We start from the raw sequence: 144,179 nt of genomic DNA on the forward strand, positions 1-144,179 counted from the left end.
ACCACTTTTCTCTATTTCAGAGGAACAAAATTGCAAACTATCAGCCGTAATTTTTAAAGGCATGACAAAAGATCTGTACATGCTGTAATATCCAATATGCATGTGATCAGAATAGATACCGATGCATGAGCTCTACAATTAATATCATATTCTTTGAGTATATACCATTGCTTGAGCTGTACCAGAAACTTCTGTATGTTTTCAGGTTGACTACTAGAAATGCTTTGATTAGTCTTTGCCAGTGTGTATCCGTAGTACATAATGAGTTTTCATTAATTCGTTGTTGCAGTGCGAGTGCAATAAATGTTCAAGTCTTTTCAGTTAATACCTAAAATCTCATTCAAAGTATATCTAATTACATTACTGTTACAAGGGCACGGGGCACTGAACATATTTTAAAATGGAGCTGAGTGAAAACAAAATTCAGACTGGGCAGTACACCAAAATGTTTGTGAAATGTTCTTCTAATTTTTAGTCCAAAGGGGCTTTGTGCTCGAAGGACTATTGTTTTTGTTTTGCGATTTTGCGTTGAATCACTCTGAATGTCCGTTTCACTTTTCAAGCTGTTGCCACCAAATACTTTCATCCTGTAATGAAACGGGCACAGCCCTTGGTCCCCCTGATCGACGAAGTCGATCATATGACCATATGAGAGGCTGGTCTTTCCAACCAACAAACGATGGGCCAGCGAGCCAGCCGTGTTCAATCCTTGTTATTCAAAACAGTTAATAAAAAGTTTCAGAATTTTAATTCTTTTAATTTTAAATATTAATCTAAGCCCCGTGAAACCAAGCTCGAGCCCCGGGCAACAAACGGTTAGAACAGCTCGGTTAGCTCGAGCCCCGGGCAACAACGGGTTAGAAAAACGAAAACATAACAAACCAAAAAATACAAGAGTAATGGCTGCAAATTTAAAATCCAAACTATACATTCATTTCAAAAAGCCAAGTAAAATAATAAATTCACAATGTTAAATAAATGTAACAACACATAACCTTGCATACCACATAAAAAACAAACAAACACAAACCACAGACACAATAAACCCAAAACCCCAACATAAAAAGTAAAATCAAGAAGAACAAGTCCAAAAAGGCGAAGGGCAAAAGCCAAAAACCACACATAAAGCTCTAACTCTAAGGGTCTAAAAGCCCAAGTGACCCCAACATCTCAGCTACTACCAATTAAGAAAAAAAATCCATCCAGCAGAAGGATCATTATCGATTTAACCACTGGGACCCTAGTTCCCAGTGGTTCTATATTCAACAATTATATCAAATTTTACTATCTTTTAAATATATATAAATAATTTAAAATTAAATAGGATCCTATATAATTCTTTTAAATATAAAGAATAACTTTTAAAGTTTACTAAAAAAACTGTATTTAATTCTTATGTGAAAAAGATATGAATAAGAGCTGAAATTCACTTTTAAGATGTGCTCGATGTGCTATCAAAATTAAATCTACAAATGTTAAACTATTATTAAATTTAACCACGCTACAATTAATTATAATTATGTCTTTAAAATGTGGAGTTACAATAAAAACGACATACACAAGATTTGCATTATAAAATTATACAACAATAAGGACAAACATATAAAATTACATAAACTGGGCCGCAAGCTTCATGATAAAATACAAAGGTAAAAATAAAAACTGTCCATCTCTGGAATTATCCCTCAATTCCTATATTTGTTTTATTTCTATTAATTATGCTCATTAACTCTTTTGCAAAATTAACTTTCATCCTGTATTATATTTGAAGAAATTAACTAATGAAGAAGATACATAAATGTATGTATGTTTCTTGCATTGTGATAAAACAACGGTACCTAGAGCCATCAAATTTTGAATGGCGTAATCCTACTTCGAATATGAGCATCTAGAAGACCAAATTTCTTTATTATCGGTTTCACATTTAGTAAAACTTTAACGAACTTCTGATTAACAAACTCAACGATTTAAAAGCGAGTAATGGCAACACTCTACGGGAGAGAAAAAAACCTTTTTATCCCCAGCTAGCGGAACTGCGTATGGGAAATTCTAAAGATATGCTCATTTTAAAATTATTTTTCGGCATTGCTGTTGAACTGAATTTTATGGTTTAAGTGCAAAGACCATGATAATAAATAAATAAAGGTAACACACAAAACATTAAAAAAACGCCCCTTTGGACGTAATTTAAAATCTGAAACCTTTAAAATTTGTAAGCGATTTGAATTATATACCTGAGCACGCATTCTAATATGATATCTTTTTTCTATTCCAGGGACTGCTCTTCTTCTTGAGGATTCCTTCTAACAATGAGGAAGAAAGAAGATTCAGAGAGCGAATCGCTGCTCATTAGTAAAGATGGGACCACTGGCGGCTCCTACACTGAGGAAGGGGGCCCAGGAGACGGCCCTTCTGTTGATCTTAGGGAGATGGATTATGTCGATGCAGACGTATCAGTGCTGTCGCAGTTCCACGAAGATGCCTTAGCCCAGGCGAGTTGATTTTAACCTCAATCTCCGTAATACTTTTACATTATTCCTGGTACGTAGCTATTCTGCTATGTTTAGCTCTCCAGCCTATATCTAAAACAAAGTGTTCAGAAAAGCGGTTAGAGGTTGTTAATCTTGAAATTTTGATTTAAGGTATATATTTCCAGTTGCAGAAATTAATAAATTAATATCAGAATTTTAAGAAAAAACGGGCTCAATACTGCAGGTGGCGAAAGTTATCAGGTCTGAAGTCCTTCACTTCCGTAAACTGTAATCAAAGTTTTGATAGACATGCAGCGACTTATCGCTAAGTCTAAAAGTAAGTGCATAAACTTGAGAAAAATGTAAAAGGCCCTTTTATTGTAAACTCAAATAGATTAACAGAAAGCCACCATGTGGTCCGGTGCTTGCTAGTGTTCAAACTGACCCTCTTTCCAATAGCATGGTGCTTACATATCCGCCAGCATTTATGGCAAGAACTCAAAGTAGAAATTTAAATGCAAAGCTAACTTCAAATAACTAATAACCAAAGGCTACACAGGGTAATTTATCGCGAAGTCGGCTCGTAATTAACCGGCATGAATTTAACTTTTGGCTAGTAGTAATGCAACGCCGAAAACAGTAACTCTTGTCTAGATTAACAAAACTAGTAACGTTACCTTCAAGAGCCAGTACACTCTGTGTCTTAACAATCTCAAACCCTCATTTAAATAAACATAAGCTTATTTTCATTCTGTCGGGGGTAAATGGAAAGAGTAGTGAAAGTAAAAATTTTTAAAAAAATCTGGTTATTTAAATTAAATAAACCTTGCAAAATCTTAACTATGTTCTCTGTAGAGGAAAATATCCAATTATTAAACTATTCGTTTTACTTAAAACATTAAAAAAAATGTTCTATTTGCTTAAAAATTATCTAAGGTGCTCAAGAAAAATTCGCTGATTGAGTCATTTTTCATTGTTGGCATCATGACTTTTGAAAAGAAATTTAAAGAACTCACAGAAGCAGAGACTTACCTACTTACTGATCGCTTTTGTTATTAACATTTCTCCTTGGGTAGAACAGTATTAAATCATAACTCTGTGGTTTTGATAAAAGTTTTATGTCATCGCATTTTATGCTTAAAGGTATGTAATGTTTTATTTTTAACTAATTAAACTATCTTACTATTTGAAACTTTGGTGCTACTTTGGTAGACGGTTGCACGGATTTTTGGCGATTTACATATTGTTGGCGCGATTTTTACAATCGTCAGCCATCTTGAAAAACGCTGTTTTTACGCATAGTAAAGTATTCGAAAGTTAAAAAAAATAAATATCGTTAAAAGTAATGGATTAATTTTCTGTTGAAAATGTCGTTTTTTAAGATGGCAGGCAAGTGTAAATAAATACATTTACTCTGAGTATAAAGTACTAAAGTAAGGCTATTATTACTTTCATATAGCAAAAAAGAGAATAAAAACATTGAGTGCTACTTTGGTAGACGGTTGCACGGATTTTTGGCGATTTACATTGGCGCAATTGTTGGCGCGGTTTTTACAGTCGTCAGCCATCTTTAAAAATGTTGTTTTTACGTATTTCACGTATAGTAAGTATTCGAAACTTTAAAAAAATAAATATCGCTAAAAATAATGGATTAATTTTTTGTTGAAAACGTTGTTTTCATTAAGATGGCTGACAAATGTAAATAAATACATTTACTAAGAGTATAAAATGCTAAAGTAAGGTTAAATTATTACTTTCATATAATAGAATAAAAACATTGCGCCAACATTTAATTGGAATAAAATATTACTTAAATTGAATATTGAATTGAAAACATCATACCAACGTTTAAAAGAATTAAAATTTTTCAATTACTTAAATTCAAATCCTTTAAAATAAGTTTTATTGGATATAATTATTTAACATTAAAACATGTGGCAATAAATATCTCAGGAAATTTTAAAAAATATGTATTAAATTTTTAATAAAAATTGAAGTATACGATAATAATGTAAAAGAAAAATATATACTTATATTTTTTTAAGCATTTTACTGTACGCATATTGATAAGCACCAGGAAAAAAAAATCTTCGTCTGTTATCCACATTTCTCGCACTTCATTGAAGAAGCAATTAGCGAGGTTTCCTTCAAATATTTTAAATAAATTTCCTCTGACCCTTGTAACAATAAATAAATCTTTGATTAGGAAATCCAGGTTGGCCAAAATAAGGTCTCAAACGGCAAATGTTTTATGCCGATACCAATAATTCTTGGTAATTACCACTAACAACATTCATCTTTGAAACGGAGACATCCATTCGCTTTGAAATCTGAGGAATTCGAAGAGATGAATAATAAAATTTTAAAATGGCGCGGTAATGCACAAATATTCAGTAACCAATCAGGGAGCTGATTACATAACGCCTAGAATTAAAATTATTTAAATAATCATTCATAATAAAATCATTTTTAAAACAAATGCAAAATTAAATTGTATTTTAATATTTAACAGCCATAAATAATGTTTAAAACATTAGACTAAATTTATAGATATTAATAAAACCAATTACTTTTTAAGTAAGGTGACGTCATTGATTACATCATCCACAACATAAAATTCTATAAAATATTATAAACAACAAAATTTTTATTTCAAATAAAAATGTAAAATTAAATTGATTTTTAATATTTAAAAGCCATAAATAATATTTAAAACACGGAAGTTATGCATAATAAAACGCATTATATTTTAATAAAATGACAACAAAGTATCGGTTACCATAAATAACTTATCCAGCAATGGGTTTACCATAAGTTGTATTACTCGCCAAAAGGCAAATCGCCAAAAAGTCGCCAAAATCCTTGCAACCGTCTACCAAAGTAGCACCGAAACTTTTACTTTGACTGTATGAAAGAGCTTGGCTTTATCTAGTAGAAACTTCACAATCCATAACAAGACTGTTTGCTCAGAGTTCTACTAGTTAGCTTTAAAAAAAGTTAGATTTAGACGAACATGCCTAGAATATATGTTTAAGGAGGTAAATCCCGTGGCTGACCTTTCTTAGCACCTTGTAAAGTTCAATTCTTAAAACTTTAAATTGTCATTTGAATCAAAATTTCTTACATTTTTGTTTATAACTTTTTAACAGGATGATAAGCTCGAAGGAAAATAGGATTCATTATCGATTTACTGTGTACTTTAATCTTAGAATAGCAAAGGACCCCCTCAGTTGTCGAGTTGATTTTGCAAGTAAAGGCTAGCTGCTGCCAGGTTTGGTGGTTTAATGTACCTCCATAAAGACAAGCTATTTTCCTTCTGCAGTTCATTCCGAAGAAAGATATTTCATTTGTGCTTTCCGTTACGTAATTACCAGTCATTTAAAAAAAGGGATTCACTGAAGCCATATATGAACAGGTTTATTTATTATTATACTTAATTTACATACACATATACATCCCAACCAGGATAACGGTAAGTGACTCTGACTGTCATATCTAAGGGCCCGGGTTTGAATGTCTGTAAAAGCATGGATGTTTGTAAATGGGTAAGGTCTGTGCGACATGTGGGCACTCAAAATATGCAGCTAGCCAAAAGTCTTCTCGAGAGGTTAGTGGTAGGAGGAGAGGGATTGGAGACCCTCGAACCCGTCGCCTAGAGATTGCTCTTCTTCAACATTGGGGGCGAAACTGAAAAAAGTCGTATTGTAACCTGTATGGTGCCAACGACAAGCGCATTATTGCCTCCTTACCACAATGATATTCGTGGTCTGATATAGGACAAGCGAAATTCCTCACAACAACAACTCTAAATGAATGCACTGAATATAATATGTTGCGGTCTGTGTCAAGGGAATTACGATACATATAGTCTAGTCTGCACAGAAATCCTTTTAGAGAATGTTATATTTACTTACTATTAGTAAATCTTACTTACTATTAGTAGATTTCTATTTACTTACTGTTAGATTTACTTACTGCTACTTAAATACTATTTCCGACATTACTTAGATTTGCATATACATTATTTATATTTGCATTCCGGCAGGAAATTGAAATGAGAAGGGAAAGGAATGTTTCTTAACTCTTTCGCATCGAAGCCGCCCGTAACGCCCGTTCATTCAGGCAACGGCAAACCGCCCCAACGCCTCGTTTATTTTCTACCTAGTTCTTTCCCCTCCATGTTGGTGTATGGCTCATTGGTTTCGCGAGTTGGTAAAAGACATGTCAATCATTCTTTTGAAGCAAATAAAGGAGAAATACGGAAAGGTATTGACGTTCGCAGGTGCAATCCGGATCTAAGGTGAAACTGCACACAATGGATGAAACCGCAGGGGGAAAGAAAAACTATTCCAAGACAAATTCGTAAACATGGGCGTTTTCGATGTTTGTTGAAAATAGATTTGGTCGTCTCTCGATGCGAAAGAGTTAAAATAAAAATTAGTGTTTAGAACAAAATAAAGTCTTTACAATACAATAAATAGCAAAGTGACAAATTAAATAAAAGGCCTATTAAATTTACTGTGTTAAATCGATACAAATGCCTTTTTAAACTAACTATTTGTGTTAGATTACCGCGACTAGTTGTTAAAGTTTAAATATTATTAAATTAAAATTCGTCTTGGAATACCGATGTGTTCATCAAAAATAAAAAAAAATTGTTTCCTTTAAAGGTGCTACTTTGGTAGACGGTTGCACGGATTTTTGGCGATTTACGTTGGCACAATCGTTGGCGCGTTTTTTACAATCGTCAGCCATCTTGAAAAATGCTGTTTTTACGCATAGTAAAGTATTCGAATAGTAAAGTATTTAAAAAAAAAAATAAATATCGTTAAAAGTAATCGATTAGTTTTTTGTTGAAAATGTCGTTTTTTAAGATGGCAGGCAAGTGTAAATAAATACATTTACTATGAGTATAAAATACTAAAGTAAGGTCTTTCATATAGCAAAGAAGAGAATAAAAAAACCGCTATAAAAACATTGTGCCAACGTTTAATTAGATTAAAATATTACTGAAATTGAATATCGAATTAAAACCATCATACCAACATTTAAAAGAATTAGAATATTATTAAATTCAAATACTTTAAAATACGTTATATAGAATATAATTAACATTAAAACATATGTGACAATAATTATCTCAGCAATTTTTTTAAACAAAATTGAAGTATATAATTATAGAATAAAAGAAAAATATGTACTTACATTTTTTTGAAAACCTGTTGTTTATTGATAAGTGCCACAAAAAAATCGAAATCATACTTGAATCGGCTCTTTTAACCATCTTCATCTGTGATCTACATTTCTGGCACTTCATTGAAGAAGCAATTAGCGAGGTTTCCTCCAAAAATTTAAAATAAATTTCCTCTGAATTCTTGGTAATTCCCAATAACAACATTCATCTTTGAAACGTAGATACCCATTCCATTTGAAATCTGAGGAATTGGAAGAGATGAATTATAAAAATTTAAAATGGCGTGGTAATGCACAAATATTCAGTAACCAATCAGGGAGCTGATTGCATCACGCATAGAATTAAAATTATTTAAATAATCATTCATAATAGAATCATTTTTAAAACAAACGCAAAATTAAATTGTATTTTAATATTTAACAGCCAAAAATAATGTTTAAAACATTAGATTAAATTTATAGATATTAATAAAACCAATTACTTTTTAAGTAAGGTGACGTCATTGATTACATTATCCACAACATAAAATTATATAAAATATTATAAACAACAAAGTCTTTATTTCAAATAAAAATGCAAAATTAAATTGATTTTTAATATTTAGAAGCCATAAATAATATTTAAAATACGGAATTTATGCATAATAAAACGCATTATTTTTTTAATAAAATGACAACAAAGTATCGGTTACCATAAATAACTTATCCAGCAGTGGGTTTACCATAAGTTGTATTACTCGCCAAAAGAAAAATCGCCAAAAAATCGCCAAAATCCGTGCAACCGTCTACCAAAGTAGCACCTCTTTAAAATATTTTATCTAAAATTTAAGTAAACTTTTCTAAATAATAATTAAACAGTGTGTAGCGTTTCCCTTAGTTCACTAACCAGTTATTTAAATTTTAGTATCTTTTCTGAATTCGCTATTTCCCTTCGCATTTCCCCGCCAGGATGCAAATTAAGCGAGTGAAAAAGAATAAACTGGTGAAATGAATAGTTTAGACAGAGCGCGAATTCGCTAGTATAGTATAGTGTACGTTCGCTACTATTATCCTCCAGCTGTTAACTTAGTAGTGACTACGCATTATAGCTATTTGGTTAGTTTATCGCCGGTGTAGGTTGCTGAGTCAGCTTTAGGTTAAATTAAATTGCGAAATCTAACAATACTTCTTATCTTTTGAACTTATTGTTAAATTACGTTCTCACCGCAAGTAGTCGATGTATGTGTGAGCAGGAAGTCTGTGCCTTTCTGTTAAAGAGTTGTGATAAATAAAAGGCCTATTAACACCCTTCCTCTGCCGTATTTTTTTTCACGCCTGTGCGAGAAGTCGCCAATCGCATTCAGAGATCTAGACATATTGTAAAGGATAGCAAAAAAGGTTGGATCTTATAAATGTACTTTAAATTACATTATTGACTCATAATACCGTGATATTACTAAATTCATCACAAAAATTCCTTTTAATATACTGTAAGCAAAGGATGCAGCCAGCATTATTAATAATCCAAATTTTATTTTTTACAACAGAACTTTGTTGTTTTTAAATGAAAAATAGCGCCCCCTGTTAAATTTATCCATTAATTCTTAAATCAAAATTTTAATATTTTTAAAATAAAAATCGTATAATTTTATTCGTTTATATTATTACAATATTACCGAAAATAAACACAAAGCTGTTTTTCTAATACTGAATTGAAGATTCATGACGGCTTTCACAATTACCTTCACTTTTGCATGACATTTAACTCTTTGAATTATCGGTAAGAAAAACATATTCCATTCTTTTTGTAGTGCAAACTATACAAGCCTAATAACAAACTGTTTGGCTACTTAAAATTTTCGCTACAGTTTTCTCCTGATTATTGCGTTAACTGCATTAACATATGATTCAATCTGACATTTTTATTAAATTCCATCTGTTTGTCTTATTACTCTGTTACTTACTTCTGCTCCCATTAATTTTCTTTCTTTCTTTTTCAGGCAGGTTTCGGCCTTTTCCAGTACTTCCTCTTCATTGTTTTGGGACTAGGATTAGCTGCTGATGCGATAGAAATCTTCGTAGTTGCCTATGTGTTGCCAAGTGCTGAAAGGGAACTTTGCATGGATGACTACAGAAAAGGATGGCTGGGTCAGTATTTCAATCACTTAAACTAAACTGAACTTGGCGGCACAAACAGCTCTGATATCAGCTTTCTAAACTGCGGTCTCCGGGGTGCCTGTGCACCTTTGCCTGTACAAGTGGTCAATTGTCACAAGCCCCTCCCCCGGTATTTGGGGCCCAAGCGAACTCGGTACTCATATAATCGACCCCTTTAAGGGATGAAAGGCTGAATCAATCTTGCTCAGCCCCTTGTGGTGCTGCTGCTCGACGCGCTAGCTACTGCGCCACCGAGCCTCCATTTCAGTCATTTATGCATCTTTAATTCTCATATTCCACGGCTGTGCTAGTTATACATTAATATGACAGTGTTCAATTTAACTTAAAAATAATGATGTTCTAAATATTTGAATCCTTTTCTGATTGCATTTTTGTTTCCTATATTGTCGACATGTTTTTATATTGTTTCATTTATTTATTTTATCGTTTTGAAGTTGATAAATTTTGGTTTAGTGTTTAATTTAATTTAAGGCAACATGTTGTGTATTTAAGTGTTTAGTCGTTACACAGAATTAAATATATATACCGGGTGGCCATAATTAAACTGACAGTGCTCACAGTGTTCTATAGCGCGATCTATTTGCGAGAATGACGCCACATTTTGTAGGAAGATTAAACAAGACGGAGGACGAAGGATTCCGCAAAAAAACAAATTAGTTCTAAAAGTCACCGCTAGGGGAATATTTGGCGCTGTGTAATAGAAAATAGAGTGTTAACAAATGCAAATCAATACGGAAATTACCTTTTATTTTGCATTCAAATGAGGTTCAATGTGGCTGCCGTTGTTGTGGACTACATATTGCATTCTGTGCACAGTATGCACAATAGCAGAAAGTACTAACATGTCTGCAGGAATCTCCCGTACAATCCGTGATATGTTATCCTTCAACGTAGTTAGGTCATGGACCACTCCTTGATAGACCTTGGACTTAAGGTAACCCCATAGCCAGAAGTCGCAGGGGGTAACATCAGGCGACCGAGGTGGCCATGCAGTTGGAAACTAAATCAGAAAATGTGCATAAACTATATCAGAAAATGTGCATACTAAAAGGTAATTTTATTCCGTATTAATTTACATTTGTTAACACTCTATTTACGATGTAATAGAAAATATTCCCCTAGCGGTGACTTTTGGAACTAATTTGTTTTTTCACGGAATCCTTCATCCCCCGACTTGTTTAGTCTTCCTACAAAATGTGGCGTCATTCTCGCATTGTTTTTTCACGGAATCCTTCATCCCCCGACTTGTTTAGTCTTCCTACAAAATGTGGCGTCATTCTCGCAAATAGATCGCGCTACAGAACACTGTGAGCACTGTCAGTTTAATTATGGCCCCCCGTTATATATGTATATATTTGAATTTAACAAATATTCTCTATTCGTAAAAAGCAAATTTAAAGTTAATTAAATTTTAAATGAATAAGTGATTAATAATTACAAATAAGTGATTAATTATCCCTGCGAACTAATCTACAATATCATTTAAATTTTGAGAGCATATATAAATCAAATGCAAGTATCAAAATCTATGAATAAATATATAATTCCAATAAATTTTTCAATCCTAAAAATGTATAAAAATGCATGAGTGAATAATTGTTGAGCAGGCAGGAGACAGACTTATCAAGGGGAAGTTGCCTCCAAACCTAACTCTTCAATCATTCAATTCGTGTTTCGTCATCCGTGTAGGCAAGGGTAAAAGGAAAATTCAAAACCAAATGTCGTGAACCACCAAAAAGAAATTTAAATAAGTGGAATTTAGAGAAATTAGCAAGTAAAGACTAGAATGAAAAATAAAATCAATTAAGAGTAGAAAACCAAATTTTTTAGAAAACCAAATTTTTTAGAAAACCAAAGTAATTTAGAAACTCTTGCTTACAAAAAACTTACCCGACTCAAATTATGCAAATAAATCAAAAAGAAGCTAGATACTATTTTAAAAAAATACATAAATAATACTAAAAAAGCAAGTAAATAGTAAGTCTTAATTTAACTTAACCAACTATATTTGTATTTGGAGAGTGGAGCATCATGCCAAACTAAGTGATGTTAAGTAGTGTGTTTCTTCTAACTTTATAAATAGAGGGCGCTAATATAAGGTAAATTTGAGTGTTAAGCTGCTATCTGTTAGATCTGTTTTAAAAACCTATTCTGTAAACTTTTAAGTAATGTAAAATGTGTGTACTGTTGCAAAACGTTTTTTGCTAACTGTGAAGTATTGTAAAAATGTGTATAAAATTTTTTAAATGCTAACTGTAACGTAATGTGAAAAATTATTAAGGATTGTAAAACATTAAGAATCGTAAAAAATCAAAAATGTTTTTGAAAAAAGTACGAAAAAAAAATTTTTGAAGAAAATTAATTTAATTTTGAAAAAAAAAATTTAATGGTTTTAATTAAAGTAAGAAATTTATTGTAATAGTCTTAATTAATTGAAACTGAATTTCAACAGGTTTAATCAAAACTTACTAAATACTGGCCAAAAACTAAGGAAACTTAGAATAAAATAAAATCTTCACTCAATTCGGGTTATAATTTAGACTTTATATATATGTAATAATAAAACTCCATAGTCAAGAATACACTTAAAATTCTAACTGTATGTTCTTTTCATTTTTAATGGCTACGTTCTCTTATTTGAAAGTACGTGGAATTAAATCCACAGCCCCGTAGTCAAGTTGTTTTTCCCGCCTTTTGTACACGTACAGTTATAGAATGCTCTGGAAATATTTAAAGCGAACTGGATTGGCTGACGAGGCTGACGTCATTTCTTTGAAGCTCCGCCTTTGCAGAGGCTATAAAAATACTCGCAAAGGACTATCGGGGGCTTTTCTTAAATGTCACGATGCAGTAAACTTTATACAAAAAGTTATTAGTAATTCTTTTTATTTACTCCGGTTATCTGATTTTGTAACTGCTATTTCTCCTGAATAATAATAAATGGATCCTGTTTTTTTTTAAACTTATCGTCTGATAATTTAAGCTACGACTGTTTAATTATGGCCTAAACTAAACTAAAATTGGTACATCACATATATATATATAATATTATATAATAAATATATCATCCTAACTTGAATGTGTATTGGCTCTTTCAGTCTCCTTTTTAATTTGATTAATTCCCTTTTCTATCCTAAAAATAGTAATATGCTTATAATAAATCTCGGTACAGAAGTTGACAACTCTGAATTAACTGCAATTAATTCTTCAATATGATGTATGACACTACTTTTTCTATCCTAAAAATAGTAATATGCTTATAATAAATCTCGGTACAGAAGTTGACAATTCTGAATTAACTGCAATTAATTCTTCAATATGATCTATGACACTGCTTATATTCCGTAAATAACAACTGCATTAATCTAAAGTATATTTTTTTTCTTTTCAGCTGCTATCTCCTTCTTTGGTATGATGATCGGTGGCTTGGTATGGGGAACGTTAGGAGACAAACTCGGACGTAGAAGGACGCTAGTATCTGCATTAACAACCAACGCCTTTTTCGCTGTGGCTACCGCATTTATGCCCTCATATGGACTTTTTATGATGACAAGGCTCTGCAGTGGAATAGGGTAAATAGTTCTTTCGTGTCCTTACTCACTCAGAAAATGATTCTTTTCTTAACTGTAGACTGTCACGCAGATTTCTTTCCATGAAGTCTTTAATTTGCAATAAAACATTTTGCGAAATTCAAAGCGACATCTTGTATCTGTTTATTTCATCATTAAAAATATGATAAAAAGATATTGAAACATAAATTCTTGTGCTTAAAATACTTACTGTTTGATTGCTTTTACTGTTTGATATCAGCTAAACACGCTAAATAGGTCATTCTTGCCATTTAAAATTGACTATCTCATCAAAATGGCTTCATATTATTTTTAAGAACCATGGTTTCATATTATTTTTAGGAAAAGTTTATTCATACGTGAGTTTAGTATATAAACTAAAGTGATTGAAACTAAATTCTGCCTTATAATTAAAACATTTAATTTTTTATGGGGCAGATGTGTAAAATAAATACTAAGTGCAAGATTCCAGTTTCTGTCGCAGTGAAGTTTGCTGAAGCCTTATAAGTATTGCAAAACATGAAGCATACATAGTATTAAATCTCTCATAGAATATATATAATATATTTATTATATAATATTATATATATATATATATATAAAGTCTCAATTATAGCTCGAATTGAGTGAAGGTTTTATCTTTTTCTAATTTTCCTTACTTTTCGGCCAGTATTTAGTAAGTTTTGGTTAAACCTGTTGAAATTCAGTTTCAGTTAATTAAGACTATTACAATAAATTTCTTACTTTATTTAAAACCATTAATTTTTTTTTCAAAATTAAATTAATTTTCTTCAAAAATTTTTTTTGTACTTTTTTCAAAAACATTTTTGATTTTTTACAATTCTTAATGTTTTACAATCCTTAATAATTTTTCACATTACGTTACAGTTAGCACTTAAAAAATTTTATACACATTTTTACATGAAAATCTGTAAATGTTTTGATTCTGTTTGTAAAATAAATCGTATCGGTTTTTTTCAATTTCGTAAAACTAAATATTTTATTACTTACATCGATTTTTTTTAATAGCGAAGGATCTACAAGAACTTTAGTACAGGCATTTACAGAATTTTAAGATTATCAGTAAGTTTTATTTTTGATTCAAACGATACCGTACATTAAGGAGGACTAGTGGCACCTTACAAATATGCAGCAGTATTAATCACTGAATAAATGGTTGCAAAACGAAAACATCAAAGAATCATTCTGCAGCTCCACAGCTATTATGTTAAAGGTATTGGTTAAGGGTTGCTATTTTAGTACAGGCATAGCTAAGGTTGTTCCTGGAAGCAACAGTATCTTTTTCGAGTGTTCAAGAGTGTGTACGAGTCGGTTTCCCTTAGAAAGTCCTCCACGAAGGCATCCCTCCCTTTAGGCAGGTAGCCCTTGTGTGCTTTGCCATAATTAAATAATCCAAATCGAGTGTTCGAGAACTCGTAGAATGAAACTTCCCAAATGTAAAACTTTTTGGTGATAACTTTTAACGCTGTCAGTGACCTAACGCTTGACCTCCTTTTTGCAGTCATAAGTCTTTCCACCCCCTCTGGTTTGTATTATTTTATTGGCTTCCTTATTTTCTTTTATGACCTAAATATTATCTTAATGAATGCAAGTTTATGGAAAGAGAGCGTAAATAATTAATTATACAAACTCAACAAAAGAATGTTATTGAAGTACAGTTCTTTATAAACAGATTCAAAATGCTGTGCCACTTATAAGGTTTTAATAAAGTTTTTTAAGTTATTAATACTAACAAATGAATAATTTCTGTTTTTAGTATTTAAGAGTCTTTGTAAACTAAGGGAAATGTCCATATTAGAATATAATTAATGTTCTACAATTAAAGCAATCGTTACATAAATAACTTTGTTTCTTAACTCCTCTTCCATTTCAACATAACTAGTTTTCCGAAGAGTAAATCCATTTTAAAATAGTTTTTGAAGCAAAATATTGCAGTGCATTGCATATAAGTCTTATGAAGCGATTTCATATAAACCATTTTCAACATTTTTTATACAAATGCAGTCCTTTTTAGGTTGCTATTCTAGTGTATAATTGTAAAATATTCCCATACTTGATCAACAGAACCATCAGCCACTCAATTTTGTCAAATTTTACTTTAGGAATTACAACATCTGTCGTAAACGTAATGAGGCTGATTTCATAAAATGGATTTAGTGCTAGATATTCTTAGATACATCTAAATCTTCTATAATTAACATCATGAAATATGAATAATGTCATTTTCAGGAGTTCTAAGACACGTCGTAGCTCGCCTGAAAATCTTGAAAAAGGGTCTCTTTCACAGTAGCTTGCATCTGTTTAAATGTCCCAAAGCAGTGTTCTTTCAAACTTTATGTCAGCCAGAGAAACAAAAGGATTCCGCCGGAGTTAATCTAAGTTTTAGGGAGTTTTGGGCAGGGTAACCACGTTTTGATTGCCAAAACCTTTTACTCGTGTAGCAATATGGGGTGGAGCGCTATTCTGCATAAAAGTCATACCTTCCAATAAGTGTTCATCAGCCTATATTAGCCTATATTAGAGATGATGCGATTCTGTAACATATCAGCGTACTGGACGCATGCAATGTATTGTCGTAATGATGAAATCAATGTCTTAGCGATCTTCGAATATATATGCGCGACCGTTTGCAAGTAAACTGCAGCATGGACCGTTTGTCCGAGCAGGTATGAACTCTTCATAAACAACAACCTTAGAGCCAAAAAGGACAATAAGCTTGGTTTCATTTTCGATTTGTTCATTCGAGCCTTCGTAAATCGATGAGATTTTGTCGTGTGCCACTCACCTGCTATCATTTTAAAATTCATTTGTCAGTCAAAATCCAAGCCTCCTTTCATTTTGTCCGCACTGTCTGAAGTGTGAGTTGTTGATTTATGTATATTATTTCTTCTCGATGCTCTTGTTTCTTTCTTTAAGCGTTTTGTACAACCAAAAGGTCTTGTAATTTTGATAGAACATTCTTGTCTTACGCTTACTATACTATAGGACGTTTTCCAGATGCTGAGGTTTAATGTTTAAAGGTTTTCCATAGCTCTTCTCTAGATACTTCTGCAGATTAACTGTTATTCAAAGCTCAAACAACTTTCACTTTGAGAGTGATCTGCGCTTTGTGAAAGCTCAGAGCTATCTGCCGAGAAATTCACCGTTTACCTAATATCCTCTAGAAAGTATCACACCCAGAGTCTTGACCAGCTTGCCTTTCTGATTGGCCGAAGAAAATCAGTCTCATAATTTTTTGGATAAGCCGTATAAGCTGATTGGGAATAAACAAGGATCACTAAGTAATAAAAAATTCTTAAGCACAAACATGTATTATAGTTATCAAACAGAAAATCAAACTTCGGTACTAAAATTGAGGTATTTAAGTAAATATTTTAACTGTCGCCGAATATGATGCATGATAGATTATTTGCAGCATTTAATGATGTGAAAATTGTTATTTATTTTATATTTTCCTTTGAATGAATTTCAATATAATAATCTAAAAATAATCCGCAATAACTGATTACTTTTAAGTCATTATATTGAAATCTACGTTTACTGTGTAGGACATTTATATTTATTATTTCTAACTTTAGTTAATATATTTCAAAACCGTGTACTGCATGCATTCATGCTGTTCATTTTCTAATTTCCGTCAGTGTATATCAAAATATATCGAAATGGGAATGATCTTTTTGACAAACGTTGATACAAAAATGAAAATTAGCTTTAAGTCATACATTCGGCAGCTAAAATGAAAATGATTGGCGTTTATACATTTCTTTCTTCACAATTGAAAAGTAAACAAATCTGACGTCAGATGAAAATTACCTATGCTCTTTCTCTAGACTGAATATTGTTGAACAAATGCTCCTTCATAAAACCTTCTGCTAATCCTAAGAAAGAAAATGCAGAGTTTAAGCGACGAAAACAAAAGTAGAACTGTATAATTATTTACAAAACACGCAATTCGTTGCATATTAAAGACATAAAAATGAAGTCTCTTTGCAAAAAAGCAAACAACTTTCTTTCCCAAGTATTTATGCTGTGTTAAGGCACGTGCCTTTCGTTTAATGCTTTAAGGAAATGGCTCTTTTTTTATGGTTATGTGTATTATTTGTCGCTGTTCTTAAATACAGGTCTCTTTTATATTAGGTATGAGAACCTCCTTAAAGAACCCAACTGAATTCCTTACTTTTATTAGCTATTTAATGTAATCTCAAGCAGTCATTAGGGAAAACGACGCCCTTATACGTCTCCATCGATCCGTATGCCCATGAAACAATTGCCGGGTCTTTCCACACGCATGCAAAGCGAGCTAATTTATGGCAACATAACTTTTCCCTCACTTCACGCGATATTTGTTAAGTTTCCGCTTAACAAATCGATAACGCACAACTTCTGGGAATAGAATGTCTGCCGAGGAAATTAAAACAGGTAGAAGAAAAACATTTTTCGCTAAAAATAAGAGAAATCCCAGTAAGAATTTTCTTTTCCAATCTTCGGATTAATTTCTCCAGGGAGTTTAGCTTGGAAACTACTATTCTTTACGTTGCGTGAGTTACAATAATGTAAGAAAAAAGAAAACAATAGAAAAATTTGTAAACAAAAGATAGTCCTCTCAATGTGACAGAAATAAAAGGTTGTTGCTGTAACTCATTGGGAAGGGGTAGAAATAATATACTTGTTTTTTAATTTAATTTTCAAATTAGCAACAAAAATTCCCTTATCAAATCGCCATCTTTTTGGGGGAAAAAGATTCAAAATCTATCTATGATTGCCATTTTTAAATAGGATGCAGTTAAGATCAAACTCTAAGCTTCAATTCTGCGAGCTTACTTTGTAAGGTTTTAGCTGTGTAGATGTAAAAATTCTATTAGACTGAAACGCGAATTACCGCTCCGCCTGAATTAATATGACAAATTCCTGAAAAGGCTGACAAATGTTTTTATTAATTTTTTTTTATTTAACAGAAGGCATCACCTGTGCGAATAGCCTTCACCACTTATGGATTTTTACAATAATATAAGTTGAAATAGTGATTTTTACAATAATATAAGTTGAAATTCAAATTCAAGTAACGTATTTGGAAACTACATAAAATGGTCTACTTAAGTTAAGTATTTTAAGTGGCGCGTTTTTAACGTCGGCTAGCAATCGGTTAAACTGCAGGCGAGGAAGCCAAAAACTGAAACTCTAAAACATTCAAAACCGTTGATTTAAATAATCAGTCAACTAATTTGCATTCTGTTATAGTCAACTAATTTGCATATTTGTTATAAGGGGCTACCAAACTATTAGTTACAATGCTGTTTTCTCTCTTGTCGGATTTCGACCTCTGGATTTGTTTATTCTGACCTTTATTTATTACAAGAATAGTCTTGCAAACTACTCCAGTTCTCATTTTGATCGTTTATTGCCCTTGTCTGTTCTTCCACATCCTTCTGTAAGACAACCAGTACAGATTCTGGATAGTATGGACACTGATGTAAATTCATTCTCATTTGTGTTGTATACGGATGGTAGTAGGATTGATGATAAAGTTGGTTTTGCTTATGTTATTTTTGAAGATGATATTGAAATTGAGTGTCACCAATTTCGCATTAGAAATGAATGTACTGTGTACATTTCTGAGCTTCTGTGTATTAATTTTGCAATCAAGTGGATAATTAGCCAGGATGGACGTGGTTCCAGCTACTTAATCTGTACGGATTCACTTTCTTCCCTGGAATTCCTTAAAAATACCTCTTTATGTAATGATATTATTGTTAATATCCAGCAGTCTCTCGGAGATCTGGAGAAGAAGGGTATTTCAGTGTTTTTTACATTTGTCCGTGGTCATTCGGGTAATTATGGAAACGAGAGAGCTGATTGGCTTGCTAAGAGTGCAACTAAAAATTATATTAATGTTGATGTAAATATTCCAAAATCTTATTTTAAAAAAACATTAAAAGCTAAAATGATTGAACAGTGGAACTGTGATTACATCTCTTCTGATAAGGGATCTGTTACGAAAACATTCTTCCCAACTATTTTTGAAAGACTGAAAAATAAGGATACCTTATAAATTCTTTAATATAAAATAGTTTAAGCTCTAGATTTTGAAAGGCTTGCTACCGTTCTTCATGGATTATAACTTAACCAAAAATATTAAATTTCACAATAAAAAAAAATAACTAAACTTCTTATTGCTGTGTAAGATTCATTTTAATTTCCTAACCCTTTACTTTAATATAAATCACTTTTCTATCAAGCCCCGTTTCGTTTCCCTGCCAGAATATAATTTTCCAGGGCGGGCGATTTTCAAATTAGATAGACGAAGGCAGTATTTAAACGAAGGTTTTGTAGAGTGAAATCAGAGCGTGCGCTGCCTGCTTGAAAGCCACGTTGCTACTTTGATCCTCTAGCGATTAGAATTCTGCGGCGCTGAGTTATTCTTGCCATTAGGCTTGCTTTTGCCGACTTTGATCGCAACTAATTTGTGCACTACTTAAACTGTGAATATGTCAGACTGTACTTCATTAATTTTATGTGTATCCATTATCTTTGATTTTAAGCTAAAAGTTTGGGCTTCTGTAAGCACGAGTTTGTGCCGTCTGTTAAACTTTATTTATATTAATAAAAGAGGCCTTTACATCCTTTCCCTGTCTCTGCGGTATTTAGGGTACTCACTTGCCAAATCTTGGTGGTGACGAATTATCGCCTACCAGCTTTACGTTCAGGGGCCATTGTAGAGTCATTAGGTTATGTCAAAGCAGGATATGTGAAAAATGTGCAATACCTCTGAATATCCGCAATTAGATATCCTGACTTAGAATTGCAGTTGTGAGTAAATTATTGTCAAAATAACTTTCTGTGAATATAAGTTTGACATAGATATATCTATCGCAGGCTTCGGCAGCACTTTATAAGAACATCATGAATATTATTAATTATGCAGATATAAATTAATTATGAATTGCGCAACAATAACATAAAAGTGATGATTGTAATTATTAATTATAAAATACTCTGCTGCTTATCATCCAAATTCTCCAAATTTATGTGTAAGGTTATATAAGGCTCCTTCCCTTCCTCATGTCTTCGTAATTGGAAGCATACTCGACGCGTATTCGAGAGACCGGGGTTCGGCGAGAGTATTGCATATATGTCTCCAGCATCAAAACGCCTAATGACTCTACAGGTTATAATATACTTTAACGTCTACTGCTTGCCAAACTGTCCGAATTTTTCATGACTTTTACGACCTTATGTGGGAAACCAGTCTTTGACAATTCTGCCAGTTTTTGTAAAGGCAGCAAAAATTGCTCCATTTATCGATTTCTGGTTAAATTTACACTTTAAACGCGTATTTATTTAACAATTTATTAACAGATATTTAAGTTATCGATTGAATTGCTTTTCTTTATTATATTAAAAAATAAGTATTTGGTTGTGTGTCACTAAGTTTGGCAACTTATCAATATTTTAGTAAATTTAACATCTGCAATTTCGTGCCAGTTTGTCTTTCTAGTATGCTAATTTTTTTAAAGATTTTTAAAAAATATTGTTACCATATCATTAACCCTTTGCGGCACAGGGTGTCCGGTCTGGACACATCTAAAAATGTTCTTCTGTACGCACAGAAAAATTGAATAAAAAAGGATTTATAAGTTACTATAGGTTACTCTGAACTTTCTTTATTTATAGTAGATGGCAGGTCAATACAAACCAGTCCATTTAAGACCCTCATTTTTCAAAGAAATCTTCCAGAATTTTTTTAGGGTATACAAGGAATTGTTTGAAAAGAAATTTCTATGTTATTTTTTGGCTGTATGCTAATCTCCTTATTCTATATTAGTTTTAAAGTTTTACATTGAAATCTTGCCTAAAATCAAACGGCGAACCCTAGGTGGGCACAGATCGGGCTCACCGATAATCTAGGACTACTTTGTTTCTCCGCATCTCATCGGTCAGTTCATTGACAACAATACTCGTTTCAGCACTCTTTTCGAAGATCTATTCAATCAGTGTGCCTTCTTTGGGCACACCGACAAAATTTTACTTGGTGAGACTAGTAGGCCTAATTAGGCTGCCTAACTTTTTTTTTATCAAAACTCCGACTTTAAAAGGTAGCATGCCGGAAAGGGTTAAAATAATGGAAACATAGTTAGATTACACATTTAGAAAAAAGTTTAAAAATCACTTTTTTGGCTTTATCATATTTTAAAATTTGTTTGCCTTTCATTCTGGATGTGAAAGTGATAGTATATTATATAGAGTGCAGTTTTTGAATTATTTCTTAGCAATGGAAACGACGTTATTGTAATTATTAATTCGAAAGGGCTATTAGACTCTAAGTAAAATGTTGCGTTTATTCACTTGAAATGCCGTAGACACCAAATGCGTTATTTCACTTTTCATTCCAGTCTAATCTATTACCTGCCTGCAAAATGTAATAATAAAATAATCTTTAAATTTCAATTTCGCTATTATGGATTAACAAACTAAGCTACATTTAAAAGCAATAGATGCAGTTTTTATTTTATTTTTCTTACCTTTTTATAGGATTCATTTAAATTAAAATGCATTTTATTCACGATATATCCAAGTAAAAATATTAAATATTTTTGTAGTATAGAAAAAATATACAATATTTTTGTATATTAAATATTATATATTTTTCCCTTTTCAAATATACAGATGAAAGGTAATGTTACCATGTGAGTCTACATGTATATTAATCTAGTATCCTATAAGATATTTTGCTGTTTTATCTGGGCTATTTCTATTGATTATCTGTACTGGCATTAAATTTTGGAATATTTCCATTTTTTATGATAAATGTTTTCTCCCCGAGTATCAAAATATTCAGATACATACCGCTTTTCTTTGTAAAATTAGTTTTAAGTGTTTTTAGTTTTACTGTTACGAAAATCTTTAAGGAATGTAGTTGTGGTTTTATAAATCATACTTTTGTAACAAATAAAATTTATGAAACCGGCAAATCGCTTAAATCTACTAAACACATTATGAAACGTTAAAATTCTTCCGATATCGAAGACATTGTGATAATATTCCCAACTCTAAAAGAAATATCTTAACGAGATGTTTTTAATTATAAGCCTGAAATGTAAATTCCGATAAATTATATTCTGTATCAACGATTTAATTTTTCATTCCAGTATAGGAGGATCTCTGCCAATTGTCTTCACCTACTATAGCGAATTTCTAATCAAAAGACACAGAGGAAGGCACCTGAGCTGGCTTCTCACCTTTTGGGGAATAGGTGGTGTCTACGCGGCTCTTATGGCATGGCTGATGATCACTGAACCAGGTACAGTAAAACAGATGACTAACAACAATAGCTTCATGCAAATCGATTACTTTCAAATAGCAAAATAATACAGATGGATTTTAAGAAACAAGTAATTATATTGCAATTCACGGGGTCTATGTTAGGTAACCAATAATAGCAAACATATATAATAAAAATAATTTCTCATGCAATGAATTGCTCCTGATCTTATTGATTAATCTAATAACATAATGAAACGGTGTACTGCAGGCGTTCATTCAGAATTTTCGCAACCAAATCCTGAAGATGTATAACGCATTATACAGCGAGAACATTTGGTATTGCTTGTTTCAAATGCGCTAAGAAACTCTTGTGGCGCCTCGATATTGCTGAAGGGCCATCCGTAGCAGCTATCAGCTGCTGCTACCGAATATTTTGTCAAAATATTACTAATACGAAGATGTTTTTCTTTGAAAACTTTCGTCATGGTATTAAATATCGATTTTGACTTTAAATCAATTTCTAAATTTTTAGCTAATAATAACTCTTGACACGCTTTTCTCTCTTTTTTTATGAATAGAACCTATGTTAAGAGTAGTGATTCGTTATTTGATAGAGTTGATTTCGTCCAGTTGAATAGGAAATTTTCGAGTCTTTGAGTAATCGCATAATAATATTTCAGTGTCTTTAGCCATTTCATCTATTCTTTTTTTCACCGAATTATTACCCAGAGGAATTTCTCTGATGATATCTAAATGGTGTCTTATGATGAACAGTTTTAACTGCTACACTCTGACTGCCGGAAGGATTAATTCCTCACCAACTCTGTGTGATTTTTCTGCTTCTGACATTTACAACTTAATTTTATATGAGGCTCTTAATTCATCATTTTCTTGTTTAGAAAACGATATAAAAAGTTTTGATATAGCTGACTGCTTTAAATATTACTTTTCCTGTCCTTGAAAGTAGGATAAATCCTTGTCTGTTTTATTATCGCGCATTTTATTCAAATGATTTTCTAGCCTAGAATGTTTATAGCATCATTTGAAAATATGTTTCGACACATTAAACACATAGGTAATGACTGATTTGTAGAAAAGTGCTTAAATCCATACTTTAATTACTCAACACTGTACTGTTGGTATTTCTTTATTAGATTCAGACATGCTGAAATACAATATTTGCCGCGGTTTATAAATTACTTATAGGAGATTTATAAATAGTTATAAAGTAATGACTATAATGACTTCTATCGCTTTCACTCACGAATATGGATTATTGGCGCAGCACACAAAACTAATAAGCCATTTCTAGAGCTATCTCTGCATTTTATAGATTTGATTTTACTTGCGCATCAACTTGCATGCCTTTTGTTGTTTGTGATGCCAGTGCCCAATTGTTCAGTAACTAAGTCATTACAAGCTCCCGTATTTTTGTCAATACGTGTTTGAATGCGTCGAACACATCTTCTCTTATCTATACCAGTATACAAAATAAAGAGAAATTACATGTTAAGTCAAATTTATCAAAAGCTAATGGACAGCGTTTAGTGGAATTTGGTATGAATATACATATATAACGAAGAAAGAATTGTACCATTCAAAAGTCATTTTATGTATGTATGACTATCAGTAAAGCTCGATGCGCAGGGACTTCCAAAATCTAGGTTGTAATATCGGACTGAAAATTAGTCAATATTCGGTATGGTTCCTCTCTCACAACCAGACGGTCACGCCATCTGACGGCATACCAGACTGGGGGCGTTTGAGGAATCTCTGTGGTCATCCATTCCATTTCTGCAGCAAGGCAGTTTTCAACTACAAAATGGTTCTCGGAGGAGTATGTGAGACAAAATTGCCCTCCCAAAAGCGACCCAGACATGTTGTATGTCAAAGGTCAGGAGATGGCCAGTGGCTGACCAATCCATGCAACCAATATCCTCACTTTTCAGGTAATCGCCTACCAGCTGAGCCCCATGCCGACGAGTGTTGCTGACCATTGCGCCTCTGAAAAGTGGAACATAGGGTTCTACGGTCTCCTCTCTATACCTCATAGCAGTTAAGAAGCCTTTATCAAGGACATGAAGGGTGTGCGGCCATCCAACACAAAGCCTGCTCAAACCATTACACGTCCACCGTTATGATTCTTTTCTATGAGGAGAGAGAGTTGGTATCATATTCTGGGCTCTCTCCAGATACAGGTTGTAACGTTGCGCGCCTCCAACTTGCACGCGACCAAGAGGTGACTGTGAAAACTGGACCAAAGACAGAGTCTTGTTAAGGGTTTAAGTCCCTTTTTATTCAACGTAATAAATTACAATTGCGTGCTGCTCTTGACGCTCACAAACTGCGCCAACTCGGCGGTCAAATAAAAATAATAACCTGAAAAGAAACCAAAGACAAGACTCTAACTACGAGGCTCTCTAAAAGTAACTAACCTCACCGCGTTTTACAATACCGCTGCTAATTCAGCAACTTGAAGATCACGTTGAACGATTAACACTTCCTCCAGGCAAGCACACAGGCCGAAACGCGGGGTTCTTCAATTTCTGGCTAACTACCTCCGCGCTCGTGAAGTAAGAACAGCACACCTTGAACTCGCTTCCTTTCTATTTAACTCAGGATACTTCCGCTGATAATTTGAATCCTTGCGCGTTCTACTAAAATTTACATACTCTGGCATTGGCAGTTCCAGGGGAAAATAAGGCTTGACAGGAAAGATAGTTTAAACTTAAAATAAATGTTAGTTAAAATAAACATAAACCCTACAAGGTAAGCCACGAATCTTTGTCTTGGCTGGATCTCGACTCATCAGTAAAGCGTACAGTGCTCCACTGAAGTCTGCTCTAATGAGCATGTTGTCTGAATAAACACGCTCTTTCGCGTACTGTAGTGACGGGGAAGCAAACAGTAGGTCTTCTGGCATACAGCTTTATCTCATGAAGCTTTCGGGCAACTATAAATCATGAAAATCGGATTCCAGTGGCATTACACAGCTCACGTGAATGTAATGCAACTCTAAAAGTCCTGTCCTGCCTTGCTGATTGGGCCAAATAACAATCCTCATTCGTTATTGTGGGTCTTCGTAGACCTTGTTCAGGTCTTCTCGATAAAGATCCAGTGTCCTGAAATTGTTTTCATAAATTGCAGATGATACTAGCCGCTAGATTGACCTCTGTAGCCACTTGCACAAGTGCAGATGGCTACAGACGTCCATTCTACCGACCTGCCTCCTGAGACAGAGATTCATTCGACCTTCCTACCTCCATTCCACCTACGATTCTCCATATCTTCGGAGTTACTCAATTTAATTGATACCTTACAAAATTTACCCATCTCTTGTTAGAAGTACGGTGATTGGTATGAAAGAGTACGGGCACACAAATCGTCTAAACCCCATTGTGCTTACAGATGAAGGACAAAATAATGCGAACACCAGTGAAAACGTATTACGTATTTCACACCTGCAGTACAGCCGCGCCACCTGCAACAGAAGTCTGCCACCTAGTGAGCGTGAAGAAGGTATCAGTCTTTCAACAGCAGTCATCTGCGTTGCATGCTTCGATCGAAGTGCCTGTGAAAAGTTGAAATTTCAGACCTGTCAGGGTTCCAAAGAGGAATGATAGTTGGAGCGCGTTTAAGTGTAGCATCGGTTACGGAAACAGTTAACCTTGAGGAGTGTGCAAGGAATCATAATAGTCATAATACAGGAAAGACCCAATCCTCCTAGTCCCACTGGACCATATGATTATAAAGGGTTCCCCTCAAGATCACAAAAGGAAAGAGAGAAAAAGAAGCATAGATATAATAGAGATTTGAATAGGATACTGTATTTATACTAGAAGTACTGCGTATTATTTTGTTCTAGAAGTACTATATTTATATCGAGAGAATACTATTTTGTGGTTTGAGATAGGCGAAACTAAAATAGCTTAAAATTCGGAGTCTAGGAACACGAATCTTATATCCAAGAAGTAAACAAATCTTCGACAGTTATTATACTTGGGAATGTAATCACACTTTTGACTTTAGGTCAGCGAAATTATTCATGAAGATTTTTCAATTGATGCATTGGATTTCTTTGGAAAACAAAATTTATCGCCTTTCAATAATAACATTAATTCTGATCGAGTCTTTCGTATATAGAATTCTTAATTTTTTGCTATTCATTGCTATTTTTCTCGACAGATAGCGCTATGCTCGTGTTCGCTTTGCTCTGCTAATTTCTTTCAATTTCCTCTTTTGCAGAATTCTTGCTGCTGAAGAAAAGGCACCTGTGTCTGATCGTCCTCGAAATCGATAGAGCTTTGTTCAAAATCTACGCCAAAATAAAGCTTTTTTTTTTTTTTTTTTTTCGTTCCAAATATCCAGATAATCTTTAACTTATCTTTCAAATCGTAAATACATATTATTTAATAGCGCAGCAGAATTACTTTCATACATTTTAGTGGCAACAAAACTGTTTAAAAAAAATCTGTCAGCCGAATAACGGTTTTGTTGTAATTTCTTCCAGCCAAGATTTTCAGATAAAAATTTTAACGACTTTCCAGATAGACAAGATGCCTGGTTCTGAGAAGTTCTCAGATATGATTTAAAATTGGATTCTACCCATTAATATTGTTGCGTTTTTCTTTTCTTCACGTTCGTACGGGGTTCGTAGATTTGGAGTGAATAACGACAACACTTGATGAAGTATCGAAGCACACATTATTTAACCAATATTAATCAGGGCAGCTCCAAAACACTTTTACAGTCGTCGAAGATCTATAATATACACGCTGGAACAATCAGCGACACAGCCTTCACACTTTCGGGCAATAACGGCGAACATTTATGGCAGAGTGGCAATTCGTTAACCCTTGGTGACAGCAACTAATGCTTTCAAGCAACGTCAATAGTGCAGAGATCACAAAGGCTGGTTCCCACCGCTGTGGCAACAGGTAATATGGTCAGATGAATCGTCATTCACGCTATTTCAGACGACCGGACGCGTTTATGTCTGAAGAACACCCAAAGAAGCATTTCATCCTAAATGCCTCTTGCCGACTGTGAAACATGGGTGTGGCGCCATTATGGTATGGGGTGCGATATCTTGGTGCGATCTTGGGCCACTTGTTATTCTGCATGGGAAGATCACATCCAATTACTATCTAAGCATTCTAGGGGATCATGTCCATCCTTTTCTCAAGACTGTATTCCCTGGAGAGCAACCGCTTTTTCAAGATGACAACGCCCCTATCCACATTTCTAGGTGTATTCAAGAATGGTTCGAAGAGCATGACGATGCAACTGAACTATATTTATTTTTTTATAATAAATTTTTACTGAAATGTCAAATAATTAGTAAACTCGAAGAAAATGGAAGGATTATTGAAGCCAGTGCTTTTGATGCCGTCATAGAGGAAAATATACATCCTAAAGACGAATTTGGAATTATGTTTGATTGTGACACTTTGGATACTGGTGTATTGAATATGTTTACTGGCGGTTCTGGTTTTAGGTAGGGAGCATCGGCGGGGCTTTTGTGGCTTATTACTATGGAGTCGAGATCCATAGCCAAAAGAGAAAATTGAAAGCTGATAACTCTTTATATCAAGCAGAACTTTGTGTAATAAGAGAGGCTTTAAAATGGAAGTGGATTGTTGAAAGGTTTAATATAAGTTATAACATAAATACTTATTTTGATACTCTTTCTGCCCTGCAGGCGTTCTCCAAACCAGTACATAATAATTATTTATTGAATAGTATCACGAACTATTACGATCAATTAAAACGAATTCATAGTTTAAAGGTACACTGGACTAAGGCACATGTTGGCACAGTAGGAAATGAGAGGGCCGATGTTCTATCCAAAGAAGATTCTCTTGGTGAAGTAATTGACTCTGCAGACATACAACCTTCAAAAAGAGTTACATTTAATAAAATAAAAGATATAACTGTAGAAAATTGGTCTAACAATTGGAATAGCTCTAAAAGGAGAACAGGATATTTAAAAGATTTGAAGGTTTCAAAAAATATGGAAATCTGTTATGATAATGATTTAAACCAGATTTTATGTAATCACGGTCGCCTTCCTGTTTATCTGAAACGTTTTAACATTCAAGAGACAGAGAACTGTTTGACTTGCAACCAACCTGGTGATTCGAAACATTTTGTGGAGAATTGTTTACTTACTAATGGAGTAAGAAAACGATATGGAATTCCTTCATTCAGTAATCAGAAAAGAAAACGTTTTAGGGCTATTTGTTTTGCAAGAGGAATAATAAAGTAGCCAACAACAGTAAAAACCAAATAGGTATTGCTTAGGTTTTAGCAAGTGTGGATTTTGTGTTCTTCGTTGCATGTGTGGAGTTTGATTGTGATTGTGTTATGTGTCATTTATTTTATATTATTTTGTAAGCCATTTATTTCTTTTAATTTTATTTGCTTTGTTTTATGTGAATGAAAGGTGTGGTATGTTTATACAATACCCGTCGTTTGTTATTATTTCGTTTTGTTTCATTAATAACCTTTTTTAGTTACTAGGCCTCGAACTTGGTTTCTCAGGAGTTTAGTTTAATGTTTGAAGTCTTAATTGTAGTGGTTTTGTAGATAGATTTATTTTTTTCATGTCATTTTTTGTGAGGACATTGCCGGGTCAGTCCCTTCTTGTCATATGGTTAGCTTTGCTAGCAAGGTGGACTTAACGCTGCGTCCTCTTTTGGTTCCGCTCCCGTTGGGAATCTACAATTTAGTCAAAAACATGCGATAATTTTTTAGTAAAATGTGTCTATATTTATCAGAGAAAAGGTCGTCTCTAATGTGCGCAGAGAGGTGGTTTATGAACAAGTACCATATTTCTCTCTTTATTAATGCTATATAGAATAAAAATATTAAAATTAGAAAAGAAAGCAACTTCAGGTGGCTTTGATTTTGAAATCAATCAGACAGAGGTACCTCTATTTCAATCGAAGGAAATAACTTTCAGCACTCTGAAGAGCAGAACGATTTTATATGGAAAGTAATGGGTGGAGTAAAGCAAAAAGATCTTTTGCGGAAATTAGTAATAAAACATAAAAATCCTTAGATAATAGGATTCTGAAAGCATTAGAAAGAGCTGGATTAGAAAAATAATGTCATTAACTAAAGAAATTTTTTTTAAATGTGAGAGGGTTACAAGTATCCAATTCACTAACTGAGAAGACCTGCGGATAATGTCTGTAGATCCAAAGTAAGAATTCAGATTAATTGATCAAGTATGATTAGCTGTCAAAAAAGTTTTATTTCTCCTTTTCGAGTATACAACTCACGTTCCCTGACGAGAAATTTCAGTTCTCTTATAGTGGCCGATACACAGGGTGCTTCAGCAAATCAGTTGCAAGCTTTCAGGAGAGACAAAGTACACCTAGAAGATGGAAAATCACATAGCAGTGCATGGTCGAAAAAGCTTTCATGGCGTGGTAGTGATAACACAAAACATAAGAAAGGAAGAACATGAGCAGGGTGAGGAAATATGTTTATTATGCTTAGCACAGCAGAAGTCAATAAATAAGAAAAAATAGATAACGATCGTCATAAAAGAAGGTGCTAAAATTTACTACTTATTAAACCCTGATGCAGGCCTCACATCTCTGGCACATGGAAGATCTGATGTTCTGGAACATACCGAGCATGTCCCGGACTTTCCCAGAATTTGCCACGATACGTGCAACAAGTTCCTTAACACTTTTAAAGGGGGTTTCTCACATAAATTTCTTGACGTTCCCCAAAGGAAGTAATCAATGCAAGTGAGGTCTAGCGATCTTGCTGGCTAATGCATCGGCCACCCCTGCCGCTCCATGTTGAGGATACGATAATTTCGAATACCTTTTTTGATGACGATCTTCTGTTTTTGTTCTCATTTCTTGGTTTATGCTGTACTAAGCCATAAATATACATATATTTTCACCCTGTTCATTCCCTTCCTTTCTTGTGTTTTGTGTCGTCATTAGCACCGTAGGAAAGAGTTTCCTACCATACATTGTTGTGTGTTTTTCCATCGTCTTTATGTACTCTATCTCTCCTTAAAGTTTGTAACCGATTTTCTGAAACATCCTATATGTCATACCTTATTGGCATAATATGCTAAAATTCCCCAAAAATTAAAATCAGAGAAGGGATTTTTAAAAACGAACAATCGGTTTTTCTGATGGAGAAGAAATTGACTTCAGCTCGAACTTATGGAGATCCCAAATAATTTTGCTGATAGAAAGATTAAATAGTTGTCGGATAAATATTAATTTTACTGAAGGAAGACTGAATTTTACGTTTTACTAAAATATAGTGGCAAGTTTTCGTCTAAATTTACGTGCTGCTGATTAAACGTGTTGTCGGTCCGTCGGCGTTTTCCCTTCGCCATTTCGTCATCACTCTTTCGGCGAAAGAGAGCTGATTCGCCGTCGGTCATTTCACCATCAACTAGAGATGAAGTACGTAATAAAGGTTGCTTATTAAATATATAATTACTTGTTTACAAATATGGCCTATAAGAAAATTACGCAGAGTTAGAAAATTATGTCAATATCAAATAACACATTTATCACATTTCATAATTATGGGATAAATCTCTGAAATTTATGTTATATTATTGTTTATAAAATTATGCAGATACAGTGTTCACACGATTCGTCAGGTATTCTTGAAATTTTTATCACCCAGTTCAGAGACATTCTAGTATGGGTAATTTTAATATTGTGCTTTATTTCATTAGCATATATTATTTTTCTAATTATATTTCATCTTAATTATGAATGCTTTTAGTTATTATCTTGGAGTGGTATGCATGCAAACCACATTCTTGTGGAAACAAGGCGCCTTTGGAGTGTACATGCGATTAAAATAGCAGCACGATCTTTCTCAAATTTAGTTATTAAATCAGCAGCACTTGTGTTACGATTCTGGAAAGGCATCCGTTTTATATATTGATCATCAGATTTCATGATCCTCTCTTCCATCCTGACCTGGCCATTCTCTCATCACCAGTTTCAAGCTCCAATTTAATCGCTCTCGATACTGTCGATTGATTAAAGCAACTTCGTTTAGCTGTCACGAGTGTTGAATATCCTTTTCAAACGTAAGTAACGGCCACACACTTCCCTTGCGTCAATTTTCATCCTTTTATGGCTTACAGAAAACGACGAATGACCGTTTCCTTCTTTTGCCGAACTGTTTATAGAAATCGGATGACACAATATTTCAGAATTGCTGTATGGCGCAATATGAATGTGGAATAATCTCATATCTTGCTTTGTAGCAACTAAGATAATTAAGAAATCCTTGGGACGGGGGCAGTGTTACGAATTTTGTACATAGATACGTAATTTTAGTGCAATTATATGTGAACTTGTTGTATTTTTCTGTGTAATATAACATGAAAAACAGAGAGAGAGAAGATATGACCGAAAAGTAAGAATACGGGGATAAGTCCATTTAACATTGAGTAAATGGGTATCTCGGTAATTTGGCGAGATATCGCCAAGCTGGCGACACCTTTCCCGACTTATTTTTGTTGCCAAATTTGGCGGGAAATCGCAAAAAGTCGCCTGACTTGATGATCATTTGACGACATTTTGATCCGGTCCCTGTATGAGTGTAATAGGTATTGTAATTGAATAAATGTAATTGATCACTATATTAGCTGTAACCGTAATTGGACTGCCATATTGACTTCCAGTAATTTCGAGAAGTACTAGAAATGTCTCGGCGGTGAACAAAATAATGCATTAACATTACAAAATGTTTATTTTTATAGGTTGTAGGGTTCCTCTCCCTTTGACCAAGGTGAACGTCGAGGAACCTAATAAACTATCTAGCGACATATCGCTGAGTTAGACTCAAGAAGGGTTAAAATTCCCTTTTATTCACTCGAATAACAGTCCGCCGAACCTTCTTGGGCTTACAGGGAATTCTCTACTCGGGCTTCAACTCAGAATAAGAAAATAAGAAATTTAAGGTGTCGGACCACGTTCGGAGCACTTTTTTTCAAAAAAGCAGTATATGTATACTATAAACACATTTTATCATTTATTATCTTCAGATATTAATTATGCAACATCAAAATTTAATATATCCTATTATTATCCTGCAAAAAAATGTTAAATTTACGTGAAATTTTAAGCAAATTTTAAAACGACTTGAAACATTCTATATGAAAAAATATTACAGTTATATTAAAAAAAGTCATAGAATAATAAATTACATGCTTTTATCTGGGAATTGACTTAGGATTTTAAGGATATCTTAAATAGTAAAAAAATTTCGGAATTTTGAATTTATGAGATTTTCGATAAATTCACGATGTCATTATTTAAATAACAGGCCTCAATTTCAAAATTATTTAACATATAAATATTCTGGTATGTCATTCCCTAGATAATTATGTATGGATTAAGCATACAAAGTTTTGTAAAAATAAAGTGATAATAATTTGATTTATCTTGCACCAAGGGAGCCAGCTTTTAGAAAAAAATAGATTTTGAGGAAAATGCATTTAAAGTTTAAAATGCTTTATTTTTATTGTTAAAGCTTATCCCAGTTATTACCTAAAACTCCCCATATATATAGGTTATACCTTCTTTTTATTCAACTTTATCTGTTTTTCTGTTTATATTCAGCCTATTTTTTTTATTTATTTTTTTTTTTTTTTTGTGGCAATTTTTACTCTGGGTAGTGAGTGATATTTTGATTTACTTAGTCGCTCCATGTCGAGCTTACTAAATCTCTCGACTGCATATTCACCATGTTGGATACCTATGTAATTTAAAATATCTAGTAAGTCTAAAAGCCCTCTGTTAAAGTCTATAACAGCTATATATGCCTCCAATTTAAGAGCACAATGACAACCATCGGTATAAATTTCCAAAAAATGTCATTAAAAGTTTGTTTGCATTTTGTGTCTTTCTTTATAAGCACTTTTAAAAGATGATCTGCTCACATCGTTTTATATACACTCTGAAGAATGTTAATTACATTCTTTTGCCCAGTCCTTTTGGATTTGTTTATGTACACTCTTCTAACTGATACAGCTCACTGATATTTACAAAAAATGTCTGCTCCATCTGGGCACTGACCATTTTTAGCTAGTTTTGCACTGGAGAAAGTGTGGAAAAATGGAGCAATTACAGCACTTTCCATTCGTTGTTCCTGATTCTAACTCCATTTTGAAGTTTGTCAATAAAGTCATCATTAATGAGCGACGTTGACCCCTCCATCAAGATATTTTTGTTTTCTCTTCAATTTTCTAACTCTGAAACAGGGCTTCTGAATATGACTTACGCGTTCATATTTGGTGACACTGCTTAAATCTTTTACGTCACAAATCACGTTCGAAAATATCTCCTGCCGATGAGAAGCATTTTAGTTTTAGTTCACTCGATGGGAATTGCTTTATTAATATTATTCTCTATTTCCTTCGCAACACATTTCATAAATTTGTTCCTTACGCATTTTCGTTTACAAACACGGCTTCGATTTTTTTATCACCCTGGAATGTTATTAAAAATAATAAAAGACTAAGATAAATCTAATTGCAGTATGCAATGTGTCGAATCAAATCAAACTCATATGCTAGTGAGGAGATAACGCTTTCAACAGGTAATTAATAAATATATTGCATTTAATTGGAAATAATTTCATGTTGCTGCACAGATTACAGATAAGATTCTATTAATTACCTCTCTTTAAAAGTCTTTACATTACATTTCAAAGATAACAAATTATTTTTGTCCATTTCTAGCTCTTTTCAACCCTTTGAAAACGCACTTTCGGTAATTTAAATGCCCATTTCCGGTTTTGTGTCTATGAAATCCTTAATATCTCAGTTTCTAATTAACGTAGAAACAAAAGTAGACCAGTTTTGGAAAGCTAAATAAACAGTTTATCCAATGAATGAATAAAAGAAAATTGCCATTTTTTTTGGCCAAAATTGGCCTTTTCAACGTGTTCGGATACCTTAACTATAATTACCTGAACGAGACTTAGCCGAAGCTAAACACAATTATCTAACGTAGTTGGCCCTTAAATTAATGGTGGTTGTTAATAGTTCTATTCCCGGCTAAATGTGCTGCTGGCTAAGCGTGTTAGCGGATAGCATATTTCACAAGTGCACATCTGTGTAGCCACCGAGGGAGTGGCTTCTAGGATAGACCAATTAACATCCAGTAATATTCCTGTCATATCACATGACCTTAAGCAAGATGGTTGAAAATATTCTACCATGAAGTTTTCTGTACAAAATAATTAAAGCATCGTCGATTGCTTCTGAAACTTTTCATTGCGAAGTTAGATCAAATATAGGAAATTATGAAGATTTCACTACCTGGTTGAAATAAATACAAACACATGTTGGATACTTCGCGAAAATATCGAGGTGAAATATTACTTAAGTGGAAAATGATAAGTAATAAGATGAAGAAAGAAATATGTGATAAACATCTGAGCCCAAATGCAATCTTTACATAAAACTATGCGTATTAGAAAAATATTTACACTAATTATATATGTAAATAGAAGTCAGCACTTTTTATTGCAGTCTGTATGAAAAAGATGTTCTATAATAATAACCAATGCAGAATTTTGTTCAAAGTGAACTTTACTACTTTGCATTCGTATACATTTAGTGCGTTAAATTTCGCATTTAATAAATGCTCACTCTGAAATGTACTGTCTAAACAAGAAAATACTCATCAAACAGAGTGAATTTATCGTATTCACAATGAGTATATTCAATTTATTCATATATAATTTTTAATGTTAACAATGGATATAATCATATCATATATGTTCTGAATCTTACACTTTAAAAATCAAAAGAATGCAAGCACTAAAATAAGAAAACACTAGATTCATTGTAACACTTTCAGTCATTCTCAGCTCAATTAAAAAAAATATACACTTGAATTCTCTTAATCTACATAATATGCCTTGAACATCAATCCTAATATTAATGAGTGATGAAAATCGCGAAAGTGAAATGTCAGCGATTAATCAAACTCAGAAAACGAAAGCACTAGGAGATTTTCTACTATTACGCCGTATGTTTATAACTGCGAAACAAATACATATTAAAACGTAAACAACATACGCTCACATGCACGAAGATTTAGCGTCACAAGAGCAATAGCAGCTCATTGGTCCATTTTTCGAAACCCCTCCCTCAGTGGCTACGCTGATGTGCACTTGTGAAATATGCTAGCGGATAATGTCTTCGGCTTAATGTTCGTTTCGGCTATGTGCGTGTCAGCTAAATGTTCGTATCTACTAAATACTGTGCCGGTCGGTAACAGCTGTGGGCTAAGTATCACGAGCCCGATTAATAAAACAAAATAAGAGCAAAAACTGCGAAATCTTAATTTAGACATAATATGAGGCGAGTGTGCATTACGCTAATACATCAAACTCACTATGGTCGTGATTAGTTTATGAAAAGTATGAGGCTGTTTTTAAGTTAATTTTTCTCAGGTTGAATCCTACAACAAACCACCACGACCCATTCGAATTACAATTTATTTGGATTTTGTCTGAAATACTTCGTTTACATTTAATTATATGCAAAACTGTGCTAGTCGGATCAGTAGATTTTTAAATTTATTGAATTAAAAATTAGTTTTTATAGTTAATCAAATAAAAGTTTCATACTTTTCTAAAAAGAGAAATAAGAATTGTTATCTCGTTTCTTAGGAAGAAATCCTGACTAATATATTCTTTTTCATGGCTTTCAATGTTCTAATTTTTTAGTAAACATCCGCATAGGGTATTTTCAGCTATTTTAAAATCTAATATCTTCGTATTTGCCTAAACTGGAGAGATAATTTGGGAATATCTTTGTATTTGCCTAAACTGGAGAGATAATTTGGACAAAGTTCAAAATACTAACAGAAATCAATACTGTTTCACAATAGATGCAGCGGATTCAATTCACTTATTGTACGGCATTGTTTTCGCTCTTGTCCGAATTGTTGCCAAAAAAAATTAAACTCGTCTTTTCCCATTTGCTTATCTTGATTCTTTTATTCCTAACCAGATTCAAAACTCATTTCGAAGAAAATGTATCTTAATTGTAACAACTGCGTTCAATTTTTATACTAAACTTCCACTGCATTCAACTATATAGATTATTCGTAATTCAATTGTTTGAGAAATTAAAAGGATATCCTTTTGTAATCCGAAAACAAAGTAAACAAATAAATTGATAAGGTAAACAAACGAGGTAAATAATCTTCCTTATTGTGTTGTCGTAAGCCTTTAATTTCCTAAATAACGTTATTTGTATGTCTAGCTATTATGCATCTTTTACTGTGATGCTTCCATTCAAGACATTGATGTCAGTACTTAATTATTGTTTACACTGATGATTTGGCCCTATATTTATTTAACTAATTTATGAATGGTAGCTTCAGTTTAGTAAGGAAATAATGTCTGCTTCAAAACAGAAACCTTTAGCAAACATGAGACATAAACTCTTATCTTTATCCTTCAAACTGTGTCTTCTCAATTTGCCATTTCGTCGATATTCCGCCAAATGGTTAAACGGCGGTTATTGTTACATTAATGAAATTTTGAGTCATTTTATACACAAACTTTGAAAATAATTACAACGTTAGTTTTTTCTTCAGTTAATATTCGTTTTTCAAACATGTTTGTTACTAAACGGCTCAATTAAAAATTACGCTAGTAGCATAAATATTTTAAAGCTACAACGCATCACTCAACAAAGGTAAGACTTTAAAGCATATGTAAAAATAATTTAAACCTTCTTCTATATATTGAAGTATTGGCTGAAGTACCCGACATTGCCTGGTGTTTACGCAGAGCTTATTTAGGCGAATGGAAGTACTTTTTCGAAATTTCATTTTCGAAGTATTCGCAAAAAGCTGATAGGGAACGCATTTAAATTCTGCTCTAAAGTTTTCACACTGTTCTGGAACGTTCTATCCTGTTCTAAAGGGATAACAACGCGGCGCCTTCTAGAAGTTTTAGTAAGAACTGGTACTTGGTTGGTTATCGGTTATTTCTTTTTTCGGAAAATTACCATCCATTTTGGCCGATTTCTTCATCGTTAGCATCATAAGCAGCTTTATATTGTTTCGAATTTTGTACATAAGTAGATGATAGTAATGCAATTATTTGTGAATGCTGTATTTTCCTACGAAATGTAACGCGAAAACTCTTAATAGAGAAGCTAAGCCCATTTAGCATTGAGTAAATGGGCTCTCTGTAATTTGGTAAAATATCGCCAAGCTGGCGCCAATTCCGGCTACTAATTTTTGTCGCAAAAAATCGCCAAGTCTTCAAACTTGGCGACATTTCTATCCGGTCCCTGTATCATTATAATAGGTATTGTAATTGAATAAATGTAATTGATCACTACATTAGGTGCAACCGTAATTCGACCCTCATATATTTCTTTCCAATACTTTCGAGAAGCAGAAAGCATTAAAAATATCTCGACAACCGGATGAAAACTATATAAGGCAGTATAGAGCATCTGTTCTTGTTTAGTTATTGTGAATTGTTAGTTTAGCGTGAACTGAGATATCTCCGCTTTCTGTATATACCTTTCTCTCTCGGTGAGCTTTACAATGCATTGTGTTTAACGTTGTTAATAGTTTGAAACGTAACTTTTAATTGTACTCTATGATACTGTAAATACCTGTACGAGTATTTCTGTGGAAAATTTCAGAACTCTGAAGTGATTTTATCTGATAAAAATAAATTTTATTAACCTGCCATCGAACCTGTGTGCATTCGCATAGCGGAGAACTATTAGAAACCCGTATGCAAGCAGCAATACATACATTCATATAGATTCTTCATGATTTCATTTCTTTAAATATTGTTGCGTGCGTACGTGTTCGTTATAGATTGAGGTCGGATGATAGGTCGATAATTTTTTTTTTTTTTTTATCAAAAGAAACACTTCAGAGTTCTGGAATTTTTCCCAGAAATACTCGTACAGGTGTTCACACTTCAAACTGCTAAGAATGTTAAACGCAATGCAAGCAAACCTCATCTGAAAGGCAAAGCTTTCAATACTCTGAAGTCGCTCTGAACTAACAACATAGAATAGATCCTCTCTCAGGCCTTCTATAGTTTTAATTCGACTGCTGAGATATTTCTAGTACTTCCTGTTTCTCAAAAGGGCCGAATACAGTTACAAATGAAATAAATAACAATTATTCAATTACAATACCTATTACGATTATAGACAAATAAGACTAGAACTACACCCCCATTGTACAAAATAACTTGTATATTAGGGATTTATGGTGCAGTCTAGAAGGTATATACTACTACCGTCGCGAGCGCACAGCAGCAAGGCCAGGAGTTCGAGAGATCCGTGGCCGAATCTATAGCTGTCACCACTGATTCAGTCGACACCGTACTTTTTAGAAAGGAGCAGGCCAGACGAGGGTCCCTGGGGAGTATTCTTAGCGGTAATCCCCTTCATCAATGGCAGATGCAGCTCAGCACTGAAAACAGCGTTTTCCAGAGTGAAGCACTCGCCATTCACGAGGCCATACGCTATCTAACGAATAATAAAATCTCCAAAGCCTTAATACATACAGATAGCCTGTCTTCTATGCAAGCAATTGCCAATTCAGAACATACCTCCCCGCAAATAGCAGGCATTCAAAAAAGTCTACGTGAAAATGTTCACAATCATTACGTCATAAAATGGATTAAAGCGCACACAGGTATTTATGGCAATGAACTTGCAGACGGCCTGGCAAAAGACGCCGCCACTGGGAACAACATTACTACAGTACAGATCCCATGGCCTACCTCATATCTAAAAAAGACCTTACGGCAAATTGTTTGCAATAAATGGCAGCAGGAGTGGACGAACAGCTTAACCGGCAGAAGAACCTTTTACTTCAAGCCAAAAGTAGATTTACAAAGACTTATCGCCAGTCCCCTCTTGGTACGTTACATATCCGGTCATGGCCCCTTCCCACAGTACTATCATCGACACGCTATCACCAGCACTGACGAATGCATCTGTGGCGAAGAGGGCACAGCAGACCATTACATCACTGCATGTCCCCTTACAGAGGACCACCATATTGCCATTCCTATAACGGATAGGCAGGCCTTCTGCAGGTTCCTCGTTAAGCATAAGCCAACAATACGCCAAATCACTGCCGTCATGTCAAAGCTAATGACACTTGGCACAGAATTGTGTCAAACGGCTTAATGTAACTTATGGTGTCAAGCAGCATAGTGACTACCACATAGGAATCACAAATTTATGCATGTACTATGCCTATTTTTCACATCAGACTATTTATATACAGACTGCAACCCAATCTGCAGATTACCTTTCCTTGTGCAATTAGTAATGTTACAATATTTCAACATAGTGACCTTTTTTGCATGTATATTACATGCAAATTAATATAACCTGCATTATATAATAATGTGTGTAGTATGTGAAATGCAGGTTTGTAATATGCACTATGTAAAACATGGCACAGAATTTTAAGAAACTGCTTAATGTATCCTTCAGTAATTGTAAACTGTACTATTTAATGTGTGTAATATGTACCATGCTAATATTATTATATTATGTACCATGCTAATATTATTATATTATGTACCATGCTAATATACTAAGTAATTGTAAACTGTAAATGCGTGTAATATGTACCATGCTAATATTCTAAGTAATTGTAATCTGTAAATGTGTGTAATATGTACCATGTCTCAGTAATTATGTGTAATATGTACCATGTCTCAGTAATTGTGTGTAATATGTACCATGCTAACACTCTCAGCATTTAAACTTAAGCACTATGCAATCTCTCACTAAATGTTTAATGTACTATGAAATGTGTGTTATATGTACCATGCAAGTATCAATTAATATTATTAACTATTAATGAACTTCTTAGTAAATATAATCAGTCCTATGTAATGTATGTACTATCTATCATGCAAGTCTGTAAATAATAATGAATGCATAATGTTAACCTAAGTACCTAATTAAGTATGATTACGTAAATATGAACTCAACGGATGCAACGTACCTTAAACATAAGTTATATTCAATTTCCAGGTAAACGCAATATATAGTATGTAATGTGTAAAATATATACCATGCAATATGAATATTTATGTATCATACAAGCCTGGATTTGCAAGTCTGAACGTATTAAGTACTTTAAAGACAAGTATTCATCAATCACTCAATAAATGTAAAAAGCAAGTAATATGCACCATGCAAGTATTAATTAATATCATAAACTATTAATTAATTTCTTAGTAAATGTAATCAATATTATGTAATGTGTGTACTATGTACCATGCAAGTCTGTAAACAATAATGAATGCATAATTATGTTTAATTAATATTAAAATATTGAACCTTGCGGATGCAACGTACCTTAAACATAAGTAAAAACAATTTCTGAGTAAATGCAATATATAGTATGTAACGTGTGAGAATATGTACCATGCAATATGAATGTACATGCATCAAGCAAGTTTGAATAGGGTATAGAACATATAATAGTCATGCAAGTCAGAATATGGTAATAGTTAAATGCAATTCTGCAAGTCTGAACATAACGAAATTAAGTACTATTAAGTTTCTCAGTAATTGTAATCTGTACTATTTAATGTGTGCAACATGTACCATGTTAATATTATTGTAATATGTAACATGCTAATTTTCTCAGCAATTGTATTTTTTTTTTTTTTACTGTAAATTGTAAATGTGTGTAATATGTACCATGCAAATATACCCCATGTCTCAGTAATTGTGTGTAATATGTACCATGTCAATATTCACAGTACTATTTAATGTGTATAATATGTACCATTCTAATTAATTAGCATGCACTATTTAATGTGTGTAATATGTACCAATGTGTGTAATATGTACTATGCAAACTGTAAATAATAATTAATGCGTAAAGCCAACCTATGTGCTAACCTAAGAACCCAACTATACATACCTATAGTAAGAATTGAATCAAACAGGTGTAAAGTACCTTAAACATAAATATTAAGTACCCTAAACAAAAGTATTAATCAATCTGTCAGTAAATGTAAACTGCACTATGAAATGTGTATGATATGTATGATATGTACCATGCAAGTATTAAATAATATTATTAATAATTAAATTAAATAATTAAATTCTTAGAAATGTAATTTGTATTATGTAATGCGTGAACTATGTACAATGCAAGTCTTCTCAGTAAATATAAGCTGTACTATGTAATGTATATAATATGCACTATGCAAACCTGTAAACAATAATGAATGCGTAGTGTTAAACTATGTGTTAACTTAAATACCTAAGATGTAAAGTACCTTTAACATAAGTATTAATCAATCTCTCTGTGTGTAATATGTACCATGAAAGTCTGTAAATAATAATGAATGCATAGAGTTAACCTAAGTATCTAATCATGTATAATTAACGTAAATATTGAACCTTACGGATGCAAAGAACCTTAAACATAAGTCATATTCAATTTCCCAGTAAATGTAATGTGTAATATGAAATGTGTGAAATATGTACCATGCAATATGAATGTAAATGCACCATGCAAGTATGAATAAGCAAGTCCGAATATGGTACGGCATGTGTAATAGGCGTGCAAGTCAGAGTATGGCAATATGTACCATGCAAGTCTGAATGGGTAGCGATAACCTAAGTACCTAATTATGTCATTCTAGATAAGGGCGGGCGTGGTGCTCATACCAATTAACCGTAACGGTAGAGGGATGGTGCCCACGTCCTCCGTCACTCACTCACTCTTAGCGGTAATCCCCTCGGAATCTACATGTAGTAACCCTCCCAATCGGGAAGTTCTAGCGCGTTTTTATTTATTATATGTCCAAGACCATAAATATCTCTGTCACCATTGGAACTGAACGCTTAGGTGTTCTCAAGGTCGGCTATAGCGTCACTAAAGTGACGAGCCACCAATTGAAACCTTAGTACCATCTGCCTATTAACTAGAGTAACTGCGAGATTCCCCCAGTCAGAGGAGGACGGAGACCTCAATCGGTCAGACGGAGGCCTAACTCCGTAGGTGGATCAGCTACACGAGTGCAGCACGAGCCACCATAGAAACCTGTTGGCTAAAGCGTTTCTAGTGAAACGAGCCACCAAATGAAACCTTTTAATACGAGTGTAAACGACCTCGACCAGAGGAGAGGCAGAGTACCAAGGAGAACATGGCCGCAAAAGCAAAGGGGCTCCTTAAGTCGGGAACCACGCACCAAGCCAAGAACCCCACCATGTCGCCGTAAGCATAGCGGGAGGGATAACCGACAGCAGAGCGGGTCGTCGTGATCCGGGCAGCAAATGCAACCTCTAAGGTTGTCAGACATTGCTCTAGACCGGAAGACGGGGCCAAAGGCCGCGTTTATAATCCGGTTGGCGCCAAGGGCAGAGATATCTGATCGCCCGACACCTCGAGGACCCGGCCAATTCCAGAGGGCAGGCTACGAACCGTTGCATCTAGTTAATGGCAACAATGTTAATCTTACTTTAACATTGGCTATTCAATCATTTGTTTTTTAATTGCTTTTTTTTTACTTTTCGCTTAATACTAGATAGCGTTAGATGCTTTGCTTTCTATCATTTATCTAGAAAATTCTCAAATCTTTCTCCTTTATTTTTACGCAAGTATGTATTTTTTTTATCTTTGTCACTACTGCTACTAGAGGAGAATGTTCTGTTTAATCTTCAAACTTATAGACTTCCGAATACATTCCTGTTTCACTGATTCTTAGTTATTTTAGCATTGTCTTGATGCATTTCCACTGATTGATAGCACTGTGGGTAAAGAGAAGGTATATTCATATTTGAAAATTTGGTATAAAATATGTGGAATTAACCTTAGAGTTTTCCGTACACTCTTTAATTTTTATTTGTTGTTATATCAAAAACCAGCAACAATCATATATTTTTCTGAAAAACGTTCTTTAGATTCTTTAGATTCTTTAATTCTTTAAACCTAAAATTTTCTTACCTTTGATAATAATAATTGGATTTATTTTTATTGCGATCATTTAAATATACCTAAGATTTCCGTACTGTGAGAACACTTTTCAATTTTTGTCCGAATAACTGTTTCGCATATAGTATTCTGCAGCACGTTCTGCTTTCGGCGATATGTCGTAAAGAAAGACAATTCACGTTACTTTTCTTCGCCTTTTTAAGATTCAAATTAATATTTAGCACGTTTTTTACTGTTGACACTGAGTATTTTAATGCAGCTGTCCTTTGACTTCGAAGAGTTTCTTATAACATTAAAGTTCTAACCTTTGTAACATTCGAAATATTTCTTTTTTCCCTTGGATATGTATTTTGAATGATTTTTCTCCTTGAAGTCGAAATTTGGTGTTTTTTCCCTTTCTAACTGACAATATTACCTATCGTTGCTTTAATACGGGGAAATGCTAAATACTAATATATCTTTTCGGAACATAGTCTTCCGTCCATTGCTTCTTTAAAAGCGCCATTTTACATGAGAACAAAATTGTCAAATAGCAAACGATAATTTACACTTTCAAAAATGTAGTTGCTATTAAAAAATTCTTTTCCAAGAAGTCTATTTTTTAAAGCAAAATAAAGTCTCCTAAAAAATGCGTGAGGAGCCTCATAGCTTGCTGTTTAAGCAGTAATGCAGCATAATCAGGATTCTCTCTCTAACATGTTACGTGAACTAACAAGAAAGTGAAATGGGATATTCTTAAAAAAAAGCGTAATACTTCCTTTCTGTGAATTCTCGAGAGGAAGGGATATTTTATTTCTCTGAAAACGAAAATATATCTATATTTCTGTATAGATAAGGTTCTCTGAATATATTGCCTCTAGATATAATGTTTTCGAGTTCTAGTAAAAAGTTTTCGTAACATAAAGAAATATTATTATTCTCATAATAATTTGAATCACGAAAATGGAGAAGTAAATTGTTATATTTAATAAAAAGGAGTGTATTCCGTCTTCTTAAGTAGACTCCAGAAAGTACACTGTGCAAAACAAAATGGGACAGTTCTATATCTCCTGTTCTACTGGGGCGATTGAGGAAATTCAAATTGCGTTTTTCGTGTCTCGAAAGCTCAACTTATGATATGTATTAGATTTATATATAGCATTGTTCTAATGTAGGTATTTTGACACAAAATCGGACTTTTTTCTGAAATGACTTGCCAATTTTCCCCATATTTCGATTCTACGATTCAAATTGTGCCAAACTGCCAAGTTTTGCAAAGATCGCACGAGTAGTTTTTAAAACATTAAGTGTCAAAATTTTAGCTCCTCTATGTTAATCCAATTTGGTATGTAGTTATTAATATCTCTGTTTTTATTACACTTACTTGATTCCTTCTTGATGAAATCTAGGTTTCTTCCAAATAAAATTTATCTATTTTTTGTGATTCATTTTTTAAATTAGTATATTTAAATTATTTTTGTAAATTTTTCGTTTTTTCAAGTTTTGTATTATAACCTATAAAATTTTAACCATCTTCTTAAAGTAGATGTCTTTCTAAGCACACCTGCAAAAACTTCAGAGTTATTTATTCAAAATTTCTTAAGATATAGTGAATTTATATATTGGCGGGTTTTGAAATTTGGCATATTAGTTGAAAACGATAACAATATCAAATGTGGTTTACGCACTTTGTTAAAATTAGTTGAAAGTAGGAACGAAGTGACTTTTTTCCTCTCATGCACAATGTAAAAAGGGAAAGGAGAATAGGTTGCCATAAATTCAGAAGTATGACAAGTGAATTATTTTTGGTGCAAACAGAAAAAAATACGCCAAGATAAATTTTTGGATTTTGTCCTTAAATTTCACACCAGACTTTACAAAATTTAATAATAAGGCATAATGTAAGCCGTAGAATCGAAATATAGAATAAATTGGGATGTTATTTCAAAAAAAGTCCGATTTTGTGTCAAAATTCCTATATTAGAATAAAGCCTTATATAAACCTAATATCTATCCTAAGTCGCGGTTTCGAGATATGAGAATAATTATAATTCTACTAGTTTATAATAACTGAACTTCTACGCGTTCACAGCAAATTCTTTATAAGTTCTTTTACAAATTCGGTGTTTTCAGTCTGCAGAAGAGAAAAAAATTTAAATTTTTAAAAAAATAGAAGATAATTTTAAAGTTGTATAATAGTAATAAACGTGTGTGAGGTCTCCTAATAAGTTCAAATTATTCTTAGTAGGAAAAGTATAATGTAGGAGATATGTTTGTATGTTTGTTTTTTAATTGTGTTTCTTTTTATCTTTCAGAAGGTGAAGGCATCGGAGCACGTCTTAGTAGTTGGCGTGTTTTCTTAGTCGTCTGTGCCACACCTGCCCTTTTGACCGTCTTCGGCCTGTTCTTCCTACCAGAAAGCCCGAGATATCTGCTGGAAGTAAGGAGAAAGATCATTCATTTCTTGACCTCATTATGAAATATAAAAGATGGAATAGTGACTAAACTTTTTCCTTCATGTGCAGAGTCCATGTTTATTTTATAAGGTATTTCTCCCGCCTTCCTAGCGTGCCTTCGTGGTGTAGTGGTTCTGCACGCTAGGCCGGTATCCAGAAATCCGTGGTTCGATTCCCGGTGAAGGCGATTGCTCATTTTTCATCTTGCCTGCTTCCAAAAAATACCTAATGTCTCTACAATTTCTTAAAATAGTTTGGATGATTAAAACTATAATGACATATATTGTGCTTGCTTGATAACATTTCGTATTTTAAAATAAGAAGTAAATATTTACAGAAGAAGATTCATATACAAATTAAAAGGATCCTAAGACGCCTCATTTACATACAGAACTTTCGCAACTGATAAAGTATCCTATAAAAAGGCAGAGTTTTAATTCTTTAGTAATACTACTTTGTTTCCTTTTTAATATTTTTCATTATATATTTAGTGTTATTATAGTAAGCATTATGCAGTGTCTATACAGAATGTTGGAATAAAAAGTATTCGGGCATCTTATTCATTCCAAATTAGCTTATCATATGTTTAGGAAATGTTTATTTAGTACACTCATACCACTTTTCTCCACTCTGCGCTTGCATGTACGTTGATGTTAATATGGTCGTCAATTTTACGCGTTTTTTTACGGCGTGAAGATTGTGAACAAGTGCTTTTATTCTTTTGGGGTCAGCAGTAAGGTATTATTCTTACGAAATTCTAAAGTTATTGAGCGACTACGGAGAAGCGCCATTTTTTTCCGTCATGCTGCGAGTCCTGACAATCATTTCTTTTTTCGACTAAGAATATTTTTGTGTAAACAATAACTGTCATTTTAAGTAAGATATTCTCTTCATTGGGATATAATTCATCAAATGCTGATGCAAGGGGTATTCGCGATGTTGTATGAGGATTGACGCTTGTGTTCTAATTCTTCCATATTACAAATCTGTTTCACATAACTTCACGAACTATCTAAACATTGTAATAATATTGTGCTTGGTCGGCAGCTTTATATCGGCCGTAATGATTATTACAAAGTAGCTACAAGTAAGAACTAAAATGTAGGTGTGAATTTGTTTTGGGGGCACTATGCAGTGTAACGAGTAAGTAAACATTTTTCTATCTTTTATCATTATCTGTTTTTACTACCACAGTATAAAGGAAAATTGACAAAGTAGTTCATTTTTTTCATAATTGTGTCAATGCAATGATAGGATAAAAAGCATTCCGGTTGCTGTATGTTTCATTTCATTATGTTTGGAAGTGATCAGAGAAGAGAAAATGTGAAAACCTAACGGCACCCTCACCGGGAATCTAGCTACACATTTTTCAATGTGAAAACCTAACGGCACCCTCGCCGGGAATCGAGCTACACATTTTTCAATGTAAAAACCTAACGGCACCCTCACCGGGAATCGAGCTACACATTTTTCAATGTGAAAACCTAACGGCACCCTCGCCGGGAATCGAGCTACACATTTTTCAATGTAAAAACCTAACGGCACCCTCGCCGGGAATCGAGCTACACATTTTTCAATGTAAAAACCTAACGGCACCCTCACCGGGAATCGAGCTACACATTTTTCAACGTAAAAACCTAACGGCACCCTCACCGGGATTCGAGCTACACATTTTTCAATGTAAAAACCTAACGGCACCCTCGCCGGGAATCGAGCTACACATTTTTCATCTGACAGTGGATGTGTTTACTATAAGAGTGTGCATAGCGGAGACGCGGTAATTACTTACAAGCATGTTTGGCTTAACTTTAACCATAGCGTCTGTTTGTTTATTCTTTTAGAAGCTAACAATTGCTATCTTGATACGGCAGCCAGTGCTGTTGAGACCGCACGAACCTGACGTGCTGTTGATACGTAAGTGCTGATATCACGTACGAAAATTTAATGGAACAGGTAACTCAGAGGCTATCCAAAGTGTTCATTGCGTTGTAGAATATGACTCACGTAAAACAATTTCCACTGTTCCTCATTTTCACCATGTTTTGGCTTGTTTGATGTTATTTTCCGTTATTATGACATTCTAACAATAGTAGAATATATTTATTTAACTGGTTAATCATGATCAAAATATTCGGATTATGATCCTTATTGGCATCTAGAAATAAATTGTGCCGCCCAACCGGTCAAAAAAACCACGGGCGCAGCCCCCAGCCCCCCCTGGCCGATGAAATCGGCCTTATGACTACAAGGGGACAGACCCGTCCAACACAGAAGCGAGGGAGCCAGTGAGCCGGCCGTGCTCAATTGATTATTTAAAGTTATTATACAGTTAATACAAATGCCAGAATTCATAAACCTCTGTTATTCAATCAAATTCCGAGAAACCAGGCCCTGGATCCGAGTAACATAAGGATTAGAATAATGAAACATAACAAAATAATAAAAACAAATATAAATGGTTACAAGCTTTTAACCCTTTTCCTTCTTAAGCTCACATACACACAAAAGCTAACTAAATAATATTGTAATACACAATGTTAGAACATAAAACAAGGCGCCACATAAAGCATGCATAAAATGAAACACACAATATAAAGTGTCCATCCAATTATTCATCCCTCTATTCCTATTATTTCTTTATTTTTATTAATTATACTAATTACATTTCTTGCAAAATTTTTCAACTTTTCATACTTAATTCCTACATTTTTAACATTTACAATGCCGTATTTAACCCTCACTCAACCGATATGGTGGTTAGCGTAGCTGATTGCTATGCCGAAGGGCCTGGCTTCGAATCCCGGAGTAGGCATCGATGTCCCTCCCCCGGGGTGCTCTTCATCAAAATTGAGGACGCAAGTAAGCGAAATCCTACTGTCACCTGTAAGGCGCTCAAGGCTATTGCCAACGACAGGCGTATCTTTCTCTCCTTGTCTCGAGGAATTTATTGAGCTTGGGCTGATGCTACTGTCAGACAAGTGAGCATAAGTAACAACAGCAACAGAAATAAATTGTAATAACCTGATCAAAAATTTTTTTTTGCCTTTGTTAATTCGCTGGAATAAAAGAAGGTAAGGTGCTTTCTCATCATCGTCAAAGACTAAAAAATGAAAAATTTTGCCGGAGCAGAAAATCAAATGATGGAAAAGATCAGGCCCAAACCCGTTATCTCAGGATCAGCTCTGTTCATCTCTGGGACATAGATCTGCGCTATGGTTCTTCTCTTCAGAAGTGAAAAATAATAAAGTCTTGAATAGTAGCTTCACTTTTAATAAACTGACTTAGCATTTGTGCTGCTCTGAATCTAGCTTTTAAATTCTGTCTGTAGTAGTTTGGCCTTTCTTAATTTTTTATTATGGAGTAGATGATGTTTTCAAGAAATGTCTCGATCTCCTTATCTTGTATCTCTTCGTCAGCTTCATTTAAATTTTAGGAGGTGAGGCAATTTTTCCTTTAATTTCATCGCTGTATGAAGTTTTCTTTTGAATTTTATCAAAATGTTCTTCGTTTGTATGTAGGGCTAGAGAATCTTCTTTTTTGAGATAAAGGGCTGTATTTGAGTCTTTTTCAAAATTTGCTTTGTAGAATCTATATCCTCTGTTGCTGCTAACGTGTTCAACACCAAAAGAAATTAAAAAGCGATTTTCTCTATGTTTTTTTTTTTTTTTAAATGGCAAAGCCCATTTTGATGGTTTACATTGTTTGCAGCAACATTCTAGATTATTATTACAGGCATACTGAGTATTGGATACTAATACTGAGTAGGCATACTGAGTATTGGATACTGAGTATACCCACTGGAGTGGGTAAACACTGTGTCGGTCTTTTCTTGCGGAAATAGTTTTCAATACTCACGTTAACGGTGAACGTATTATTCAGGTTAAATATGGATTTCCGTGCATTGTTTCTTCTCAATTAGAGAAAATAAATAGAGTTTCTTAATTTTTGGACTTTACAATTGAGAATTTCCATCGTTCTAAATCATTAAAAATTGCTTTCCCGCTTACTGGAAAAAGGAGCTTTTTCAGGACCGCTCCAATATTTTTTTTACTATCCTAACGGTGTGTCTGAAAAAGATGCTGAAATGCATACATGGAAAATCGTATGGAAAGAGATTTGTTCGTATTATATCCTGAAATCTGTAAATGTCTTCGCATAAAGGAAGATGTCTTCATCTGAGCCCTGTGTTCGTCTTCAAAAATTTATCTAAACAGTTCATCAATGTTTAACCAGTCGAGTACATCTTGCGCGAATACAATGTAAGGGATATTTTCTTTAGGTTTGGCCCCGGTTTCTGGATATTTTAAGTTCTCAAAGCTACTGAAGTGGTTGCTTTGTGAAGTACCCATGGGTTCTATATTTTCAGAAATTTTTGAAGGCTTGTGTGTAGTTTTCTATTCATCACCTTTTATGGATTTGTTTCTCTTATATTTGGGGTCTTTTTATTTCCTGAAAATTGATCTTGCAGTTCTTTCTTTTCAGCTTCAGATTTTCATGTCTCAAAAACGCCATATTGCGATTTAGAGAATAGGCATCGTAACCTAGTTCACCTACCTTGTATTTTAAGGCTTTAACTTGTCCATCGGGCATTCCCTGCGAGAAGCATTTTGCATGAATGATTGAACTGATTTTCATGTCTTGCAATCTTAGGTTTTCTCTTAATTAAATGTTCCTTTTTCTCTAAATCCGAAAGGGTCTTCCTTGCGTCTTAAACTATTTCAGCATTCAAAGAGTTTTAGAAAATAAGTTTTTTACCAGTAGCAAAAATGGATTTAAGAATTCATCTTGTTATGAAGTCGTAACCGGTTCAAAGATTAGCGATCTTACAGACGCAATGTAATCGCTGGAATCATCATCATCATTATATGGAGTCCCATAAGTAATTTTAAGTTGAATGTAAACCCGAAGACTACATTAATAGAAATAAACGCTAATCAGAATCGGAGAGAACACAGCTGCGTACTACGCTGTTAATGGGTTATTGTATAAAGTACTTTCTCCTTCCTCTCTGCATGCCTTCGTGGTGTAACGGTAGCACACTCGGCGAGTATTTGGCAAGCCCAAGTACCGGCGAGGACATTGGTCATTTTCCGTGTATATAACTTCAAAAGCTCCTAATGACTACAATTGCTCGAATTTAATTAACCACTATTCATGTCTTCTGCTATAATATCTGTTGTGCTGTCATCATTATCACTGAACTTTTCTGGGTACTATTCGGTTTCGAGGGTCGTGAAAAATCGCCAAACTATTGTTGATGCCAATGCTGCCAAACATAATTGCGGCAACCCTAATAATTGCGCCAAGAAAGGAAGTATAATACTAAATAACTATTTAAGATTGATGTTTTAATTTAGATGAAAGGTTAATTTCATATAATACATTTTTATTATTATAATTTATATGAAAAAGGCTAAACATGACTGAATGGAAGCATAATAGTAAATAACTATTTCAGATCATTATTATAATTTACATAAAGATTGCTAAACATAACTGAATGGATGCTTGCATCGCTATTCCGCTACCGACTTATCGCTAAAGGATAATTTCATCTCGTTGGTTGTTCAAACGTAATTTTCTATAATGAATGATGCTTTTTCTTTGAAAGTATTCTCCGTAAAGTGCAGAATCTCTCACTTATTTGTTTGCCGCTTTTTACGAGGGTAAAAACAATTGGATTTTTGTCAATTTTCTTTTACTTTTTAAGTGAAAATAGGTCGATGTGTACATAGGTAAAGGTGTGCGCAGTGCCATTTTTGTGCAATTCTAGGATTTGTTTTAAGTGAAAATAGGTCGATGTGCACATGGATACAGATTATGTGCAATTCTTAAAAACGTGTCAAGCAGTGGGTGATTCTGCACTTTGCCCAAAATTCTATTACCGAGTTTTCGTCAAGGGCAATTCCCAAATTGTTAAATCCATAGGATATCAAAAAAGGATTTAAAAATTAAACTAGTGTTTCAATGGCGTCTTAAGAAATATAGAACTATATAAACTTACGCAACGCTAGTTTTGGCGCGCTGTTAAATGGGCGCGTTTGCTAGATTTGGCGCTTTTGCACGTACATTTTCGCTGAAATTTTTTTACGGCCCTCGAAACCGAATAGTACCCTTTTCTGCATTCATTAGTTACTACGTATGCATGAGTTAATGCTAATCAGTTCGTGCACACACGCGCCATTTGCACGATTCCTTCTGTGTAGGTGGCAGACTAGGAAAACCTATAACAAAAATTGTACAAAATAAATTTCACTATACAATAATTATTTCCAAGATATAATTTAATTTAATTATCTGATGTCTTGTATTATAGTATAATTCAGATACCTTGTATTGAATTACATGTAAATAAAAAAGCTTGCTACTTATTAGCTGAAGATTAATACTGTAGTCAAGGTAGCTTTTAAATTAAAACTGCTGCTTTTCTGCAAAATGAAATCTCTTTCGTTGTAAGATTATGCTTTCATATGTAATACATAGAGAGTTAGTTAACAGGTTTCAAATTTATAGCTGTTTCGATTTACCTAAGATTTCTGATAAAGCTATATTATTTTTCTCAAGTAACAAATATGGAGCGTTTCTCATTTACATATATTAATATAAATTTAGAAAAAAGAGATTGACAACAAAATAATATTTCTTATCTTGTATGTTCTTTTTTTACGTAACTGAACAACAATTTCAGTAGAAATCTGATCAGGAAAATTTTATTTTTTGCAATAAAATTGTATTAAAAATCTCTTATTAAATTTTTGTTTATCGCTTTACATTTAATTTTAATCATTTAAATAAATCATTATTAATTAATTTTATCTAATAAATAATAATTAATTAATAGTAATTATTAATATTGATTAAAGCATTAATTAATGTTATGTAATTAAATAATTAATAAATAGTAGTTATTAATATTGATTAAATAATTATTAATTAACTTGATAATAATTAACTATTTAATTTTAAAATTATTAATAATTTTATTAATATATTTACTTCCTCTTTGCTGACGGCCTTCCATAGGGCTCCGGCACTTCTAATTTTAGAAATTAAGCCCTGGTTCACACATAATTGTGTGAACTTATCTTCACACAATTATGTGAACTTATTCTCATATAAGTATAAACACGATTATTTGAAAATAAGTTCTGCAATTTTCAAAGAATGGAAGTATTTATCAGTCAAAGAAAGAATCAAAACGAGGGATGCATCTTTAATGAAATACCTATAAAATCATCCAGAAGCCTTTCTTACGGACTTTTACCCTTTCGGTTACTTAAAATAATGGCATCCAAGAAAACTAAACGTACTTTAAAAAGGATACAAGAGGAGTGGGATAAATTTCGCATAACAGTGCTAAGTAAAAATTTTCTTTCATAGAAATTTCGAGCTAGAACTATAGCCAGGATCAAGAATATTAGATAGAAGAAAATCCTCGAAGAAATACGCCATTTATGCTTAATTATTAATTATCGAATTCGTTTATGTAAAGTCCTAACGATCTTTTGTATTTAGAATTATTTTATATAGGAGATATTAAAAATGTGCATTGTCCTCGCCGAGGTTCGAATTCCGGACCTTTCGGTTGCTGCCCGGACCTGCTTTACAGTTACACCATAAAAACATGCGGTTAGGAGGGAGAAAGGAATTACCAATTAAATTAATACTGGGGGGTGCTTGGATCCAGTCATCAAACCCTAATGGTTATGAATTGTCGAAATGTTCGGAAGCTCCTTCCACAGTCTATTTAGAATATTTTTAAACATATGAAGCGAAAATGTGTAATGTCCTTTCCGACAGTCAAACTTTAGACGTTCCGATTGCTAGCCGGACGTGTTTCCCAATTACACCTCAAAGGCAGTCAGTATGGAGGGAGAAAAACCTTAAAAACTAGCTAACTAAATAGAAACCTAACAATTCCCCTGACATTCTCAAATTAATTAATCTCCTCTAGTCAGTAACCCGTGAGTGAAAAACTTGATTACAACTGGACAATGTAAGACAGACAACTCCAAATTAATTGTCGTTGCAATTACTGTGTTTTTTGTTTTCTATATAACTTGCATACTGTTCTGGATTGATTGCTCCTGCATATAGGACAGATTAGGACAAACGTAAAAAATAGCTATTAATTTTCCCAATATAAGAATTTTGTAAAGTATGTAAACGTTACCTTGTATATATGAGGTAACCGTAGCATGTATCGAAAATCTAGAACTTTGTGACTTGTTTTAGTTCGGTATTCACTTTATACGGTGAAATGAAATCAAAATCCAGAATAACTGGAGAAATTTTATAGTTTTTAAATTAAAAGACTTGTGCATTATTGACAGACGTTACGGAAATTTATAAAATGAATATATTTCTTACGAACATAGTAACAATCACAATTGCACCATTTAAAATTCACAATGCTTTTGAAACTATGTCTCTGTTTTAAAAATCAGTGCTGAATTGTTGTCAGAAAATATTTTAACGTTAACTGTTATAAATTTATTATAGTTACAACGATATGTTTAAAACCCAGTTAAAGAACGCTTATTTAATTTGTAGAGTTTAACGTGTTCAGGAATTATCCAAAGTGTCTAAACTCTTGGTAGACGTTAAGCGAATTATCGTGAAGTCTAATAAGCAACTGAAATTGAGAAGAGTGTGAAAGACTCTTTATTTTGAACTAAATAAGAACAGAAGGCACACTTTCTGCTTACAATTCAGCCAACCACTTTAGTGTAATAGTAAGTCAAATGTAAAATTTAAATTGAAATAAACTAGTAAATAAAAACTGCACAATTAATTTAACGCGAAGTTGTCTCAAAACTTAACCGGCGTGGAATTCATCTATCGGTATTTATAATGCAAGGCCGAAAACAAGAACGCTTATCTAAGGCAAAGTAGAAATGAGACCACGAGAGGCAGATCACGCTGTGTCTTACAGTCTAAACTCCTCTCTTTAAAAGAATGCGAACGTATTTGCTTTAAAACGGAAGGAGAGATATGGTAGTATATATCCAACACATGAAATAGCTGGTTAATTACGGTTAAGGAACCTCACAAATTAATAATTTAATTCCCTGATAAAAAGCTAACAGTTAGTTACTACTGTCTACAATTAATATCAAGTTTGTTTTTAGTCCCACATAATTTTAAACTTACCCTTTTATGATTCGCATTATTTTTAAACAATTAAATGATTTGTAGATACATTAGGTTAATTTTGGAAGCCGGAGAGATGAAAAATTAGCAACTGCCTTCTCCGGGAATCGAACCACGGACCTCTGGAATACCTGCCCAGCGTGCAGAACCATTACACCACGAAGGCACGCTAGGTAAGCCTTATATGTTTCCCTTTTTAAAGGGCGATTAGGGTTTTAGGGGACCTAGTCGCCAAATCCTGGGTGTGGAGAAATCCGATCCAACACCCTTTTAGTTCGGGCGCCATTGTAGAGACATTAGGAATTTTTTGGAAGCAAGAGAGATGAAAAATTAGCAATCGCCTCCGCCGGGAATCGAACCACGGACCTCTGGAATACCGCCCCAGCGTGCAGAACCACTGCACCACGAAGGCACGCTAGAAACGCGGGAGAATAACACTGCAAATTTAGTCAGAAATTTATTATGTTACAGTAAATGCGGTTGATCACAGTTAGCAGCACTGGCAACTGACACTTATTTTTTTAATCTTGTGCTCATTTAATGGACAATTTATGAAGAAATTTGTGTCCGAAAGTTAGTAACGATTGCGGAAATATAAAAGCTGTAATTTATTTTATTAGTTAAGATGTATTTAGTTTTTAAACTTTATGCTATATATACTTTATTTTCAAGTTTTAATTAAAACAAAAATTATTTTCTTCATGTAGTGTGGACGAGATGTTGAAGCAATGTATGTGTATCAGAAGGTGTTTCGTATCAATCATAAACAGTCTGACGAATATCAGGTAAAGTACAGTTTCCATAATACCACCTGTTTTAAGACAATATGAATTGAATTTGAAAATGTTTGTTAATTATCAGTATACTTATAAATTAAATGAATACATTATTCGGAAGGCATCATTATTTTCATATATAAATATTACACGTGTCTGAAATGTTTTAGATTTATAGCTGATTTAGCTCTTCTTTGTTTAGATTGCTTCACGATAAGGATTGTTATTTTTATTATTTGTGGCATACAAATATCAAAACTTGATTGTATATTTTAGACTTTGTTAGCCCATACGACATATTGCATAGATGTTATAAACTTGATGAAAGATTGAGGGAGGGAAGAAGAATCATATTAAAGAATTTAACTCGCTTTTCGTTTGTAATTTTTGAGTACAAAGTCAACTTTTGATCACTGTTTAATGTTTAATGACATAATTTGACCATTATTTCCCTGTTTTTTCCAAAAAAAAAAAAATAATATGAAAAGTTGATTCATCTCTGTCAACAACATATTACGTTATTATAATGTATTTCATCACTAGCTGGGTGCGTTTAATATTGACACTGCCAGTCTAAGATCTATGTATGTATTTTTTAGATTGCCACATTACCAATATTAGTGATTTTATACCTTCTTTGATAATATGTTAATGCTATTTCATTTCATTTATTCCTTAAAACAATAATATCTTTTTGCATAGCAATACAAAAAGAGTTTATATTAGGATAAAACATATGCGCTGGATAGTTTACTGAAGGATATTTTTATATAATAGGCTTTTGTTTATGCCCTGACACAGATCTGACGATAGTAGCACTATATTTATCTGGCAAACGATAATTTTGAGTGAATGCGCTTACCTATGTTTTTGGGTACTCATTTGCTATTGGCCTTTTCACCCATGCCTATTTCCTTCCATTTTTTTCTGGCCTAGTAATTTTTATTGTTTGATACCATATATTCATTCAAGTTCTTTAAACCGTACAGAGCACCGTAAACCGTAAAATTTTAGCATTCCTCACCGACATTTCCTGATAATGTTTGTAAATGTTGTTTCTTTGCAAGTTCCCATTTCTAGCAGTGAAGCAATATTTACAGTTAATTTTTTGCAGGATTTGAAGTTTTCCTAACAGACAAATACTGCAAAAGAATGTTATTTCGGCAGATCCCGAGATACGCTTATTAGTGTAAAAGGAATTAGTCTCTTACTCTAATTACCGCATGCCTATTAGCATAAGAGGAATGTCAAATAAAACATCGGAGGGCGCTAAAATTAGCTAGCGAAGAAGTAGCAAAAGAGGCAGTTAAAGAATTACTAAGTTCGTCTCTAGCATGAAAGCTTTTCTACTGGAGCAGACACTGTAAATAACTTTAAAAAAAAGACAGTGATTTCACTTTTAACAAACTTATTTTCAGAATAGTTTTCAATAAAACAGACCCCTAGCCATCTCACCTTCACATTTAAGCATTTTCCAAAACTATATAACCTGGAGTCTAAATCCTTCGTTTTCTCGAGCTGACTTAGACTGAAGCAATCAGCATTAAGAATTCCATTTCTGACAAGTACGGAAAAATTATGAATTAGTAACGGAAGCAAAGCCAAATTAAAACTATTTGTTCAGTAGTTCAAAACTCCGTCTTCGGCTGCCATCAAGAACTGAAATTGCAAAACACATTTTTATTTTCTACCTGCAACCTAGCTCAGCAATTTCAGACAAGCGTATCAAAGTTATTCAGTCTTATGGAAACACTAAGTGAAGAGGAAGTACATCTTTGCTCTTGAATAAAAGAGAGGTACTTGAAAAATATTTGTATACAGATACTGAGTCTAAAACAAGCCTCCACCCCATCCCAGCCCCCCCCGAAAAAAAATTTAAAAATTATTTTCTAAACTGTATTAAAAAAATCTTTTTAAACAACCAAAGTTTATTTTAATTTTAAAAAGAATTCTTCGTAAGGCCGCTTGGCTTAAGAAATGCTGTTTTCAATTTCCCTTAAGGAGACTCATACACCTTAAAACCCATAAGATCTTCGAATAAGTGACTGTTGCAAGAATTAGAATTACTTATTTATGTTAAAAGCAATTACTTCCAACTTTTGACATCTGACTGCATAATATAGCTGCTTTCTGAAATAGTAATCAGAAACTATTATTTTCTCCATGTTTTTTGGCCACAAATATTTTTATAATTTAATCCGCATTGTGACAAAAGTTTTTGTCATGTTTCCACCTTGCGCGCACAGACATTCTGTCGCATAATTTAATTTTACATTTAATATATAGCTTTTATAACATTTGAAAACTACTGTGAACCAAATATTCTAAGAATTCCATGTTAAATTTTTATTTTATTCGGAGTTGAGTTTATAAAATGTATTTTATTAAAAAACGTCTGTAACGTTTTCGTGCATAAAGTTTCTTAATATTAAAATATTTATCAGATTTTTGGTTCAGTTAGAAGATAGTGCCCATATAAAGAATTCTATCCAATTTCAAATATGTATAATCAGCCATTTTTAAAATATCATGCGCGCAAAATGGAAACAAGACAAAATATTTTGTCACGAAGCGGGTTAAATTACAAAAATATTTGTGGCAACACAAACTTTCTGGTTACTAGTTTCCAAAGCAGCTATATTATGTAGTCAGCTGTAAAAAGTTGGAAGTAATCGCTTTTAAAATAAATAAAGCATCCCAATTCTTGCAACAGTCACATATTCGAAGATCATAAGGGGTTTAAGGTGTATGAGCCCTCTTAACTTGAGCCCACCAGCGGCCGAGCGGTAAAGACGCTGAACACTGATAGTTCGATTTGAGGTTCGAATCCCGCGAACGGGCTGGCTGCATGGGCGTTTTCGTGGTTTTCCCCATGTGTAACGTGTATACGAGCCAGTTTCCCTTGAAAAGTCCACCACGAAGGCATCCGTCCCTTTAGGCAGATAGCCCTCGTGTGCTTTGCCATAACTGAGTAATCCTAATCCTAATCCTTAACTTGAATTGAAGTCCTTCTTAATCAGTTAAAATTCATTAATTTTGCATTTTCTAATGTGTTTTAGCTCAGCGAAATGGAGCTTCCTTCTAGAAGATCTCCGAGTTCTGGTTTATCTGGTCCTAGTGGATGTCTGAGCGACTTCTTTGAAGCTTTCGAAACGGTAAAGTTTTTTTGTTCTTTTTTCTAAGATATTAGTAAATAAAACTTTTCCTTTTAGATGTGCCTATTGTCTGCTAAGGTTCAAATTATTCCTTCCATGCTTTACATAATTTCGCATTTATTTAACTTCAAGAATATTTAAACAGAAAGTTATAATATACTACTACTCAAAATTCGGTAAACTCTTGCACTTTGGTTTTATCTAATGTAATATTAAATATTAAGGGAGATTCGAAAATAATGCATCGTAGTTTTTATCATCCGATGCATTTAGAAAGAGATATGTGGAATTAATGCATGTTACTGTCACAGCATATGCTTTTATTAATGTTTCTATAATTTATGTAGAATCTTAAAGTTCTATGTAATGTTTTCAGTACGCAATTTATTTTATGAATTACTCTTCATAAAATTCACCGTCGGCCTGACATGAGTCACGTTTTGATAACGTCATGGAACAGTATTACGACATCCTAACCTCATTTGCATAACTGCCAGAGCAATTATATTGCTCAATATGTATCAAAATCTAATGTCACGTTGGACATAATAAAAGCACTGCTGAATCCGAACGCTGCACAAACTGTAAATGTAATACCACGTAACGCAAGTGTAACGTCATTTCTGAATAGTAATGTAAAGTCATATGCAATGTTGTATTGAATTACGTAACATAATATAGAAAATACCTACAGTACCGCATTATATGCAAACACTGTCATAAATAAGTATCTATGTGCCTGTACAAAAATCTCACAGGTACAGCAGGACCTCTGCCTTGAGCACCTATAATGTCTATATATCAGGTCTGTCTGTACGCCATCCTGAAGCTCAATCACATAAAAGCAAGAGCAAATATAGCGTTATAAATGTGTTCTATATGCAATGTTGCTCCTGACAATGTATTTACAGAGTTGAATCTGCATAATGTAATTCGTAAATGTAATGACAATAATGGTAATGTAATACCACTATTATCTCAAACCTCATATATAATGTCAATGCCGTATCGCATAGTGTCTATATAAGACATGCAATGTCATAATTATGTAAATATGTATATGCACAACACTATTTATACGTGCACTGAAGTAATTTAGTTGCAACCGCCTTCTGCACACATGTAGTGCATATGTACTAGCCCTGCATGGAAGCTCTCCCAAGTTCATTTGCGTAATTACAGGAATAATTATTATGTTCTATATGTACCTATATGCAATCTCTAGCCAACTTTAGATAAGGGTGGACGTGGTGCTGTACCGATTAATCTTTACGGCAAAGGGACAGTGCCTACGTCCACCGTCACTTATCACTTATTACTTCTTTGGCATGGAAGACTCGTGCTGTCTTCCATATGCGACAACTGCAACTTCCATATGCGGCAACTGTTTGAACAACTGCGAGCAATAGTTTTATTGAAGCGTATAAGGTACGTCACTTAATGGCAAGAATACCGAACAATCAAATATGAGTGGTATTTCTGAACGGCGCGAAAGAAAAAAAGAAAGAAGATTATTTACGTGAAACGAGTCTCTTTCCATATGCGACAGTTTGCAAAAGTACATGTCCTTTATTAGTCCAAAGGGGCGTTGTCCCTGAAGGACTATTCTTTTCGTTTTGCGATTTTGCGTCTAATCACTATAAACGGCGTATCACTTTTTCAAATGTTGCCACCAAATGTTAGAGTCCTGCATTATATTTGAAGAAATTAAATAATGAATTATCTGCATAAATGTATGTATGTTTCTCGTATTGTAATTTAACAACGGTACCTAGAGCCATCTAATTTTGAATGATGTAATCCTATTGCGAATATGGGCATGTGAAAGCCCAAATTTGAAATTTGGAATTTGTTTTATTATCTATTTCATATTTTGTAAACCTTTAACAAATTTTTGATTAACAAACTCAAGGATTTCAAAGCGAGCAATGGCAACACTCGAAGGGGGAAAAAGCCTTGTTATTTTCAGCGCGCGGAGCTGTGTATCGGAAATTCTAAAAATATGCTCATTTTAAAATTATTTTGCGACATTGCTGTTGAAATGAATTTTATGGTTTAAGCGCAAAGAACATTCATTATATTTAATAAATAAAGGTAACACACAAAACGTTAAAAATACTCCCTTTTGGACGTAATTTAAAATCTGAAACCTTTCAGATTTTTGTCTTTTTTTCAACCTTTACTGATTAATTTTGCATACAAAGTTGCTCCAGCATCCTCACGTAACGATATATACTCTTAATATAATATACCCCCTTCGTATAATACTCTGAATGCGTACTAGTACAGTATTTTAGCCTTAAACTCATAATGTTTGAAGAATAGGCTAATTTTCCCTCGTCTTGTTTGAGTTTGCCACTGCATTACAACTGTAATCAGATTTAGCATGGCTTTCAGATGTACATAAGAAAACTTAAAGTTTCGCTATTCTAAAATCGGCAATCTGTTCATTACTATAAATTACAGTAGCACTGCAATTATCCGAATCAATTGGGATCGGACCCCATTCGGATAATCAAAAATTTGGATAACGGGATTTTTTTCCGAAGAAATGGTCTACGTACAATTTTGTTAATTACTGTATGTACTGTATGTGGAAAATGGAAGGAAAAAACTATTTTAAAGAAAAAGAAGTTTTAATTAATTAAAATGAAAAGGCAACACTTTTGCGTACATGTTATATAGTGTACTTACAAGTGCTGAAAGTCATTGCTATCTGAACATCTCGGTTAAAGCTGTCTGACGGACACCGTGCCTGCACTTAAAATTTCTTAGCCAGCCGTTACATGCTATAAAGGATGACCAGCCAAACTTCTGAGCTAAGATCTTAGTCTTTTCACAAGGAATGGGACCCGTAATAGGGTTTCCCATAGAACGTTTCTGCAAAAAACCACTTTCAAACGACATAGTATAAATTTTTGTTTGTTGCTGCCTTTATGGATCTTCTTGAAGAACTTCCATCTTCGTTTTCAAGCAGTGCCACGAAATTTAAAAGTTTAGGTTTGCTCCTTTTAATGTATGTAATTGTTGATTGACCAACGCTACGTTTTCGTCTTAATTTTTTTTCTAATTCTGAAAACGATTCGGATAATCAGCAATTCGGATACTCGAAGTTCGGATAATCAGCACTTCGGATACTCGAAGTTCGGATAATCAGCAATTCGGAGACTCGACGTTCGGATAATCAGCAATTCGGATACTCGAAGTTCGGATAATCAGCAATTCGGATACTCGAAGTTCGGATAATCAGCAATTCGGATACTCGAAGTTCGGATACTCGAAGTTCGGATAATCAGAGTTGTATTGTACATTGTGTACAGCGTATTCTCCTTCGCAACTCTTGGCGCATGGTGGCTTTAAACGGGTATCGATGCCACTTATAATTTACATGCTACTAAAATACGTGTGGTTTAATTTTGATTAAAATGTTAGCAGATTGGCTCATATATTTACGCCATTCGCACTAAACTCATTTTCTTAACCTCTATCAAAAGGTAGAAAATTGGAGACATTATTTTCATAGCTCTGCTTGTAGTTTACTTATATAAAAATCACAAACTCTAGATAAGGGTGGGCGTGGCACTATGCTAATTAACTTATTAAAGGGGTAGTGGTCACGTCCTCCGTCGCTTATCGCTTATATAAAAATCGACTTATTGTTTCGATTGGATTTATTTTCTTTCTCCTTTTTATAGTCGTTTGTGACATTGCTATTGTCACAACTTCTTAGAAAATTTCACCGTGACCTGGGAAAAACGTAACAAACAGTTCCTGCTCTCGGAAAAATTAATAAACCTTTATTAGGATAAAAAAGAGCTTAACGAAATTTTTGTTTATTATGCTGACAGATGTTATGTACACTTTTTTTTCAATGTTATATTTCATGCTTTTCTGTTCTCACTTTTTACAAATTATATTTTTATTTTTTTATTTAAAATATTTAGTTTGTTTCTATCCCCTTACTTTTATGCCTTCTTTTCAAGAGTTATATAAATTTACCGCCAACTGTTCAGGAAAATAGCTTTGCCGAGATACTTTCCATGTGATGTTCCCTTTATTCCGTTCGCTTTGTTTGATTTTAGATTCCGGTTTTTGTTAGAGGACTAGATGGGTTTATTCCTAGAGTTCCTTTTCACGATTCTGTCTTTTGTTACAATCGAATGAGCGTTTTAAAATTGCGTATCGATTAATCTCTGATCCGATTAATTGATTGATAAAAACTGTTTTAAAAATCCTGACAAATAAAGGCATAAAAATTTATTCTAAATTTAAGCAAAAATTTTAAACGATTTCGAATTTAAGCAGTATTCATAAGGAAATTATCAAACACTTGAGAGCAATATAAATGATTACCGAGCCATGGTTCATAAAAATCATAGGAATCAATGGAAATATGTATAATAATTTACGTAAACGAAAGAAACATTTGGGATATATTTATGACATAAAATAGAATGTACGTTTCAAAAGCAAATAAACAAAATTTAAATTTCACTCACCTCTTAATATCACTTTTTCCATTCATTACATGTCACTCCCAATTTCATGTAATTACTTTATTAACATACGCTGAGTTTCAGACAAGGAAGCAAAAATTACTTGTTACTTCCTTGTACGAAATAAAGGAAGTATTGTAATCACGAAAACTTCCGGGTACCATATTTCAACGAAAATATCCATTTTCATCACTATCGAAGGCAATTTAACGATGATTTAGCGTGACATTTGTATGTAAGGTCAGAATAAAGGACTTTTTTTTGCATAATCGAATTATAAAACTGATTTAAAATGGATTCAGAAGAGATCATTTCGTGGCTTATGTACGTAAGTACGTACGTATTGTTACGAATTTGGTATTTAAAAAGCTAATGTTAGTTCAATTATAAATTAAATGGTTTTATTTCTCGCGTAGTGCAGCGCGTGACGAATATTAAAAGAAAGCTAAGCCGGAAAATTGAAAATACAAGAGCGACTGCATTAAATAAATAAATATCTCTTTTTTAATTTAGAGAAAGTACTGGAAAATTCTAGCGCGTGATTTTAAAATCTTATAAAAGGAGGAAAACATCTCAATTCGTGATAATTGCTTAGTTTGTTGTTGTTTAGAAAACTGCTCTTGTTGATTGTAGCGAATTCGCGGATTAGCATTCTTTAGCTGTTTTGAATTACGTTCTATTGGACATTTGAGTAGTTAAAAGGTAACTACTGTGAGATATTGTAATACTGCATTATAATTTGAGAAAATTTAAGCATTTTTCTTGTGATAATAATAATTTTTTTTTCATTTTTCATCGGACTTGTGCATTCATTTCGTAACGAATCCGTACGCACGCAACAGTATGTATGCATTTATCTCCCATAACTCAAAAACGAGTAGCCTCAGAACGTTGGAAGTTTGAATATAGAACTGCTATAATATGTAGTTATGCACCTGCCTTTTTGGTAGCAATCGGTCGCACCAAAAGTATGTATATAGTATATACCCATATATATATACTTTTGGTATATATATAAACCCATAAATATACCCATGTATATATACTTTTGGTATATATATAAACCCATAAATATACCCATGTATATATACTTTTGGTATATATATAAACCCATAAATATACCCATATATATATACTTTTGGTATATATATAAACCCATAAATATACCCATGTATATATACTTTTGGTATATATATAAACCCATAAATATATATATATATATACCCACTTTGTTACTCGGCTCGGTGAACTCAGTTTTTTTATTCTTCTAATGCTGGTAAATTACGTATTCCGGGCTTTACAAATGATTGAATTATGTGGTTCTTACTTCTCGTTAAGGTCTTTATGCATTTAGTTAACATACATGCAATAATTGTAGAATTATCAATAATTAAAATGTTGTTTAAGTGCGGCTAAGCCTAAGTTTTTTGCTATAGCTGCCATATTTCTTTACATTTGAAACTGAACAGAATAGAGGATTTGTTGCCAATCTAGAAAAACTAAGTTTCGCAGTAGTAAAGTAACGTCTTCTTTTATTATTGCAAATTAAATCATGCTTAATCCATTCTGGAATTATGATTTAAGTTATTAAATTATCCCATATACTGATTCAGCATAACGTCTACAACAAATTAAGTCAGTTTCTATGTCTTCAGTGTCCTTTTGTTGAATGACAACAAAAGTAAACTTTCAGTTTTGTGCACCGAATTATCTATCTTCTTGCCCACTGGCCGAATTGCTGTTATTTTAATTAAAAAGAAACTGTAACCGTAGAAACTGTAATTTTAATTGTGAAAATTGTTTTCTTTTATTGTTTTAACTGTATTTGGTGTTTTATCTTTTCCTATATCTTTCAATTTTTAAAATAGATATTTTGCGTTCTTTATATATTTTTGTTTTGTCGAGAACTGAGAACTAAATTATTTGAATGAGAAATATATCTCTAATGAAATTTCAGGAAATAAGTTTAAATGAAATGCAGGAAAACATGCGTATAATTTTCCCCCAGAGCAGGCGATGAGGACGCCCCTTTGCTTACTGCCCCACGGGGTTTCCCCCTTCTACTTGCTTAATTGCTTAAAGTGCAATGAAGGAAACCACTGGCGGTACATTTCTAAGAGCCAATGCTAGCTCAATAAATAAAGGCGATTTAAATAATAAAATGTTAATTCACATTTCAAAGATCTCTTTATACACAACATATCTTGTGTAGATCTTTCCATCATTTTTAAGCTCGCCTTGCAGAGGACCATCCATTATTTTTAATTTTACGTCCGTTTTTTCACGAGCTCTTGAACAGGCAACATAAAATTGACCGTGTCCAACTGCAGGCTCAAATAAAAAAATGCCAACACTCTTAAGCGTTTGGCCCTGAAACTTATGGATGGTCATAGCAAAGGCAAGTTTTACAGGAAATTGTCTACGTCTCAATTGAAACGGCAACCCTGTGCTGTGGCAACTTCACCCCATTGGCTAGTACAGTTACGCAAGCAACCCATAAACTATCGGCTACAAACAGACACTTAAGCCGCTATATAATAAAGGTATTTATTTATTTCATTTTATTTGTTTTTTCATCGTTTCCGGGTTTTGGCGGTTGCATATTTCCGAATTCCGTTATATATAGATGTTAAATTTATTTATTAAATGTTAAATGCACGTGTTCTTGTATTTTTAATTTTTCCGGCTTAGCTTTCTCATAATATTTGTCATGCGCTGCACTGCACGGGGAATAAAACAATTTACAGTTACTCAAGCAACCAATAAACTATCGGCGATAAACAGATGTTAAATTTATTTATTAAATGTTAAATGCACGTGCTCTTGTATTTTTATTTTTTCCGGTTTAGCTTTCTCATAATATTCGTCACGCGCTGCACTGCACGGGAAATAAAACAATTTACAGTTACGCAAGCAACCAATAAACTATTGGCGACAAACACTTCAGCCGCTTTTATATATATAGAGAGAGAGAGAGAGGGAGAAGATATTCCGTACAAGGAAGTCATGTGGTGTACAATAGTTGTTTTTATTCTTATACGTTGGTAAATTGTGCATTTTTTTTTATTTATAAATGAATGAATTATGTTGTTGTTATGTTCTGGTTAAGGTTTTTATGCCTTTAATCTGCATGCGATAGTTGTAGAAATATCAACAATTTAAAAGTAGTTTTAATGCGGCTAAGCCTAATTTTTCTTACCATATCAGCCATATTTTTTAACATTTGAAACTTAACATAATAGTGATGCACCTTCAGTGTCTTTTTGCCGAGTGGAACCAAAAGGAAACTTTTAGTTTTGTTCACCGAAAAATCTGATTTTTTACCTGCTGGCCTAATTGCTGATTTTGCGCTGAAACTCTAATTTTAAATGTAAGATTTTTTTTTTAATTTTTAACTGTATTTGGTGTTTTATGTTTTTCTATATCTTTCAATTTGTAATGAAGATATTTTCAGTTTTTATTATTTTTGCGTCGTTGTCGCGAAGGGAGAATTGAATTAATTGAATGAGAAATATATCTCTAATGAATTTCGAAAAAATAAGTGTTTCATACTAACAGAAAATACTGTCGGCACTCTGTTTCGGACAGGGCAGAATGTTTACGAGTAGCGCATGCGCATCAGGTAAGCAATAAACTAGAGAAGAAGGCTGTCATGACGTGATGACCACGCATGCGCAGTTTAGCCGAACAGCCTGCAACGCCTCTCTCTCATGAGACTTACTAGAGAAGAGTAGTTAGTAGGTAGTAGCGAAGTAACGAAGGAAATGTGTTGTATATCAGCTTAGATGCAAGAAACGAAGTGATACCTGTGTGTTCATCGTTTGTACTTATTATTTTTATTTGTGTGTTAATGAAGTTTTGTGCCATTAAAATGACTGTTTTATGCAACGCGCACAATACGATACGTCTACGGTAGGAAGTAAATACATATCCAGAAACAACACGCCCAAGAAAAGGAAGGATAGGACAGTGGTGTCAGAACAGGAGGATATGTCATTCTGCAATGTTCACGGATAAATGCGTAAGTGAGTCTTCAGAAAGGTAAGAAATTTGTTGAATTTATTTTGTGGTAAAGTGGAATTCAAGGTTACAAAAATGGCTGAAGAGCTAACGAAATCTAAGAAAGAACGGAAAGTTATTCGTTCAGCCATTACTAAAGTAACAAATGCTATTGAATCATTAATTGCAGCCGGTAACCTTGAAGACCTTGAAGAATCACTGGAAAGTTTAAAAGTAAAAGCTATTTCTTTGAGAGCGTTAGACGAAAAAATTAAAACTTTGACTGATGTTAATGACATTGAAACCGAAATCGAAAGTGCCTTGGAATACGAAGAAAAAATTTCGAAATGGAGCTTTAGAGGCACAAAATTATTGAAAGAAAAAAGAAATAGCAATAATTCGCTAGTTTCTAATGGTTCTTCTAATGATAATAACAATTTATCTATTTCTGGTGTCGATAAAAGTTCTGATTATAATGTTAAATTGCCGAAGATTATGATTGATAAATTTTATGGAAATGCTGAAATGTGGCAGACATTTTACAATTCTTTTGACACGGCAATAAATCAAAACGAAAAACTATCTAAAGTAGATAAGTTTAATTACTTGCTTAGCCTGTTAGGCGGTGCAGCTTTAAAAACCATAGAAGGCTTTTCTTTATCTCCAGAAAACTACGACGAAGCTTTTAAAATTCTCAAAGAGAGGTATGGTCGAAAAGATCTCCTTATTAATTCTTACATGCATAAACTTTTAAATTTACGGCCTGTCCGAAGTTCTAATGACATTAATTCTTTGAGGGAATTATATGATACCTGCAACGTACAAGTAAGGTCACTAAATTCGATAGGGGTCAAGACCGAATCGGATGGAAAGTTACTATACCCTTTGTTAATGAAATGCATACCTCAGGATATAACGCTTGATTTTGCTCGTCAAAACGCAGATGAGGAAACTTTTAATGTCGACAACCTCATGAAATTTCTAAAACGGGAAATTGAAAGTCGCGAACGAACTTCATTAAATTTATTTTATTCTAAGAGTCACGCTAATTCTCTTGGAAGGCATTCACAACCAAATGAAAAGCGAAACAACTTCCACACTCGGAATTCATTCAACGCCAACAAATTTGGCGCCAGCTATTCCCCTAATGTAAGCAAAATTGCAGTTGTTCGAACTTTCCCTTGCTTATTTTGCGAAAGCGAAAATCATGCTTCGGAAAAATGCGTTATGTCTCCGGAAGAAAGGAAAAAGAGTTTAAGGGCTTCTAATCGGTGCTTTCTTTGTTTCGAAAGGAATTGTAGAATAAAAAATTGCCCTTCTCAATTAAAATGTTCAAAATGTAATTCTAAGTATCATAATATATTGTTGCATGAAGAGAAGGAAAGGGTTGCTAAAGAAGAAATTAAGAATAATTCTAACGCCGTAACTGCAAAGATTTCTTCTAAATATTTTACTGCGAATCAAGAGGTTAAAGAATTAATAGATGACTTGCCAACCGTTAAACTTATATGTGATGGTAAATTAATTAGTGCAGTAGCAGATACAGGCACGCAATTAACCGTTGTTAAGACCGACATTGTACCAGAAAAATACCGTACGCCACATGGAAGTGTTATCCTCACGTCAGCTTTCGGACAAGCTTTAAAAGCTCCTCTCATTAACCTACCTTTAGTAATATATTCTGAAAATGAAAATTTATGTCACCTATTTTTATAACATGTGCAATGGTGGATAAGTAATGATTTACTCTTGTCGTTAAATGCTTTTGATGAGTTAAGGGGAGATGATAAAAGAAAGTTTAATTTTGAATGTAAAAATGTAAACATTGCTACTGATAGTTTCGGTGAAATGCCTTTTCATGAAACTGAAAATTTTGACGAAATACTTAACCATCATAGGGAAAACCTAATTAATGAAAAATGTAATGAAACTGTTAAGAAGATAATAGAATGTTGTGCTCTTGTATATGAAGATACAGGTAAGGATGATTCCAAAGGTAGCACGGGACACGATCAATGTGTTTCGGATTCAGAACTGTTTCTATTACAACAAATGAATGACCCATCTTTAAAAACATGCTGGCAAAATGTTAAGAACGGAAGTAATAACTTTACTGTTATTGACAACTTTTTGTATCATAAAGATAAAGTTCTAGGAGAAAGAGTTTACCAGTTAGTCGTACCAAAAGAAAGAAGAAAACAGATTTTGGACTTAGCTCATTCTAGCTTATGGGGAAGCCACCTGCGAACCAAGAAGACAGCCGAACGTTTGAGATATTCGTTCTATTGGCCGGAAATCAAGAAAGATGTAAATGAATACTGCAGTGCTTGTACTTCTTGTCAACTTTAAGCGAAAAAGCGTCCCTTTGATGAAGTTCCGATTACGCCAGTAACACGTCCTAAAGAACCATTCCACGTAATTAATGTGGATATCCTAGGACCTGTAGAGCCAAGCTGTAGAGGTTACAAATATGTTTTGTGTGCTGTTGATCAATGTACAAGGTGGCCCAAAACGGTGCCATTAAAGAATTTGAATGCCAAAGCAACATGCGATGCATTGTTGCAAATCTTTTCACGCACAGGAATTCCTCAAATTGTTGCTTCAGATCAAGGAACTAATTTTACTGCTTCGTTGACCCAAGAGTTTTTGAAAAGGATCGGATTGTCCCCAAGGTTCTCGACTCCTTATCATCCAAGTTCAAATGGCCTGGTAGAAAGATTTAATGCTGTTTTAAAGGGAATGATACATCATACCGTTAGAGAACATTCGAAAGATTGGGAGAAACATCTACCGTATTTACTTTGGGCCTACCGAGAAGTTCCTAATGCTACGACTGGTGTTAGTCCGTTCCAAATGCTTTATGGAAGACGTCCTAATGGCCCGTTGTCTATTTTGAAATCGTCATGGGCTAATAAACTTCCTGTTCCTCATGGACAGTTAAGTTCAGTTACCGATTATCTGAATGATTTGAAGACGAAATTGGAAAAAGCTGCTGAATACGCAGGACTTACAGATGTTGGAAAGCAACAAGCTTATGCATTCTACCGTAAGCGAAAGACTCGTCATAAAGAATTCAAGGAAGGTGACAGGGTTATAGTTTTAATCCCTGATAGCCAAAACAAAGTTTATGCCAGATGGACGGGACCTACTACGATCATCAAAAAGCATACTGATTATAGTTACATAGTACAAATGCCTGACAATTCATCGAAGCACGTTCACGCAAACAAGATACGAGAGTTCAATACCGCTGTGAATAATGTCGGTGTGATATATGATACAGATATTGATTTCGGCGAAGTTGAAACGTTCCAAGAATTGTTCCACGGAAAGCAAAAGAACACTATTCTAATGAGGAATGTGATTTTACACACCTTGAACCGCATAAGAAGAAAGAACTTATGGAGATTTTAAGAAGGCATAAGAACCTAAGAACTGATATTCCGAAAATCGCCAATGTGGGAGAACACAGCATCAAACTGAAACCTGGAAGTATGCCAGGAAAGCAGAAACCGTATCGAATACCTGAAGTCCTAAGAAATGAAGCTGATCGTCAAATAGATAAGCTTTTACAGCTAAAGCTAATCGTTGAATCAGAAAGTGAATATGTGCATCCGGTAGTTTGTGTATCCAAAAAAGACGGAACTGTTAGATTATGTGTGGACTATCGATACCTGAACTCACAGACGGAAACCGATGCCTTCCCGATGAAAAACACTGTAGACCTAATTTACCAGGTGTCAAAATCCAAATACATCACTCTGATTGATCTTCTTAAAGGGTACTGGCAGATACGACTGAAGCCCGAGTGCCAACCTTTGACGTCGTTTGTGACCCACAGAGGACAATATGCCTTTATAGTTTTACCCTTTGGATTAAAGAATGCTGCCGCAACTTTTCAGAGAACTTTGAACAAACTTCTCGCCGAACATAAAGACTACACCGATTCTTATATTGATGACGTGATTATATTTTCTGATGACTGGAATACACATCTGGAACATCTTAACAAAGTCTTAAGTACGCTAGAAAAGGCAAATTTCACGGTTAATTTCAATAAGTGTGACTTTGCAAAGCATAAAATCAAATTTCTAGGACACGTAGTTGGTTCCGGTTCACACGAACCTGACCCAGAAAAAGTTGAAGCCATACAGAATTTAGAAGTTCCCCGGACTAAGAAAGATGTAAGAAGTATTTTAGGACCATTATCGTATTACCGGTCTTATGTACCCAATTTTTCTGCGATAGCACAACCTTTAACGGCGTTAACAAAAAGAAGGGCTTCGAACGAAATTACTTGGTCGAAGAAACACGATGAAGCGTTTATTCAACTAAAACGTGCCATTTGCAATGCCCCTAAATGTTACTCTCCAAATTTTAGTTTGCCTTTCATCATTTACGCAGACGCATCGGCATACGCTGTAGGAGCTTGTTTAGCTCAACAAGATGAAAATAGTGTAGAACACCCAATAGCCTTCGCTAGTAAAAAGTTGACCGATACACAAAGAAATTACGCTGTTATTGAAAAGGAAGCGTTTGCCGTTATCTTTGCCCTGAAGAAGTTTGAAGCTTATATCTTCAGTTCTGAGATAGTCATCGTTAGTGATCATAACCCTCTCAGATTTCTCACCGAATGTTCTTCACAAAGTTCTCGTTTACAACGCTGGTCTTTAGCATTACAGCGATTTCATGCAGTGATTACATACCGGAAAGGAAAAGATCATATTAATGCAGATTCGTTATCTCGATTGACTGCCTCTCACTGGAAGCATGACTGACGTTATGAACTATGAACTATAAGACATTTTGACTGTTTAGTTTGATTTTTTTTTTTTTTTTTTTTTTTTTTTTTTTAGCTAAAATGCTAAATTTTTTTCTAACGTTAGGTAATGTGTTTAAAGATTTAGCTAGGGTTTGCTAAAGTATTATGTTTAATGTTAATGATTGATTTGTATTGTCTCGTTTATATGATAACTGCTTATATGATTATGATTATGTGAAGGATTTAGGTTTGAAAAGTTAATTGAATGTTGCATCCTTTTAAATGAATAGGATTACTGAATTTATGTTGAAGTAATTTTAATTTAAAATAGTAAAAATTGGTTAATTAAGTTCGAAAATTCGTGGATGTTATTTTATTTTGTTTCAAGAAATGTTTATATATGTGGATTTGACAGGTCATTGAAAAACGCAATCAAATCTTTTCGAGGGGAGGTGTCATGACGTGATGACCACGCATGCGCAGTTTAGCCGAACGGCCTGCAACGCCTCTCTCTCATGAGACTTACTAGAGAAGAGTAGTTAGTACGTAGTAGCGAAGTAACGAAGGAAATGTGTTGTATGTCAGCTTAGATGCAAGAAACGAAGTGATACTTGTGTGTTCATCGTTTGTACTTATTATTTTTGTGTGTTAATAAAGTTTTGTGCCGTTAAAATGGCTGTTTTATGCAACGCACACAATACGATACGTCTACGGTAGGAAGTAAATACATATCCAGAAACTACACACCCAAGAAAAGGAAGGATATGACAGAGGCAGCAAGCAACATTATCTCCTTCTAAAACGATAAAAATAACTCAAGACAGAGAAATAAAAACTAGAAGACATTCGACAACAAAATTTATAAATATATGAAAGCTAAACAAAACATGGCGACATTTCATGTGAAATGTTTTTAGACCTACACCGCGACAAATTTGCATTACCATAGGAACTATAAACAAAAAAACAGATATGGTTAAAATGTCTAGAAAATTTCAAAAAAAAGCACTAAATGTTACGTGACAAGAAAATAAACGCGTATATGGAAATATCAAGTAAAACTGTTTAAAGATTTTCCTGGAACGCAAAATAGAAGCAGGAGACTAAAAAATGATGCCTCTGTATATATATATATATATAGTTCTGTTTACGCAAAGCAAATAATGTTTTCTCTGTGCCGACTGCAAATTTCTGGTTGGCATCGATATTCTTTCCGGTTTTATTACGGAAGGTAAGAGAAATGTATCATAGCGCGCTACATCATAAAGTTGAAATTCGCTTTGTTTAAAACTGAAAACCGCCAGAAATAAATGAATCAGAGCATAGTAAAGCAGCTTGGCGTACAGGGTTTCGCTTTATTTACTTTCTTTACATTTCCTAAATTTATTATGTTTAAACGAACTCTGAATGCAATGTAAGTTTCACAACAAGACCGTATGTAACCTAAATTTATTTGCTATTATTTGCAATGGCATTTAATATGCTTCTGTATTTACTATGCTGTTGTAGTTTTTGCTACGGTACCACTTGCTTGCTTATTTTCTGTTATATTCTGAGGAAATCCTAGATTTATTTGTTATCGCTTTTAGGTTCCTTTATGTTAATTAAACAGTTATTTTATGTTTGGGATCTTTACTGTCACATCTCCTTTTCCGTTTTCCCGCCAGAAAGCAGATTAGTTCGCCTGTATTTAAAGTGAGGGTTTTAGAGTGTAAGTTAGAGCGTGTTCTGCCTCACGAGACCACATTAATAGGTTGCTAATTAAGATAAAATTTGTAGTCTTCGGCCTTGCATTATAATTGCTTTTATTTGAATTTCCACGTCGGTTAAGTTTTGAGCCAACTTCGCTTTAATTTATCAGTATAGCCTTTGTCTACTAGCTTGTTTAAATTAAATTTTACGTTTGACTTACTGTTACCTCAAGTTATCTGGCCACAAGTTGTTGGCTAAGTTGTAAGCGCCAAGTGTGCCTTCTGTTCTAATTTAATTTAAAATAAAGGGTCTTTTACTCCCTTCTCAAGTTTCAGTTGTTACTTAGAGATAGTTCGCTGAAGATCTACTAAGGGTTTGGTCACTTTTGAATGACAACAAAATATGCCAAACGTTATAAATTTCAGATTTAACTACCAACTCGCAGATTTCAAATTAATACAACGTGTTTAAGTTATAAGAGAACAGTACGCTTTAGGCTGCATAGAATAGCTTCATTTTGCTTTCCTCCCCCTAATAATAGAATGCAAATCACCCTCCAGCTCTTGAAGGATAGCATTTAGCGATGTATGGCTCAAAAATTCCTGCGAAAATAAACTACTTTCTGATGACCTTTCTCTCTCTGATTAAATTTCTTTCTCTCTGTCTCTATCTCTAAATTTTGCATTTTTTCGCTTTTTAAGCAACTCCTAACTTATATTCTGGGCTGAGCTAACCGTAAAAATAGAAGTTACAGGAAAGAAATAAGTAGAAATGACATGTAAGCCGAAATAAATCTTACGCTTTTACACTTTAAATAGGTAAATGTGCATTTTTTGCAATAGTTAAGTAAATAGTTAAATGTGCAATTCTTTAAATACCTTACGTTTGTGATTTACTTCAGAGCAGAAAATTTATTGTAGCTTTGTTTTGCATACAAGTAAAAATAAAAAATGAGGGTGATTTTATCAGGACTTGTATTTCTCTTGATTTGCTTTGGAAACATGAATGGTCCTGAATAGGAACAGAGAGCTCACTCAAGCTATGTTCAAGAATGTGTAAAGTAGACAACACAAGCAGAAAGGGTATACGAAACCCTTTATTTTCTATCTTTTACAGGTATTTCTGAAACTTCGGGATACAGAGACCAAACACTTGTGGTCTGAACGTAAGAATATAAAACTACTAACTAAAACTCTAACTAAAATCTAACTTTGAATTAGTATAGCAAATGCCACTAAGATTGGCCTTTATTTAATGAAAGGTACGTATGTAGTACGCCGAGCTGCTTAAACTACATTACGTTCGCAAATAACAAGAGGGCTAAACCTCTGGCCTTAAAGGCAACCAGCAACAGAGTGAAAACTCGTAAAACTACAGTGGCAAGCGGCTTGCTTCCTATAACTCCTTCCTCTCTCTCTCTCTTGGTAAAAAGCCACAATTTAAGTACTTGGGCGTTAGCAAGACAATTTGCATAAACAAGTTAAAGCATTTAATTCTTGCCGGAAGTAGAAAATAAGAAGTGATAGTACAGTTTTAAAATAAAATAAACGTTAGTAAAACTTAGGATCCTTACAATTTTACCACGATTCAGATTCCAGACAGAATAAAATTAATTTTTCCAGATATATTCAATAATTTATTTATTACAGATCCATTCAATAGTTTATTTACTAAAAATACCAATTATTTGTACTCGTTTTCTAAAGCATTAAACATTTCTTGTTTCGCAGTTTTGGGGATCGTTCATGCAAATCCTGTGGCCACCATACACAAAAGTAACTATGATTCTTTTCATAGTATGGATCACGACAGCTTTTGGGTACGTAGTAATTTATTTATAAAACGTAAAAATAATGTAATTTATTCGTATAACGTAACAACAATTATTCAAATTAAGCAAACAAAATTTCTTTTTATCATTTATTAAATTTTGTAAGCCAATTCTAATTACATTTCAATAATAACAGAATTTTTTATTTTATACAATTTCAAAAATGAAATAAAATGTGAAAAATAATTTTTAGCTATCATAACATAATATTCTTTTTCGTATGTAACAAAAATTTAAAGCGTGCACCTGCTAAAAATGGCAGACTTTAAATCAAAACTGTAAGTATTGAGTTGAGTTTTATTCATTCTTATGTATGTCATTTTTTGTACAACCACTTCGTACTCTTCCCTGAAACTCTGTTACGGTCTTGATACAATTTGCGCAGAGCTGTCCAAGATTTTATTTGTAGTCAGATATAGACAAACATATTAGGATAGCGAAAAAAAAATATTTTTTATTTTATAGTACACTTCACAAAAATTCTGCAGGTTAAGAATTTTTTTTTTATATTTTGGTTTATCCGTTTTAATCTCTTGAATGCAAAAAAATAAAAAATAATAATAATAGTTTTGAACATAAGTGAATACCTATTTCCTGTCATTCATGTCTTGTATAAAGCACATAATTAATATTCTTGGTTTGGTTTAAAATATTCTTTCGCAGTTTCTACGGCATGTCCATCTGGTTTCCAGAATATATCCGAAAAATACAAGAAGAGAAGTACGATGAAACAGCTGTTATTTACGTAAACAGAACACTGAATTCTGGAAATTTTTCGGGAATGTTAGCCAACCACCATTTTGAAAATGTGCAATTCCTGAATTTTAAGTTCGAAGATGTGATTCTGAACCATTGCTTATTCACCGACTGCTTCTTTGAGAATAATACTTTCAGAAATATCCGCTCCTCTAGAACCTTCTTCCTGCATTCCAAGTTTGTGAAAATTATGTTCGAGGTAAGACAATTTCATTAAAGCTATTGACATAAGCTAATGCTTTCCATAGTGTATGCTACTTTCTGTATAATTTCCTTTGATTTATCTTAAATTATTTTATTAACGACTCATTTATTTTTAATAAAGCTATCAGGGTACCCTTGACGCATTTTCTTCTCTTGTCCTTGTTACGAAGCTGAGAATTTATGGTAGTTGAACTTTTAACCTTTACACTTTTAAAACTGTCTGACTTAACCTAACTTAACTGGTGCCGGATAAAACTAAAATAAAGAATTCTTTACTAAAATTAAATTGAAACTTTAAAAAATAAGCTGTGTGAAGAAGAAGAGGAACTGTATGATTGATTTATCTAAATTCACATTTAGTAAACAATTTCTTAGAATTACATAAATTCAATTAAAGCTAATTCACACTTGATAAACCTTAAACTGAAAGTTAAAGAGGAATAAATCTTCGCTGATGCTCGAGTAAAATATAATACTAGCTCTCAAACAAAACCATTTCTTAAATTCACTTAAATTACATATTCAATCATTTCTATAATTAACTCGAGAGCAACAAGTACGTTCCTTTAATTCAAAAACCTCACAAACACCAGAGAAGAAACATTCATAAACAATCAGAACAGTTTTCCTCAAAAGAAAAAATTCAATCAAGAGTTTAAATGCAATCCTGGCACTTAAATATCATTACAATTTAACCGAAAACAACAATCAAATAAATATAAATAAGTGGTTAGTACAAACATTAAAGGGCGCGTTGTAATCACCCAATTAAAAGTTATTAACAGTGTAGAGACATTACGTATTTTTGGAAGCAGGCAAGATGAAAAATTAGCAACGCCTTCGCCGCGGATCAAACCACCGACCTCTGGAATATGCGGCCAGCGTGCAATCATCATCCACCACCCTTTTAGTTCGGGCGACACTGTAGAGATATTTTGGAAGCAGGAAAGATGAAATATATTCTACGCCTCCGCCGGGAATCGAACCACGGACCTCTGAATACGTGGCCAGCATGCAGATCACCACACCACGAAGGCATGCTAAGAAGGTGGGAGAATTACCTTATAACAATACCCGAAATTAGAAATCTCAAAGTTTCTTAAAAGCCTTACGGCTCAAGCAAATGGAGTAACATAACAGACCCAAGTAAATTAACACACAAAAAACAAATGCAGCTTAAATTAGAAATCAAACACATTTATTAATTTTTTGAATATTCTAATTCATATGGCAGGATAAACTGATCAGTATCCTACCACATTATTCTTACGATGTCAAATAACATACATGTCACACCAAAATTACATACTCACATTAATTAAAAGTTAACATTTTTCTAACTCATAAATTAAGTTGGTGATACAAATCTTATTCTTCCAAAATAACTGATCATTCACTTAAAATTTTAATCACTTCTTAATATTATTACTCTTTAGCAATATTTACATCATATAAGTAATAACAATTTATATATGTGGATAAATTATTATTAACTAGTCCACCATGGCATTCGAGAAGACAGAGAAAAGAGAGAAAATATTTTTTTTTTAATTCACTCATAGGTGGGAGACAATTTTTCTGAATTGAAGGATCTTTAGTGTCAAATTCCATATTCTGGGGAAAGAGCAAAAACCATTTTTCTGGCAGAAACACTTTCGGAAGCGTCCATTATTATTAGAAATTACAGGTGCAGGATACTAAAGACAAATACTTGCAAAGACCATTTTTTTCTTTCAAAAACACTTTCGGAAACATCCATTATTATCTGGAACAACAGATGCTGGATGCTAAAAGCAAATACTTCTATCTGGAACGCTTCAGTAACTCAGCCGCAGGTGCCGGAACCCAATGAAAAGTACTTGCATCTGGAATACTTCGAGAATGCTTATTTAAAATTCTCGGAAAAGTATAAAGAAAAACGGCGAAACTAAAATTTCGTGTTTATTTTTGGTCATCTAGCAAACGAAAATTTTCATCAGCTAAAGGCCGAGAGAAACACTGATCCAGACTGCAGGCGCAAGCCGCCCGCAACAGGGCAAACGCCCCACGAATTTTTGAACGGAACTCCACATCATTGCAACTCCAATCTGTCTGTCATTAACACGCTTACAAGTTCCGAAGTAAACTCGGTTTTTCCACCCAATAAAAACAAGGCCCAAAAATTCCGCATAAAATTAAATTTCACCGATTTGAGAATTTCTCTTTTTTTATTTTTCTGAAAACCTTCACCCTGTCAAACGAATCAAAATAGAGACATCGTAGAAATAAACGGTTGACCACTTGGAACCAGAAGCGGGAGAACCCACAATTCAACCCCCCCCCAGCTAACAAGCAGAAAAACTAAAGATAACAATCAAACTGCCCCTTACGAATTAATTTACAGACGCCCTTTGAAACTGATTTATTCAGCCTTTACAGCACTCACAAAAGAAAGTGAAAGTAATTAAGATTTCTTTTTACTGCCTAGTAACAACCTCCCCCAGCGAAACAACACTAGTTACTATACTGCCTTCTGTTCTTCTGTTATCGTAAAAGCCATTGTCATGTATGCGTGCCTTCGTGGTTCTGCACGCTCAGCGCGTAATTGGGAGGTCCGCGGTTCGATTCCCGGCAACAGCTCTGCAAATTTTTCAACTTGCCTGCTTCCAAAAATACCTAATGTCTCTACAGTGGCGCACGAACTAAAAGGGTGTTGGATGATGATTCTCCTCACCCAGGATTTGGTGACTAGGTCCCCTAAAAAACCCCAGTCTCCCTTTAAAAGGGGGAGTATATAAGGTGCTTCTCCCGCCTTCCTCGCATGTCTTCGTGGTGTGGTGGTCTGCACCCTGGGCGCGTATTCGAGAGGTCCATGGTTCGATTACCGGGAAAGGCGTTGCTCATTTTTCATCTTTCCTGCTTCCAAAAAATATCCTAATGTCTCTACACTGTGTAATTATTAATCAGTATATTTTGTGGCATCCTATAAAACACCGTGTTAAAAAAATTCATATGTAATGTTTTAAATAACGTTTCGATAAAGAGTTCATTAAAATTCTTTTGTAAACATGAAAGATCAAAAACAACATTGTCTATTTTTCAAAACTTAGCACCGTGAAATTAAACACTTTCAATTTTTGTAAATGATTATTGTTTGTAACTTACCTGAAACTCACATATTGTTTAGTCCCTGAAACTGCAAAACACGCGGAGTGAGGTCTTTTTACCATCTGGTTGACGAGACAGGCATGGTGTTCTAACTATAACAGATAAATTCTGGTCATTTTGTCATCACAATTAGTTCTCTAAGCTATGTCCAAAATAAGCTGTTGTCGAATTAACGAGTAGTGTTATTAACTATAACAGGATACAAGATGTAAAAAAGCAGAAATTTGAAATTCCTATTTCATATTTGGCTTCAAACTTGACGAAACCTGGCTACTTCAACTAGAAAAGAATATTTATTTAGACACGAGCTTTTGTATTTATACAGGATGACCCGAAAGTTCGTTAGCATTTGAAAATTCAATAATTCACGGAATAATGTGAATAGAAAGGTAAAAATTGATATACATGCTTAAAATGGCATTGGGTTTTAATGAAAGCAAAAAGAAATGCAAAACAAAGGCCAACATATGGCGCTGGTCAGCAAAATGTCAGTGACGCCGCAAGAGAATCGTGTACGAAATGAGCTGTAGGGAGAGAGGGAATCAGTCCTTACATGACCTTGTCACTTTTTTATCCTCGCCTCCGGGTGTTGGTCACGGTGTCGTATGGATTTATCACATCAATAGTGATCGGACTTTTTTTTTTTTTTTTTTTTCCCGAGGAAATGCGTAGTTCTGCTACTCAAAATGTCAGTCTGGCGGTTGAGAGATGCGCTGATTTGTTACATGATCGCATCATCCCTAACCTGGATGAGAAACACCTGTTGGAAGGTACGACATTTATGCAGGATTTCGCTCCATCCCATATTGCTACAAGTGTGAAAGATTTCTTTCACTCATCGTTTGGTGAGGATCGCATGCTGAACCGCGATTTCCGTCGTGCTTGACCTCTCAGGTCCCCATATCTCAATCCGTGTGATTATTGGTTATGAAGTTACCTGAAATCGCAAGTCTACCGCGATCGTCAGATCTCCTTAGAGATGTTAAAGACAACATGCGACGGCAGTTTCTCACTGTACCTAAAGAAATGCTGTATAGCATTTCAACAATGTATTCACAACATTGCCCCTCGATTTCAGATACTGTTGATGAATGATAGCCGACATGATGAACATTTGTTATAAAGAACATAGTCTTTGCTAAATATCAATTGTTATACTAATACTACTTTTGCTATCATATGAAGCGCCATCTGTTGGCCGTTTTAAGCACTTTTTTTTTTCTTTCAATAAAACTCCATGACATTTCAAGCATGTGTGTGAGTTTTTACCTCTATACCTACATTATTCAGTGAATTATTGAATTTTCAAATGTTAACGGACTTCGGCGTCAGCCTGTACATTGCATGCGTAACAATTTTGTATCAATAATTACAAGCGTAGAAATTTATTTAACTTCCTTATTTCTCTAGGGAATACATACTGGTAATTTAGCAATAAGACTAAGCTTTCTGCTGCCAAATTGTATCCCATTGGGCTGTGTCTCAAAATGATAGCTATCTGGTTAAAACCAGAATTTCATGAATTTTAAGAAATTGTAAAAGCAATGAATGTATTTACAGTATGCTCTCTTTTCTTAGCGTACCGATCTGTACGACTACAGGTTTGTCGACTGCACATTTCGTAACTCTACTTTTCGTAATACTGCAGAAGGCTGTGGACTTGATTTTGATATGAATTACAACTTAACGGACATTTTCACTGAAAATCTGATCGCTCAGTTTGCTATCATACCCGGAAATGTGCTGTCTTCTTTCATTCTGGATAAATTTGGAAGAGTCAAAACCATGGGTAAGTGGAAGTGTTTTCATAACGTTGTAAGAATCTTCTAAATTATGAGTACTTTTCTGTTAATGTCATCAGCTCGGCAAACTTATTTTATGTTTAATTCGCTAATAAATATTTGAGAACTAACTTTCTAACGGAAAAGTGACATACTAAAATTAAGGCACACTTTAATATTGCTAAATTATACTGCAAATAATGTACGGAAAGCGTTAATTTCGGAAAACTTCAAATAATACAACGAAAGGAAAGCGATTATTTGAATTACGATTAAAATATAACTCTCATTCATTCACTTTAAAATTATATGATAAAAACAAGGAAATAGGGAAAACATAAATTATACTAATGGCTATCATATTTGATAACAACCGTTCTATAGTCGACTTTTGATTAACGGGTCGCAAAGTCATCGTCCTGGAGAACACCCGTGCTCTAAAGAATTGTAATTTTGTTTACTTTTTACAAATGAAAGCTGTGGCCACCTAATTTATCATAAAAATTATATTTTTAAATGCTTCTTGTGACTCAGCGTTGCATGCGAGTCACTGCTTTATAAGGTCTTAAACAATTTTGCTGTGCTCAAGTATGGCCATTCTGCATGACAAATAATCTATATGTCTACATATTGACCGTCTTGGTTTTTTCTCATTTCAGCGACGTCTCTTTTCCTAACCAGTGCGAGCGCATTTATAATATGGTTCTTGGACACACGGGCGACGATCATTGCTTTCGAAGCCATCTTCAATTTCATATCCATATCCGGATGGAACGCTGTTGACGTCATAACGACTGAGTCCTATCCTGCATCTCTTAGGTGAGCACTTTCTCCGTTGGCGATTTTTATTAAAAATATGAAGAATTGTTGCAGTCCCCCGAGCTTAGTGGTTATGAAAATAATGGAAACACCCTAGATTTATAAGGAATCCGTTATTAATATGGCATAAGACCGTTTTTGGGATATAATATAGCTTAAATTCATCTGGTTATCGAATCCTACATGTGCGTGCTAAATAGTATGTAGAGGAATATTATACCATTCTTTAATGTATATACTGTGAAAGTTCCGGGAGAGATACCGGTGGAGGATATCGTTTCGGATTGATTGCTCTAAAACAGACCATAAGGGTTCCGTTATATTGAGGCCGTGGGGCTTTGCGGGCCAAGATAGATGTTTCACTTCATCCTAGTGTTCATCAAACCATGACTGGACGAGTCCTGCTGCCCGAATAGGAGCATTACCATCCTGGAAAATTCCATCTCCTGCAGGAAACAAAGTTTGTATCATAGGATGGACCTGGTCAGCTAAACCTTCTCTATACTTCTCCCCACTGATCCTTGCTTGCAGAGTTATGATTAGGCCAGCAGAAAATAACGATATGGTTGCCCATACCATGACAGATCCATCTCCATGCCTGACGGTTTGAAGGAGGCAATCATGATCATACGCTTCTGCAAGTGTCCTCTAGACGTGCATCCATCCTGTCGTAGGAAAAGTGTAAACGATGTTTCGTCTGACCATATAACTGTGAACTGATAAGGTTTATAAATTGACAAGGTTTAGTGGTTGTGGCGCCACTGTAGTAGATGCTTGGCAGTAACATATGTGTCTAATGGCTTGGGAATAGCTGCTGGGCCGTAAATCTTCTGTTTATGGTGTCTCCTAACTGTTATTATTGACACTGGACAATCCAGATGCTGACTAAGCCTTGCGGTAACTTTGCTGCAATTGTTTTCTTTTTAGACATTATATTCCGCTTTAGTAATCGTTGGTCTCTTTCAATCAGCTTGTCCTTCCGTCCACCATTTTACATTTGTGCCAAAAATCCAATCATTCACTAAAACTACCCCATACTTTCATGATATATACTTGTTATATTTGAAAAAAAAAACTGGTAACTGGGATTATATTTTAATGCTTAAGAAGCGCATTAATTTCTTAAATGTCACTTTATTCACAGGTAGTTCCATTATTTTGATAATCATCTGTAAATGGTTAGAATGTCCACTTCACTAAAATCTGTGGTTGTGCAAATGGAAGATCTGTGGTTCGAATTCCTGTAAAGTCACACTTGATTTCTTGCTTTTCTTCGCTTGAAAAACTAAATGTTCTCTATAAAAACGTTGACTATTTTTATTAGGTAACCCAAACTGCCTGACTAAGATATTAAAAATATGCAAACTTTTGGTTCAGGTTATTGCAATACTCAACATGATGGGCTACAACTCAGTACCTTGTCATGTATGAGTTTTTAGTTACAACCTAGTACATTTTGCCTTTTTATTATTTTGTAAGATATAGTACTTCTCAATTATATAGATGGTTATTCCTTTCTCTCTCTGATATTTTAAATGAATAATGGGATACGGAAAATTTTATCTTGATTAGAACTTTAATATATAAACATTATACAAACGTATATAGCACGGGCTGGTAATTCGAGTATAGCTCAAAGAAAACGTCATAAAATGCGTTGTAAAATATAAAATATAAATAAATAAATAAATAAAATTTCATAATTTAGCTATAAATTTTAGGATATATGTATGACATGTGAAAAACTGAGGATAGGCTTTACTTGAGATAAGAATAAGTGTTGGGGAATTACTGACTGAATGTTAACTAAATTTATATGTTTAGTTTATCTTGTTGGTCGCTATTCGGAAAAACTGCTTGTACATATGCAAAAGAAAGTAATTAAATGTGAACTGTGTAACTAATCTTCTCTGTCTGCTAATTGCAGTAGAACTACCTGTGGAAGTTCTACAACACTGTATGGGAAACCATAGTTTAAAAAATGAAGTTCCTTATATTTTAAGTTCAATAAACGTATGGTATCGTTACCGCGCAGCTACTTTTACAGGTGCAATATCACGTCGAGTAATAGAAAATATATGTTAACAAGACTTCATAAACTTTCATAAAATTTTAAATACAGTTGGACAAATTCTACCTCTGTCTGAGAGAATTTTAGAATGAGCTTTTCTACGTGAGGACGAAGAGTAGTATATAATTACTTACTTGCTACCTGTTAAGAAAGGTACAAATATGTATTTAATATTTTCAAAATACTATATTTTATATACTATATCTTATCCTCTGCATTGACCGAATATTGTTCATTAAAACCGAATTTCTTCCAAATGTGCAGTAATGGGCAGTTGCCTGGCAACCTTAAAAGTATTTTATGAGCTCGTCTCTTGAAATTTATGTCTGAACAGATCATTTCCAGACAGATTTCCAGACAGCTATCGAGTCAAAGTATAAGATGTCTAAAACAAAACAAATTTGTATGGAATAGTATCTTTATCTCAGAATTAAGCCAGACTACGATTCACAAATTAAATTAACAGATTAAGGAATTTATAATAAAAATATAAGTATAATTTTAAATTTTGATTTTTAGAAACCTGAATTAACCACAGGAAGTTTATAGCTTAGGAGAAAATTAAGATGTCAGTATTTGTTATGATAAAACTATAACATGCCGGCACTAAATATTAGACAGATTAATAAGGTGCTTGTAAAGGGGTAAAGCTAAAATGAAATAGCTGTGAAGAGATAAGCTAGGGAAAAGATTCGGCCTTGTGTTAGCCTAGGAGCATATTACGAGATAATTTGATTTAAGGAGATGAAATCAATTATAATTTTGTGGAAAGGAAGTTTTTCTCCTAAATGTGGCATAATTTTTGCAGGCGAATACATTTCATATGATAATGAAATTATCACTGCAAAATGTTAGTATTTTCGTATCGTTCTTGCAATTCCACACTTTTCAAATCAATTTTTTTACCTTCTTTTCTTCATCAGGCATGCGAAAAACCTTCCTATATAGAATGAATTATTCCTATAATACTCGTAAATTCCTATATAGAATATTGGGATAATATCATCTGTTCAAAGAAAGAATATATAAAATTAGCAAAATTTTAAACATTCACTAGAAGACCAATAATAAGGTTTAAAATTTTATATGAAGAGTTAAACTTTCAAGACGAAATTTTTCCCATTCAACGTTTCTAAGTTTGGCTAATGAATCGTTTTATCGTTCTTTGTTCACATTTCTTTCAAACCAAGTAATTTCCCTCCACTTTCTCTCAAGAGAGGATACAGTCATAAAATATTTTCTCCCTCCTTTCCGCATGCCTTCGTGGTGTAATTGGAAGCACACTCGACATGTATTGGAGAATTCAGGAGTTCAATTTCTGACGAGGGCAATACACATTTTTCATGTTTCCAGTACCAGAACCAAGCCTAATGAACCTACAAGTGGTTTCTGAACTAAAAGATAGTAGACGATAATTCGTCACCCCCACGATTTGGCGATTGGGCCCCCTAATTCCCAGTCTCTGTTTAAAAAGGGGGAGTATATAAAGTATTTTTCCCTCCTTTCCGCATGCCTTCGTGTGTAATTGGAAGCATACACGACGCGTATTCGAGAGATGCAGGGCTCGAGTCCAGGCGAAGGCACTGCACATTTCTCACGTCATCTGCTTTAAAAAAAGTCTAAAAGATTTTAGATTTTAAATTACGTTCAGAGGAGCGTTTTTTAACGTTTCGTGTGTTACCTTTATTTATTAAATATCATGTTCTTTGCACTTAAACCATAAAATTCAGTTCAGTAGCAATGTCGCAAAATAATTTTTAAATTAGCATATCTTTAGGATTTTCGATACACAGTTCCGTGCGTTGGAGTTAAAAAGATTTTTCCCCCGTAGAGTGTTGCCATTGCTCCCTTTTAAATCGTTGAGTTGTTACTCAAAAATTCGTTAAAGTTTTACAAAATATGAAATCGATCATAAAACAAATTCCAAATTTCAAATTTGATCTTCCACATGCCCATATTCGTAGGATGATTACGTCATTCAAAATTCGATAGCTCTATGTACCGTTGTTTTATCACAATGCGAGATATATACATACGTTTATGCAGATTTTTCATTATTTAATTTCTTCAAACATAATGCAGGACTCTAACATTTGGTGGCAACAGTTTGAAGAGTGAAACAGACATTTATAGTAATTCAATGCAAAATCCCAAAACAGAAACAATAGTCCTTCAGAGACAAAGCCCCTTTGGATTAAAAAACTGAAAACGTTTACTGTACGTAGTATCATATATGAGATTTGTCTAAAAAGAAACCGAACTTAGAAATTAAAACAGTAATGTTTCAACCTAACAGAACCGCTGTAACAACATTCTCTGGCGTTAGCCTTAATTTTGCACCTACTGTTGTCTCAAAAATGCCAAATCATTTTATCACGATATAAGGTTTCTTTATGTCCTAACAACACTGTTGTTTCAAAAATGCCAAATCATTGTATCACCATATAAGGGTTTTTTTATGTCCTAACAACATTGTCGCAAGCCCTTTCCCCTCCAAAAAAATGACAGAGCTATCGAATGTAATGATGACGTTGATTGCCATTTTCTCGTTAGTAAAACATTCCTCATCATGAGTTCGTTGCACGTACTTTTACTGGATGTTCTGAGGCATTTAAGAGAAGATCTGCGACGAAAGAATATGGCCGGAGACATCATGATGACGCACCAGCACTCTTGTCAGTAATATCTGGGAATATTGAACAAAACAGCGGGTGACTATCATCACAAAACCTCCATTCGTTTCAGCTTTGGCCCCTTTGGACTATTTTCTGTTTTCAAAATTGAAACCCACTTGGAAACGCAGACGATTTGAAACAAACAAAGAGATCGAAGAAAGTTTGGTACAAGACTTAGGTGTGATCCCGTAAAAGGATTTCCAAGGCATATTCCAGACATACTGGAAGCAATCAACAAATACACCTGGAAAGAGTTTTTAAAAAGACATTTCAGATTAAGAGATATACTTATTAGGTAGTGACTTATTTTAAAAGTTAAATTTCTTTTTTGTATAGACCTCGTAAACCATCTTTCAAGAGTTCAGTCCTTAGCAACCCTTTCTTGTCATGCTGTGTGGAAGAAAATGTAACATTCTTAATATATTCAGATTTTTACACTTCAGTTTAAAAAACGGATCGTAAAAGAATGATAATAATAATTTCATTAAACTTACAGAAAATATTAGGTTTTTTGAAGTCATAAAACTTGAGAAATAAACTATATCTTCTTCCTAATTTGAACCACAGAACTTCCAGTGATAACTGAATGTGCTAACTATTTATACTAAAACAGCAGACATAATTCTTTACATTATTCCCCACTTAATTGGCGATCTAGACGCAGTGTATTAAATCCAAGTGCTCACAAGGTTATTGACGCCTTTCTCAGTTCAGTTTCCATTACAAAAAATATTATTTTTTCCTTGGAACTTTGAAACGAGGGATATCAACTATTCCTTTGCCGGGATTGGAACCCCGTGTCTTCCACTGTTAACTGTTTGTAACTTACAAACTGAAATTTAGTAATTCAATAAATGCTTATTATTATTTTATATGTTCATGTTTAATGGATTATGTTTTCTGCAGGAGTACAGGCTATGGTTTTCTGAGTGCCATCAGCAGACTTGCCGCCATCTTGGGCAACTTCACCTTTGCCCATTATATCAGCATAAGCAAAGCTTTGCCGATATTGACCACAGCTGCCGTCTTGTTGGTGGGAGCAATTTGTTCTCTAAAGCTCCCAGAAACCAAAGATATACTTATGTAAGGCTAACAGAAGCAAGGATATAAAAATAATTATTATCTAGGCTACGTGCCAGCATAAAGGATGACGGAACAAACGTATTCATGATTTGTTTTTCGAATTTACTGTTTCGATTGGAAATGCATAGCTGAGCCGATAATTTGAAATTTATACGGCAGTAAACACTTAATGTGTTTTATAGTTGACAACATTAATTGAAGACATTAATTGACAACATTAATTCATTAGTGAATTTAATAGATTCACTGAGAAGTTTATGTGCTTCCTTCTTAAAGAGAGTTTTGTGAATCGAACTATTTCTGAATCATAAAATTTTTTGGTATTTTTCCGTTTTGCCGGCGCAAACGATAAAGTCGCCAATAATGGTTTAACTGACGCCAGACGGAATATCTTCGCTGGTAACCTTTTACGCCTCAGTTTCAAAACAAGTTGAGGCCATTTCTTATCAGATTGTTTCTTTCAATACTGGCATACAATAATATAGAATTTTTACACGATATTTAAATTTTATCCCCTAAGACAATTCACGGTAATTAAGTCAATTAGAACGCAATTACACCACTCATCCGAAGGCGAAATCAAATGTTAAATTCATCAATTGTAATGAGAATGCACTAGCGAAGTAAAGCACTGCGGTTTTACATAATTTCTGAGTAAGCTATTCGTACGAATTGAAATAATTCTTGCATTTAAACTTGTATTCCAAATTAAGATTTAACTTAAAATTAATGTAGATTATTACTGAGCGAATTAAATTTTAGTAGCGTAGTTTACGTGAGATGAGATCACTTGGGGTCACGTGATACGAACCGGCGAATCAGGATTTTGAACCATGAAATCATAGTAAATTCTTAAATTAATGTCTTTTTACAAATTTATTGTCTTTATTTATTGGCTTTTTACAAAATTTTAAACCATATTAAAATGTTTATGCCTTCACAATAAAAAAAAATTCTTAGAATTAACATTTTTTATGTGTATACTGTATGTTGTCGCCAACAAAGTCTGCTTGGCGAGATTTGCGCCGGCGAAACAGAAAAGTACCAATTTTTTACATTAGGTTGAAAAAAAATTGAAAGTAAACGATTATTTAAATTTATACTTAAAGTAACGTTCTTTATTTTCAATTGATTTAATGTAGACCTTTTTAACTTTTCTTTTTAAACTTTATAACCAATTCAATTTAAAAAAGTCCTTCTTATATTTAAATTTCAAAACAAATTACAGCATTTCTCTTTTAGCTTACAACAAGTGTAATGAGAGCCCGGTCTGCAAGAGGAATGAGAAGCGAATTCTACTGAATTCTGCAGATTTATTGACAACGTTCCTATTTTTATCTAAATTCTAAATATAAACAGATTACAGGTGTAATATTTATTAGTTGCATATTGCAGCATACGGTGTACAGGTTTTAAAATAGCGTATTAATATTTAAATTTACCGAATTAATTTTAGTTCCTCATTTAATTACAAGTTTTCGATTAGTATTATTAAATTTACTAGTTATAAGAATTAAAGCGGTATTTTTAATGAAAAAATCAATAACACCACTTTATATAATGGTAAAAGTAGAAACTTTTGAATAAGTTGATAAGTCTGAAGCGAAACGTTGATTGTCTCATAGAGGAAAAACATTAGAAAAAAAATCAGATTTTCTATCACAACTAAAAGAGTGTTTTTTAACATTTTATGTGTTGCCTTTATTTATTAAATATCATGTTCTTCGCACTTAAACCACATAAAATTCAATTCAACAGCAATATCACAAAATATTTAAAAACAGCATATCTTTAGAATTGCCATTGCTCGCTTGAAAATCGTTCAGTTTGTTTAAAAAATTTGTTAACGTATTATAAAATTTGAAATTGATAATAAAACAAATTCGAAATTCAAAACTCGGGCTTCTAAGTACCCATGTTCGGTTGGAGGACTACGTTATTTAAAATTTGATAGCTCTAGGTGCCGTTGCTTTTCCACAATGCGATAAACATTCATGCAGATGCTTCATTATTTAATTTCTATAAATATAATATATGGCGATAATATTTAGTGGCAACAGTTGGAAAAGTGAATTAACGCAGAAAGTGAAATGGCGCAAAATGCCGTTTTGAGACTAATAGCCCTTTGGGTCTAATGGCCTTTTGGTTTAAAAATCAAAACAAAAAGATGGGATATTATCCGTCTCATCACCAAGATATCGCAACTAATTAAATAATAGACGGAAACAGCTTCAGTATAGCCCACCTTTCGCCAAAGCACATGAAATACGTTGTTTTGAAAAATGGTTGCCATCCAGATTTTCGAGGAAACTCCGTGTTTCAAAAATGGAGGCCATCTTGATTTCACCAGAAATCGTGGGTAATAGAAATAAATTTACGGCTATTATACACGATTTTAAAAGAAAGAAATATTAAGGAATGATTAATAAAAATAATTAAGGTAAAATGATGTAATTTTAAAAACAATGCCGAAAAACTCACCTTTGATTGGCCTTTCCCAAATGTAAGATACCTTTGCATGGTATCTTACATTTTTCACAAGTTTGATCCTTCAGTAATCCACAATCCATTAAAAATCCTCTAAAAAGATCATAATCTCTTGTTAATTCATACATAAAATATCTGTTTGGAATGCCTTGCTTTCCGAAACTTTGAAAACTCCCACCTGAAATTTTCCTTTAAAATCTCTCGATACTTAATTACAACATCACTAACAGCAGGTTTAGAGCCATCCATAACTAAATGCAAAAATCTAATCTCTAATACAGTATTCTCCACAATATCTGAGCGTTAAACAATCGCCGAAAATAGTGTTACGAATTTTGTATAGAATAGTTAATTTTAGTACAATTCTAATTAAAAACATTTTGTATTTCCCTGTGCAATGCAGCGCGAGAAAAATTTTAAGAGAAGCTATGCCGGAAAAGTAAGAATACATTGGCACGTGCATTTAACTATGAGTAAATGGATATCTCGGTAATTTGTATTGAAATTGAATAAATGTAACTGACTACTATATTAGCTGTAACCGTAATTCCATCCTCTTGTTTACATTGCGTTTGGCGAATAGTATGGGTTACCACATCATATCATTTATCGCCACCTCTTGGCGATAGTTTTTGATTAAAATTCTGAGTGGGCTATACTAAAGCTGTGCCAATAAACGTATTAATACCAAATATCAGTTTTACAGCAGAGCATATTATTGCTAATTAAAGGATTCTAAATTTGCTATTGTTTTGGTCTCGTGGATACGCGATTTTGTGAAATCCGAAACGAAATAACAGTATTATCAGTTCAAAGGTATTTAAAATTCACCAGCTTGTCTAATTTATTCAATGGTTTATAAAAATATTTAAGTATTTTTTTATCTATATACAAGAAGTACAGTTTCAAATGAATTAGTCATTAATGTTTTCTTACTCCCGTAGATCATAGACGTAGGAACAGTTAACGACATTCATTCGCGATTTAGCAATCGAAACAGTAAATTCTCTATTTTGTGTAATTAAAAAAGCCAGAGGTATACTATTTGCCATTTGTACAGCATCTTAAAAATTTGTGACATTTGTACCGTACAGTGATTGTTGACACGCTTTTATGTGCTCTGTAGTTTTAAAAATGTATAATTGTGATGAAGTGAGTGGTTGTGTTTGTTGTGATGTTATTTGATCTCGCTAGTGTTTGTATAACTCGCTATTTGATAGCCTCTCTTTTTGTAACTAAAAGAACGGCGTTGAAAGTGAAGGTTCATCTGAATGCGAGTTGCAAATCTATTTTTAGCTACTTAGATCGTTGCAAATGATGCGTTCAAATCACAGATGTGTGAAAAATTAAACATTCCTGTAATATTAAAGCCATTACCTTGCTTTTGCTGCCTCGAAACCAATCGATAATCGCTGATGAGCTGATGATAATCACTGGTGAGTATTAGAAAAACCAGATGTTAAAAATTATCCTTTCTATTTCTTTCTTAAATATATCGCTCGGAGATTAAAAAGAATCATTAGAATCATTTGTGATTTTCTCTGTTATAGCTGAAGATCGAACCTACTGAAGAAAATGAAACTTTTATTATTTCTTGCAATAAAATAGCAAGTCCTTGTATGTATACAATACACCTTTATTAAAGAGATGATCATTACAAAAATACACGTTCTTTAAAGACACAGTAAATATCTACTGAAATGTTTTCCTTTAACACTTTCCGGCACGCTACCTTTTAAAGTCGTAGTTTTGATTTAAAAAAAAGGTAAGCAGTCTAATTAGGCCTAGAGAAGTACACAAGTAAAATTTGTGAAGATAGCTCTTATCGTTTTAATTCTGTGGGTGTGCCCAAAGCTGCACACTGATTGAATAGAGCTTCGAAAGGAGTGCTGAAACGAGCATTGTTGTCAATGAACTGACCGATGAGATGCGGAAAAACAAAGAATACAGACTCTCAGTTGCCCTAGATTATTGGTGAGCCCGGTCTGGGCACATTTAGGGTTCGCCGTTTGATTTTAGGAAAGATTTCAAGGTAAAAATTTAAAACTAATATAGAATAAGGAGATTAGCATACAGCCAAAAACATAACATGGAAATTTCTTTTCAAACAATTCCTTTTATACCCTAAAAAATCTGGAAGATTTCTTTGAAAAATGAGGGTCTTAAAAAACTAAACATGGCTAAAATATATGGACTGGTTTGTGTTGAGCTGCCATCTACTATAAATAAAGAAGGTTCAGAGTAACCTATAGTAACCTATAAATCCTTTTTCATTTAATTTTTCTGTACGTACAGAAAGAAATTTTTAGGTGTGTCCAGACCGGACACACTGTGCCGAAAAGGCTTAACTTTTTTTTATTTTTCAGTAACACAAACTTAGCAACAGTTATTTGTTGGATACCACTTAATTGTTTTCCAAGCTTTCTCATATTAAAGGTTATTTAACTAATTTAACCCAATGCTAATTTGTAAAAGTTAAGTCTAATTTACCAAAAGGTTGCTAAGAGCATACTGAAATAGCATAGTAATAGATAACTTAGCAATGCACCTTAGCAGTTAACTTAAAAGTTTAGCAATACATAGTAGCAGCTGGCCTAGGCGCTTGCGTATAGGCACAGCAGCTGATATCTACGTCTTCAAAAGTAATCATAGCAGCAAATCACCTATTATTTCTTTTAACATTGCTGTGACTATTTCTTTTAGTTTGGAGTATGTTATATTGTTAAAGAAATGAGGAATGAAAACACCGGAATTGCTTTAGAATTTAAAATATAATTTTTCAATTCGTTCCAAGGCCCACTTAGAATGATAAACTTCATTGACCTGTGTTACTTAAGACTGATATTGTTAACTTTTTAGTTACCTAAAAGTATCTGCTTAACGAATGTATATGAATGAACTTCAGAATCCGCTTGGATTTCCTTAACGCTGGATGAAAATTCCGATGAATTGTCTGTATGCAGTTAATTTGTGTATTTATAGTCATTTTAATATGTTGTGAAGTGGTGATTTCCCCAGTGTACGTAGAGGGCTGTGATTGTTAACCCATAGTGTACGTGAAGATTAAAATGTGCTTAAGTACACACATATATATATATAGAAATATAGTTGAATATTTGTATGTATCACTATTAATGAATACCAGGGAACAGCGTATCAAAGTACTTTATATTCTGAGAGTAAAAACAGCCATTCTTGGTTTTCCCTAATGAAAGGAAAATCGTAAAACAGAAGACTCTTTGGCTAACGTATGCTACAATTACGTTATGTTACCTGCATTGACAGACTATTTACATGTTTGAAACTGCAGGTGCATTCAAAAATTTTCTAAACTATGCGCATGATTAGTTTTACCGTTACTTTAAATCAACAAGTATCCTTAATTAAATCATTATACCTCATTAATTAATCAGTTAATAGTAATAAGCAGAAAAAACACAAAATTTTCATAAATACACTAGAATTAAAAATATCTGGAATAATTGGGACTCCCTGATAGAGATAATTGTTTTCTTTTCTGCATGCAAAATACGTATGCATTGTAATGCAAATTGGAAATTTTTCCCTCTTTATCATACTTTATTTTAATAGAAATTGTGTAATTTTAGTATAAAAGCATTTTAGATCACTAAAAAAATTCAAAATACACTGCATACTGTATGTATCAATCGAAGTTTATTTAATAGTTCTTTAGAATGCATTTTATCATTCGTATTATTTTTTAAATATTTAAATCAACAAAAATAAAAAAACTCATAAATAAATTAATAATATGTCTTACTTTATTTACCTTAGAAAGCTGATCTGCCCTTTTGCAGTCTATGTAACTAGACATTAATGTAGTATAAATTAAACTAGATAAGATTTTATCTACGCCATCGTGATAATTACGAAAATTTGATTGTCATTACATATTTGTCATTGTATGAAATTATAGGGTTCACACGTAATAGTCTGAAAGAAAGGTGCGCATTTATTGTTGAATACGAAAGTGAGAAAATTAGCTTTAGAAAAAAAAATGGAATAGATATTTCTTATATGTTTTCCAAATGAATTCACCAACCTCCTATAAATATTGTATTTGGCATTTGCTCTCTTCATTTAGTTTTAGTAAGTCAAAATGGGGGCATGTCCCCCCTCCCTAAATTAATCTCCTTGAAACTGTTTAACTTAGTGATAATCTAGGTCTTATGCTCATGAGGAAAAATATGACAGCAAAATAAATGACTGTTTATTTTTCTCAGAGATAGCGTTTGAGGTCTGCAGTAAAACATTTTGTTAATTTTATAGGTGAAAAATATTCCCAAACTCTTAGCAAAATTATCACCTTTTTTTAAATTAGAGAGAAGAAAGTTTTTTTTATTTATTTTGCTTAAACATTTTGTTGATTTATTTTGCACATGATTTTGTTTTTCGTTTAATTCATAAAATTATTCTTCGTTTAATTCATAAAATTATTATTTGCTATAAAATAATATTTTCCTAATCAAATCAAGGTTTTTGGCAATGTTAAGTGCAACGTATAGAGCATGGAGGTTAGAATAGGTGGAGTAAACCTTCTCCGTATGTCCTCAGTAAAAACATAGCCATAAAACAACACGGTATGACGTCACGGTTTTATTATGGCCGCTACCATAAGTGGACTTAAATTCTAATCGGCGTTGTTTGCGTGTTAGCTATTCATCACTAAACGTTTATAAGTCTCCCGTTCTAATTTTGATACTTAACATGAAATGTTTTTCCATTTAATATATAGAAAAATCACAAGCACTGCAAATAACATTTTCAAAGTTTTTAAAATCTAGGTACATGTGTAAAGGGTAACTATAACACAAACATATACATGGTAAAACCTAGAAGATCACTGGAAGTTTCAATGGTATTTTACTGCAAATTATGCTTTGATATTTAGTTTCAAATTCAGTGTAATTTTCTTTTAACAATATGCTCCGTAGTCTTACCCTACGCTGTATGGAGACCATGATAAGACTTCCTTTGCGTTGCTAACATTTTCTTGGCTTCCGTTTTGTGACGTTATGCTTACTCCATCTATTCTAACCTCCTTGGTATAGATTATCATAACAGATTATGCAACATTGTTTCATTTCCGACATAAAGCATGTTTTGATCCGCCTTATAACGGCTAATGTATTCTGAACGAAATAGCTACTGTTTTTAGTCTCAGAATTTAATAAAATTGATCCTGTGTGTATTTTTGTAGAAACCTAATGCCATGTTAAATCAGTCCATCAAATGTGCACTTTTGTTTACAGGAAAAAAAATTATTTTCTATATGGTGCTGATAATTTTATGACTTAAAATATTTAATGTACACTATGGTACTTACATATCCTAAAATCACATTGATGAATAGTCGTGCTGTGTAATATAGTTAATGAATCTCAAAAAATTCAAGAATCAGATATTTAGTTTTTCCCATTTTATGTATGCAATGTTATAATAGTAGAGAAATTGTGTATTCATTTCTTCCTTCTAGAAATATAGCTTGAGTAGAAAATTGTTGAAATACTTTTGTAAATAAAATTCTAAACCCTATTGTTAAGTATCTTAAATATTCCTATGTGTACACAAATGATAGATTGTTTTGAATGAATTGCATTTTGATGTATTGTAATTGATCTCAAAGTACCAGTTGCTTATATTTTTAACTGGCAGCTTGATACCATTAAGTCTTTGAATATGCTACTATTGAAATAATCAAGAAATTCCAAGAATTAACAACTAACTCATGCAAACAAAAAAGTTCAATTAATTTCAAATTTTTAACAACTAATCTTACAATTCATTAGTAATTTTACTGGAATTTTATGGCATACAATTGGAAAGCGTATTTAAAATTTTTACGATCAAAGCTTTATTGCATTAAGGGAAATATTTCCGCCTCTAAGCAAGTTTCAGATGCTTGAATGGTGATTTCCTCATTAATTATTGCCGTGTGTGACAGCATATTATTTGGGCATCAATAATACACCTGTCATATAATTTTCCCTTCACTAATTAGAATGAAGTATTGCCATTCTTCTAAATCTAAATCTCAAAAAATATTTAAGAGCTTCTATTATAAATATAAGAAATTATGGCAATCGCAGCGCCATCTTCAGGCGGGATTCAGAAGGTTAAGAAGGGAAAATTAAAATATTAGCAAGTTATCTCAAGAAACAGTTATACATTTGCAGACGATTGTACTAGAATTTTAATCAGAAACTAATCGAAATTATTGCTTTCAATTACGGTATTTTTGTTTAAACATTTTCTTAGAGCTCTTCAGTTACAAAAATATTCCAAACATAGATTCCATGTAAAACCGCGTCACCATTCCTTTCCTAGCAATATACACAATTCGATATAAAGACATAAGACAATTCATAGAACGTTAGATGTCCTATGAGTTCCAAGAATTTGTCACTTACTGCTTAAAATTCAAATTATTATTTTGAAAACTAAATTTCTCATCAAACAACTACTTTTGAATAGTAAATGATAAAATAAAATAATGTAATAGTTTAAAAAAATTAATTGACAGCTTTTCATGAAAAAAATGAAACTGACACTAGTACCTAACAAAAGAGATAATGCGATAATTACCTCTAAAAAAGAGAACAATGTACGTACAAACATAAAATGTTAGCAACAATTGCAAACTTAATTTTTAATTTCTTATCTTCTTTTCTGAGCGTTTATAATATATCATAGAAATTTACCCTTTCCATCTTTAATAATGCTAATTTATTATTGCATAAGATTTCAATTTCCATAACATTAAATATTTGGAATTTATTTGGTAATTTGTTTATTTTATGCGTGTTCATTGACAATATCACATCTGCTTCTCTTTGAGTGTTGTATGAAACTGTATGGAATGAACTGGCTATACATATCCTCGAAATATAGTATGGACATATTGATATTCAGATCCTGACGAATGTATGCCAGTCAAAGAAATGAAATAGTCTTTTCTTAGTCAGAAATCAATCGTTTTCTTCGTATAAAAGGCAGAATGGTTATTTCGCAAATGAGACATTCCAAACCAAAATTGCAAGTTCTGTTTCATTGAAACTTTGCAGCAGTGGCTGTCAGGGAAACAAGGCAGAAGTTGACTTCTACATCTGGGCAACAGGTCTCAAATATTCTTTTCTTAATTCAATAATATAATTTTCTTTTTCCACATCAATACATTAAATAAAAACATATAAAAAAATCTGAAAGTTTTCAGATTTTAAATTACGTCCAAAGGGGCGTTTTTTAACTTTTTGTGTATTACCTTTATTTATTAAACATCGTGTTCTTTGCACTTAAACCATAAAATTCAGTTCAATAGGTCTCAAAGTAATTTTTAAATGAGCATATCTAGAATTTCCGATACACAGTTCTGCGCGCTGGAGATATAAAGGTCCCCCCCCCCGTAGAGTGTTGCTATTGCTCGCTTTTAAATCGTTTAGTTTGTTACTCAGAAATTCGTTAAAGTTTTACAAAATATGAAATCGATCATAAAACAAATTCCAAATTTCAAATTTGATCTTCCACATGCCTATATTCGTAGCAGGATTATGTCATTCAAAATTCGATGGTTGCTCTATGTACCGTTGTTTTATCACAATGCGAGATATATACATACATTTATGCAGATTTTTCATTATTTAATTTCTTCAAACATAATGCAGGACTCTAACATTTGGTGGCAACAGTTTGAAGAGTAAAACAGACATTTATAGTAATTCAACGCAAAATCGCAAAACGAAAACAATAGTCCTTCAGGGACAAAGCCCCTTTGGACTAAAAACCTTAAAACGTTTACTGTAGATAGTACGTATCGCATTTTCAAATGAAATAAGTTTAAATGCAGCAAAAAATTTGTGTAATTTAACAATTTTTTTTTAGTTTTAAACCAAACAAGTAGGTTTTAAAAAGGGTAACAGTAGTGTATGTGAAGAAAAACATATATTTCGCTAGTTTTCAGTAACTGTTATTTGCAAATCTGGAAAACACAAGTGTCTGAAAAGAAATGCGAATCCCTGCATATTTAAGGGATTTTTGTCATTTACTGCAGTGTTAATTAAATACTTAGTTTTGTTAAAGGTTATTATAGAACTTATTAAATGTTTTATCATATCATATGAAGATTTACAATTGATAAATGGGGTTTATTCGTAACACTGAAATCTTAAACATTTTCATATGCATCGAGAAGAAGTTGAGAAAGCATCAAGCTGTGTGTTTGTATTTTTCCTTTCTTCACGCTGCCACTAATCCAGTTTTTGCTGTAAAATTCATAGATTCTTTTCTAAAATTCATTAAAATTCTTTTCCATAGCGTCTGAAAATGTTTATACGAAATCGGCAATATTTTAAAAGAAAACTAAAGCAATAATAGTTTTATGCGCACCAAAATTGTTCATGTTGTTCCTTGGCTAAACTAGCGACGTTTTTTTTTTTTTTTTTTTTTTTTTTTTTTTTTTCTGGTTGGCTTTCACCGTCAAGTGGTTCAGGCTAGAATACAGTTAAACCTAATTGTGTTCAAATAGAGCCATATGATTAAAATCTAGCTTAAATTTTATCGGTAACTAAAACGGAGAGTCATACAGAAGTAAAAGAATTATGAGCTGAAACTACCACAGATTTACAGATTCACAAACGCAAAATAGTCCCTAACTGCATCTAGTAACAATCCATAAATTTAGTGCTTTCCAATTCCTACTATAAGGATTTCTGACTGAATTTTAACTGTCACCTTATTCTAACCAGTACTAGTTTAATTAAAAGGGGCCGCTTATGATGATACTTCCAATTAGGAAACTCATTCGTTAGTTTCTGATCCTAATGGGGCGGTAAGCTTAAGGCTGCAGAATAACTTTTAATAGTAAGATAGAGCTAAACAGCAGTAATTATCAATCACCCAAATCTCCATTTCCTTTTAAGCTAAATTTATTTTCAGTTTCTGGCATGTCTCTGAAACGAGAGAATCGATTGTTAGGCTTAGATGAAATTTTAACTATTAGTCAGAAGTTAAATAAAGCTCGGTATAATCAGGCATAGAAGCTGAGTAATAACTGATAATATAGGGATTTTAAAGTTGTATCAAATTTAAGTGAAAGCACAATGAATAATTAAAATATGAAAGTGTTTAGGTTATTAAAACTTTTCGGTGTAATCTAATGTAGCAGCCGAAGAATATAGACTGCGGTTTCATTTTTAGATATATTCTTTTAGATGTGCAAGCAATTTGCGGAAAGTAAATATGAAATATATGCAGTTTATAATTAGCGAAAACTCATTTTTTTCCTTAACGTTAAACAAATCTTCTAACGTTTGACCGTTTATTCTCAGCTTTCTTACTCAGTCACAGATTGTTAGTTTTTGCATGTTGCCAACAGTAAAAGAGGAAATAATATAAATAATATGGTGTTATTAAGTGAGAAGAAAGGTTTTTATAGATAATGTATTAAAAATTACTACAGATATGAAAAATATGTATTTGATTTGAAAGAAATAATCGCAAATAACCTTTCATAAGGCAATAAGAAATATGTGTTAGTTATATAGGAAAGTAGAGTTTTCTGGTAATATTCCAAAGCATATTTGCAAGTAAAACTAACGCAATTAAATAAGATAAATACATAAGTATGTTTTTAATAAATTAAAATAATACGCGTTCATTAACGCAAGAAGAAAATAATTTTATGTAATCTTTTGATATTCAAGATAAAAAATATGGTGTCGTAATTAGTGAGAAAAAAATAATTTATGGACTTTCTTTACCAAAATGTGTAATCATCACCATAATTTATCAAAGATTTAATCCGCTGTAAAAAATTAGCCGCTTGTTTTCCCAAACTAAGATAACTATTGTAATTCCGCATTAAGTTAATAATCTTAACTAGCCAAATATAACAACAAATCGCAGCCCTACTTTGAATGTTAATGTTATAAATGCAGAGGTATATTGTTAATACTTTCTATTAAAACTCTCCAACTGGTATCTAAAACCTCAGATATCCCATAGTGCCGTAAGAATAAGGTATTTTCTCGATTAAAATGCCAAAATGTTCTTCATACTTTATACCTGGAATCTTTTCCTTTTAATACCTTACTTTAATTTCTGGGACATAATTCAAGATGCACGTATATATACGTACTTATTCCTAAGAATTATAAAAAGTATTCTAGTGGTCGGAATGTTAAAAAATGTACGGAATCCTCACAGACCAATTAATCTAAGAGTCGCCGATAATAACCATAGCAAGCCACCTGCTAAAGAACAATTTACTACAGATATATTTTTTTTTTTTTTTTTTTTTTCTGGGAGAGAACAAAACTTTTCTGCGCATTTAAATTTCAATTTTTCATATAATATTTTTAAATATTTTTTCAAACTGTGCAAATTTATTTTATGTCGAGGTTTTGATACTTTTTATTCAATTTACATTGCAGTGTCACGTGATCAATCACGATCAATCACGTAAACGATTACTACGCCTAAATCATAAAATATGATTAATTCTGATTTATTTTACTTAACATTAGCCCGTAAATTTTTTTGACTGTTTAGATTAGCTTTATCATCAGCTAAACTGCAACGTTTTTCTTCTATTTGTATACAAAGATATTTGATAAACTTAAATAACTACCACATCGATACATATAATCTGTATAGCAAGGTTCGGCCCACCAGCGGCCGAGCGCTGAACACTGGTAGTTCGGTCCGAGGTTCGAATCCCGCGAACGGGTTGGCTGCATGGGTGTTTTCGTAGTTTTCCCCATGTGTAACGTGTATACGAGCCAGTTTCCCTTAGAAAGTCCTCCACGAAAGGCATCCCTCCTCTTAGGCAGATAGCCCTAGTGTGCTTTGCCATAATTAAATACACCAACACCAAGTATAGCAAGGTTCAACAATTAAATTCTGTTAACAAAGTCTTACTGTTGCTGATAGTTATCCAAACTTAGACAAGGAGCACTCTGTGTTATAATTAAAAGGTAATTTGTTGTTAGGAAATATATTAATCTATTTCTGGTGCCACTGTCCTATATTTTTACCTGTTCCTAGCGGCATTCTCACCTCTTGCCATACAGAAACCTTCTGTAAAAGAAAAGCTCGTACAGATTTTAAGCTAAGTATTCTATACAGAGAAAGTAAATATGAACTTCAATCTGGATTAATAAATTATGTTATCTTTCACAAACATGATGCCATATCTGATTTTTATTTCAATCCCAAAGAAAATATCTAGGGCGAGCACAAATTGTGCAAAAGATTTCAAAGACATAACATATTAAGCTGCCAGTTAACATATATGCTGCATAAATATATTGTATGCTCTGCATACGGGCTAACATATCCGGAGAAAATAAATAAATTTGTATATATATAAACATACATAGTATGAATAATTGTATGTATCATTTCATGTTTTCCTTTACTTGGACTCAAGCTAACCTTTCGTTCTAAATATTCAGTTATATCCTAAGAGATATTCTAAATATTTATTTGCGTGCACAGAAATAATCTAAATATATAGTAGTTTTTCATTCTTTTGAAGGATTAATAATTCAGTGCATATCATTGAGATCATCCTGTGTTTTGCATTTCTTTAAACGTTAGATCTGCTGTTTGTAACACTCGCAAAATCGTCTTTTATCAATTATTCAAGTATTCCTGAACCGAGATGATGACTTTGTCATATTCTCGTACATCTTATTCCTATTCATCATCTAATTCTAGTCTCTTCCTGAAAATTAAGGAAAAAAAGGAAAAACCTTTCAGGAAAAACTAGAATTTTTTTTTAGGTTCGACTAGAAGAAAAGATAAGATATTAAGTACACTGACTCTCAAATCCCTAATGGGCAGGATCATTGTAATTTCTATAAGCAACCAATCGGGCCATGCGAAACTTGAAATTTTGTTGCTTAAATTAGATTTCCATAAAATCGAAATCATGGATGGAATTTAACTGATTGAAGTGAAGAAATATTGAAGCGTCGAGCTCTGTGGTGAAATTTGCTGGATCACTCCTTCCATGTAAAGAAATTTTTGGATTTGTCCATCCGAAGACATATTACAAGACTAGTGATAATTATTTTGAAGAGACTGGTGATGAAATTTTTGGATTTGTCCATCCGAAAACATATTACAAGACTAGTGATAATTATTTTGAAGAGACTGGTGATAAAATTTTTGGATCTGTCCATCCGAAGACATATTACAAGACTGGTGATAATTATTTTGAAGAGACTGGTGATGAACTTGTTGGATCTGTCTATCCAAAGACAAATTACAAGACTGGTGATAATTATTTTGAAATGGCCACTCAATAACTGAGCATTCAAAAAAGAAGACAAATTAAACTAAATATTTACCTAAATTGCATCTGAGGAATTAATTAAAGTTTTTAACCTCTACTGATATATTAAATACGTTTCCAAAATGCTTTTAGTTTTTTATTTGGAAAAACGACAAACGACAATTAGGATAATAAATGACTGTATATTTATAAATTAGTTTTCTTTCTATTGTCGTTTAAAAGTATTTACAACCTCTTCGCAATACAAATAAGCATAAAACGCTTCCGCATCTGTGTCGATGACTTGTTTTTCCAAATAACTCATTAAGTAACTTAAAAACATAGTAATTAAGTTTCATTTCAAACGTTGTTAGTCTTAAGTACACAACAGGCTCAACTTACTTGGGAAATACGAAACAAACTTGTATTCTGTCTGAAAGTTGAAGAGATCAGAAATTTGGAACTTTGTTGGATGTACAATTAATACAACAGTCATAACATTTGTTATTTCATTGCTTTTTTTCTCACTCACGTACACTAGATTAAAACCAAGAAATACAAGACTTTTCTTCAGGATTAATGAAATGAGAAATTCGATTTAATTGATCTTCGAATTTATATCAAATCATATCTAAAATCTATCGAAAAAGACATACAAAATTCAGTTTAAAGATGAGACAATTTCTGAAAAGTTCTCAGATCTCTTGAATCATTCATTAAGAATAGTAAAATAAACTTTGTTTGATATTAAAATGTTTAGTTGAAACAAAATCTGAAATCTGCATGTAAAGAAAAACAAATTTAAATAACGATTTTTAAAAATACATTTATATTTATCAAGAAACTTCTAATGAAATGTAGTATATGAAGTACATAGGTAAAATCCTTATAACTTCGGAATCATTTTCTAACCATAATTTGAGAAAAATTTGAATAAAGGTTCAGGATTTTTATGATTTTATAGATTCTTTTCAATTTAAAACATCTGAAGAGGGACTAATACTGTTTAAAGAATTAGCATAGGTAAACACTAAAATGGAACTCTAAATTCACTTCAGAAAATTTTTAAACAATAAAACTTTGTCTGTTTTAAGAGCTCATAAAGGCATACTAACAATGGGATACTCTCAGCCGCCTCAAAATGGTATTGGTAATATACAAGTGTCACTCAAATTGAAAGAAGTGAATTTGTTACTGAATCTTTCTAATGTCAAAAAAGGAATATCTCCTAATTTTTTAATTAAAATGTTAAAAGATTTTCTAGTTTAGGAATAGTTTAGGTTTTGCTTCAGAATAACCTAATGACTCTACAGTGGCGCCCGAACTAAAAAAAGGTGGAGGATGATCATTCTCCACCACCAGGATTTAGCAAATTGAGTCCCCTAATCCCCAGTCGCCCTTTAAAAGGGGGAGTGTGTAAGGTATTTCTTCCGCCTTCTTAGAATGCCTTCGTGGTGTAATGTTGAGCACACTCGGCGCATTCGAGAGGTCCGAGGTTCGAGTCCCGGCAAGGGCATTGCTCATTTTTCATCTCTCCTGCTTTAAAATTATCTAATGTCTTTACAACTCCTTTGAAGAATTGCTCTTTTTAATAAAGGGAAAAATGAAACTTTCATCAGTAAGAGATGTTTCTGCTTCTTAAAAATTCACTAACTATTAAAATCTACTAAAACCATAAATAAATATTTACAGTGTTTTTCTTACATGGAATAGTTTGTGTTAATTGCACACATATTAAATAAGTGAAATATCTGTACTTAAAATGCATATGATATAAACACAACGTTAAGGGTAAAAAATTACGTAACTAAAATAAACTTCATACATGATTACTGAGAGATGAATTTTGCGTTTTTACTTTTCGTATTTATCAGATGCACAAATTGTTCACGTAAGCCCTTTTCCGAAATTTATTTTCTCAACTGTTGGTCATAGGCCTACTTTCAATTACAAAAGAGCTTTAAAAGACGTAAATATTCATGATTTCGCATTTTTAACTTTGACTCGACAAAAGTCAAACAACATAAATTGAGAGAAGAATTTCATTTTAAACTTGGAGATCATATCCGGAGGCTATACGCAAAGTGAACAACATTAAAATGTTTGCTTGCATTTAAATTTATCTGAAAATAACATTTGAGTTTCACTGATCAATATTTTTTTTTTTTCAGAAAGGAGATCTTATTCACAGAATCCTACAAAATTTGCGTTCTAAAAAACACGGCTAAGCTTCAGAATTGGCATATAGCCAACTCGTAACATTATTTGCGTAAATTTAAAAATAAATCTACATCTACTTTAATGATCTTTTTTGTATGAGCGTTAGTTTATGACTAAGCAATGAAAGTGAGAAATAAAATTTAAATTAATAACGTTAAAAACATTATTATTTGTGTGGAAATACTTTTTGCATACCATTTATAACATAATTATAAATTAAGGCATGCTACGTACCACTAAATCACAATTAATAGCATTAAATGGCATTAGAGGGGGATAAAGACTTGTTCTAATTTATTTATTAACCAACTCCTCAAAGCCTGTTCAAAAGGACGTCAAATATCCAAAATTTTGAAATTAAGTATCTTGATGTTTTTTTTTTTTTTTTTTTTTTTTGAGGGGGGGGGAGACTGGAATCGCAGTTTTTGTGTTTTGTTTTTATAATGAGTATACAAGTTTATTATATAAAAACCGAGGGACAACATAAAAGTTAGACTGAGTAATTTTTAAATGTTTTTAATTTAAAAACTGCCAAAACATGAATATTCGTGAATTTTAAAACATTTTTCTATATAGAAATAAATGTTTAGAACAAATTATTGCAAAACTAAAGTACAGATAAAGACTTTTGTGGGCATGGTGTTTATTAATTTTGCAGTATTTTGTTGAATTAAACTCTAGTAAACGGGTAACATTTTCCTGCATGTATTATTTTATTCTCACATATAAGGTTACCATGAAGAAAGTGCTTTAAAAAACAGACAATTAAATAGATTAAATATCAGATTTTACAGTAAATATAATGCTGCGTGTATACAGATTCATAATAAACTGAATGCACACAGAATTGATCATAGACTGATAAAATTTATTTTACCAAAAGGAGAATTTCACAGTTTTGGAACTTTCCACAAAAACACTCGTATGTCCCTTCACAGTAACACATAGTACAATCAGTAGTTACACTTCAAACTGCTAAGAACGTTAAACACAATGCAATTCAAAGCACATCTAAAGAGCGAAGCTCGCATGGAGATATCTCAGCACTTCGAACTCACGCTGAACTAAACAACAACTGCTCAGAAATTGATTCTTTCCCCTGTCTTACATAGTTTCCTCCCGGCCGCCGAGCGATTTCTAGTACCTTGCACTTCTCGAAATTACTGTAAGGCATATGAAGGACTCATACGGTTACCTATAGCATCAATTACAGTTATACAATTATAAAATTATTATTACGTTTATACAGGAAGTGAACCCAAATGTCGCCAAATAGACTCAAGTTTGGCGACTTTTATCTAATAGACAACTAGGTACGGCTTTTGACGATAAAATTAGTCGCTAAAATCGTCGCTATGATATCTCGCTAATTGATATCAGCTTGAAGATATCTCGCCAATTTAGCGATATAGCCACTTACGCTGTTAATAAATTTGCCCCTGTATTTTTACTTTTTTGGCAATGCTTCTCTTCTTTAGATTGTCTTGTTACATCATACAAAAAAAAACCACCACAGTTTTACATATAATTTAACTTAAATTATTTACATATACAAAAAATTCGTAACAATAAGTAATAATATTTTCATGTAATCTTAAAGAGTCTAACTATCAAGGTGCAGAGAAAAGAATGATATCATATTCAGAAGGTCATTTTAAAGAGGGAAAAATACATTGCCCTATAATCGAATATCAAGGTATTAAATAAGTCTTCGTTTTTCTCCATGTTTTATTTCCCATCTATTTTTTATTCACTAAGTCATCTTTTCCTGTCTTTCTTTCAAACAGCTAAATATATTAAGAGACATCAGCGGAATAAAATTTTATTTTCGCCTTAAAAGCTTCCATTATGTAACCAAGAAAAAATATTTATTTATGAAAATGGAAAAATACAAAAAACGCAAAAATGAAATGAATTCCATGCCTAGATAATGTATATTACAGCTATGGCGGATAAATGAATCGATTTTTTATCTCGGAATTTCAATGCATTTCATGATTTTCTTTTCAAAATGCCAACATTCCTTACTTTTCAGATAGATGAGTATAATCGGAAGTAATTTATCAAAACAAAATGACGTTAACCTCAATTTTCCGGGTGAATTTTTTGAAAGTTTCTTGCTTAAAGTATGCAAATTTTAGACGCCAAATAAGTCTTTCCTGGAAAGAATTATTTGTTCATTTACTTAATGCAGGATGACAACTCGAATGAAGAATCGGTGTTACGGGAGAAAAAGAGAAACGAATTTCTTAGCGCCCTCTATTAGCTGAGAACGAAAACATTATTTTCCGAAAGCAATTAAAAAAGAACGACATCATTACCATTTGAGATGACATCGAATAGCCCTAATTAACTGCAGCCGCCAATTAGGAACGGCGCAGCCAATTAGTGCAGAAAAGTGTTTGAGGGTATCAAGTGTTGTAACTTCATAAAAATTAGTATTTAATTTTCATAAAACGCTTTCAAAATTTCTTATTCTCCATTCTTTTTATGAAAAAGAAAAAGGGAGTTTTTTTAAGAAAAACTAGGCTATGATGAGGTGCTCACTGAACTTTTGAAAGTACTTTTATTTATTAAGAGATGTAAAAAATTATTAGTAATTAATATTAATTCCAAAGATGTAAAAACAGAGGAAAATTCTCAGTTCTCACAACATTCTAACATCAAACATTATTGGGAACGAATCGTTTAAAATTCATACATGCAAGAAATCGCTTGAAAATATTTTTAGATATTTTCTTATCTTATTTTTAGATATTTAGCGTATAATTTCCATTGATACCTGACAACAATCTTTATTCTATTTCCTTATATTATTTTCAAATAAATTCGTTTTTAATGAGTAGAGAATTTTTGTTTTACAAATTTCCTGAAATCGTGAATGTAACCGAGCAAAGAACGTAATTTAAATTTTGTTTCCCAGTGCAATTTGTTCTTCAAAAACCCCCGAAATGTTTCCATAATTTTTCACAACATTTTATCAATAATTTGACTTTTCTAGTGGTGTATAATGTTTAAGAAAAATAGAGAATGCAATTAAATGGACCATGCTGTGGTACATCAGCCAGTTAATTGACTATTATTTCAAAATTAAGAATAGTGTAATAATGTTGAACAAGTTACTAAATATTTTCGAACTTTTTTTTAAGTAACTTTCAAACGTTTGATTCAAAAGCGAATACAAATAAAAGACTAAAATTACATTTTAAGTTGTAAAACATTATTTGCGCTTACGGCGTATCACTTCACGAGTTATTCCAAAATTCCTGACTTTTTTTTTCCAAAAAACAACAACGTCAGGTGAAGAAGTTGTTTTGAAGTAAGTCCATCCTAAAAAGCCGATGATGAAACATGGATCTATGCTTTTGAAAGATCTATGTAACAGTTAAACAATCAAGTAAATGGCACCCTTAAAGTGAATCAAGATCTAAAATATCAAAGTCGATTAAAAGAATTCAGTATCTCTTTAAAAATCTTATTTCATGTGTTGTTGTGCATCATGTATTTCTACCAACTTGCAGAAACTTTATCCTCCCTTACCGCATGCGTTAGTGGTGCAATTGAAAGCACTTCAGCAACTGTGTCCTGCAACTCTACATCAAACTTGCAACACGCGTGACATCAAAGTGGTTTTTGACGCCTTTTGGTGGACAAATATTCCCTTTCCATTGTACAGTCTGGAAATTAGTAATGATGCCACTCGAATAATTAGCAGCTCTCTATCACACAGAACATTAAATAAGTCACCACAGATAAAGGTATCTTCAGAAGAGACCCAGACAACGACTGTCTGCAAGAATCGTGCCTTGGTACGACTTTGTGGAGCATCTTAGGGGATCGAGAGCTGAATCTAAAGAGTCTCAATCGGAATATAAATGCACAAGCATATGATAGCATCTTGATAGCAATAGCGGCGAGTTCCAGAAGATGATTAGATACCAGGGCAAATCAAATGTTAGACTGTTTCGAGAACTGGTACTCCCAATGTAAGCTTACGCTCCAACACGAAAGAATGTTTGTCAATGTGACTAGAAATCTTAAACCTCTAATCAGGCCTTTCGTTTTCAAAATTAAAGAGCACTCAAAATAAGCAAAACGTTAAAATATCTTGGCATAAGTTTGGATGATAAATCCAATTCGATTCTGCATACAGAATACCTGAAAGATAAAACTCTCACAGTAAAGCACTCTTCTCCGAAAGACCGAGAAAACCTAAAGTATTTCCTCAGCACTTCTTAGTAGTATCACACTGTAACAGAACCAAAAATCTGCTGTGGAGCATCAGCTTTGTGTACCCCTTTAAATGCACATAAATCAAAAAAGGAAGTCAAAAAAATTCTCATATTGCAAAGGCGGATAGCCTTCTTAATTAGCACATCACACAGGAGTGCTCCAGCAAATGCCATACTCGGTTTTGCAGACCTTAAACTACTATATCTGGTAGTGCAAGAATGAGGTATAGCGGCAAAAGGCTTAAGAATAAATGTCGTCATACACGATGACCTACCTGAATACTGACTATGAGAAGACACTACCATAGGCCTATTGTCTACCTATTTTAATAGGCATCTTGCACACTATAACTATGAGGCCTTTGTGAGTAATATACTAGAAGTTACAGTAGAATTTGAAATATATAGCAATGGTTCAAAATCTGAGGTTGGTAAAGCCAGTGCCTTCTGCAAGAAGATGAAAAATAACTACATTTTTCAGTGGTCAAGTAAACTGAAGAACTTTAATTCTGTCTTCTAGGCAGAATTATTTGCAGTTCGCAAACAGTAAAGTGGCTCTTCGGTAAAGACTTAAGAACAGTTACACGCACAGACAGAATATCTAGTATCCAAGCTCTAAGTGGTGGCGCCTCGAAAGTGAACTGATATATGTTAGTAGACAACTCCTCCTTAATATTGATGGTCTAAAAACCTGCAAAAGGTGAAAGCCCATCGGAAATAAAAATCGCTAGCAAAGCTAGCAAAGATAGCAACAACAAACGCGTTTCCGCTTGTGGGACATAATCCAATCCGGTATCAACACTGAAAAGAAAACTCAAAACAAATGCAGACAACAGCTGGCAAAGGCAACGTGATACAGAGACAACTGTCCATATCGCCCATGACTGTTTTCCAATAGTTTCAACAGCCCTAAAATCCGAAAGCTCCATGCTGACCCAACTGTAGATTGAATACTGTCCTACATCGGCCTATCTACTTAGTTTCGGCTTTAGAAACTAGGACCAGCGCTCCTGTGGTAAAATAGGCAATTTGAGACATTATTTACATGAATGCACCGTATTACAAGGTATGCTTCCCTTAGAATCCTTTGAGAATAATCCTCGAATCTGGAGAGCTCGAGAAGTGGAAAATGAAAAACGTTTAAAGAAAGCTCTTAAGGAAATTACATGTATTAACGCTGAGGCGGAAAATACCCAGGCTTTTTGCACAGCATATTACTTCTGACTTAAAACTGTCTGTTGCGAATTACATTGCTCAGTTTCCCATAACGTTTAATCTCTAAGGAGTATATTTTCTTAACGTTGTCTAACCCGTTATTTTGTAAACAGTATGCAAATATTTTTGTGAATTTTAATTTTGATGCATATATTCTGTAAAACGTTATTTTGATATCTGGCACAGCATGTGATTCTATGGAACGACCCTATAATTTTATGCGGTGCAAGTTTTAAACTTATGGCACGCTGTTCATTTGTAGCAACAAAGGATTCCAATGTATTTCCTTTAAGAGCTTTTCATGCCCATGCAACTCAACAACAATAATTTAATTTATATTGTTTCTCCTTCCGGATCTTGTTCGTGGTGGACAGATAATAGATTTTCTTCTCCAAAGGACACGTAATAACATCTTAAGCATAATAACAATCCTGTTGTCCTCATGGGGGTACAGAGAGAGAGAGCAACTGAGTCTCTTCCTCCCCGATTGCCTTACAAGTAGGAAAGATTGTAAATAATGCCTCCTTTTCACAGTGTGCCTTCGTGGTGTAATTGAAATCATGTCAGGCTAGCAATCGGAAAGTCTCGAATTCCGGCGAAGGCACTGCTGATTTCTCATGCATTCTTCTGCGAAATAAATTAAAAGTGACGTCCGAACTAAATTGCAGTGAACGATAATTCGTCATCACCAAGACTGAGAAATTCAGCAAGACTGAGCAGACTGAACAACATCAAGACTGAATAACCAGACTGAGAACGCTTCCATGATATAATTAGAAGCAGGTCCGGATAGCAGTTGGGACATGCAGAGTTCAAATCCCCGTGAGAGCGCTACTAATTTCTTTTGTTTCCAGCTTAATGACGGCGCAAACTGGCCAAACTTATTCTCTTGTTCGTCTCACGAATTTGGAGATAAAAATTCAACCGAAACGGTTACGAAAACTTTGTGTTCATCTGATATGGTACCTTGTGACGTTTTTCATTTCCGTAGCTAAAACTTACCATTTTGTGATCACAATTTTGCGTCCATAGATGCAATAAAAGAAAATACGCAGTGAAAAAGGGCGTTGGCGTAACTGCAGTGCAGTTGAAGCGAATTACTTTGAAGTGAGTGTAATAAATATTGACCAATAAAATTAAATTCTTGTGTTTTTGGAATCATTCCAGATCTTTTTTTTTTAATTATAGTGGCTTTGGCTTTTGTAAAGGTATGCACACTATTCTAATTTACCTTTGAAAACAAGTAACGTTAGTTGCCCCGTTTAAAGTTAATTAAAATTTAATCTAGATTAAAGTATTTTGAAAGTAATTTGCAAGACTACATATATGAAATTACGGCTAAAGCATTCTGAATGACATATATGTGCAATTTTAAAAGTATAAAATTTTATTAAACTTATTAATCAACCGTTTTCAAACCATTATACGCGACTTTAAACCATTGTACATGGTTACACGTGGTGTTCGATAGGCCGATTAACAACTACTCAAAAGTTAGATCATAGAAAATGTTATAAATTTTAATAGAAATTGTTAGATCATAGAAAGAGTTAAAGATATAAAAGATCATAGAAAATATTATAAATCATTAAAATTTGAACATTTGAGAAACAAGTGTATAGTTGTTTTTAAACTGCTTATTCTGATGTACTTAGTTCATAGGTATCAAGCTTTTATAATTTAAAAGCTAAATTATCTTCTGCCGTAAGATTGTTAACAGTTTTCAAAATTGCCATTTCTCTAGAAAAGATAACATTTTTCTGTTAGAAAATTGGCAACAGCTCTCAGAATTAGTAAGTTATCAGGAAATGTAGGTTATTTGCATTGTGGAATAAATGTAACTTAATGCAAACTCACGTGAGGCAAAAAAAAAAAAGTAAAAGATTAAAATTTAAAGGTTTCTTATCGTACATCGACATGAAAAATCGTTCTTCATGATGTTTTATATTGTTTATCTGATCAAACATGAACTCATTTCGATGTTCCTTGGCACAGTTCTGATTGTGATTAAAACTAACAATACAATGGCAGCCCCATATTTACGTAATTAATTTATTCCTAGACCGTACCCAACAGCGTCTGAATGTATAATATAGATAAATGCTGATAATTTGGCCAAGGTTCAAATCTTAGACAACAGATTGGCTGCATGGATTTTTTCATGGTTTTCCCTTGCGCAATGTGGATACGAGTGAATGCCTCTTAGAAAAGTCCTCTGAGAAGGCATGCTTACCCTTAATACACTGCTCATGTGTATTTTTTCATAGTATAATAAATTCAAAGTTAGCATTCCTAGACGACGTGCGCCGAGACAAATATTTCTACACAAAGAATAGTAGAATAAGGTAATTTGTACTAGACAATTTATTTTCATCGAAAAATGAACGCCACTTTTATTTGAAGAAAACGTTAATTTCAATACGAATAAATTTTATGATAGATGCATGTGATAGAAAACATATTATCACTCAAATGCTCATAATTATACCACAATTGTGAAGATCGTAGAAAATATCGATTTAATTTTAGACGAAAAAAATTCGCTCAAACCCAAATGGTGAAAAAAAAAGGGGAAAACTTCGCAACTGCCAAACAACTGCCAACAAAATTAATTGGCGATCAAAATCGAAACAAAATATTGTTGTACTTTACTTTCTCATGGAACGTAAACTGTATTTTTCATAAAAATCTACTAGCATATCTCCATAAAAAAAGATTAATTAAATAATTAATTATAATAATTACGCAAGTTTAAAATTCTATCAGCTGTTATACGTAGCAGTAATTTTAACATTACTTTCTGATTTGAATCCCTTCTCTTTTACTTTTTTTACTTAAAAATTATTACCTACAGCTCGAAAATTCTAAATTAATAGGGCAAAAATCTATACCTCATTTTTGGGCTCACTATACATGACACATTCAGATTCATTACAACTTCAGCTCTCTGTGAGGAAAAATTCTGCTCCTCTCTGATAAGAAACTCTGACAGCTTCACTTTATTCACGGATATAGATACGGATAATGAAATTGCTTATGTGGCCCCATAAGGTAGCTTAAAAAGCTAGATGAGAAAATTAAGCCACATATTGATAAGCTAGAAGGTTAAACTCCAAGAATGGTCAAGAAAGTGAGGTAAAAGACCATTGTCTTCTGTACTTTATGTGTATCAATCTAATGGAAAGAGTCGAGAGACAATAGTTACGCCACGAAAGGAAACAAACAAACACTGGCAGTCAAAGCTAATTTGCGACGTTGTGATCTCTAATCATGTACTTATGATCAAATTGTCTTCTGGGGTGATATTGTAGCTACTGAAAATTTGCAGCATCACACTTAAGTCTAGTTTTGAAGTATGCTTATTCAGTTTAGTAATGTGGTCCACAGTAGGGTCGATTTTCGAGTCATCACGAATCCGTTTTTTCTAATCAAGTAACAAGCATTTACATTTTTTCTGAGAATCTTATTCTGCACTACATGAAGTTTGTGGTAATCTTCCTTTGAGGCTGACGCCCAGGTTGCAGATGCGTAGCATAGAATTGGCCTTAAAATGTACAGGTATATCCTTCTCTTTTTGTTGAGAGACAGTCTAGAGTATTTTGCAAGGAGTACAAAAGAGTTGGTTGACAATACCACAGGATTTTTCTGATGTGCTTAATGTGACATGATCACGTGAGCCTTTCTTTAATAGGTTATTAACCCCTAGATATCTTACATTATTTTCACGGTTGACAATTTTCCCGAATAAGCAGAGGTTGTTCAATGATATGTTCCGAATTTTGCGCCTCCTTAACAACAGGAGATTAGACTTTGAGCCATTTATACTGATTCTTCATTTTTTGCACCAGTCATTTTATTGAGGAGGCCTCAACCTCAATTTATTATTTTTCTTCCTGTATTTATCCAAACGATTCCATACGCATGCTTCCTTACTGGGACTTCGTTAAGGTGCTAGCAATAGCGCATAAAATCATGCGCTGAAACTGGCATAACAACAATGAATCGTTCTTTCAGGCATATGATGTATAAATTTGTTACCCAATTAAGTCAAAAATGAATGTTTTGTGAGTATTAGCAGGTTCAATTTTTATCATTTAAACATCTTTAATGCTCATAGAAAATGGTGGAATGAAAATTATTGTTCTGTTTACTGATATGTTTGATCAAAACCCAAAACTTATTAAGTAATCATCGAATCGAATAGAAAATGAAGTTAAAAATTAGTGCAGACTATTAAATAATGAAGTATTTTCATTTGAATGTCACAAAATAAAGGTAGTAAAATTTATTTATTTGTGCATGTCTTATTAATGTGTAGTTTTGAATATTACAATGTATTTGTTTATATTTTTAATTTATTCATACTGTAGCGAAATGCCAAGCTGCGGTAAGATAGCTTCCAGCAAAGCAAGTTTAGGGTTGCCAGAAAATGGCAAAGACAGGCAGGGTTGCCAGATTTGGTGCAAAATGGACCAAATGGCGACAAAATTGGCAATGTGCTATAGACGGAGCGAGAACATTCTACAACGAATTCTTACCAGTCTTCCCGAGAATGCTCTCGAAGGCAGGTTAAAAGCTATAAATACTTTACTTGCACGTTGAGTAGCAGTTTTATCGTAAAGAGTATTGAGTTCAGTAGTAGTGCTTTAACTTCAGAGATTAGTTTGAGAGCTACCGAACCGAGTCGGGAGATATACATTAGTGCTTTGCCATGAAGCTGTCTTCGCCATTATAGCCTGATAGGCTGAAGGCTGTGTTGCTGATTGTTTCAGCGTATTTACTGTAGTTTTTCGAGGATTGTAACGTATCTTTGGAACTGTCCTGAATAATACTGACGAATGAATTGTGTTCTGATTTTTCATCAAGTGTTGTCATCAATCACTCCAAATCCACCAACCCGTAGAAAGCAACAGCATATATTTTTACACGTTCGGATTGAACAATGCCCAATAGTATATTTTCATTCTAGAATTTATCAAGATGGCGTCTTGATTGTACTGATGAAAACCCTATGTTATAAATGCTCATGTAAACTTTGCATTTTATTAATGTTACGTTCGCGTTTTGATGGATTTGGGATATTTATGTGAACACACTTTGTTTAATGTACTTATTTTAACACAAATACTTTTGAGCTCCATTCGCACTACTCCCTTTTGCTTTGTTCAATCTCAAACAAAATGTTACTGGGAATTTGAAATTAAAATAGATTTATTATTTATATCACTCAGAGTAAGTCTCTTATGGATTTGTTGAAGTTACATTTCTATTCACCCACACGCGATATCCATTTTCAGTACTTGAAAAAAGAAATAAGAACATTTTTACATCTTACAATTTAGTTTGCCTCTCTGTAAAATTTAAATTTCATTTTTCGTCTCTGAAGGAGCTCAGTTGAGATACATATATTAGATTTATAAATGGAGTCGAAGAAGGTCATGTATCATTACATTGTCTCGGCAGTATGTATTAGAAATATCATTTATTTTTTCTTTGTGTAGGTGTATAAAAAATCTTACAAACGTATAAAATGAGAGAATGTAAAATAGCTGAATAAAAGAGGGAATGCAATAGATTTGCTTCTTATTAAAGGAAAATTCAGTTTAAAAAAATGTAGCGAAAAAAAGTTAATCTAGCATTGTTTTTGTTTATTCATATGTGCAAATCCTACATTATCCATATTTTTTTAAATTGTCATTTTATGGAATAACAAATTTTTGCTCAATTTCCAAGAAAACATATTTACAAAAAATGAGCTTAGCGGAATTATAGAGATAAATTAGTTTGCATTTTACCAAAAAAAAAAAAAAACTTCCGTGACAGTTTAGTTTGAGAAAATATTTCCTTGAAGTGTAATAGTTAAATTGTATCAGACTTTTTTATAGTACTACAAACACTTTTCTGTATGTAATCAATATAAGCAACTTCGATTTATCATTTCTGATTAATCAGGCTGCAGCTTAATCGGGTTATATCTAAAAAAAAGTTAAGTTTGTTTATTGAAGGATGTCTAAAAAAGTATTATCAGAAGCAAAAGCTGTTTATGGAAAATATGAAAAAGAAAGGAAAGGTACATAGAAATTAAAAATCTTTTTAAACACTTCGTATCAGTTTAAAATCATGTAGCAATAATTTACATAATTACATTTGTTTTATTAATTAAAGTTAATTTTTGTGAAATTATGAAAATTTTTCTTTCGCTTATGTTCATTTTACCTTATGTTTTTAAGTTTTTTCACTTCCATTTTACATTTTCAGTACTAATTGTTTATATATATATATATATATATATTGAAGAGCCGAAACATTATGACTTCCTACTCAATAATGAGCTGCGCGACCTCTCGCCTACAAAACAGCTGCAACTCGCCTTGGCACAAGTTCTTGGAAGATGACTGGAGACACGTTGTACCAAATGTCTGAGCAGCGTTCACACAAAATCGAGATATTCCGACATGGTGGTGTCCGACATGACATCCCAAATTTGCTCTATCAAGTTAAGATCCGGCGAGTCAGACAGTTAGTACATTAACTGGAATACATCTTTATATTCCTCGAACTACTCCAACACAATTCGATTCTTGCGACATGCGGCGTTGCCCAACTGGAAGATTCCATTTCCAGTAGGGAAGGCATACGACATGTAAGAATGCAACTGATCCGCCGTTATGTTCAGATAGTCCACATCTTTCATAATGTGTTCATAACTAAGAGTCTCCGAGCCGCCCATATGAACGTCCCCCAAGAATACAGCCACCACCTGCGGTGCTCAAGATAAGTGGTCATCTGCATTTTCCTCTTAGTCTCAACAGTCCCCACTATGCATTTTCTTTCCAGGTTTTGGTCTTTTTTTCAGTATTCCTCACTTTACATAATCAATTCCTGCAGGACATAATACTAAGCTCTAGTTTTTTAATTCCCTTCGATGGAATTCAAAAGGCTGAAGAGTAGCTAACCCAGTGGGCCAGCTGTTCTGTCGATGGCGAAACGAAAAGAAAGTCTCGATGTTCCCGGACCGACTGTAGGTGTAGTTGACAATGGCACTTGGTTAACAGAGGCACACAAGTGGAAAGCCTGCTGCGCAGTCCCATATCTAGTAGTGTCCGGTAAATTCTGTGTTCAGAAACACTTGCATTTGAACCTGCACTGTATTGTGCTGTCAGCTGAGTTACTGTCTGTCGCCGATTTTGCTGTACCAAAGGGGACAGTCTTCGACTTTCCTTTTCTTCAATGACGCCTGGACATCCAACACCTTGGCATCTACTACTGGTTTCACGGTCCATTTAACATAAATACTAACAATGGCAGATGTGAACAACCTACCAGTCGTGCTGTTTCAATGATACTCGTTCCGAATCTTCGAGCCATTACAATCTGCCTTCTATCAAATTCGCTTAAGCTAGCAGCCTTTCCCATCAATCGCAAAAGTAAGTGCAAGAATTATTCTTTACCTTCTTCAGCAGTTTAATATTCCCACTTGATCACGCGCCCTTCATATGATCCAAACGAATTCATTGAAAAATGTGGGGATGGTCATAATGTTTCGGCTCGTCAGTGTTATAATATACTCTCTCTCTCTCACTATATATATATATAATTTCTCTATTTATATACATACATATATATGTGTATATGTAATATTTTGGAAGTCGGGCACATGAATGAAACTTGGCATGAAATGATGATACAGAAGAAGTTAGCTGTTTTGATTCCACATCTTTATTCAATTCAAAAGGCAGATCATTATTCTTTACTAAGATAAGATTAAATTCACTGCATCATAGTATTCCAACAAAGGGAGGCAGATGATAGCAGCAGCATAAGTCTTAACACCAGAAGGAGAAAGTGGTCTCTTCTGACGCAAAATGGCGCGAGTTCTCTATTTATAGGAGCGGTTACGTATTAGGCTCGAATGTTCTGGAAAGTACTGGTCTAGGGAGAAGATTCTGAAATTGCGGAAAGTTGATTAGAGGTTGCTTGTTCGCATAGAGCAAAGCCATCGTGTTTTTATATTTTACATATATATACATATACATGTAAAGTAATCCATATACTAGATATAATATAATTCTTATTCATTATATATATATAGAAATCAAGAGACAATAATTAAATCAAAATTAAATCATGAAAGGGGGTTAAAATTCTAACAGAAAATCGGAAATCAAAATTGAAACAAAATCTATTGAATAAAATGAATATACCACCGTACTGAAATTAATATAAAATGTATAAAACTGCTGAAAATTCTTTAGTCTTTTTAAAGGAGCAGCCGAAATATTTCGTGAAAGAGGCTAACATTCTAGCAGAAAATACACATATCAAGGTTTAAATAAAAAGTATTCATTAAAATGAATGTACCATGCTGAAATTGATATAAAATATAAAAAATTGCTGGAAATTCTTTGGTCATTTGACAGGAACAAGCGAAACGTTTTTAACAGAACCATGTTTCTAAATTATACTTAGATGACTATGAAGTGTTGAAGCAGTTCGAAGTGCTCTAAAAGAACAGTAAAGTAAAACTTTTTAAGCGGAACAGCTCAGTTTCATAATTATGTAAGGCAGGTATTCTAAACCAGAGAGAAATTCCACCCATGGGGAGTTCCATAGTTCTTGGGGGGGATGCAGTCAATCTTTCTCTTAGTTGTTCAGTTTTAGTGTTTGTGAATATAAAATATTCTTTTTATTCAATTTTTTGGTATGTCTTAACATTTTCTTTACTTTGTGTTGTTAAATTAATAAAACATGTTAAAAAATAATCTAAATCTAAATAAATGTATATGTATTTTTTAAGTTTTGGAAAGGAGAGGGGAAATGAACTTCTAGCAGTGTTGAAAAGAATACATGAGGCAAAAAAGGTTAAGAACTCCTGATATAAGATTTTATATCGTACATCTTTAAAATCTGTAAGAACAATTCTTAAACTATTAGACATTTTGTAACTATTCCGTTTAAATTTGTTTCAGGTGCTAAACTAAAACTGCATACCAAGTTCCGAACTCCAGCTGTCTTTAAGATTTTTAATGTTATAAGTCCTTAATTTTTTAATATTTTCTAAAGTGTAATGGCAAATTCTTCGAGGTATTGGAATTGTAATTTAAAGTTTTGCAGATTGCAACCTTTTTTTTTTTTTTTTTTTTTTTGTTTTATTGCTCAATAAAATTGCTTCAGCTTAGGAGTAAAGGAAATTTAAATTTATAAAACTGCGAAAGAACGAAATTGAGAAATCTAAAGCATATGCAAATAAAAACAGCTTATTAATTGTCTATGTTTGCTGAAGATTATGTATGTATAATCTACATACTCTTATCAGTGTTGCTGAATAAACAATCGGAGCTTAAAAATAACAAAAGCTGCATTTTCCTTTTCTGTTACCTATCCAAGGAAAGCGATGATAAGCTGAAAAGAAATAATGTAACAACATTATACAGAGTTTACAAATACTTAATAAGAAACATTACGCATTTCCATGCACGCTTCTAAATTTGCATTTGAATCCCATAAATTCTTTGAATACATGTTTGCTTTGAAACAAAAATCAATATACGTTGTCTCCTTCACATTCTTTCCATAAATGCTATTTTGAATTCCCATTTAGAGACTGCTCGAAAACTGTTAAGTGGACGTCTACATTCATGCGTATTTAGTAAATAAAGAAATGAAAATAAAATCTATCTCGACAAATATTTTCGGAGTATAACAAGTTTTATTCTTCAGCTTAGCGGAATGCGAAAAATAATTAAATAAATGAATAAAAGTATAGAAAGGGCAAATAAAATAAATGTTAAGAATATTTCATACATAGTCAGGAGATTAAATTTCTCATTTTTAATTCCGTTACTATGGCAATGTCTTTTTTTCCGTCTTTCGCGTACCATACCGTTAGTATTCCGCTTTTTTAAGGCGAATGAAATTCCTTTCACACCTTCCGAAACGCTCAATGTTCTTTCGCTTGCGTAGGAGGAAACTAACTTATTCTGAAGCTATGCATCTTCTTTAACAAAGCTGAAACAATTTCCATCTGATATTTTAAACAATTTCCTCTTCTATAATAATGCATTATAGTGTATTATGCATGATGACGTCATGTCCAGGAAGCAAACACGTATAGAAAGCTTCCCTGACTAATTTGCATTTATTGACTTGCAAGATAAAAGGATACTTATCGATCCAATTATTATTTCAAGCAAAAATCATCCAAAACGTTTGTCAGCTTCCATAGCTCAGGGGTGTCCCTCGTTTACGATCGTAGAAGACATCCTAGATCTGAGCCCTTGTCGATTCTAATATCTTTGCAATCATAGAACCCAAGCATTCTCTTCTGGGATGCAATTTAAAATTTCAACAAAATCGCAATCATTTCTTGTACTTTTGAAAGTACTAAATACCTCCAAGAATTTAAAACATTTCTTTTCTAACTCAGTTTTGACAGATATCTGTATAACCCCTTAGATTTGGCAGGGTAGCGAATTCGGTTTCGAGACCTCCTTCAAGATAAATGAAAAGTTTCGCTGTTAATTATATATATCCTTCAAAATGATCTTTCCATAGGTCTTCGATACTGCTGACTGGAATTACATTTGCTGCTAAAATGGACGAAAAGTTGCTTAATTCATTTCAAACTGGAAAATTCAGTAATAGTCTAATATTTAGTTTTGTTCAAAATGGCAAAATAATTTATTATGAAGAAGTAAAAACGCGTCACTTCGTTTCTTGACATTCACTGTTTCTTTAAATTCACGGAGTGTTTTTGTATGAAGAATGATATTAAAGAGAGATTTAAATTAGCGAATTTTGTTAGTTGATTATTATTACTAGCTTCCATTACACAAAGGTAAATTTTTTTCTCGGGAAATTATTATTGTTTTTGAACATCTGCCAAATGTTGCCTGAACTAGTATAAAAATTATTTGTAGCGGTTGATATATTTCAAAATTTAATATTTTTGGTAAACAGAGGAACTCTATGACACTATATTCCTTTAATGCTGTTAAAATAAATTCATTTACTGTAAGAAGTTTACATGTAAGAAGTTTTGTCATATTGTTTATAAGATCCATTGATTTCTATCAAAAAAGATCCATAAAAAAGGATCCATTTATTACCTCTCCACAGTACCATCAATTACCAGAACTGCTTCAAGACAAAGCAAGCAGCCGCATGTCAAAATCCATTGTAAATTTCTTGGAAAAAAATTAAACAAGAAACGGGTATCAAGAAACGGCCATACCCTTCATTCATATCCCTACTAAATATTCGGATGTAACAACCATGGTTTTTTACGCTTTTGGACTTTTAAAAGCCGGATTATCCACACGTGTCGACCTGCAACCCTCCTTGGATTTCGGAAAGTTATTCAAGGGGAATGGAATAATATACCTCTTCCGACATTATAAAAGGCTTTATTGTCTGGGAATTTATGGGGTCGAAAGATAGCGAAGAGCTATCAAATAGACCATTTAAAACACAAAAATTTTACATAAAATATTTATGTAAATACAATGAAAATCGTCTGAAAAATGTGCGAACAGCCTCTGTAAAACTAAATTCTTCAGGAATAAAAGAATAAAACTATTTCTAAAGAAAGAAAAAATATGGCTGCATTTGACATGTAATCTCGTAAACCTCATTCTCCTTATACAACACTTCAAAGAAAGTAACCTCTGTTTGTTAAAGCGAAGAATAATAAGAAAAGTGTCAAAAAGAGTTGGCAAACATCTAAAGAAGGAAAACAAAACTTTTCAAATAAAGCAATACGCTCAATCGAGTCTTATCCGTTCTTTGTTGCAATTGTTTGCTCGTAACATTTGTCAATCATTCCTCTATTCAAGTACCGACCCTATCTTCTCCACTTTCTTTCTGCAGACGCAGAAAAGAAAGAAAAACAGAGAAGACCATGGATTATTACAAAAGGATATTAGGAGAATACATGAAGTGTCCTTTTACCAAAGGGATATTGTATCGCAGAAAAAGGTGAATCGAAATTGTAGGTTGTATAGCTCCTCTATGAGAAATATGACATTTGTCAATACTGCATGTGATTTAAGTGGACTATTCCACAGCCAAAATAAGTTGCTCAGTTTGCCTTCGGTTGTGCCAATTAAACCTGCATACATTTTCATAACCGAAATGGGCTGGTTCCTTATTTCCAGTGGTATTAATTAACCCTGATTTATCTCTTTTCCCGTCAAAAACTACACAATGCTCACTCGTTATAAAGTAGCACTTCCTCGTTATGTAAATACAATATTTAATGTTATAAAAATAATATTTAATATTGCTTATATTCCGCTTAATATTGTTTGTAAGTATGTAAATATTTGTGTCTTGGATCACATTTGACTTTCGTAGCATAAAGTAAGTTAGATGTTAGAACTCCGTTTAGTGAATTATTCCTAAGTCTTAAATTATAATAGGCCACCAGAGGGTTGTAAAAATAGCTGAACACTGGCAGTTCAATCCGAGGTTCGTTTTCAAGCTTTTTCCCATGTTTAATGTGTATACGAGCCAGTTTTCCTTAGAAAGTGCTCCACGAAGGCGCCTCTCCCCTTAGGAAGATAACCCTCGAGGCTTTGCCGTAATCTCATAAAACCAAACCTTAAATTACGACAACGTCAGGAGAAAGGTGTGAAGAACCCTTTATTAATTTAGATAAGATTTCACAGATGGCACCAACTCATGCTTAGAAAAGCCAGCACTTTTGGTTCAACTCAAAAAGGTAGCGATAACTTAAATGAAAGTTAAACTAGCCGAACGGCTTCACGGGTTATTACCGCACTGGCTGGCTCTGAGTCGAACGTAAACAAGCCTAATGACAAAAAGCGTTCAACACCACAGAAATCTAATCGCTAGAGAAATCAAGATAGCAACGTGGCCTTCAGGCAGGCAGAACACGCTCTGAATTCACCTTTCCAAACCTTCCTTTAAATGCTAACTTCTTTCTAGCTCATTTGAATACACTCGTGCTATATCATTTATATTTTGGTAAGAAAGTGTGAGTAGTTGAAAGCAACAGCGATAGGAAATGCTGCTTCGAAATAAAATAACTGTTAAGTAAATTAAAACAATACCCACAATTTAATACATTTTATGTAATAATTTTCCTGTGTTTTGTTGTTTAGTCGAAAATTTGGCTACTTTTCATGTTTTCAAGTGTTTATTTCGTATAATATGTCAGATATCCTGTAATTTTAAATCGACTGATGTGTCAGTTGTAAAGATAACTCGGCTAGAACTTGAGAAACCTTCTTACCGGTCTTACAATTTTTGCCGCCACCTGATTACTTTTAAACGATTCTTCACCAATTTCGTAACATTCCGTAAATTTTCGGAAAAGTCATTTTCGAAAATCTAGCAAAAAGTGATCTCAAACCTTCTAGACATACTTGTGCATTATACATATTTATTATTATTATATTAAATTATACGCATTTTTGCTGCGCTCCATTTAAACGTATTCCCTCGAATTTTATTAGAGATATATTTTTCATTCAATCAATGCAGTTCTCACTTCACGGCAAGGCAAAAATACATAAAAACTCAAAACATCTTCATTAAAATTTGTAAAATACAGAAAAACGTAAAACACCGTATACATTTAAAAACAGTTTAAAAAAACAATTTTTAGAAATAAAATTAGAGTTTCTACGCAAAAACAAGCAATTTAGCCAACGGCAATGAAGGCAGGTTTTTGGGTGCACGAAACTAAAAGTTTACTTTTGGTTCCACTCGGCAAAAAGACACTAAAATTGGAGCACAAAACTAACTTAAGTCACCCTTCTACTAAGAGTTTCAAATGTAAAAAAAAAAAAAATGTGGCCTGCTTAGGCTTAGTCGCACTTAAGCAAGTTTTAAATCGTTGATAACTGTACCACTTTTGTATGTAGATTAAATAAAGACATAAAACCCTTAACCGAAACATAAAAACAACATCGTTTAATCACTTTTAAAGCAAAAAATGCACAATTTAATAGCATATAAAAATTAAAAAATATGATGTGGATCCTACATAACTTCCTTGTACAGCCTATTAAAGTAAGCCTCCACTTGGGCATTAACTCAAGAAGAGACCACCTGTTCATTTGGTTTGAATTGAAATAAAAGATAATTTAACCCTTCTTCTGACTTCTTACTTACAAGAACTCAGCAAATAGTCGCTACACAGTTTTTCAATATTCTAGCTCTCAAGGGAAACTCATTTAGCTAGGATATTACAAATTGAACAAAGAATATGCCTTCAAATTTGTTTTCGTAATTCCCAATGGAATTTCTGCTGAGATATTTCAGATGTTTCAAAATGGTTTTGAAGACATAGCTTTATCAAAATTAAAAATTTTTGAGTTGTAGAAGATGTTGCAGAAGAAAGACACAGACAACGTTGAAGGCAACCCACACTCTGGCAGACAATCCACTTCAGTTAATAAGTGACACATTGATCAAGTCAAAGACTTTTAGAACTTTTAGCGGTTATCGGTTAAAAATTCTGAATATAATTAAACAGATTCCCATATCACGTGAATTCTATTAACAAATGTTGAAAGATCGCTTAAGGTTGCCATATGTCCCTTTTTGTGTTGTTCCAAACGCAACAATGGCAACAATAGGTTCAAGTTGTAAGGTATATTCTCCGTCTTCGCCTTCGTGATGAAATTGAGAAGCACCTCCGTCTAGCAATTGGAATGTCCAGAGTTCGAACTTCGAATCAGGGCACCGCTGACGTTTACTCTTTCTCTCTCTCTGAAAAAAATGTAAAGTCTCTAGAAATTGGCCGGTAGACACTTTGCGAAGAGTATTCTATCTTAAAAGGCACTACCACCAGTGATGAAACATACAACCATGTTTCAAAACGAGCCCAACAACCAAGCAAATGACTCTCGAATATTAAGCAAAAACGAAATGATTACGTTAAAATCAGTCAAAATCTAGGATCATGGTGGTGTTTCTTCAGCTGCCATGGTGTTGTGCAACATCCAACTGACTAAATTTTTACAAAGAATGTTATTTGAGTGTTTTTCGGTGTTTGTGCGAAGTAATTCTAAAAAACATGATGCGAAATGGGACAAGATTACTCATGGTTTACGCACCACGATAATGTACCTGATCAAAGTTTCTTGTTGTTCATGAATTTTAATATAAAAATATGATGTGTACACCACATGACTTCCTTGTACGGAATATTAAATTATATTCATTTTTTCTTGCATTTCATTTAAACTTATTGGATTGAATTAAATCTACTTCGCCGACAGCGCATAAACCACAATAAAATAAATGCATTCTTTAAAATTCACTCTAGTATTTGTTTACCATAGCGACACTCTGGCGCTAGATTCACTTAACAGTATTAATAATTATATAACAGTTAACTTATATAATAATTATATAACGGAAACTAAGTTAACTGTTATATAATCCAATAATTATATAACAGTTAACTTATATATTTCGTTCATATTATAACTCATAATGCACAAAATTTATATCATTTAAAGAATAAAATTATCTAATCGTTGCCATATGTTCTATTCAAATGCTATAATAAAGCTAGAATGATGTATAAAAGAAATTAAGCAAACAAAACAAAAAAGAAATAGTTTTTCCCAGACGATTGAGTATTTCTCATTGAATTAATTCAGTTCTCACTTCGCGAGAAGGTAAAAATACATAAAAATTCAAAATATCTATATTAAAAATTACGAAGTAAATCTTAAACACTTATTTCCTCGAAAAAATTCCAAAAAGAATTAAGCATGATTTAATTGGCAATAATAAATGAATGCGTTATCTTTGTTGTTGCGAAGCTAAGTTTCTCTAGATTGGCAACAAATCTAGTCTCCTGTTTCAAATGTAAACATTAATGGCCGCCATTAAAAAAAGGCTTAGCGGCACTTGGACAACTTTAAAATTGTTGATAATTCTAAAAATATTGCATACAGATTTACTAAAGACATAAAAATTTTAACCGGAAGATAAAAACAACATAATACAATCATTTTTAAAGCAAAAAATGCACAATTTACAAACATATAAGAGTAAAGAAACTGAGATCACTGAGCCGGGTAACAGAGTGGATATATATATAAATATATTTATATACGTTTGGTGCTGCCGATTGCAACCAAAATACGAGGTGCATATCTACATGTTATAGCAGTCCTATATACAAAATTTGAACGTTCTGAGGCTACTCGTTTTGGAGTTATGCGAGATACGTATGTACATACTTTCGTACAGACGCCACGAAAAATTCTCTTCAGAATTAATTTTAAAGCAGTTTTATAATTTTTTTGAAGGAAAAGAGTATTTTATTCTGTCCTTACGTACAGATATCACGCAAAAACATCGTTAAATTGCATTCGATAGTGGTCAAAATGGATATTTTCGTTGAAATATGCTGCCTGAAACTTTTCGCGATTACAATACTTCCTTTTTACTTCGTACAAGGAAGTAAAAATTCAATAAACATGTTTCCATAAGTCAAACGGGATGAGAAATGCGCCAAAATATAGTTTAAATATTGAAAAGATGAGCTTTTAGAGAATTCAAGGAACTCTGTAGCTGTTAGAAGGATGAAAAGGAATATAGCAAGGTTGTTGATGCTATTTTTAAGAGCGCAATATCTTTGTCGGCAATAAACATTTTTCAAGGGTTTATTAATGATCATGGTAGATAATCTTGTCAGTGGCAAATGAAATCATGAGAAAGCAAAGCTTCAGAAGCTACAAATAAATGAATTCAGGAAAAATCAAAGCTTCAGAACAACAAACTTTAAGAATGCGATATATACAACAGTAAAATAAAGGCATTGTTTTGTACAGCAGGGTGATTTAATTTTACATGAGAGAAAAACAAGCAATAAATGATTTATTGTATTCAATGTTGATATATCCAGATTAGGAGAGAAAAAGAATTATTAGATTCTGTTTAAATAATGAACTAAACTGAACAACTGAATTTATAACAAGAAATATCTTTCTTAAATCTTATTCACTAGTGTCAAAAAGTACGAATGTGTTATCAACGTAGCGAATCTAAAACCAGAAAGAAAAGATAGTTTTTTTCAAATAATTTTATCTCTAAATAGTGATTGTAAATATCATCAAATAATGGATTGAGGTGATTATCCATAGCTAATCTTTTAATTTGGCGATAGTTATTGTTTTGAAAATGAAATGGGTCTGACTTAAAGAAACTTAAGTCAGATGATGTTGGAATTTATATTTATTTTAACTAGCAAATTAAAGTTTAATTTTAAACTTTCCTATAGTCCTTCATTCCCATAATTGTCAATGCCAGAATATCTAAATTTGGTAGCGCGCGTGAAGGAATGCAAATTCGACTTGGAGGAAAAAAAGTTTAAATACCGGGTTCCAAAAGGAAAAGTGGGGGAGAGTTAGGCTATTGTCTCTGTTGCGTGAGCTTCTACTCTCGGAGTTATTGGTTTACGTGGTATAACAGCATTTTACTTTCCCGCCAATAGTTTGAACGCAGGGTTAAGAAACAGGAATATCTGAGCCCTGTAGCTTAATTTCTACCACTCGTGAACATCTTCGAATTTTCAGTTTAGTTCTGTGATTTCAGTTACCGCCCAAAGGAGGCGTAGTGTGTTAGCATTGAGTTGACGCATTGTAAATTTTAAAAAATTTAATAAAATATACTTTTAACCTTTCTATAGTTCCTACAAGAACTTGCTACACGTACAGTTGTCATTTAGAGGATAAGAAAGTAAGTTTTCAATATATGAGTGAGACGAAATTTTTTAAGTCTGTTTTCTCAAGGCATTTTAATGCTTCCTAAACTGATATGTTTGTAAACAGTGATTTAACATCAAATGAACTCTTACGGAGAAATATCTTTATGTTTATAGAGTACTTCAAAAGAATAATTATATATATATATATATATATATAAAATGAAAATAGATAAGATAAATATATATGTAAGATATATATATAAGATAAATATACATATAAGATATATATATATATATCTTATATATTTTTTATCTTGTATATATAAGATAAAAAATATGTATATAAGATATAATATATAAGATAAAAAAATATGTAAATCAGCTTTATAATTTAAATTAGTAACAGCTTCTTAATTGATCATTTTTAATTTGGTTATTTCCTCTTTATTCAAAAAATAATAATAAAATTTCTAGACTGCATCATTTCTAAATTAATCTATGTCAGAGCTTGCGTAACGTAGTCCTGAAAAAGAAAAACTATGTCTAACCACTCTCGAAATATTATCAAAGCAAAAATATCAAAAATATTTTATTCAAAATATATGAGAAACAAATGTTGCTTATTTACCCACATTTCACTAAGCTCCGTATTTACCTCGGATGCGTTTTCTTATTTCTAGGTTAGAACTATTGCTTCACGGTCACCATTTTTAATTTAGTATTGATGCAATAAGAAAAACCTCGTTGTGAATCCAGATGCCATAAATGCATTGCAGTTAGACATGATTAATTTGAAATGGAATATTTTAAATGTTGATCAATAAATTGAAAATTTGTGTTTCATAGAATCATTCACTCCATATTTTTTATCAGATCAGTTTTTCAGCTTTTGATACTTACCGCAAATTTCATTACATTTCATCTGTAAAAGTAACTTCCTTGCGCAATATAGAAGCTAACAGTGAAACATTCTCGAATCCACTTCAGGGGACTCGTACACCTTAAAGCTCTTAAGATCTTCGAATACATGACTGTTGCAAGAATTGGGATAACTTATTTATTTTAAAAGCAATTACTTCCAACTTTTTACAGCTAACTACATAATAGAGCTGCTTTCTGAAATAGTAATCAGAAAGTTCGTGTTGCCCCAAATACTTTTATAATTTAATCCGCTTTGTGACAAAATATTTCGTCATGTTTCCACCTTGCGCGCACAATTTAAAACATTCTGTCGCATAATTTAATTGGATATTTAATATATAGCTTTTATAACATTTGGAAACTACTGTGAACCAAAAGTTCTAAGAATTTCTTTTTAAATTTTTATTTTATTTGCAGTTGATTTTATAAAATGTATTTTATTAAAAAAATCTGTAATATTTTCGTTCATAAAGTTTTTTAATCTTAAACTATTCATCAGATTTTTTATTCAGTTAGAAAATAGAGCTCACATAAAGAATTCCATCAAATTTCGAGTATGTAATATTAGCCATTTTTAAAATATTACGCGCGCAAGGTTTAAACATGACGAAAAACTTTGGCCCAAAGCGGATTAAATTACAAAAATATTTGTAGCAACACAAACTTTCTGGTTACTAGTTTCCAAAGCAGGTATATTATGTAGTCAGCTGTAAAAAGTTGGAAGTAATTACTTTTAAAATATACTAATTCTTGCAACAGTCACCTTTTCGAAGATCATAAGGGGTTTAAGGTGTATGAGCCTCCTTAAAGAAAGCTTATTTCCGCTAAACTCAATTATATTCGTCTTTCGCATTTTGAAGTTTAAAATAAAAAGCCAAGACAGTATGTGAGACCGAAACAAAAAAGGTTTTTAAGGTAAATTTATTTAAAAGATTTCTAAACGGCAGGAAAAATTATTACTTATGTAGCATGAGAAAAAAATTACGTTCACACGCCCTTAGTGATCAACTTCGAAAACCACTTTTGCATATTTCATACAACAAATTATGTAATAAAAAATCAGCAAATAAACTGGAAAGTAAAATACATATCACATACCAAAAATGAAATGCATATGTTCGTATGTATGATAAATAAAATAACACTCGCGCCAGGCGCATTTGCTACTAATTTCTACAATTATTTACTCAAAATGCATGCGGTATGTGTGAGAAGTTCTAAAAAATTTCTATAATTGTATATGTCATTTGGCTTTATGTTTTCCAAAGTACGATTAAACTTTTGATTACGAAAAAGTTTCGAGCTTGCTTGGAATGAGGTTCCGTTTTGCATATGTCAGAGTAGGCCTTTTCAAGACGATTTTCTTCAAAAGAAAATATTTCGGAGCTTAGAGGACCCCCCTCCCATTTAGTTGTTAGGTACATCATTCTATTTTGCTCGTTTTGGGCTTTATACACACATGGGTAAAATCTAAAATGAAATTCTATGCAGTACCTTGTATTAAAGGAGAGTTTGAAACAAACTTAAATATACGAAATATTTTTTATTGTATATTTCTGTACGCGTGAAAAGAGAAGAAACCTTATTAATCCCACTGATTAAGCTTAAAGAGACTCAGTTTCAATAAACAACCACTTTTTTCATTAGTTCAGCCATCATGAAGGGCATCGGGTTTGCCTAAATGCGTTTAAAGGCTTTACTTGAAATTTAATTTGATGAGTTTTAAAAATATGATTCAACCAAACGCTTGTTTTACAGCTAGCAAGTAAAATCTTAGAAAAACACGATAAATTAACTAAATACACTTTACTTAGAATTGTTATATTTTAAGGTATTTCTCCCACTTCCCTAGCGTGCCTTCGTGGTGTAACGGTAGCACGCTGGGCCGGTATTCCAGAGGTCCGTGGTTCGATTCCTGGCGAAGGCGTTGTTAATTTTTCATCTCTCCTGCCTCCAAAAAATATCCTAATGTCTCTACAATATAATTATTAATAGAAGTAAAATTGCTCCGTTTTAAGAAAGTTATTGGTTCAAACCGCCATGACTGCAAAGTCAAGCAAAGATCTTCCTTCATTTCAAAGAATGGTTTGCAACCTTCATCCATAAAATGAATGTTTGTCAAAAATATGATCTCAAATCTTCAGAGTAATTCTTAATGCTGTTGAACGACAAATACACATCTCTGGATTTGAAAACATTTTTGCATGCTCACAAGTTCTAAATAAACATTGTTATCCCAATTTTATAAAAACTTACAATATGAATATCAGTGTCGCTTTAAGCGCATACGTCATTATTAGCAGAATATTGCAGTGTCGTCAAATAATAAAAATTAAATAATGTTCTGAGACGCATTATCACTATTTTAAAACAAATATTTTATTTCAGTGTAACAGCGTTAGAACTTGAAAGATTTATATAACATTATAGATACTGAATGATGAAAATAACCTAAGCAGTTTTGATAAATTTAAAACAATACGTTAATCTAATTTTCGAATATTTTCAGCCCAGTGTATTGCTAGTCAATTTAATATTTTCTTTCATTGCTCCTGTTAAATAATTTTTTATTAAATTTAGTTTTTGGAACTTTTATTTTCTTCAGTAATTCTGGGAAAAACCTCTCAGTAACACTCATAAGATCGCAGACAAAGTTTGCTATATTTTCGTCAAGTTCTCCATAAAAATCATTTTCATTTCTTCTTAAGGATTAGTTTTTTTAAAGTAATAGTTTGAATTCCTCCTGCAATTTAGATAACTTCTGTACCAGATTTATTATTAAAAGTTTTCAACAGCTCATTAATGTTTTTAAATTAAATCTTTAAATGAATTAATATTTCCGCAATGGCGGGTCCTCAGCAGACTTCAGCTTGGCCACAACTAAGGCCAGAAGTGGTGGTGGTCATTTTATTATGGAGGGACCTAATAGGTGGGCCCCCTTTGCCTCCTATGAAGGGACGGACAGTTACAACCATGCCTTCTTCGGTATTCAAACCCAGGCCCTTAAGTATCGCACTCGGCTTCACTAACCACTATACTGTCTGGGTGGCTAAGTAAATTAATATGGGATAATACCTAAAGTTTGCCTTCGCATCCTGTATCATTGAATTCTGAAAGTTTATTTGGGAAAAAAAGCTTATAGAAGCGATTCTGTAAAAAATGAAATTAGTAAATAAATCTTATTTTTCACTACATATTTGACTGCTCAGATATCAATTTAGTGCGACCTTCCCCTTTTCGTGTAATGGTTACTAAGACAGCTGATAAGAATAAATATAAATTAATTACCCATTCCAATGCTCAAAAGATTAGCAGTTTTAGTTCATTGGTTATGTAGAGATAATTTTTGCTAGAATCACAGTTTCCTTTACAAAGCTTTCCCTGGAAATATCTCTAAGCATATAGCCCTTTCGTATTCAACAATCGAGCAATGTAAACAGGTAGAAAACTGCTTAGGCGGTCTCAGATAATTCTAAAAGAGTTATAAAATTTTACTTTATTATTTTCAGTTAATTTCGTGTTATAAATTTTATTTTTTCCTCAGCTCTTTAAAACGAAATCTTTCTTGTGTTTAAAATATTTCGTAAACTGTTTGAACTTACGTCAAGAATTCGATTTCCTGCATTTCAAGTAAAAAAACAATTTCGCCTCAAGGATCACGGAGTACTTCAAAATTAAAAAAAAATTGTCGTTCCATCCTATCAAATCTAATCGATTCGGATTCCATCTCGCCTAGAAACTGAGAATCAAGCACCATCTTCGAAGTTTTTTTTACACTTGCCCCAAGAAAAATAAGATACGAAGAAAAATTGCATTTAACGCCATCTCCTGGAGGAAAGCTTCTCAGTAAAAAACGTCGTATATAAAAGGTGAAAGTTACAGTTAAAACTTAACATTATAATCAATGATGAGACTGATTTGAAGTCATTATTTTACAAATATGTCTTTTGTAATAAATGATTAAAATTATTGCTAATCATTAGAAACAATGCAGAAATAGTTCATAAAACATTTTCAAACTTTCAGAAATTGAATTTATATTACATATTCATCCATTAAACTCACAAAGCTCTGAATTTTTTAATGAGTAGGTTAATTATGTTTAAAAACTCCTACAAATTTATTTATTGTAATATTAAAATAAAATTAAACTCGAAATCATTATAACAATTACTGACCAAAATAGAAATATATTACTACAAAATTCTATTTAAATGATTTGACACAAATCACAAATGGCTTGTTAAAGCGAACAATGAAATGTTAAATTGTAACGTATTTCTAAAAAAGATTCCAGTGGCAGTTTTAAAGCTTCAGACAGAAAAATATTGTTCCCTATTAAACAATAGGTTTCTTAATATTAATTATTCTACTTCCATGGTGTACAATAGTAGCTTTACACTGCAAATTCGGTTCTAACCTATATAACAATAAAGTGGATGAACCGTCAAAACCCGTCACTTGAATTTTTTGTTTCTCAGTGCATATAAAAGTCGTGTTTATAACTAGGTATTTTTTCAGAGTGTATACTTCAAAATTTGAAGTGATTGCAGTATCGCTGTTAAGTATAATTTTCCTTTTTTTGCCAACAATAAAGAGGTAGCCAGCCACTGAATTTAATCGGCTTTTTGATTCGAAAGACGATCCATTGCTGGAACTGTCTTTACAATTCTGCGGCCATATAATGCTTCCTGAGACTTTCCTTCGGAGATAAAGTGAATGAAAGTAACTGCAAATGAAAGACTTTTCAACCAGTCAGTTTGGAGATCGAGCAGGGAAGAAAATATACCTAATGTTCAGCATATCCGAGATAATTGCACTGTTAAACATATTCATTATCTAGTTCACTACATTTACAGCGGTAACAGAGTCGGTGGATATGATAGGGAAAATAATTCTTTCTGAAAGCAACCTCATCTTTATTCCTGAATTTTATTCCACAAGAAGAGTACCCACCTTCGATAATGATATTTACATTGCAGACATGATTTATTATTATTTCCATACCGACAGGAAAATGCTTAATAAATATCCATATATCTTCCTATCATGTTTATGTGTCAAATCTCCTTGCGTGCTTATCTTGCAGACACTTTGTGGAACTTAGCTTGCGCTGAATGATGTCACAGACTGATCTAGAATTAATTTCTAATTCTTGATCATAGTATGCTAGGATTCCTATACCACACATTCTTAGCTGCAATGTCAGCTTCTGAAACTATTGGACCTGCCTGGCAAGAGTACTCTTCAATAGTGACGCCGGTGTTCTTCTTAGGGTCACTGTCCGTGTACCTTTCACCTTACTTAAGTCTCATTCTGCATGAGCCTATATAGGTTTCAGCCCATCGCTTGGTAGTTTAGTTTAGTTTAGTTTAGCGACAGAGGACGTGGGCACCATCCCTTTACCGTTATGGTTATGGTAATAGCACCACGTCCACCCTTATCCAGAGACCAGTGGGACTACAGGTCATACATTACAGTACTTACGATATCGTACTATATAAATAAACTATACAATATCCTACATATGCATGATACAGTATATAATCAAACAGGATTATTAAAACATAATTCTGGTGCGTATAAAGTTAAAATCATTCAATAAGAAAATACCACCAAATCTTTTAAACTGTTTCCCATTAGTATGCATGAAGAGGTGCAACGACGATACTGAAGTTTCATTTCGAACGAAGTCTTTATCCCATTTTTCCAGAGATAAGTGCCGCTCATTTAAATTATGAGTGATCTTGACGCATACATGCATAATTTACTTACATTATTAACACACAGCTTTCAGTATGAATTATTAGGCTCACTCTTTCGGGTTCTTAAATTTAATACCATCATGACTGCATTTCCTTAGAACAGAACTCAGAAGTATTCGAAGACAGAATGCTTGAAGCTCCATCCAAAACAATATGAATTCATAACAGCAAGTATACTAACACCATCTAATGATAGCTAAATATTCATTCACCACTTGGTTCATGATTACAGGTAGCCCATAGTCTTACTAACTAGATCTGACAATAATATTGGTCATAATATTGGTTTCCCAGATTCTTACTGCAAAATTCACTACGAGTGTCCTAAATAAAAGCATATCCTAACGTAATATACCCAATTAAAAGTGGAACAATACCATATCATACTAATTATTCTTAAGGAAAGATCTTCTTATTAGATTTCATCACGGTACTATGCTTTCTGTAACATTTAGATGTATATATTTTAAGTATATTTCTAAACAAGATTTAGAAGCACATATTTCTAAATATACTTCGAAAAGATATTTCTAAACAACATTTAGATGCACGTTTTTCTAAATACATTTCTAAACAACATTTAGATGCACATATTTCTAAATATATTTCTAAACGGTATTTCCAAACAACATTTAAACTCACATATTTCTAAATATATTTCTAAAAGATATTTCTAAACAACATTTAGACGCACATATTTCCAAATATATTTCTAAACAACATTTAGATGCACACGCTCCTAAACATTTTTCTAAACAATATTTTGATACACATATTTCTAAATACTGTCGTAAGGCATTTTCTCCTTCTTTACCGCGTTCCCTCCTAGCTGAATTCGAAGCACACTCAGTTGGCAATCAGAAGTTCCGGAGTTCGAATTCCGACAAGAGCATAGCTATTTCTCCTGTTTCCTGCTCATAATGACACTACACTTGGCATCCGAGCAAAAATCAGGTAGTCGATAATTGGTAACCGCTAAGTGGTGGCTGATTCTCCTCCTCGGGAAAATGTAAGGAATTTCACCTTTCTTACCATTTGCCTTCGCGGTGTAATTAGATAGCACATCCGGCTAACATTGGATGGTCAGGAGCTCTAACTGCTGATTCTTTATTTTTGCTAGCTTCAAAAAACTTATAAAGAGCTCTGCAAGTGGAACCCACTCTAAAATGTGTAGGACGATAAATCGTCCACTGGACTTGTCGATTGTGTCTCCTTCTCAGTTCCTCCCCAGTCGCTCTTTGAGTAGAAGAGAATGTAAGGAATTTTCTCCTTGCTTATAAAATGCTATCGTAGTGCAATCGGAATCTCATCTAGCTAGCAATACCAGAGAATGAAGCTCGAATCTCGACGAAAGCATTTCTTATTTTTCCTATTTCCTGCTATGAAATAACCTTAATAACTCTAAGACTACGTTTTGCAAATAAACGTTTAATCATATGTTATTTATAAAAAGATAAATACGTATTTTAACATACAATTAATAGTACTGATTTCCTAAAATTGTACGATTTATTATTTCATTTAACGCTTCAACTGATAACTAAAAGTGATATTCTAAACTTAGAGATTAGTGTTTACTGAAGCGGAATTCCAAAAGGATATGCACGCTACAGAAGACACTATGTTATCTAATTATTTCATTTGCATAATATTATATTCAGCAATATTAGCTCTTTAAACTGAAATCAGTGCAGCGGAAGATTTAATAACTTTGGACATTCAAGTTCTAAAAATACCTTCTATTAAATTCCGTTCTCGAGGAGAAAAGTAGACGCCTTTTCTGACGCAAAGAATCACGTGATTTGTTACTTAGAAACGAAGAGGGAAATTAAAAATTGTTTGTAGATAAATATAGCAAATGATATTAAATGTAGCTCCAGATTATAAAGATAGATTTCTTTCTTTCTTGTTAGTTTTGTTCAATGATAATATTTCTTTTCTATTATGCTCATGGATTTTAATGTAATTTAAGTAAATGAAGTTGATAGTGCTTCGAATGAAAGATTTCAATTTTAGTTATTACAGTTTCGAACTCTGTGATTTCATCTGAATTCTGTATACTTAGCCTTGAAACGAACATATTTTTAAAATGTTAGCTCGTATTGCATTTATATTAAAAAAAACAGTATAGGCTAAAATTCTCACGAGCATTCATGGTTATTTAAATTCTTTTATTTGCTGTAATCTAATGCAGTGATGGGCAAATTTCTTTGGGAGAGAGCACAAAAAAAATTAACGAGTCAATAAAATTTATTTTAAAACTTTAAAAAGTTTAGACACATATTAATATGATGAATGAAACTGCAAGTGCATTTTTAAAAGTTCCTGAAATTCAAGTTTCTAACTGCGATGTATTAATTCCGACAAAGCAACTCTTCGCTTTGCGTTTTCCAACCCCCAAAAGGCGGCTAAAATGAAATGAGGTAAAACCTGTACAAATCTGTACAAAAAAAAAAAAAAAAAAAATTCTGCTCACACAGTTTGTTTAATTCACCCATCCACATCATGCTTTTGTTGTTTGGTTACCTCAAAATATCAAAGCGCAAGGACTTAAGCTTAAAAGATAAAGAAGAATTGTTGAAGCAATTTGATGCTTTACCAAAATGCAGACAACGCGAAGCTTCTGTACAACTCGGAATTTCACCATTTGCATTCTGCACGTTTTTGCTGCATCTGCATCTGCATTCTGCACGTTGTTGAACAGAACGGAAGCAATTTCGAATAAACTGCTGGACAAGTGCAAATGTCTCACGTAAGCGGAAAGGAATTGGAGAGTCTACTGACATAGAAACTGCTGTTTAGGGAAGACTTCGAAATTCCAGGAACACGAACGCCACGATGTCACGAGAAATCTTGTTTCAAAAGTCAACAGAATTCGCCAAAAGGCTGGGAAAGACGTTACTCCTGCCGCTGGATAACACAAGAAAGAAAGAAACAATATCGTTTACAGGAAATTACTTGGAGAGAAAGAAGATGCAATCTTTAATGAATCCGATAATCGGATATAAAAGAATTTAACCGCATTTTTGCAAGAACACAAACCGCACCAAATTTTTAACCCTAATGAGATTGGTCTTTATTATTAAGCTCTACCTCAGCACCTCTTTGATGTTTAAAACTGAGTTGTCATCTGGCTGTAAAAAAACTGAAATAACACGTTGCTGTGTTATTAACGTGTAATATGGATGGAACAGTTAACACCACTCCATTAGTCATCGGTGCAAAGACAACCTCTCGTTGTCTGAAGGGTTTCAAGAATTTGCCTGTGACTTCTTATAACAATAAAAATGCTTGGAGGATGAACAATATTTTTTTGTAATTTTTGACGAAATGGGGTAAAGAACTTCAGTAAGAAAAAGTTGCGCTCTTTTTAGATAACTGCGCTGCCCATCCAACTGATTTCTTGTTGAAGAACATAAAATTAATTTTCCTTTCGCCTAATACAGTTTCCCTTCTTCAGCCATTAGATTAGGGTGTTGTAAAAGCATTCAAGGGTCATTACACGAAGGAAGTGGTTCAAAATATTAATGAAATTGATACGACTGATGCAGTTTGTTCTTCTAAGGAATGTTCAAGACTGTTAAGTCGATTTTTCTCTTAGATGCTTGGCAAAGAAGTAACTTCGCAAAAGATTTCAAATTGTTTTAAAAAAGCCGGCCTCCATCCAAAGCAAATTTCTCTGGAAACTCAAGATGTACCAGAGAATATATACCTTCATAGAATATTTGGGAATCGATGAAAATATCCAGACTTGCTACAAAACGTGTAATGCAAAGATCATCGAAGTTATCAGAGGAAACAAAGGAATTTATGAAATTGAGTCCGAAGATAAAATTGCGATTCGGTGCGGTGTTAGCAGCAGAGTCTCGACGAGCATTGAAAAGTTTGAGAAGAACGGCTTGAACTTAAAGGTAGAGATACAGAAAGTTACAAGCAATGTCTTGTCTTTGAGACCACCGTTGATAAGCTACTGACAAGAAATAGGCAACAAACTGTAATGGATAAATTTTTAAAGAATGTATTTGATATGCTTACATGTTGTACATATTGTAACATATTGAAATAATTACAATTTTTCTGAATTAAGACGGCGTTTTCCATCCATAGGAAGAAATAATGAAAGTTTTATAAAAAGAAATGTATGTAACTTGCATATCAAATAGCACATCGAAAAGAGTATTAATCTCAACAGCAATGCCGTATGCGAGGAGAGAGGTTCAGGTACATTTCATTCATAAAAATTTATGAAATCTTATATAAAATAAGTCCGTTTTAAAAAAGAATTTTTTTTTTATGTACTCCAAGAGAATATCCAACCTTGTATCCCTAACCGAAACAAATCATGCGTGCGGCCCAGCACCTCATATAAAACTCAAGCGCTTTATGAAATCCAATAAGGTTGGAATGGACCTGATTTTATTATCGGTACTCACTGTAACAGTAATTCCTTTTAATTTCAATGAGCACTGATATCTCATTAGAATTTATATCGAACTAATATTATAGATAGAGCGCCTTGAATTAAAAACTGCCTCGTTTGGTTAGAAAAACTCCTCGTGAATCAAAATTGTATTTTTCATAACTCGATTTAAATTATATCTCAGTGATTTTATACCTACCTCCCAGGCCTGAAATGAAAAGCAGAAGGTGGATTAAATTTCCATTTTATTCCCTCTGTAGTGTCATGATCTCCATTTTTTAATTTATCTCCTTTGAACCATTTCCTAATAATTTATGCAGTTCATGGATGGCTCCAACGAAATCCGTACCATTATCACTAAAACTTTTAGACGGTTTACCTCTACGTGCTACGAATCTTTTTAATGTATCAAAGGAAGTCTTCGGAGTTATTCCAGCTGATGATAAATCTGCCCTTATTTGGGGGGAACTTTTTGCATTAACCTTTAAACAAATTATAGAACTACGAGAAAAGTTTTTTATAACAGTTTTAGTCCTTATTATCCAGAATCTGGTTCTAACGAAAGAAAGAGTTCCTTCTGCACCTAGATAAAAATACAAAACATGATCATAATTGACAATAAGAAATGAAAAAATTATGATTTTTATGTAGAAATATTAGGTGCTTCTGGTGACTTCCTAACGAAAATTGTATTTCCTTAAAAAGTCTAATACAAGTATGCAAAGGTTAGTAATATCTGCCACATATGCCGTGTGATCGTAGCACTTCCAAACGTGATGTTAACGTTTAACTTTCCGCAGGGCAGTTCCGCAGTTTCCGCAGAGGGTAACGCAGGGCGGCGTTCAGGTGAGTTTACCTTACAGTCGTTGAGACAGATCTTTTCGGACGATGACAACATTGGCTCCGCCCTTCTTTGCAGAAATATGAAGCTCTTTAAGAAGGGGGCTTTCCAATATCTAGCAACTCCATCCCTCGAAATGGCCACTAAAATTTGTATCCTGCCTCCTTGCTGAGAAGCAGCCTTTTCTTCCGTGTCTTGGGATGTTTTGCAGTCTCTTCATACGGTACTTTCACCACCTCAATTCCAACACTTGAGGATTGGTTTGTTGCCATCTATATTTCGCTTTAAGGCATTGACTTGCCTGTTTAAATCGTCTAGATGAGCAGTTACTTGATCCACTGGTTCCTGGATATTGGCTCCTGCGATTGTTTCGCAGTCTCTGCGACCTTCTTGCTCCGCTGCTGCAACTTTCATGGTGTACACTAAACCGCTTTTTAGATCCTTAGCATCACAGAGCTTTCTACATCTCAAGATCTTGAACGCCATCTACAAAGTACTGCAGGGACAGGACTTTCCTCGTTTCTGTTGGACAGTGAGAAAAAACGAGATGAGACAGCCTTTCAACGGCCGAGGAGAGCTTCTGAAATGTTTCCGTGGGTCTGTCTTGGAGAGATTTTAAATGAAGCCTGCTACAGTCTTTCAAACACTTCTCACCATAGCGCAACAGATAAAACTTCAAAGTCTAGTCTCTAATTTTCTGACAGAGTTTGAAGAATATCCACTTCATTGGCCACCGCATTTCTGAGAAGCGATGAGATCTCAGGTCTTCGTTCTATAATCCCATCCATTTGCATTCGCTTCTATAGAGAACTGAGTTTTGTAACTTTGACCGGAGATCTTTCCACCATACATAGATAATTATAGAGAGGGTCTAGAATACATAATTAGGTATTTAAAGTCATCAGAATTGTTTCCTGCTGTTACTAGGGGCATCTTTAAGCTGCCAACTTCATTGGCAACAGCAACAGAAACTCTGTCAGTAAACTCTGTCAGTGAACTATTTGTTGTTCGTAATCAGAAACTGTTTCTCCGGTTGTTGTTAGACAGCATAAACTATTTCTCTGATTTCTCCAATGTTATTTTCAACCTTATTTATTCTGCCTTCGATAGCCTCGAATGTGTTTCCCATTGTGACAGCAATTTTTCTTTTCATTTCCTCTTGACCTGATTCAGTCTTTTCTTGAGCTCTCGGTGGATTCTTTTATCTTTTCTTGGCCCGTTTTAATCTCTTTTGAAATTGACTTAATGGCCCCTTCTATCTTTTCTTTAAATGCAGTAATGTATATCACAAAGTTGTCTTAACTACTCACCCATACCTTTTGTTACCGCTATTCAGTACCACTTCTGACACCAAACATTGTTACGTGCGTACAGGTTCGTAATGGCTTGAACACTTACAAAACCGATGATAGCTTCATAGAACTTATTTTCCCCAAAACCACTTTACAGTTCTGGAATTTTTCACAAAAGTACTCGTACAGCTCTCCTGGATGTGATAAAGAATTATCAGTAGTTACCACTTGAAACTACTAATAATGTTAAGCACAAGACAATATAAAAAGTTTCAAATGAGTAAGCTCGCACAATAATCTCTCAGATTTTTCAGTACTTTGAGCTAAACTCTGATCTCAACAGAAAACCGATGCTATCTCGAATCTTGCATAGTTGAGAAACTTTCAGTACTCAAAATTACTCAAAATTGCTGGAATGCATACGCAGTTTCAGTTACATAGCTATCGGACATAGGAATCGGACCAAAATGTTACCAAATGGTGGTGAAGTTTGGCGACTTCCTGTCGTTGGCAAGAGTCTTGAGCACCATGCAGGTGATTTCGCTCAGTTCTACCCCCAGTTTTGATGGAGAGCACCCCGGGGGGGACTGGTCCAATGGTCTTCACCCCTCTTCCACTACCATCAAACTCTAGAGAGGGCTTTCGGATCGCCATATATTTAGAATGCCCCATACCTCAAAAGCACTCACTATACATTTGCAAACATCCATGCCTTCTCCGGGATTCGAACACGGCTTTTCGGTACCGCAGTGGGCTAGACTAACCACTATACCGTCTGAGCGGCACAAACTTTCTAGTTTATTTAGATTCTAAAAAGTGCTTAAATCTTCACTTTTTGTTTTTGAAGCTCATCAACAATTTCGTCAAAAGCGCTTTCACACGCTTTGACTTATTCGTTTGTATTACTAAATTCTGAATTATTCCAGTTTATCTTCCAGACGAATTAGATTTTCAGTTTTATTATTTAGATCGAATTTATCCATATCTTGAACATCTTCAGGATTAAATTTCGAAAGCTTGGCTAATTAGACCTTTATATTACTTGACGTCTACTTAAAGCCATGATACCCATAGACAACTAGGAATTCCTCCGTCTTAACGGACCACATAATGTTTCTTGATGAATGAAACGAAAACGAATTGAAGTTCGAATTCTTTATTAATATGGAATGTAGTTTTTGCAAAGCATAACCGAAGATTTACTTCCTATCACGTAATTAAAATTCAACTCGATAAAATATTTTCATATTTACTATCGCATTCAAGAGCATTCAAAGAAACCACATTACATCGATCACAACTTCGATCCAGACTTAATGTTAACCCAAAATCAAATCCCTAAGAGGAACAAAATCACGCTTAGCAGATCTCCAGCAACAGTCACAAGTATTTATAAGAATCATACCAAATTATGTACGTCTGTTCTTCACATTAAATTTATCCTTGTTGTATATATATAAGCTATCAATCTAGTATTCTAAGATATGATCCAAATTCCATGCTTGCAGTGACATCAGGTACTTGGCAAGCAGAATGTTCTTTTATTGTAAGGCGTCTAAGGATCCCCTTGATTTTACGAATACTTCAGTCATTCCCATTTGTAAGAATCATTGCAATAAAGATAAGGCCGATAAAGTTCACAATGAACCCTTCCCACTTTAAATTTTTAATTTTTCTCAATTTAGCCAGTTCACAATGAACTGGTCTAAATTGCATACAGATTCAATTTTCTCTTCCAATGAAATGGAAGTCTAATGTACTAAATCATAACTACAAATTCGTACTTGCAAGTGACACGCACTGTATATTTAAAGAAGCATGCTCTTTGAATATTTACCACTTTGCGTACGCTCTTGCAGGAGCATGTGCATATTTTGTTGCATTCATTACTATAAAGGGTTTAAAAATCTATCATCAATTACTATTCTTTAATCATTACTATTCTGGTTCCATATTCAGAGACTAATTTAAATTTATGATTTGAATCAGAGCAAAAGCATCAAAAAGCATTTAAGCGCCTTTCATTCAATGCCTAGAGAACCCAATTTAACAGCATTAGTCATATTTCAACAGTCAGTTTACAGGTATAGACACAACGCTATTAAGCAGCAGTTGTATCTGTGCCAATCTATAAAGTTACAATACGAGTTTGGGGGGCTAATTCTTTATCCTGCTCGCTCGCTGGACCTATTCTTTTTTTTCGCTGGACCTGTATTTTTTTTCCTGGGGTAAAAATGAAGAATCTGATGTAGGACACTCCCGTAGATAGTGAGTGCTGCCGTAGCCATCCGAGAGA

General features: G+C 33.3%; 1 protein-coding gene across 1 annotated transcript; it reads left to right on the top strand.

Moving 5' to 3' along the window:
* Positions 1 to 2,279: 2,279 nt before the first annotated feature.
* Positions 2,280 to 102,392, top strand: LOC118194282 (synaptic vesicle glycoprotein 2C-like). Its single transcript, XM_085822729.1, has 12 exons — positions 2,280 to 2,496; positions 9,648 to 9,791; positions 13,213 to 13,393; positions 22,558 to 22,709; positions 45,960 to 46,084; positions 55,961 to 56,038; positions 59,089 to 59,184; positions 75,864 to 75,952; positions 76,628 to 76,919; positions 81,650 to 81,860; positions 82,512 to 82,671; positions 88,324 to 102,392. Exons 1-12 carry the CDS (start codon positions 2,310 to 2,312, stop codon positions 88,502 to 88,504), a joined length of 1,896 nt encoding a protein of 631 aa, XP_085678855.1. The 5' UTR covers positions 2,280 to 2,309; the 3' UTR covers positions 88,505 to 102,392.
* The last annotated feature ends 41,787 nt before the right edge of the window (positions 102,393 to 144,179 follow it).

The sequence above is a fragment of the Stegodyphus dumicola genome, chromosome 8 (assembly GCF_044657685.1).
Source record: "Stegodyphus dumicola isolate Sdum_Otavi_A_Nest chromosome 8, ASM4465768v1".
Taxonomy (NCBI): domain Eukaryota; kingdom Metazoa; phylum Arthropoda; class Arachnida; order Araneae; family Eresidae; genus Stegodyphus; species Stegodyphus dumicola.

Coding starts and splice junctions, on each gene's coding strand:
- LOC118194282 (XM_085822729.1), top strand. CDS start 2,310: ATGAGGAAGAAAGAAGATTCAGAGAGCGAATCGCTGCTCATTAGTAAA. Junction 13,394..22,557: donor AGGCTCTGCAGTGGAATAGG/GTAAATAGTTCT, acceptor TTTTCATTCCAG/TATAGGAGGATCTCTGCCAA. Junction 81,861..82,511: donor TGGAAGAGTCAAAACCATGG/GTAAGTGGAAGT, acceptor TTCTCATTTCAG/CGACGTCTCTTTTCCTAACC.